Below are 144179 nucleotides of genomic sequence, written 5' to 3' on the forward strand. Positions count from 1 at the left end.
TGCATCTCCATGGTTCCCGAGTCAGGGACGCGTTCCTTCTGATTGCTGACTGTGGGAATAGCCCGTATCTTAGGGTAGGAGTGCTGGCAGGAAGTCAGAATTTTCAAGTAGCATCATCTCTTTCCATATTCTTAGGCATCTTCCTTTCTTTTGACCTTTATGAACCAAGTATTACTCTGGACATGTGGCATAGACTGTGTCACTAGAGCTTGTCTGTTCACATCCTTATTAAAACAATGCTGTCTGGCCTGCCCGGTGTGGCCCAGTGGTTGAGCATCAACCTAGGATCCAGGAGGTCGCAGTTCGATTCCCTGTCAGGGCACGTGCCTGGGTTGCGGGCTCGATCCCCAGTCGGGGGTGTGCAGGAGGCAGCCGATCAATGACACCCTCATCATTGCTGTTTCTCTCTCTCTCTCTCTCTCCCTCTCCCTTCCTCTCTCTGAAATCAATATATATTAAAAAACAAAACCCCCCACAATGCTGTCTGAACCTGATCTCACAGGGAAGCTGGTTCCTCACATGGCTCAGCTGCTCAGAGCCAAGGTGGAGCCCACTTAAAGGGGCAAGTAAAACAGCTTCTTTTCATTATCAGGCAGCTATCGAGATGAGCAAAGGGGGATACAGACGTTGGATCCTAGTGAGCGTGGACAGAGAGGAGCTTGTCCTCCACAGGAACATTCCACTAAGAAACGGACAGAGACGCCACTGGTGGCAGGCGATTAAACTAAAGCTGGCCGGGCCGTACAGACAGTCTTTGTAGTTTACAGGACAGGGTAGGCTTTGTAGTTTCAAAGGCATCCTGTGTGGAACGTGCCAAGTGTCTGTGCTCTGGACACATCTCTGCTATTCTAGGTAATTAAACCAGAACTAACTAGCCTTAGAACAGCCTGGAAAACTAGAGGTGAGCAGCTCTCCTTCTGCAGAGCAGAGCCACTGGTGTGGCATTTCGGCCAGCAGCGAGGATTGGTGACAACACAGCTGAACCTGTGATCAGCGGTAGTTTCAGAGAGGCCAGGAACCAGGGCTCCAAGCTTCTTGCACTTTTAATTTCAATTTTTTTGCTCGGTAACTTGATCAACACCAGTTTATTTGTAAACATATTAAATGTGTCAATAATCAAATTGACAACACTTTATACATTTCATTGTATAGTATTAACATCATACCAGAAAACAACCCACTGTACTTAGTTTCGGTACTTTAAGATTCTTGTACTTTTTAAATGACAAATGGAAAACACACCTAGAATTGTTGTTTTCAAGGAGACTCTATGTCTATATGGAGTTCCTATATTTAATGTTCCCTCAGAAACTTCTTAAGACTTATATTTACTGTTAGCGCCTTACCTGCTTAGACTTGTTTCCCCCACTTTCAAGAGGTGGTGTCACTTCTCCGCAAACAGAAAGGGGTATGCGGTCAGCAGATGGGAACAGGACCTCAGTTATGACCACGCGGTCCAAAAACTATGGCTTCTTAAGAAAACGTGTTCACTTGAAATGCATTTGGAATCTCAAGAAATTACATGTTAGTGACTTGTGCATTTAGTTTCTAAAGAAAACACAGTGTTAAAGTACATTCATCATTTTCCCTCATGTCCTTAACCTTTGTTGAAAACTGTTGATCTTGTTCTCTAACCCGACTAAAATGCTATTTTTTCTAACTTTTCTCTGATTCCATCCTCATGGTCCACTCTTAGTGATCAGGATGCTCCAGGTTGTTTCTCCCGAAGCATGAGATTTATCATTTCCACACAGAATTAATGACCTTAGTGTGTCATTTTAAAGTTACTGGCAAGTCACCCCTCTCAGCCTTCTACCAAAAGCAAAATGAGAAGTGACAGGCACGTTGGCTTCTAGATGCTGCCACGTTAATTCCTTGTGGGGCACTTACTCCAGATCTGAGCAGAAAAACCTTTCTTTTTTCTAAAGAAAACAGCTACTTCTTTACAGGGCTGACTGTGCGCTGGGCAGGCTGGAAATGGAACCTTCGCGGCTTTTGGCGATTACTGGGTATGGAGGCTGTGGCTGGATCGCACAGGGTTCTCTCCTTTTACCCATCCCTTCAACATTGTAGCAGCCAAACCACATCTCTCAGGAAGCTCTTCGCTCTGAAGAAGCACTTAAAAAAGAATCTGATCATGCATTCTGATTTTTTTGATTCCAAAATTTTCATCATACTGGCATGTTTTGTTTTTAATTTTTATTGATTTTAGAGAGAGGGGAAGGGAGAGAGACACCGATTTGTTGCTCCACTTACTGATGCACTCGTTGGTGGATTCCTGTGTGTATCCTGACCTGGAATCAAGCCTGCAACCTTGGAGCACTGGGAGACACTCTAACCAACTGAGCTACCTGGCCAGGGCCAATACTGGAGTGCTTTTAATAAACTTTCTCCAACACCATTTGGAGCAAAAACAAGTATTTCTGTACAACTTTCAAACAAGGTTTTCCCTCAGCAGTGTGTAACTGTTTGAGGACTTGCCCATTAGATACCCTTTTAAGGACAAAAAGTGGGCTTTTGCCTGGGTACTTTCTAGATACTTAAAATGCAGATTAATAGTTTTAGGATGTGAGTAAGGTAGGAAACAGGAAAAGGCCATTTGCAGACTCCTAGGTAAAGAGTGCGGGCAGATAGCATTCCCTCTAAAGAGACTCATAGTGCGAGCAGTGGGTGGAGCAGGTGGGCAGTATATGGGGGCTCTGTACTAGCTGCCCAATTACCTGTAAACCTACAACTGTTCTCCAAGTGAACTCTAGTTAAAAAAAGAACAAAAACACAGACACTGGGCTTGTAATAAATCACGCTGCCATGTGGTTCTAATCACTGGTCCCCTGGGGTGTGGTGGTGGCTGAGTTTGGACGTGACAGTGAAGAGGAAGCTTCTAACCCAATGGGACAGAAAGACGGTAAAGTCAAATGGCAGCTGGCAGGACCCGGAGTTCAAGCCCCTTCTTGAACAGGATGCTAGCCCACTGGCACGACAGGCTGTAGACGGTGGACTGTGCTTGTGAGGGATGTTAAAGATTATGCAGTTAACCAATCAATGGAAACAACTGGTTAGAGAGAAAGAATTTTAATCCATGGGCTTTTAAACTCACATAACCGTGTTGAACATAATATATGCAACATTATTTCCGGGTACTAAACATGGGAACACCTCATCCTGAGATGCCTGAGACACCAGTCTGACTGACCCCGCAGCAGGAGGAAGCAACGCAGGCTTTAACACAGCACAGTGCAGGATCTGCTTACAGCGCAGTTTGATCCCTTACAACTGATTTGCTCATCATTTTAGACAGACTATCTACTGGTGAAAATGAGGTGTATCTGGGCTGTAGTTCCAAGAGCACACGCTTCAACTTCTGATAAAGGAAGCTTTTCTATACTTCATAATAAAGTTTCATTTTATGAAAAATAATTTAATTCGCGAGGTGTGCATCCTGAAGGAACGCACAGTGCAAGGTCAGCACATACGAACACACAGCACAGCACACCTCCAACGAGCACAGTTCCCACCCACACAACTCCCTCATTACAAACGTCTCACCCAAAACATGCCAGGGACGCAGGCGCGTGGCGTGGCCCAGGCGCCCTACGGGTACGTGTAGATGTGCAAGGATGGGTACGCCGCCATGCTGGCGCGGCTTCTCTTTGTGGCAAGAAAGCTGCTCCTGCGCCAGTCTGGCTTCGCTTCTGGAGCTGGCTCTTGGCTGGTGTTTGTGCTTCTCTTTGGAGAGCATGATACTGTAAATCCTGGCTTTTCTCTCTGTGCAAACAAGATATAAAAGTTGAGCTCACTTTATGTTGCAATTTCTAAAGTTAGAATGAGGATTCAGGTTGTCTTACAAGGACTCAGTGAGGAGCAGCTGTCGCAGGGCAGAGGCGAGTCAAGCATTCGCCCTCGCCCCTCAGAGCGCCAGCCGCCCACGGGCAGTATTTTAACTGCTCCAAGAGGTTCAGGAAACTGCATTTTACCAGCTGTCTGGAAGTTACATGCCTACGTCTGTTAGAGAAATATTATGGTAGGCACTTTAGGAAAATGAAGGAGAGGTACGCGTTTGGCTGGCACTCCCCCAGTGCACTGGGTTTCACTGGGTCCTGGTTCCACGCTACGGCTCACCCAGCACGTTTCAGTCGCGTGATGTGGTGTTAGCCACCCAGACTTCTGGTAACGAATGCTGAGCGAGGAGAAAGGACAAGCCCGTCACTGATGGGTCTGTCAGGGCAGGAACTCTCTTTGATTTTACTCTCTCTGCACCTCTTTCCCTTGCCCTTCAGTTTCTGTTGTACCCGGTGGTCGGACTATCCTGCCACCCCTTGCAGAGGGTCACTGCCTTAAGGTAGGGATCACGTCTCACTGTCCTCAGAGGGCCCCACACCCAGCAGGCTCTCCACTGGATACCGCTGGGTTAATGAGCACATCAGCCTGACAGTTCTCAAGCAACAGATTTGAGAAGACAGCAGGGACTTCACCTTCAGAGAACTGCATCTATACCTAGTATACCTGCGTAACCCAGTGTTTTTTTAAAATATATCTTTATTGACTTCAGAGAGAGGAAGGGAGAGGGAGAGAGAGAAATAGAAACATCGATGATGAGAAAGTTATTGATCGGCGACCTCCTGCACACCCCTGACTGGGAATCGAGCCTGAAACTGGGCATGTGCCTTGACCAGGAATTGAACTGCGATCTCCTGGATCCTAGGTCGATGCTCAACCGCTGAGCCACGCCAGCCGGGCTAACCCAGTGGTTTTCAGTGTCTCCTCGAACACATGCCAGTGCCCCCCAGTGCTATGTGTCCACCCCTCTTCCTCCCTGTCAGGAGAGAACATGCATGTGCCAATGGGCAAGAGCGCGTCGCAGGGATAAATATGAACTCACTCTTCTAAGAAAGCCAACCACTCACAAACCTCGGTGTTGAAGGGTCCCTGTGACATGGCCCGTGGAGCACACTTCGCGGCTGGTGGCATCCCCTGCTTGTGAATCACCCCTCGGGGTGCAAGCGGCTGCGCTCTCTGTTCCCACTGTTTGACCTGAGGTGCTGCCATGAAGTTACAGAGTAACAGCTGCCTAACAAACGTTCGTTGAAATAAAACTAAATTCTCCACGGCCAGCTGCTGGTGCCGGGGGTGGGGTAGGGTGGGGTGGGGGGCTGCCTGCGTCCTTCAGTACCTGTGGGCTGGCCTCAGGGTGGTCAGGCGGTTTGTCGCCGGAGGGTGCAAATTCCCTCCGCTGCTCACCTGAGCAGAACAAATCTGAGAAGGCGGACCTGTGTGGGTAGTGGCTCACCACCCTGCAAATCGCGTAACACATTTCCGAACCCAATAAAGCACGCCACCGGCACGAGTCGCAGCATACCGGGGGCGCCTGCGCTGGCTCTTTAGTCCCGGGCAGAATCAAGGCGCTTGCTTTGGACGGGTCCAGGGAGCTGTCTTTGTCTCTTCCATTTAACTGTGACTAAAACAAATGGACATTCTCATTAAAATGTCTACTTGGACAAATGTGCTATGTAGAAAGTGCATTACCTGAGTGTTTTTAATGCATGCATGTTGATTCATTATGATGCTCTAACGCTGAAAGAGAGGCGGGACAAACAGACAAAAATTCAGTGAAAAGAGGGAAACTAATGCTTACCGAACGCCTCGCACACGCCAGGCCTTTTACACGGGCTCACACCTCATCTTCTCAACCATCCTCATCACACAGTATTTTAGATGAAGAAACGGAGTCCCAGAGTGGTTAAGTATCGCACAGAAAATTACGTAGTGGGGGCGACATGTGAACTCAAAACAGACTTCAGAGGCCGTATCTTTGTCACTATTACACTACGCCCCAGATGTCCCTCAATACTGAGTAGAGACGGTTGTGCCTGGGAAGGCTCCCCAGTGAAACGCAGGGGGCGCCAAGTTACCTTGCTGTCATTCACAGGGCAGCACTCCACCTGAGGAGGGCCAATTTTACACCCTGTCCACTAAGAATTAGCTACTGTTGTACCAAAACATTTTATTTTTTAAAAATAATTTTATTGATTTCAGCGAGAGGAAGGGGGAGAGAGACAGGAACATCAATGAGGAGAGAGTCACCGATCTGCTGCCTCCTGCACTCCCCCTCACCAGGGATCGAGCTGCAACCTGGGCATGTGCCCTGACAAGGAATCGAACCGTGACCTCCTGGTTCATGAGTTGATGCTCAAAGTCTGAGCCATGCTGGCCGGGCCCAAACTTATTTTTATACATAAAAGAATCAAAGATTTTATGGCCACAAAACTCCAGCGGACTGAAAGTTGGCTAGGTACCTCTGTGTTCCCTGCATCCTATTCTGTTATATCACTTGCTGTTTACTTATCCAAATCCCAGCCCAGACTCCAAGGTCCCTGAGGAAGGGACAGGGTCTGGTTCAATGTCAAATTCCCAACATTCAGCCGGGGACTTGGCCCATAGTAGTCACAAAACACAATTTGTTGAATAAATGGATGGGTGGATGGTAAAGCAGCCTGTTCTATGTTCTGGGTACAAAGTCACAAATCACCAATATTTGATGTCAGACATCAGTGGTGTCTAATCCAAAGCAGAGCCAATCTCCCCACCAATTTTAATGTTCCCCTGCTCCCAGTGGCACTGACAGGTAAGGGTGACCCAGAGGGTTACTGTGCTCTTCGCCCTGTGGGAGAGACATACTGACTAGAAAAATCAGAGAATCTGTGTGACAGAGAGTCAAGGATGGAACAGATATAGAGACCTGACATAAACTCATGCATATATGGCCATTTAATTTCCAAAAAAGGAGCCAAGAATATACAAGGGGGGGGAAAATAGTTTCTTCAATAAATGGTGTTGGAAAAACTAGGTATCCACATGTGAAAGAATGAAATTGTACCCCTATCTTGTACCATACACAAAAGTCAATTCAAAATGGATTAAAAACCTAAATTAAAAACCTGAAACTGGCTCGGCTGGGTGTGGCTCAGCGGTTGAGCATCAGCCTAGGATCCAGGAGATCACGGCTTGATTCCTGGTCAGGGCACATGCCTGGGTTGTGGGCTCAGTTCCCAGTTGGGGGCATGCAGGAGGCAGCCAATCAATGACTCTGTCTTCATTGATGTTTCTATCTCTTTCTCTCTCCCTTTCCCTTTCCCTTCCTCAATCTGAGGTCAATAAAGATATATTAAAAAAAAAAAAGTCTCATAAAAATAGTTCTTTAAAAAACAAAAACAAAACCTGAAACTGTAAAACCCCTAGAAGAAAACATAGGAAGTAGGCTCCTTGACATAGGTCTTGGCAATGATTTTTTTGGATTTGACACCAAAAGCAAAGACAACAAAAGAAAAAAATAAATAAGTGAGACTACATCAACTAAAAAGCTTCTGCACAGCAAAGAAAATCATCAACACAATGAAAAGGCAACCTACCGAATTGGAGAAAATATTTGCAAACGATATGTTATTTAGCCATAAAAAAGAAGGAAATTCTGCCATTTGTGACAACATAGATGAACTTGGAGGATGTTATGCTAAGTGAAATAAGCCAGACAGAGGAAGACAAATATTACATGGTATCACTTAAATGTGGAACCTAAGAAAGTCAAACTCATAGAAACAGAGAGTAGATGGTGGCTGCCGGGGGGCTGGAAGGTGGGGCAAATAGGGAGAGGATGGTAAAAGGGTACAAACTTTCAGTTGTCAGATAAGGTCCAAGGATCTGATGTAAAACATGGTGACTATAGTTAATAATACTGTATTGTGTAATTAAAATTTGCTAAGAGTAGAACTGAACATGTTCTCACCAAAAGAAAAAAAAAGGTAAATATGTGAGGTGCTGGATGTGTTAACTCAATGGTGGGAATCCTTTCACAATGAAGACACATATGAAATCACCACATTGTGCACTTTAAAAACATTACAAAAAAGTTTTAATAAACTTCCCATGAGTGAGTTAAAAAAAAAAGTCAAGCAAAAATATTACCTCATTCATCCTTGGTCTTTCATTTCTTATTGCTGAAGAACTGGTGTTCTCTGAACTTTTTAAAAAGGTAGGCTGCTTTTGCAGCGTAGAAGCAAATCCTGCCCTTTTCTAGAAGGATTGAGTGCAAAGAGAATGTTTTTCAAATGACCCATTGCAATGAATCTATTCATAATTGACCCAGTTCACCCAACAGTAAAACTCCGGCTTCTGAAAGCGTTTCAACGCTAGAAAGCAGAGGTCATGACGTGGGTGCAGCAACTCAGAGAGAGTCGAGGAAGGAGCCATCCAGGTGTCTCTCGCCTGGACCCGGCCTGACCCCTCAGCACCCAGCAACCCTGGACTAGCTCCAGCCACTCTTTTTCCAGCCTTTTCCACCACTCCCCTCTGGAAACCCAGACTTGGTCAATACCCAGACTTGTTCCAAAACACGGCAGAGGATCCGAGGGCCATGGCTGAATGCTGCTCAGAGGTGTCCAGAGGACCATGAAAGAGCTCTGAACTCAAGTCGGAAAGCTTCCCCCTCCCTCCCCCTTCTGGTTTACGGTAACCGGCAGCCCCGTCCTGCCACCCATGGGATACTCTAACCAGACAGCGGAAACAGGCAGCAGAGCTTCCTTACCAGGGCATCTTCTGTTGACTTCAACTCCCGCATCAAATTATTTTTCTGATACTGTTCATTTCGCTGTTTCCTCGTCTGAAGTGGCTTTTTTTTCTTCTTACACATCTTCTTCTTATGATTCAACTATTCCAGAAAGTACATAGACACGCGTCACTGAGGATTCCAGAGGACTCTCTTCACACAACCCTCAAGACACAATGGCCAGCCCAGTGTGCGGCCCTCAGTGTTAAACTGTTGCTGGTTTGAAGAACAAACAGTTCAGTTTCCTCCTTACCAGAGGCTGCTCCCCACTTAACACCTCCAAATCCCACTATCACACACATACAGCTGAAGGGGCTCCTATACCAATGACCAAATATCTGTGATTTATAATTTGAAACCAGGTTACTTATGGCAATAATGTCAGGTACAGACAATACTGATTATTCAATGTGTGGTTAAAAGATTCTGTTTGCTTGTTACTACAAGGTAGTTTTAATAATTAAGCAAATGAAGCTCAGGACTAGTTTTCTAGGCACCTGTGGTGTGGTGAAGCTTAATCTGATATTGCTGTAAATCCAGTTGAAGAAACTGTAGGGTCCAGTCTAATTTGGCTGGCTCCTCCTGTCAGCGTTAATCTCACCCTATGATGGAGATATGTCTTAATGCAATTAGGAAATCATGTGCATAATAAACAACAAGGAATATTTTGTTGTTTCTAAATATCATCTTATATGTCACCTATGTAAGAAAAAGTCTGTGAACAGATGGGCAAAAAGGTTACTTAATATATGCGAGTATAAAAAACTATCTAAGTCTACGTGAATAAAGAAATGCTTTTTAGCCCTGGCCGGGAAGCACAGCAGGTTGGAGCACCATCCTGACCGCTAACACTGAGGGTTTCATTCCCGGTCAGGGCGCATACAAGAATCAACCAATGAATGAATAAATGAGTGGAACAATAAGTTGATGTTTCTCTCTCTCTCTCAAATTAATAAATAAAAATTAAAAAAAAAGAAATACTTAAGGGTCATTTTGTTTTTAATCCTTACCTGAGGATATTTTTTCCATTGCTTTTCAGAAAGAGCGGAAAGGAGAGAGAAACTTCGATGTGAGAGAGACACATCGACTGGCTGCCTCCCGCACTCACCCTAACTGGGGTCGGGGATAGAGCCTGCAACTGAGGTGTGTGCCCTTGACCGGAATCAAACCCAGGACCCTTCAGTCCTCAGGCCAATGCTCTAACCACTGAGCAAAACCAGCTAGGGCTATGGGCCATTGTTTTAATAAAAGAACTATAACCAACTTTAAATTTTCAATTACAGTTTACATTTGATATTATTTTGTATTAGTTTCAGGTGTACAGCATAGTGGTTAGACAACCATATACTTTACAAAGTGGTCCCTTGATATTTCCAATACCTACCTGGCGCCATCCATAGTTATTATAGTATTATTGACTATATTTCCTATGCTGTACTTTACTATTTGTAATTACCAATTTGTACTTCTTAAGGCCTTTACCTTTTTTACCCAGTCCTCTAAAGCTCCTCCCCTCTGACAACCAAGTATGGGTCATTTTAAACAACCTCTACCTCTTAACGTGGTTTTCACTTTTAGTTAAACTTTCCCCCCCCACTTTTAGTTAACTTGGGAATAAATATAGAGTCCTCATATAGCCCCCCGCCTGATTTTTAAAATGAAAGTTGTAAGGACAAAGTGAAAGACTCCATAACCAGTTAGGACACTATTGCTATGTTTTCTGCAGGTCTTACAAGAGTTGGAATATTCCACCAAATTATCCAGTAGTGTCATGCTTTTTTAAGGCCTGGGCATAAGAGTATCTAATCTTACCTCATCTGCTATGTTCAGGAGGTGAACAGGGAGGCCGTCTGAGAGGGAACTGTCAGAACCACTGGTGCTGTTTTCCAAAGGAGAGAAGAAAGGAAAATGCCTGATATTAACATCTGGAAGTATACCATTTACCAGACCAGCCATATGGGGTTAGGATACCTACTCAGCTATATTTGCCCATACTTTGTTTCAGTTACTAAGAATTATTATTATTTTTAAAAAATATATCTTTATTGATTTCAGAGAGAGGATGGGAGAGGCAGAGAGAGATAGAAACATCAATGATGAGCGAGTCATTGATCGGCAGCCTCCTGCATGCCCCCGACTGGGGATGGAGCCCACACCCTGGGCATGTGCCCTGACTGGGAATCGAACTGTGATCTCCTCTGAGCCATGCCCGGCTGGGCAAATTACTAAGAATTATTGATGAGCATATTCATTCATTCACTCTGCATGCCTACTGCATGCCAGGTAATGCATCAGGCACAGGACACAGAGATGGACATGGCAGAGCCCCTGTCCCAAGGAATTTGCAATCTGTGTGGCAAAATAAAAATACCAACCAGCCAGATGGACAGAGCTGCCCTTGGCGGCAACCACGAGAGGCTGAAGGATTCTTAACATGCAGCCCCAGAAAATGCCAGGGGACTGTGATTAGTTTGAAAGCAGGGGCTCTGTCTCATTCATTCCTGTCTGTCCAATACCAGTTCAAACAGTCATGATCCTACCAGATACTCTTTAAAAATGCATTCAACATATAAATAAATATATTTACTGCAAAGAATCTATAGGTCAGAGACTAGGAATATTACTTTCATCACCCCAATTCTCGCTTCAAACTTTTGGATGCATGTCTAGACTGATCTAAAATCTTCTCAAAGCCCGGCCGGGCGTGGCTCAGTGGTTGAGCATTTACCTAGGATCCAGGTGATCGGGGTTCGATTCCTGGTCAGGGCACATGCCTGGGTTGCCGGTTTGATCCCCCAGTTGGGGGCGTGCAGGAGGCAGCCGATCAATGACTCTCTCATCATTGATGTTTCTATCTCTCTCTCTCCCCCTCCTTTCCTCTCTCTGAAATCAATAAAGATATATTTAAAAAATAACAAAAATAAAATAAAATCTTCCCCACAAATGGCCCAGCCCCCTTTTTTCAAGGGCTGGGGTGAAGGAGGCCTCAGATAACTGGCCCTTCTTCCTTCACCGTGTGTTCCATTATATCTTCCCCTTTCCCAGTCTGTGGAGGCCAGAACCGAGAGCTGTGCTCCATGACATGAGCTCCATACAGAAAAACGTCTCAGGCGCAAAACTCAAATCTGGGAAAAGACAGCATTTCAAACCATTCTTTGGCTCAGGCTTTCGTCCTGTTCATGCGCCCTCCCTCCTGCCAGGCACAAAGAGGAGCCCCGCAGGAGACTGCGGCAAGAAAGCCTCCTCTTCTCTGATCTAGCTCCCAATTCCCTGCTCCCACAGGGCTCTTCCAGCCTGAGCAGCAGCCTTCGAGGCCACTGATAATAGTCTCTGAAGTCCCTTTCAGGGATAACAGAAAGCTAACAAATGGGATAAAAGCATTAGGTACAGTATGGCCCAGGAATGTAGAAAACACAGAGCAAACTCCAACTGAGCTCATACTCAGTCTGCTTCTCCGTGAGATGCTGAGAATGGAAAGGGGGCGCCTGTGGGGGCTCCTGACTGGCAAACTGGTTTCGGTAATTCCTAACTGAATCCGTGGGGGTTTCCCAGCTGAGCCAGCTAGAATGCAGCCTGGCTGTTTTGAGCTGACTCCCTTGGGATCTTTTATATGAGTTGATACACAGGGGACATTTAGTTTTTGAGGGTGAAGGTGAAGAGGGTTGGCACACTGGTCCTGGGGTTAGGCAAAGGATTCTGGGAGAGTGGGAGAGGAGACACGGTGAACGGGGCCCTCCATCTGGCCTGATGGTCTGGTTTAAGGTTGCTAAGGAGACATCTGGGAGACTCAGCCAGCAGAACGGCTTTAGGGCCCAGATGGGAATGTGCCACATAGTGTGGGAGAGCCATCTGCTTCCCACTGTCCACCATAGGCCACAGTGCAGCCCCTGGCAGAAGACCTCCAAGCCCAGCCCGGGAGCCCTCTGAGGGCAGCTGGCTCAGGCTTGAGGCACTTTGGCTGGTAACCTGGAGTAGAAGGTGTTCTTGCGCACACATGAGATACCCGCCCACCTGGGGGCTTCCTAAATAGCTGTGGAGACTTTGAAGGTGGGGCTGAGATCCTACATAATAAATTAATTCAACAAATAATACTGAGCTCTCCCTATGTGCCAAGTACTGCTGTAGATGCATGAGATATAGAGGTGAACAAAATAAAGATCTCTGGCCTTGTGGAACCTACATCCTAGTAGGGGAAGGTAATAAATAATAGATACAACAGAGTTGTAAATGATACAGAATGACAGAGGTGATAAAATGCTATGGAAAAATCAGAGCACCAACGAGGATGGGGAATGGCAGGAGGGCGAAGGCAGGGGAGCAAGTTGCAGTGTCAGAGTGATGAAGGCAGGCCACACTGAAGCAAACACGTGAAGGGGGTGAAAGAGTTGGCCATGTGGGCATCTGGGGGAAGAGTATCCAGGCAGCTGGAACTGCCAGTGCAAAGGCCCTGAGGCAGAAGAGGGCCTAGCAAGTCTGAGGGAGAGTGAGGAGGCCAGTGGACTATAGCAGTGGTGAGAGGGTGAGCACAGAGATCACAGAGGTTTCAGGTGGCTAGATCCTGAAGCCTTGTAGGCCATTCAGTGAAGGCCTCTGGGCTTTTTGTCTGAGTGAACTGGGGGAGCCATTAAGGTGTTTTAAACAGAGGAATGACATGATCTGATACGTGTTTTAAAAATAATCACTCTCGTCCTGACCAGGTAGCTCAGTTGGTTAGAGCATTGTCCTGATACGCCAAGGTTGTGGGTTCGACCCCCAGTCAGGGCATACACAAGAATCAACCAATGAATGCATAAATGAGTGGAACAACAAATTGATGTTTCTCTCTCTTGCTCTCTTCCTGTCTCTCTTTAAAATCAATTTAAAAAGAAGTGATACCAGCTCAGACTTGGACTTCTTTACTTTATCTGCACTTACTCTGTTGGGATCTCATCCAGTCTTAAGGTTTAAATATCTATCCAGCCTGGCTGGTGTGGCTCAGCAGTTGAACACTGACTGATAATCTAGGAGGTCACAGTTGAATTTCTGGTCAGGGCACATGCCTGGATTTCAGGCTCGATCCCCAGCGGGGGTGGCGGGGGGGAACACAGGCGTGCAGGAGGCAGCTGATCAATGACTCTCATCACTGATGTTTCTCTATCTCTCTCTCCCTCTCTCTAAAATCAATAAAAATATTTAAAAAATCTATCTAATGATGACTCTATTAGATTTCACTGAATTCCAGACTCATATAGCCAAGTGCCTATTGAATGTCTCCATTTAGATGTCTAACAGACACCTCAAACTGAACAAGCCCAAGACTAGATTCCTGGTCTTCACCCCCCATCTCCTGACCTTCTCCTGTCCCTTGACCTTCCCCATCTGTTACAGGCAACTCCACCCAGACCACTATGGAGTCATTCTCTCTTTCTCTTGTGCCCCATATGCAATACAGAAGCAAATCCTAATATTTGAAACTTCAAAATATATTTCAAATCCAATCCAACTGATTCACACACCACCAACCACTACTGCTCTGGTCTAAGCCACCATCACCTTCCACTTGATCACTGCAGGAGCCTCCTAAAGAATGTCTCTGCTTAGGCATCTCCTCTTTACAATCTGTTTTCCACAAAGTAGCCAGAGGACTCCTGCTGACACTAAAACCCAGTCAGATCATGACACTTATCACTTAAAATCTTCCAAGGTTTTCTGTCCCGCTTGGAATAAAACACAAAAGCTTCTACAATCGCCTACAAGGCCCTATCCCAATTGCCTGTCCATCTCCCCAACCCTTTCTAGAGCCTAGTAAAAAGGGTGTCAAACAGCAGGCCCTCAATACATAGTTGTCAAAGGAATGCAGTGTATTCGGTGTGCCATGATTTACTCAATATTTTGCACCTAAGGTTCAAAACCAACAAAACAACAGAGCAAACAAAACAATTGAAAAAAATAAAAAATAAAACTTCTCTGGTTTTTCTTTGAAATGAAGCTTGTTACCTGGATTCAATGTCAGACAAAGAGATGTCATCCCAACTTCCTTCTAAATCCATATCTTGTCCAAGTTCATGGAATTTCTTATAGATTTCCTGTTGTAAGAGCTCTTTAAGCTCTGCTAGACACTGCATGAACTGTGGAAGTGAAAACAAAACTACTTCTGATTATTCATTTATTTATTCATCAAAGAATAAGTATATGCTAAAAGGCACTTTATTGTGGGTGACATAAAGGTGAGTAAGCTGTGCCTGTCTGGATGGCTTAGGTGGTTGGAGAGTCATCCCGTACACCAAGAGGTTTCGGGTTCGATTCCCAGTAGCGGCGTGCAGGAGGCAGTCCATCAATGGTTCTCTCTCATCTCTTTCTCTCTCCCTCTCCTTCCCTTCTTTTTCTCTAAAAATCAATAAAAACATATCCTCGAGTGAGGACTACAAAAATTAAAAAAGAAAAGATGAGTAAGCTGTAAAGTCTGCTACTAAGGACGTGTTAACAGATAGCTACACGAGCTGCGAGAATGCAAAGAAGTGTTACTACGCAGCCGTAGAAAAGAAGGAGCTCTTACCCTTTGGGACAGCACAGGTGGACCTGGAGAGCATTATGCTAAGTGAAATAAGCCAGTCAGAGAAAGGCAAGTACCATATGATCTTATTTATATGTGAAATCTAATGAACAAAATAAACCGACGAACAAAATAGAAAGAGGCTTGGATGCATGGAAAAGACTGGCAGCTGTCAGAAGGGAGGGGCAGAGGGCAGACAGGATGAAAGAAGGTGAACAGCCAAAGGAAACATCTGCACAGCCCACGGACACAGACGACAGTGTGCTGAGGGCCAGGGTGGGTGGTTCTGAGTGGAGGTGGGCAAAGGGCGGGGAAAGGGGACATCTGGAATAATGTCAACAATAAAAATAAAATAGTTTTTTAAAAAAAAGAATTGTTTTGGGGCAGAACACCAACGAGTACTGCTTTAGCCACTTTTCCCTGGCTATAGCCAATAATAAAGTTCTTAAACAATGCCAAGGTCTGATTTATTTTATTTCTGAGTAGCAAGGAAGAAAAAGTTAGAATGGGGTTGTTCAGATTTTGGCCTGTGGCAAATATGATTTAATGGGCCATGTTGTGGTCAAATTCTCCTTTAAATATTTTTTGTTAAACGGTTGCATCCAGAGTGGAACATATCATGTGTTCCCAGGGCCAGCATTTCAGAGGGGGTCTGAGAGAGGAGTTAGGGACCATGAGTACAGATTCCTTTCTAAGAAGTTGAGTGATGAAGGGAAACGGTACTAACCTGCCAAGGAAACAAGGCCAAAGGATTTAGGATAGAAGCAGCCTGAGAACATTCGCAGCTGAGGGGAAGAAGAAAGGGGAAACTGAGGCTACAATAAAGAGGGGAGGTTACTATGCAGGGAGGGCCTCAGGGAGGCCGGAGGGGAGGTTAGCAAGTGTACAAAGGGCAGGGTTATTTTGGAGAAAAGAAAGGACAGCTGATTTTCTGAAATAGGAGAAAGGGAAGCAAGAATGGTGGCTGCCATGTGTGTGCCTGGGCATGAGGGAGAGGTGGGTGGGCTGGAGGAAAGGGCCTCTATCTTCTTGGTGAATTGAGGTCTTACCATTTGCTGAGAAAGTGCAGGCTGGGCCTTTCTTATTTTGTTTGATTATAAAAACTCTGGAAAAACATTAAGAGGAAATAAGGATCACCTGAAATCCCACTGAACCGACTTTGGACCATGGGAAACTGATCACAGTGGGAGCATCACCACTTCCTGAAACCCTGTGTTTACCTTGGTTCGGTCGGGGTCACAGAAATCCAGGAGGGTGTCACAGACGTGATAGCCTAGGGACTTCAGATCCTCAGTGGTAAAATGAGTGTCTCTTTTATTGCCTGGAAAAAAATCCATAAACATTTCTTATGAAATCTTAATGAGCAAATAAATGCAGATCTAATTTACAAATATGTCATTAAAAACACCACCTCTGATTCTAAAATATTATGCTTTTAGACAGGGCTTCTCTCCTAGTTTTAGTTTGGTTCAGAAGAACCTTTGACAATGAAAAAGTTTACAACCACGATGGCCATAATTATGAAATTATGACTACAGTGATGAAGTTTTACTCTGTGGCAGGAACTGTGCCGAGTGCTTTACATGCACTGTCTCATTAAGCAGTACCTATAACGCAGGTACTCTCACTAACAGTTAAAGGATACCGAGGTTCAAAGAGTTAAGTAACTTACCCAGGATCACACAACTTGTAAATGGAGCTGAAATTCAAACCCAGATCTGCCAGATTCCAGGTCCATAGCAACCACTATGCTATACTGCCCCATCAAATATTTTATTTCACACGCATGTTTTGGGTACTCAAATTTGGCATAAGGCACAAACAAGAAAATCCTCTAGGTCAATTCTCTCCCCAACACTAAAAGGGATTTCAACTCCCCAATACTTTGCGTGGCTCCCGGGCCATGCTAGCCTATGATCTACAGAAGCGAGCTCACCCAGGGTGGACCCGCCAAAGGTGGACTCCATGGTGTAGCTGTTCAGGATTCCCATCCGCCACATCACAACTCGTCCCGTTCCTTCTTTGCTCTTTTGGACCTTAAAATTACAACTATGAAAAGAGAACTGGAGAGAAATCCAAATCCTCTGTTAATCATAAACTGGTAAATGTAAGTTACTTAAAACTTATTGATATGATATAAGAATGGTTCCCTTGGGATCTATATATTATTTCCTACAGCATGTTCCATAAAATACTGATTCTAAGGGTATTACAGAGGTGAACATGAGTACTGTGGTCATGTTCACCAGGGAGATAAAGGGCTAACAAAATTGAACAGGCTTCCTCTGCAGCACCTCTCAGAGTATTTAACATGCTATTGTGGACTGTGACCCTCCAAAGGAGAGGGAGATACTGCTTTTCATTGCCCATGAACCCTTCCTTCTCTTCCCCACCTTCTTGAGAACATTTTGCAGGACTAGGGTTCCTTGAATGCCTGTTTGGGAATGCTGGCTTACTTTGGCATTCAATGCAGTAGCCAGCCTTTCTAAGACTTATTTTCTACTCCTCCCCAGTTTGAACCCTTGGGTCTAGTTGGGTCTATCCTCTGTATGTAATCTGTGTGTGCCTCAGCCCTACAGTCTCTGCCTGGAACTTTCTCGCTCCCTTATGCCAACTTTCTGAGCTGGGAGTTCACTGTCCTCCACTGTCTTTCATGACCACCCAACACTCTCTCTGCTCTTGGAGTTTGTCACATATGCTTGGCACTTATCCCAACCTATTCCGCTTGGCACCTAGCCCATCCTGCTGAAGATGCTTTACAGTTGGGAGCTATCTCACTACCTAGTGGTTTCTAACTTGTGCTCTATAGAATCCAGGGGTTCTACTGAGGAGCCTCGGGGCATTCCTGTCCAAGGACCGAGGGCAGAGGCAGAACGGGCAGGGTTTCAGCCTTCTATCCCTCTTCAATAGTGCAGCTCTGCTTATAATTGTTTTAGATACTGGGTTCTAGATGTGATTTCATTTGAAGAAAGGGATACCTGGAAAAAATAGACAGAAATATTAAAGAAAGGGAAAAAGAAAGGAATGAAGGAAGGAAGGGAAGGAGAGAGGAAGAAAAAGAAAGGCTTTTTTTTTTTTTTTTTTTTTACAATAAGAGCAGCAGATATAAAATATTTGCCTTAACTATCTTTGTGAGAAAATTTGTACTATCATTTAAATACTTTCCTAAATCCAACCTAATTCCTTCTTTCTAGTGAAAGTTACATTTTGTGGATGTATTTATGATACTGAAAACCAACTTCTAAACCAATGCAGATACTGTGTATGCCCTGCTGTCATGGAGCTGTTATTCAGCCAACTATTAAAACTTGTTTTCATTAGCTCTTTAATATCTTCATTATTTGTGATCTTGTATTACATAAACTTTTCTGTGGAGGCTCATGTAACATTAGCTTTTTTTTTTTTTTTAAATATATCTTTATTGATTTCAGAGAGACGAAGGGAGAGGGAGAGAGATAGATAAGAACATCAATGGTAAGAGTCATCCTGCATGGCCCCCCCCCCGGGGATCGAGCCTGCAACCCGAGCATGTGCTCTGACCCAGAATCGAACCTTGATCTCCTGGATCCTACGTTGATGCTCAGCAGCTGAGCCATTCCCAGACAGGCAATATTAGCATTTTGTTTGTCCTTTAATCCCTGCTTCCACTGCAAATCACAGGATAAGGTAACTACTATTAACATGATAGGTAACTTTACTACTAAGAGTCTGAACTTGTGCTCAGGAAAAGCAGCCAGAGCAATTTTTAAAAATCACCTTTACTGAGATATAGCTCATATACCATAAAACCCACACATTTAAAGTACACAATTCAATGGTTTAAGTATATTCACAGAGTTGTCATGTAAGTTTAGAACATTTTCAGTACCCCAAAAGATACCCAGTACCCTTAGCAGTCCCTCCCCCTGCCACCCTGCCTCAGCCCTCGGCAATCACTAAACTACCCTCTGCCTCTATGGCATTGCACAGAATGGAATCATGCAATATGTGGCCTTTTGTGTCTTTTCTTTCACTTAGCATGTTTTGAAGGTTCCTCCACATCCTAGTGAAGCAGCAGTCAGTTCTTTTTATTGCCAAACAACATTTCATAGCGTGGACATACTTGTATTTTATTTATCTGTTCATCAGTTGGTGGACACAGAATAATTCTTAAAACCATATCTTTCTAAATTCTTCAAGTCCAAGTTGCTGGGATTAATCCAAGATAATAAAAAGAGATACAAAGTGGCAAATCAAACACTATTCCATGCAGGGAGCAGAGTTCCCTTCTTCCTTCGTCAACGGACAGAAAATTACCTCACGTGCTTACCTTGTCTGGTGCATTTTTGCTTAACATGAAAGGAAAGACTCGCTCATGAAGCCAGTACTTGCGGTCGTTGCTATTACAGCCGTACAGAAAGATGTTGTTCTTACGGCTGTGGCCATGGAAATCACAATACAGGAGAACCTCCCTTTCTTTAAGGAGCCTATCGAGGGGGCAAACAAAGGACTCAGTGGACATCCAAATGCATGCAAATAATCAAGGATTTTTTAGTCTCTTCCTTAAGTATGTCTGTTGATACCTTGCCTTCTAAGAAAATTTCAACCCCTGTGGCCTTTCGAGGACCCTATGATGTGCAAAGGGGCAGTGGGTAGGCCTTGTGTGAGTTGACAAGGAAGCAGAGAAAATCTACTGAAAGAAAGTCCACCCTGGTGCAGACATGTGGAAAGAGGGGGAAAGGTAGAGAGGCTGTAACTGCAGGGATAAAAAAGACAGAACCAAAGAAAGCCTTGGGGCCTCACTTTCCAGAGCTGGTTCCTATAAGGCTCAGATCTTCCTGGTCTCCTGATCACCCAGGACACTTACTCAGTCTTCCAGCTGAGGTCACCTTCCTCATAATGATGGCAGGATGAAGAGTAAGATAGCAACGGGTCCACACGTTAAGTGTGCTGGGCTCTATGCTAAACAGACTATATGGGTAATCTCATGTAATCCTCACAGTAACCACCCAAGGCAGGTGGTGTTGTTATCCCCATTCTACAGGTAAGAAAGCTGAAGCATAGAGGTCAAGGTCCAAGGTCACAGGACCAGCCAATAATTAAACTGCGTCTCCAGCTCAGGTTTATCTGATTCCCAAACCTACGCTCTTAACCATTTTGCTACCAGCCCAACACCGCTCGGCCTTTCCCAGGGAGGGTTAGAAGGTGCGCACTCACACATTCTTATGTGCTGCAGTGTCATTTCCAGTGACACAGACGCTTCTCTGAGCTGGGTGCGATAGCATCATAGCCTTCCACTGCTTTTATGTAAGGCTTGACAAATGCTGATTTACTACTCTCTCTTCATGACAGGCAATATAAGATGGTAATAAGAAACTCAGACGCTGGCCGAGCCAGCGTGGCTCAGTGGTTGAGCATCGACCTAGGATCCAGGAGATCGAGGTTCGATTCCTGGTCAGGGCGCATGCCCAGGTTGTAGGCTTAATCCCCAGTCGGGGGTGTGCAGGAGGCAGCCGATCAATGATGACTCTCTCATCATTGATGTTTCTATCTCTCTCTCCTCCTCCCCTCTCTTCCTCTCTCTGAAACCAATAAAGATATATTAAAAAAAAGAAACGAAACTCAGATGCTGGAACCAGGGTGCCTGTGTGTAAACATCTACTCAGTTACTTACTAGGTAGGCTAGGCTGAATGACCTTGAGCAAATTACTTAACCTTTCTGGGCCTTAATTTCCTTATCATATAAAAAATGGGGCTGTTGATTGTGCCTACCCCATGGCTCATACATGTAAAGCACTGAGAATACTGCCTGTCATCTCATAGAAAACTAGTATTATAATTGGTACATACTATTATTATTACACAAGTCCCATTGTGAAGACCTATGAACTCCTCTGACTTCTGACCTTTTTCATTCAATCATTTCACTTCTAAGTGAAACACCTCTGGCTGAAATGTTGCATGTCCAGTTTGAACCCAAAGATAAGACCTGATTTAAAAGTTTAAAAATGAACAATCCCGTATGACTACAAAGAGAATGGTAAGGACCGTCTCTAAAGCCATTTCCAATTCCTGCAACATTAGAGGAGACCTCAATGCCTCCTCCAGGCCCCAGCATTAGATAGTGCTCACAGCAACCAGAGAAAGTTCAACAGACGAGGGGCTCACCTCTTGACCATGACCCTGGTATGCCAGATGCAAGGGAAAGAGTCCTTCAGAATGGTTTTATAATGCCTGTTCAAGTCCCTTCCAGCCAGTGAACACCGGTAATTCCCCACAATGACTCCATCTGGATTTAACATGGGAACCACTTTGAAGACAAAGATATCCCTGAGGAGCTCGGCATCTGGGGAGCTGCTAAGAATGAAGTCCAAAAAGCCTTTCATGATCCAGGAGCCATTGCTTTCCCCGGGGTGGACCCTGGCGCTCAAGACCACGGCTTTCTTTGCAGCAGCCTCCTGAGGGGTCCGGGATGGGTTGGTGATGGTGAGCAGGTAGACGGTGTTTCCTGCTAGGCTCCTGCATAAAGTTCGGAGCTTGCAGAACTGAGATTGGACGGGGTTGTTTGCCACCGACAGGAGGTAGCACTGCAAATCTGTGTATGTATACGGGTAGAAGTGTGCAAAGAAGCAAGTGTCTTGGTCATGTGGAAACTGAATGGTCCATGTGAGGCAGTAAAAGGGCTGCTGCCCATCGTCCATGTTGTTCTTGTAGTACTGGATTTCATTTCCTTCTCTTCTCCAGCCAATGCTGTGGGTGTCGGCATCCAGTTGGGAGTACATGAGTGGCTTCATCCCTATGGTATAAAGGCTCTTGGGTTTTAGCAGGTTGACAATGGTGAAGCGATAGGTGGCATCTTTTCTGGTGTTCTGAACGCGAAAATAAAACCACTGAGTGTGTTTGTTTGTGTAGAGGTCAGTTCGCAAGGTGAGTTCATACTCATAGGTATCTCTGCAATGAAGATATAGAATATCTCTGTAACACCTCCCTCAAAAAGCTAATCTGAAAAAACATTGTTTTTCCCTGGTAAAAAGAGACCTTATTACAATAGAAAGCCTGCTACATCAAACATTTATTTTCTAATTTACCTACTGCTCCAATTCCTATATTAGGCTAACAGGAACTTGGGGAAAGAAAGTATATTTAGGGTGGGGCAGAAGATTCTCAACATTCACATGCCACACAGGATGTGCTGGGCGCGCTGAGCCCCTTGATATCTCTAGAGCAGCCAGTAGCAGTTTCCAACCACTTCAGTCCATTTCTCTGAAACACACTGAACGGCAGTGAAGCCGGAGCCCTCTGCTGACTGTGCCTACATCCTGGACATCACCAGCATGGACCAGGCCCGTAAGCTTCCCGTGACATTTTTATCTCTGATCATTAACTGTTTGAAGATAAGAGGGCTTTGCTGGAATGCACGTACCTTATTGAAAAGAAATAGGACTAACTTGCAGAAGAGAAAATATAAATGCCAAAAACATGAACAGATATTCATCCACATGCATCATGAAAGAAATACAGATTAAAATAGGATGTGGTTTTTCCCCTCCATCTCACCAACACCTCAACATTGGGAAACTGGCACTCTCATACACTGTTAATGGGAACTGAAGTCACACTGGGGGGCAATATGGCAAAAACTAGCAATTCTTAGTGTTTAGACCCTCTGACCTACCAATTTTATATCAGAATTTATTCCATAACACCACAAATACTTAAAAATATATATGCACAAGGCTGTGAATTCTGTTCATTCATTTAACAAAAAATTGTAAATATCTTAATTTCTCCTCTGTTGGGAGCAGGGTAAATAAGCTGTGGCATATCCACTCAATAGAATACTATGAAATACTGAAAAATAAGAGGATGTATTTGTGCTATTGTCATAGAAAAACATTTAAAATGTATTAAGTGGCAAAAAACAATTTGCAAAACAGTATATACACCATTATCCTATTTTTAAAAATATATATTTGTGTGTATTACACACACAGAAAGAAAAAAATTAATGCATATACATCAAACTGTTATCAATTGCTGCACATGGGAGGCATGATTATAGGACTCAATTTTATGCTATGTATTTTTATTAATACAAACTTTAAATGAGCACTAATTTCTTTTATAAGCAGGAAAAAACCATTTAGATAAATTTTTATTCTGGGGAAAAATATGAGCTAAAATCATTCCATTTCTTATCATCCTCACAACCATTTCCCTTCACCTCTCTCTTTCAGAAACACTCCTGACCCCCAACGTAGTCCTTGAAAACACTTCTCAGTCTCTTTAATCACAATCCCTCTGGGTGAACCCGCTTTGTTACTCACACTCTGACAGCTTTCTGCAGATTCCCACTCTCGAACCTGGATTCAAACAGGAGAGTGTTATCTTCTGGCCCTTGCAGTGTGACAGCGAGTTCCTTGATAATTCCCCGCTTGCCCCCCACTCTGGAACTGGTGAAATAGGAGCCTTTGGTGGGCACTGAGGATGAGACAGACGTATTTAGCCACATTCCTCTCAGAACCCATCATCAGGCAATATTCATTGTGCCCCTCCCTCTGTGTGTTTAGCAGTGCTGCTCTAGGTTAACAACAATAAATATTCACATTTGCAGTTGTCCATGCTGGGACTTTTCATTTTAAAGCGTATTTCTTTGCCCGGCCAGGCATGGCTCAGTGGTTGAGCGTCAAGCTAGGATCCAGGCGATCGGGGTTCGATTCCCGGTCAGGGAACATGCCCGGGTTGTGGGCTTGATCAATGACTCTCTCATCATTGATGTTTCTATCTCTCTCTCTCTCCCTCTCCTTTCCTCTCTCTCTTAAATCAATAAAGATATATTAAAAAAAAAAAAGTGTATTTCTTTGAAGGCCTGTTGAGAGCACTTCCTTTTGCTACAGGCTACCCTTGTCAGCACAGGTACTGCTTGCGCTGCCCATTTGAATCCTAATTTAAAAGGATGTTGTTAAAAGATAATATTCTAAATGGAGCATCTGAAAACATCTGCAATCTTATTTAAAAACACAAAACAAATAGCACCTATTTATTAATTTAAAAAAGATGAAAGGAGCCCTGGCCAGTCTAGCTTAGTGGTTAGAGCGTCAGCCTACAGACTGAAGGGTCCCGGGTTTGATTCCGGCCAAGGGCACATGCCTCAGGTGCAGGCTCGATCCCGGCTCAGGTCACGGCGCGTGTGGGAGGCAACCAATCTCTCACGTTGGTGTTTCTCTCTCTCTCTCCCCACCTTCCACTATCTTTGAAAAGCAATGGAAAAAATATCCTTGGGAGAGGATTTAAAAAAAAAAAGATGAAAGGAAAAACAAAAAAGAGAAAATGTAGTACACTCCCTAACATTTATTGGTATAATGTTTCCACATTTAAATATAACAAAAATGTAAGTTTGAGAAGAATTGGCATGGGTGAATGCCCCTGATAAAGGAACCAAAATATCATAGTTATTAGTGAGAAGAAAGATTACAATTGAAATTTTAATTTTAAAAATGAAACTAAAACAAAAAATTATAAAATTTATTTTATCTTATTTAACAAAATTTATATTATAATCACAACCTCTTTCTAATATTTGGAATAATAAAGCCTCAATTGTTAATTTTTTTGGTGGGGCTGCAATTTTTCAGACAAATTCAGTGAGAGCCACTTGACAACCCTGAGTCCGGGCTTCATAGTGTTAGGGCGCCACAGTTTCCCCCAAGGACTTCTCTGTGTTTCACAGTATTCTCATTTTTGTGTCTAGAAGAACCTATTTTTCCCATTTTTTGTTGATTTTCTTTTTCATAGTTAACTGATAACCCATTTCTAGGTTCTCATTTGTCAGTTGCTTTGCAAGTGATTCAAGCAATTCTCTAACATTCATCAACTTCACAAAATCCTGCATCTCTTGTTAAGAATCATAATTTCACTTTGCAATTAGTTTTTACTTCATTTGCATATTATCAGATGATAACGATATCCACCCATCAGCAAGTGGCTGACATCATCAAAGATGCTGACCCTTGGAGCATTAAACACACAGTCATATGTGTGGGGCCTGACTATGTTAGTAGCCAGTTCATTAGTAAATACAGTCACATTATGATGACTTTTGCTCCTATGCAACCATGTCATTGTGGACACTTTATAATAAACACTTGGATAAGTGAGAGCGAAGGAGAAATCAGGCATGTTTGTGGGTGAAAGAAGACAACTAGCATAGAGGAAGGAGCAGAAGCGCCAGCCAAGAGTCTGTGTCATCCAAGTAAAAGCTGGGGACCCACATGGTTCAGTCTCTTCATGAAACCAGCCAGAGTAGCAACCAGATGCCATTAATGTAGAAATTTCAGTATTTTCTCGAGTCTCTTAGGTAACATTAAAGATCCAATTCATAGCCCACAGTAACACTTCTCAAAAAACAAAACCAATTTCCTCTGCAATATTCTCATAGCATGTAGTTGCTGGGGAGCCCCTAAACTGACATACTCCCCAATTCCCTCTGGAGCCCCATCTTCTCAGTTTTCTGCTTCTTTATTCCTCCAACTAGGTGGGCTCAATTCTCCTTGATGAATCCAAAGGACAAGATCAAGGCTGCGGCCACAACAGTGTGTTAACAGGACAGCAATTCACAAGAGCTGCCATATCAGGAGGAAGTGCTCTTGGCCCCGGGGTTCCCTCCTGGGAAGATACGCAGAAGTATCTCTGACCGGAACAGATGAAGCAATGTGGATTCTCAGTCATCTGCTTTACTGAAAATGACTCCAATCCTGTAAAAGAGGCTTGTAATCCCAAGAGTTTCTCGAGGTTGTAGGAATAGCACATCTATTATTTGTAACCTGAGTCTACCCACTTACAATCACATACTGTTTTAATATTCCCAAACTCATCGGACATTCCACAGGTGGAGCTAGGTAGACTGTGAATTGCTCCACCTCATTTACTTCACTTACAGCTCTCTCCACTGTATTGTTAACAGGAGCACCCCTACCAAGGCAACTGGGGGTGGAGAGTGCGCAGTCCCATCTCAGCTGGGTCCTCGGGAGTCACTGCCCAGGGTATTCTTCCAGTTAAGGGCTGTAAACACACTGCCCTCCCTTCCATGTCTGGTGGTTTCTCCAAAAGCCTCCCCTCATGTCACTTCTTTAACACATTCTATTTCTACTAACTAAACTTAGCACAGATTCCTCTTCTAATAAAATAGGGTCCCTGCCCAGCCGGGCGTGGCTCAGCGGTTGAGCATCGACCTAGGATCCAGGCGATCAGGGTTCGATTCCGGGTCAGAGCACATACCCGGGTTGCGGGCTGCAGCCGATCAATGACTCTCCTTTCATCATTGATGTTTCTCTCTCTCTCTCTCCCTCTCCTTTCCTCTATGAAATCAATAAAGATATATTAAAAAAAAAATAGGGTTCCTTTCTGATTATTATCTAGCAGAGATTGATTTTCAAATTAGGAGAATATTTTTTTTGCTTTCTATTACTATTTGTTTTTTTAAGTGAAAGCAAGTTTATTGAAGGAGACACAAAAGCTCCTGCTGCAGTGAGAGGGGTCCTGCAGAGAACTCCTTTTAAGAAGTTGTAATGAGCACCCGATGACTTTTGGTGAGAACACGGGATGCCCTTGTTGGCAGCTTCCTTACCTTCCCGTGTCCCTCCCTATTACTAACTTGGGATCCTGGCATTATTAATTCAAAACTTTCCTTGGGAAAGTTCATACTACATTTCTTGGCTCATTGCTCTTTAACATTACCTTTCCTTTTGGTCTTAAATGTTGTTTTGTTACTACCCGCTCCACATCCTCCCCAGCACTTGTTATTGTCTCTATTTTCATTACAGCCATTTTGGTGGGTGTAAAGTTGACCCATTCTTTCCATAAATACCCTTTATCAAGTTGAGAGAATCCTCTTCTAGTCCTGGCTTTCTGAATATTATCATGAAAGGCTGGATTTTCTCAGATGCCTTTTCTGCACTGGGATGGTTGTGTTTTTCCCCTTTGTTCTACTGATGTGGTTCTACTAATTTTCTTTTGGTGAACCACCCTTGCACTCCTGGGACAGACCCCCTTTGGTCTTGGTGTAAAATCCTTTTAACATGCTGTTGGTTTGGTTTGCTGGCATTTTGTTGAAAATTTTTGGATTTATGTTCATGAGAAATATTGATCTATAGTTTTCTTCATGTCTTTGTCTGGCTTCAGTATCAGGATGATATTGGCTTACCAAACAGAATTGATAAATGTTGCCCTCTCCTCCTCTGTTTTCAAAGTTTATAAGGAATTAGTACTATTTCATCTTTAAGTGTTTGAAACAGTTCAAGCAAACCCTGTCAAGCCATCTGGGCCAGGGATTTCTTTATGGGAAGATTTCAAATTACTAATTCAATTTCTTTGTTATAATCTATTCAGACTTCTAATTTCTTCCTGAGTCAGTTTTGGTAATCTGTGTCTTTCTAGCAATTGTTCCTGTTCAGCTATGCTAATTTGTTGGCTAGTTGTTACTAGCACTACCTTGTAGTTCTGTTGATTTCTGTAGAGTTGATGTTTATGTTCCCTTTCACTGCTGATTTTGATTCTGATTATGTCTCCTCTCATTTTTTCTTGTTTGGGCTATTTTGTCAATTTTGTTTATCTTCCAGAGAACCAACTTTTGGGTTGAAATTTTCTATTATTTTCTGATTTCTATTTCACCTATTTCATTATTTTTATCGATTCCTTCCTTCTGCTTGCTTTGGATTTATTTTGCTCTGATTTTTCTAATTTATTAAGGTGGATGCCTGGGTACTTGATTTCAGATCTTTCTTCTTTTTTTTTTTTTTGACTGTCCTAAATTGCTTATTAGGTATGAATTTTACAAACATTACTCATATTAGTGGTAACAGTAGAGCTAGAGTATTGAGCCTTCTCCAAGCTGCATAGGGAGAACCATCAATGGTGTAGTGGAACCTGTGGCCCTTTCCAAGGCCATGGCTCTTACGGCCTATGGATGTCAGCCCTTGCTTCTTCTTGAGCTTGTAGACTGGTTTGGTGATCCACTGGGTGTCAGGATTCCTTGTGACAGACTTATGGAATGGGTCAATGAGGATAATCTTGAGGAATTTGTATGTGGAATCTTCACCAACCCAGTAAGAATTCAGGACTCCTGGAGCCCCACAGTGGCATCCAGCTTGCTCCTCAGTGAAGCCTTTGGACAAACTTTACCTGTTTAACACCATGATAGACAGACTTGCAATAGGTCACACCCATAGGAACAGGGTGTTTGCAGCCCTACAGTGCACATGAATTGGATACATGACATAACCTTGCTTGGCTTTGTATTAGTCTGCTGCGCTTTGTCAGGCCCGGTGGGTGGGGGGGCCTGTAGAGTGCAGAGAGCTGGCAGTACTGCTAACAGCGCGGCCTGAGAAGAAAGCTGCTTCCTCCACAGCTCCTGGAAGTACTTGTAAGCGCCCATCTTGGCTTTCCTGGTGGCTGTGGGCACACGGAAAAGAAGAGATTTTCTCCCACAATCCCTTCTGGGCTCCTCCTCTTCCTTTCAAATATATGTGTTTAAAGCCATGATTTTACCTTGTTGTGCTTTATCTGCATCCCATAAATTTTGTATATTGTTTTATTTTCACTCCAAAATAGTGGTGTCTTTAACTTACCGGTTACTTAGAAATGCGTTGCTTAACTTCCAAATATCTATGGATTTCTCAAACGTCATTCTGTTGTGGTCAGAGAATTTACTTTGCATCATTTCAGTCCTTTTAAATGGCAGGTATTCAGACTTTACAACCTAGCATATGGTGTATACTGGAGAATCCACCACGTGTCCGTGAAGAGAACGTGCATTTTGGTGCTGTCGTTGGGTACAGTGCTCTGTATATTTTTATAAAAGACATGGCTTCTGCCCCTAGGAAGCCTTCACCCAGGAAACCACACAGTCAGTGACAGTCATATACACTCACTATAAAGTGCTCACCAAAGCTCAAGTAGGAGGTGGGGAAAGAAGAACAAGTCCCCCAAAGAGCCAACATCTGGGTTTCAGGAAGAGGGGTAACAAGGGAGGGGCTGTAAAAGGGACCTGGAACTATTACGAAAAAGGTGCTATCATTTTAAAAAAAGATTGAAAATTTAAAGCTGATTGGCCATGAATATCAGGACTCCCATTCAGGTTGGTTTGGAAAAGACAATCTATCACTGAACTATGGATTTTAAAAATCACATTTATTACAGAAAACATGGATGACCTTGTCATGACTGATTCATTACTCACTGTTCAGTATAATGACAATACCTGAATCTAACTGATAGACAACTGTGCCTTTTTCCTCTCCTACAATTTCTGGTAGCTTTTCATTTCCTGTAGGCTGGTAAAAATATTCTGGTTGAGGTGGGACTCCCTCTGAAAGAAGACATTTAAAAAGTACAAAATAAGAATTAATATAAAAAGCACTTTATCAGAACCTAAGTTTCTAGTTTGTTTATAAGTTGTCTTGCTTCTTTCCATAAGACTATGAGGAGACTTTTAACAAAAAACATAGACTTGAAATAGAAGACTTAAAAGTAAGCCGGAAAGGTCAGTGTAGTTGCTGCACTAACACTTCAAAATTTGGCCCTGAGCTTCCCTTTAAAATCAGGAAAATATGATCAGTCACATACTTTTTATGACCACAGAGGAACAAGTCTATCAGTTGTTTGAGAGGAAACAAGGCCTTTCCATCGACATTAAATTCTAAAAGGTTTCTCGTATGGAATTTGGGCAATTTCTCAACATCATTTTAAGTACAGTCATCATGGATGAAAGCCAAGGGCGTATAAAGACACAACTCAGGAAAAGACAATGCTGCCTTCTTTTCTTGAAGGTGACAGGGAATGATGAGGCTTGGACACTTCAGCTTTTTAAAACCATTTAATGGTTTAGAGGATTACAATGTCCCTCTTTTCATTTCCCTGTTGGAACTGAGTCTAACATCCTCATAGGGATTACCTTAGTCTATTTTACATAGAGAATGACAAAATCCTACTGTTTGGCCAGATCGACTTGGACGTTTATCTAAAACTTGTACAGGACAGGAACAGATGAACTTAGGACTTCTCAACTACTGTGCCAATTCAAAATGCTCCCCCCCCCACCATGTTTCCAACAACCAAAGAGCAGTTGTGTGCCCAGGTAAGACACAAAGCCCATCCCTGTATTTCAGTGCCACCTCATCTTTCATGCTCAGAGCTCCATGGAAGCCCAAACACGACATGCTCTTCTGCCCCCTCTAACTGGGACACTTTCCCTTGACCCTCTCAGCTGGATTACTCCTAACTTCTCCTTCACAACTCAGCTGATGTTTCAACTCCTTTTGGAAACCCTCACTGATCTTCCAGGCTGAGGTCAAGTGTTCCCAAAGGGACCAAGCTCTACGCAACTGCCTGGTTATACCTTTAACTTCCCCAATAGCCTGTGGGCTCTGGGTGTCTCCATCCTGTTCATCACCGTCTCTCTAACACTAAGCACCGTACTTAGCATATGGTAGATGCTTAATAAATATTTATTGAATGAATAATATATGTTGTTTATCCAGCAGTCTAAAGCAGAGACATGATGTCTAAGTGTCCCACCAATTAGAAAAGTCCCCACTTTTTAGTGCAATCCACTTCTGAAAACACTTCATAAAATGAGTGAAGATTATATTTGCACCAATAGCTCAAAGATATGACCAGTAATGTTATAAAAAATGTCTCTACCATTCCCATAAAGACTCCAATAGCCCAGCTGGTGTAGCTCAGTTGGTTGGGCATTATCCTACACACCAAGAAGTCAGGGGTTTGCACTTGATTCCTGGTCAGGGCACATGACCTGGTTGTGGGACAAGGGGGAGGCAGCTGATTGATGTTTCTCCCTCATTGATGTTTCTATCTCTCTCTCTCCCTTCCTCTCTTTTAAAAACATTTTAAAAAACTCCAATAAACTCAAAATATAATTTAAAACAATAAAAACTATGCTCTGACATATATGGTATGCATCAACTATACCAAGGCTGGTAAAAATACAACTTTTATAAAACTCAACTAAGCACATTAGTACTGAGATGGGAATAACCTAGAAAACAGATTTAAGTATAAAGATATTTCACCTCTAGCAAGGTATCCTCCATTCCAATAAACTAACAAACGTTCTAGTTTACCATTAGTGTAACTTTTGACTCTGCTGAGTGTATCAGTTTCCCAGAGCTCAGGCGTTCTGGGGGAGATAACAGATGTTGAATCTGTCCTGCCTGCACTTCAGCAGTAGGACTTAACACTATGAGGCTTCACAATAAGGTCAGGACAGCAAGACCACGACACGAGTCACATTACCAATATGATGGATGTTTTCCTTGATGACCTCACATTCTATGGGCCATCTTGGAGCCTGCAGTGGCTCGCTGCCAGAGAAAAAGGCAAAGAGATTGCGGGGTTCTTGAAGACGTGGGTTTGCGTCACCAAACTCATCATAAAGAAGCTGTCTGCTCTTGAGAAGTGGTGAGCTCAGCATAAAGGAACCTGCCAAAGAGCAAGGGAATGAATGAATGGCTTCTTTTTCGGCCGTGGGAACTTTCCTGCACTATGACCACTAAGTAACTGTAAATGCTGTGTTAACATAAGGGCACAGATGTGCAATCCTAGGCCATGTTTCTCCTCAAGGAGACTTAGTCCAGGATGGTAGTATTGAGATGATAAAAATAAAATTAAAATTTGACACAGTCTATTAAATATTTGAATGTAAAGTTTTAAGAGTAAATTAGAAGAAACTTTTCCTTTTTTTAAGTCAGAGTTAATGGGTCTAAGATGTTTCAACAGTGGGTTGCAAATGAATGAAAAGTTACTTAATGTGTTTTATTACTTTTGTTTAGAGTGAGGCAGGAGAGGGCACTTTTAATTCACCCATTAGCATTTTAGAAAAATATCCACAAAACTTTATTAAAAACAATCTGCAAATTAAATTTCAAGTTTGTAATATAACCATTCAAAGGACAGAGAGGCTTCCAAAACAGGGTGAGATGGTCAGGAGAGAGGGGAGCTCTTGGGAAACAGAGAATGAGAAAAAAAGGGAGGGAAAGAAAGGCTTTCAGGGGGAAAGAAGGGAAAGAAAATGGGAAGACTGAGAAGACTGAAAATGACAGGGGAAGGAGAGGCTGAAGGCTCCTGAGTGTGGTGCTCCATAGCTCGGGGGGAGAGCAGGGGTGAAGACAGGTTCTGGTCTGAGGGACATGAAATACCTCTGCTCACAGCTTCTGTCTGTCTGTGCACAGCTGAAGGGAGACAGGTGGGCCCTAGAAGAGGGAAGAGGAGGCACAGTGTCTCAGTGACCTCTGTCTCTTTTTTTCTGCCCTGTTTCCCCTCCCCCTCTCCCCCCGCCCTGCCCCCCTTCGGGGCCCAGTATTTCTATTTCTAAATCTTTTCCCCACTGTTTCATTGGGGGGGGGGAGGGCGGTAAACATTTAAAAATACGGTAAAGCTGTTCAATGTCATAAAGAAATGTAAATCAAAATGACAAGCAGATGACCGTTTTTTATATGTTTGCACACTCATCCTGGCAAAGGTGTAAGTAAACACGCACTCTCAGACACTGCTGGCAAGAAGGCAAACTGGTGCAAGCATTCTGGAAAGCAGTCTAGCAGCGTCTAGGATGATTTAAATTCACATTCTCTTGATCTAAGAATCCCACTGCTAAGAATTTACCTTATAGATTTTCTCAAAAAAGTTTGTAAAAATACATATACAAAGATGCTCACTGCAAATAAAAAAAGAACAATGCTGTGTGGAAAATGCATTGAGAAGGGCATCATGGAACAAGAGAAGCAGCTGGGAGACCAATTATGAGGCTGTTTTAATAGTGAGAAATGATGGTAGCTTGGGCTGGGGACAGGGAGGGTATGGAGTAAAGACAAGTAAATTGATGTTTGCTTGAATATGTATTGAGGGAGATATTCAACTGAATTCCTGCCCTTGGAATCTAGAAGAAACCTGCAGAATACCTGTAAAAAATTATTTTTGCTTAAGCTACCTGAAATTGGTTTCCACCACTCTTATGCAAAGAGCCTTAACAAATATAGGGTGTCCCAAAAAAATGTATACACACTTAAACAGCCGATAGCTCAATTTTGAAAATGAAATGTATTTGAAGAAACACTGCCTTTATAATTATTCAAAGTATATGTATACATTTTTTGGGACACCCTATATATTCATTAAACCTGTGTGAAAAGTCAATGTTTACTCTTGACCAAAGTCTTGACAAAGTTTCCAACAATTCGGGGGAAGATGACCCAGAATGTATGTATTGTAATTTAAACCTACAATCCAAAGCAGATCTAAAGAGAACAGTTTTGAGTGATGTCAGAAACAGTGGCCAAGGCTGCTCGTCTCCTACATTAGGCCATGTTCTCCTGAATACCTAGAGCTGCTGCTCAAGGCAGTGAGGGTTCTGAGGTCATACACACTGATTCTTACTCACTTAGAAGCTTCTCCTTTTGCAGAGGGTCTGGTAGCATATCATCTCTTTCCCCAAAAGAGCCACTCAGCACAAATCGGGGATTATTCTTCCAAACATGCTGGTGCGTAGCAGAGTTTGGTAAACTGCCTCTTTGAGCTAAGAAAAGGTAGTTTAATTAAAGGTGCTGGAAAGCTAGCTCACTACCTCTAACATCTAGGTCCATGCCCAAACCATTACTACCAAACCCCCACTACCACAGGTCTTAACAATGAATACCCCTCATTTTCCAAAGGGCTTTCACATTCCAATTTACTTGAGTTAAACATAATTTTCTCCATTTTACAGTGAAGAGAAGACTTGAGAGGCAGCGCGGTATAGTGGAAAGAGAAAGGGCTTGGGAGGCAGGAAGACCTGGTAGCTATAAAAGCGGCTAAGAGAGTCACAGCCAAGTGAAGGCTGGCACTCAGAGTGGGAGGGGAGCCCTGAGGCCCAAAGCTGCTTTGTCCTGAGGGCTCTGCTGAATCTGGCAAAGAGGAAATTTAGTTTTCAACAACGTAGTAATCACTTAAAAAATGAAATAGTTAAGAAAGTTTAACAAGGTTGATAGAAATAAAATCAATATAAACCCTTAATTTTATTTCTAAATACCAGGAACAAAGTTAGAAAATCAAAATTTAAAAAGAAACCACTATAATAGCATAAAAAATGTAGTTCTATGAAAAATTATAAACCTTTATTGGGAGAAATCAAGGAAGACCTAAATAAGTGGAGAATTAGACTATATTCATAGATTGGAGAACCCAGTATTGGCAAATTCTGTTCTTGTGAAATCAGATTCTACACATTCAGTGCAATCCCAATAATTTTTTTAAATATCACAAGCCAATTCTAAAATTACATAAAAAGGCAAGAATAGCCAAGACACTTTTGAAGAACAAGATTAGAGGATATGTCTTTTCAGGTATCAAAATTGTATTAACAAAAGGAAATAAAAATACCTCTCGCCACAATCCAGCATATTGAAATTTTAAGGAGAAAAAAAAAAGAGACTTTTAATGCCATATAGTAAAGTTAACAAAGGGTGGAATTAGTGTAAGGGTAGACAGATAATGGGGAAAGGAATACTTTACACTAATAGTGCTGAAAAAATTTACTTCATGAACCCAGGAAAGGTGATGCTGGATAAGAACAAGACATTACCTTTAAAGTAGCCATAGTACTGGAGGTGGTGGTACATAAAGACTTCATAGGGATCAGGATGAGTCTGTGAAAGGAAAGGCCATGGCAATCAGGACAGTGCTCTCAAATAATACTGAACTCTTAACAAAAGGTACGCAAGCATTGTTGCAGAGGACGGTATACGGAGGACTTCTGTAAACAAACCCAGTGGGACATTCACACAAACCATTCTGTGTTGGGGATCAAGGTGTCCAGCTAGAAAAGGTGCCACCAGAATATACCTTCTGGTGTAGCACTGGATTTCGGGGGAGTTCCTGGAGAGGGGTGTGCACCGACCTCCTGCTTTAGCTCTGTTTCCAGGGCTGGGAACACGTTGCTTCTGTACGGCATACTGAAGATCAGTCACAGAGGCATCCAGCCACAACCCGTGCCCGACTTCCAAAAGGGCAGATGACTACACAGCAGCAGCTAAAAACCCACAACAGGACGTGTGAAAAACCTGCCGATATCTATCACTCCCGCCCTTTGCTTCCGCAGCGCCCACGCGACTTTAGGAAATCCTGCCACATCGCTCCCTCTTCCCCCACAGCTCAGCCGCTGCTCGGGCACACGGGGTCGCGGCGGGCCGAGGCCGGAGGCGCACCTGAGGCACGAGGGGGGGCGCCGGGCCTTCCGGCCTGCTCCGCCCGAGGCCCCGGCGCCCTCGCAGGCCCCATGCTGCGCTCCCCCAGCAGGAGGCAGCCCACCACCAGGACGCCGCAAGAAAGCGAAAAAGACGAGGAGGAACTGTCTCGGGGTAGTTGGAAAAAAAGGGTGAGAGGCCGGAGAGTGGGCTCTGAGAACGAAATTCAGGAGTTCAGGGCTCCCGGTCCGGGGAAAGGCGGTGAAGGGCAGGTCCCCGAAGGGTGGGGGTCGGGGTGGTTTTCTAGGAGGGCAGAGGGAAGGGTGCAACCGCCTGCGCTCCGCCCGGCCCGGGCTCAGGGGTGGGCGCAGCGCCTGCGGCGGCAGAAAAGGCTGGGCAAGGCGGGAGGCGGGAGGCGGGAGGCCACGCCGCAGCAGGTAGACCCAGCGCGCGGGGCAGACCGCGAACCACTCTCACCCGCCACCGCTTTCCGCGAGGGCCCCGGTAGCCTAGCAACCGCGAAACGGAAGCGGAAGGGCGGGGCGGCCGAGCGCTTCCGGGGAGCGAGGCTTCGCCTCTCACGGGAAGGTTGTTGCGCCCCGCTGCTGGGCAATCAGTGGCAATCGGGTTGATCAATACAAAGCCTGTAGTCCTAAGCACACCCCAAACTTCTTTGCTGTGCCTTAGCTTTAGGTAACAACTACTTCTCAAAGGGTGCTGCTCAGGTCACCGTGTATTCTCTCCACCTCACCGCTAGAATTGAAAAATTTCTTTCTACAATGAAAACAAATACAAAAAACAAAATGAAATTAAACCCACAGACTTTGTCAGATTTTTAAAAATGCTCCACTTTGGTAGGATAGTGACAATGGCAATGATGCTCTGTAGAAATTCCTACAGGTCTGGAATACTGTTAAAGCAAAAGCTTTAACAGCAGACAGCCTCTATTTCCAGAAATTTGCTTTATGCAATTACAAGAAAAGTAATTGACATACAAAATGGTCACCCAATACTTGCATAATGGTAAATCCAATACACTAGCATACATGACAGTAAATAGGTAACATTTTTAAATTATGTGCATATACATATGCCAAAATATAATTCAAACTATTGTCTTTGACTTTATAGGCCTATAACCATATGTATTACTTTTATAATCAGAGGGGAGGGGAAAGCACCTTTGTTTTCAAAATGTTAACCACATTACATTATTTCCAAGATTTCAGTAGGTCAAACATTAGCTAATATTACAGAGTGCAAGCTCCAAAATTGGACACACAGCACCTTCTGGTACTAGAAGTGTTTTTCTAACCCTGCCCCTGTCCCCTCACCCCCCCAACTAAAAATCCTGCTGCTCTTTTTGAGAGCTATTCTTTCATATTTGCACATGCCTTTTACCGTATTTGAATAGATAAAATGATTAATAGTGACTTAAAATAAGTCTTGGTTACATAATCAAGGAGTAAAAGGTTTAGGAGAGCAAAAAGACAATCAGAAGTATAAAAAAAGCTTTATTAGTGCATATATACAAATTTACAAGGTCAGAAACTGGAGAAATACAAACAGCTTTAAAACACAATTTGCCTTTTCTTCAGTTTAAAGTGACTTTTACCTGATTGTGATACAATAGAAAATACAGAACAGTAAACTGCTTTTTAAATACTGGAATTTTATGGAAAATACGTTCACACATAAAGGGAATTGAATTTTGGAATAAGGTAAGACAATGGAGACACATCCACACACACAGTCGCTCTTGTTACATTTACTGCCACAGATGTAAGGGAAAATTCTTAAAATCAAAGACATGAACACTTGCTGCTGCCGTTTGTACTGAAATTTAAATATTTCATCTAGTGTATGAAATGACAGCTATCAATTCTAGAATGTGTGAGATAGAATACTTTTAGAGTGTGGCCATCTGCCAGCGCAAGGTAAACAACTTGATACACCCTAGCACTCCAGGGGTGGCAGACTAGAGGAAGAGGTCAGAAAGAGATTCTGATAATCCCAGTTATGCAAGGTAGAATACAGAGCTGCCTTCTTAATTGCACTTGTTCTGGAGTACATGAGAGAGGGAGAGCGAGCGAGTGAGCCACACTAGGAACACTTAATGAGCCTCTAGCAGGCAGGAAAATCCATCACTTTCTGTCAGTGTCTTCTACAGAGGTGTCATACTCATGAGCCACATGTTCTAGACTGATGAGGTTAATGTACCTAACATGCTGAATTTGCCATGTGAGAATAAAGGCAGCCAGGTCAAAGCATTCAGTCACCTCACCTTTCAGCAAAATAGAAAAAAATCATTTCACAAATGTGAGAACTTTATACGTGTATGTTCTTGCCCAGGAAATTCATATGCTCTCCCTCATAACATTTATAGTTTATTGACAACAGTAAAACAGGTTAAGACTCTGAACTGAACACACACACACACACACACACACACACACACACACACACACACAAACACACTAAAAAAATTTTAATAATAAAAAAAATTATGTGTTTGGGGCCATTTTCCTTCGCTTCAGTCTTGCTCGCCAATCCTCAGGAAGGGCTTCAAAATTAGCATTTCTCTCTGCCATGCCACTGTGAAAACATACAAATTACTTCACCAGAAAGAAAAAGAATGAAACTCTTCATATCCTAGCAAATAAAAACTTCTAACTGAAATGGGAAATCTGACCTATCACATCTACTATGTTCATGAAAATGCTTCAAGTTTCTCAGCTAATTCTTTATCAAATTCCTTCAGATGGGTCAATGAAAGACATACACACTTTATATAGTTTTATGTATATGTAAGCACACGCTTATTTTTATATACCTTCAGCAACCATTAAAGCCACACTGAAGGAATAAAACATTCTTATAAAACTTTTTCTTGGCCCCTATTAGTTATAATTCTTTAAGGAAGATATATTTAACATTCAATATACCATCAGGGACCTTTAGATCTAATGTTTCTGAAGTTCTCTTTCGATCAGTTCTAAATATTTGTAAAGACTGATATCTCATAGCTTATTCAGCCATCAACTAAATAATTTAAAGCTCAGATTCTATCTTGCAATTATCAGAATGGGTGCACTGGACTCTCTTATAAATCTAAAAAGAATCTAAGATAAATTACAGGATCATTGTGATTTCCTCCCATCATCTTAAATAGTTTGCTATTTCATCTTATAGGAATTAATCATTATTCAATTCCCAGCAATACTAAAAGACTAAAATAATAAAAAAACTGAACAATGGAACTGCCTACGAGGATGATGCAAAACTGAAATAAATTGTCATTAATACCATCCCTCAGTTTTATGATTATGTTGCCCAAAACAGTGCATCACCTTTCAAGGAAGTAAAAAAATGAAGTTTGGAGACAACATCTGCATAGTCTTTTTTTGTCTTTACAAATATAAAATGAATGCAGAGAGAAAGATAGTAGCACTGTAGGTTTAACTTCATTACCCAGGATTTTGTAACAAGAACTTGGACCATCTCATTTTCCTAAAAGGACATGTGACAACAATCTTCCCGGTTTACAATGCTGCATACTAAAATTTGATAGGGTTCTCAGGTGGACAAATGCTGATTGGTATGTAGTGACTGGATAGAAACAGATATTTTAGAAACAAAAAAATTCACTGGAATGACCACTCCAATTGGTGTTTATGTACCTAAAAATAAAAATGTTTTGGATTATGAAGCAAATGGCTATCTTCTCCCAAATGTTTTCTTTTTTTAAATGAGTACAAAAAAGTATGATACTGTTTTTAACATTACAATTTTGTTGTTTCCAAATGTTTTCACAAATACTGTGTTTATGGATGTTGCCAAGTGCAAGAATGAGAAGTAATGATAAGCTAGACCTATTAGAGAAAAATTTGAAATTTGGCATCACTACTTATGAGATGAGTATGGTCCAGATTATATATGACAATGTTGCTCATTTCAGTACGTATACCTTCAAAACCAGGAAAATAAAGAAAATTTGGGTTAGCTATGTTTAAATTCTTTTTCTAAAAAATATCTTTATTGATTTCAGAGAGAGGGAGAGGGAGAAAGAGAGAAACATCAGTGATGAGAGTCATTGATCGGCTGCCTCCTGCACGCCCCAACTATGGATTGAGGCCGCAACCCGGGCATGTGCCCTGACCGGGGATCGAGCTGCAATCTCCTGGATCCTAGGTCAATGCTCAACTGCTGAGCCATGTCCAGCCGGGCATGTTTAAATTCTTACTAAAATTTCTAATGAAGCTTTCTCCCTTTCCCTTTATTTTTACTTCTGTAAATTATATGTAAAGTAAATTCTAAAAAGTATATAAAAGGGTCTATTGGATCTAGAAATAAATGGTAATGACTATTTTTCCTGGTATGCTTAGTGTTACAAAGACAGTCTTTTGCCTAAGATGAGCAATTGGTGGGAGAAAGTATTACAACTCTGATAGTTTGGGTTTTGAAAAAAGGCCAAGCCATAATTTTGCAGATAAGTAAATGTTTCTAAGAATTAACTACAACCACCCCCCATCTGTGGTCTCTTTTCTTTTACCTGACCAGCTGCTGCTGTTTCCACTCTTCAATTCGCTTCTGTGTGGTTGATTCCCGATCCTCTTCACTGGAACTAGAGTTCTCCTCTTCATCTAACTCACGCTGGATACTCTGCCACTTCTTTACTAGAGATGGCATTTTGGTTTTACTCTTCTTCGCCTGTAACAAAGGTTAAAGGTTCAGAAGGAATATAATACATAAAATAAGGGAATGAGTCCTCCACATGACATCAGGACCTTTTCCTAATGCTAAGGAATAAACAAACTTTAAAACCAAAAGAACAGCAACACAAAATAAATGCGATTCTAAGTTCTTGTTGCCAAAAATTTTTACCAACTATAAACCTAACGCTTGGTTAAAAACCTAAAAACTGTGTATGTAGTTATTTATGAAATCAGGTCAGAAAAATTTCCTTTAGCCTTATTCTATGGTCAGAATTATGGTGTTCCCCTTTACAAATTTTAAACAGATGCAGTGTTAACATCAAATGAAAAATAAAGCTGAGAAACAAATGACCAACTTTTCTGGAAAGAGCAACCAAGTCAATGGCAACTATTAAATATGAAAAAAGCAAGGAGACATATCAAAATATGAATGATGACATTAGTTCTAAGAGGGTATTATAAATTTTTATTTTTCTTCTTTTGGCTTACTTTCCTTTCTAAACTGTCTATAATAAACATGTACTTTTGTAGTAAAGAAAAATACTTGTGATATTTGCAAAAGCAGAACCATATATCCAATATGGCTTGCTCCATCACTACCGTTAGACTTTTCTGATCAATGGCACTCTAGCAAAGAGGCCTTCCTTCACTGCCGTATCTGAAATAGCACTACCTTCCAAAGACTACTTCTGTCCTCTTACTCTATTTTTTTTCACTGCATTTTAAAACGCTGAACATATATTTGCTTATCTGTCTCCCCAATTCTATTCCTAGTTCTCCCCTGGTTGGCCAGAAGAGAAGCTCCACAAAAGCAGGGATTGTATTTGTTTGATTTACTACCAAATCCCAAGCTCCTAGGGATAAGTAGTATGCATTCAAAATATACTTGTTGACATGTGTGATTAGTTATGTGAAATTAGAGAGCCACTGTATTAGAAGTTGATAAAATCAATGTGGATCCCTGTGGTTTTGAAGAGGAGCAAGGGCTGTGTGTTGAAGACCTGCCTGACAAGATTACAATCTAAGCATGACATGCACTCAAGTGGTAGGTGTGATTGCATGCTATGCTCTTGTGAGGGCTGGATATGGGATCCAGGCTGTTTTTCCTACCTGCATTTGACACATTTCTTAAGTCCCAAAGATCTGAGAAAATAAAAATACTTTTTAGCCTTTAAAAAAAATCACTTGGCTCCGATCCATACCCTAATTTGACTGTCATTGAGAGTTCTTAACTTTTTGAACAAAAGGATGCCATCTATGATGCTTAGACCTTCAGTTCCACATAGGTTCCCACATTCCGTCATTTCACCTGTGGTACAACCTGACCAACTGCATCCACACCCTTCCAGCAAACACAGCCCATTCTGGGTTAGCATGGAACCAACGGAGTAAAAAGTAACATGGATTAATAATGGTTGCATGTGCATACAGGGCTCACTGGGGTATAACCTCTCCCTGAACATTGGCAAATGGGATAAAAAATCCCACAGATCTAGGTGGAGGCACTGTGATTTCATTTTGACTCCTATAAGGTTCCATGAGTTTTTAGCTTGATTCCTATCTGTTAAGAGAAAGTAAGTTTTATTTTAGAAGTATTGTCTATCACATGTTAAACCATGAATCCCAAGCTGCACTGGCCGTTTAAACACATTTCTAACAGGGAACACTGCAGTCAGAGGACTAAAGATTAAATGGCTAGAATGCCTTCTTTTCCAGTTTGTTTTCTATTAAGCTGCACACAAAACTCTTCAGCAAAAAGACTGAAAATACACATTGTCTCAAATATTCTTAAACATTAGAGGCATTAAGTATGCATTTTATATTCTTTAAAAATGGCTTGTAACAACAAAAAGATGGGTCATTTGTTTACAGTTATCAGGTATGTAAGATTATATACTGACTTAGAATTCTGGGTTTTCAAAACTATTTCTAATAAGATTATAAAAGCATGACTGGCTAAAAAATTACTTGTTGAATCAACAGAGGAGAAAGCAGTTAATTACCTCTCTTGGAGGACTGGAGGAAGAATGCCAAGGAAGATTTCATGAAAAAAATGATTCATTATTAACCATTACCACCCCAATAAATTCAATGAAGAGGGGGGGAAAAAAGATATGATTTCTGAGTAATGGTCGGTCTATCATTTAGTTGTGTAAAGAATGAACATAAGTGGGACTCATGGACAAAGTGAAGACATGGAGCTGCCAAACAGTATGTTGGCTCAGAACTGTATATGCTATGGTAAATAGTTTGACAACAGTCTATTCAAGACACTCTCCTAATTGTCACTGTTGATATGTATATTTACTTCATTTTTAGATAATTTCTAGAACCATGGTACCAACTTGGACAAGTGGTACAATCCCGATATATCTTGTGTATTTTGTGTGAACTCAAAACTCACCCAGGAAGGTTCCTTAAACCATTATAAAGGCAAATGATTTTGCCTTGTTGACCCTGACCCATGGGGAAACAGATTATTTACAGTTCAGGCAGACAACAGAACACCAACACTGGGAAATAATGCTATTGGGAAAGGTGTCAGACTATGGCCCTCTATAAAAATCAATAAAAATATATTATAAAAAAAAGAATGGTAGGAATTTTTGTGGTACATTTGCTTGTATTTTTGCACAACCCCTTCCCCAATGCGGTTGGGATAAAGTGACCAAATTCTCAGTTCCCTCCCTTAGGAGGGAAGAAAAAGAGCGGAATGTATGTACTTCTAAAACGAATACACTATAATAAAAAAAAAAAAGTGGAACATATAAAATGTTCTGGCCTGTCTGTTACTGCCTGAGGAACTGGTTTCTAAGTATTGCCTGACCTGGAGCTCAGGCAGGAATGGTGACTTTTCACATAGAAAACATAAAGTTCTCTGGTAAAGATAAATACATGGACAAACACAAAAACCAGTATTGTGATTTTAGTTTGTAATTCTAATTTTTACCCTACAGAATCTAAAAGATAAAAGCATAAAAAATTATAAATCTATGTTAACAAATTAACAAGTACACAGTATATAAATATGTAATTTGTAACACCAACAATGTAATGGAGTGGGGTGCAGCTGTAGAGTTTTTGCCTGCAATTAAATGCATTAGTTTAAAATGAACTGTTATAACTTTAGTATACTCTATGAAATTCCCATAGTAAACACAAATATAGAATGTACATAAAGGAAATGAGAAGGGAATCAAAATATGTCACTGAAAAAAATTGACTAAACACAAAAGGCAGTAAGGGGGGAAACAAGGTACAAAAAAAGCTCTAAGACATACACAAAACAAGTAACAAAACGGCAATATTAAGTCCTTACCTATCAGTAATTACTGAAATTAAATTAGTAAATTACTAGCCAGAAGACAAATACTGGCAGAAAGGATTAAAGAAAACAGATCCCAACAGATGATGTCTATAAGAAAGCCACTTTAGCCTGGCCAGACGTGGCTCAGCAGTTGAGTGTCGACCTAGGATCCAGGCGATTGGGGTTTGATTCCCAGTCAGGGCACATGCCTGCCTGGGTTGCGGGCTTGATCAATGACTTTCTCATCATTGATGTTTCTGTTTCTCTCTCTCTGAAATCAATAAAGGTATATTAAAAAAAAAAAAAAAGCCACTTTACATCTAAGGACACACACAGCTTCAAAGTGAAAGGACATAAAAATATATTCCATGTAAACAGTAATCAAGAGAAAACATAGACTATAAATCAAAAAATTATAAGATAGAGAAGGACATGATGATAAAGAGTAAATCCAACTAAATTAAAACAATACCACTTACAACAGCATCCAAAAGAATAAAATAGCTGAGAATAAATATAGCCTAGGAGGTCAAAGACTTGTACACTGAAAACTACAAAACATTGCTGAAATAAACTGAAGACCTAAGTAAATGAAAACAAATCCTGTGTTCCTGGACTGAAAAATTCAATCAAAATTGTTAAGATGGAAATATGACCTAAACAATCTACAGATTAAATGTAATTCCTATTAAAATTCCATTGGCCTTTTATGCAAAAATGGAAAAGCTGACCTTTAAATTCATATAAAATTTTAAGGGTGGAGGTGGGGGCAGTAGGAGGAGCTGGGTTTTGTTTTCAAAGGTAATGGAGGCTGAAGCAAAGACACATTGGACTGAAGGGTCCAGAATGGAGTAAAGGGGCCTGAATAGCCAATATTGAAAAAGTACTTCTCAATTTCAAAACATATTACAAAGCTATTATAATCAAAACTTTGTGGTACTGACATATAGACCAATGGAATAGAATAGAAAGTCCAGAAGTAAACCCATGCACTCACGGTGAACTGATTTTAGATAAGGTCTTCTATTAAATGGGAAAGGAAGGTCTTTTCAACAAACAGTGCTGGGACAAAAGAACATCCACATTCAAGAGAATGCAACGGGACCCTTTACCTAATGCTAGAAACCAAAATGAATTAACCGCCTAAATCTAAGTACTAAAACGATACAACTCTGAGAAGAAAACATAGGGGTAAATTCTCAGGTCCTTGTATTTGTCAATGAATTAGTATAGATATGATACAAAAAGCACAAGCAAAAATGAAGAAACAAGCAGTAAGTTGAACTTCATCAAAATGAAAAACTTTTGGGTACCAAAGGACACTATCAGAATGAAAAGGCAACTCACAGAGTGGGATAAAATATTTGCAAATCACATAGCTTATAAGGGACTGTACCTATAATACATATGGAACTCGTACAAGTCAATAACAAAAGACAAATTAAAAAATAGACAAAGGGCTCTGGCCACATTTACAGCTTAAAAGGAAAACATGGTGCCCTGGTCAGTGTGGCTCAGTTCAACATTGTCCTGTGCACCAGGATGTTTCAGGTTCGATCCCGTTGGAGGTGCACGCAGGAGGCAACAGATCAATGTTTTTCTTTCTCACGCAGGAGGCAACAGATCAATGTTTTTCTTTCTCACATAGATATTTCTCTCTTTATAAAATATATTTTTAAAAAATTTAAAAAAGAAAAGTATTTTGCCCTGGTTGGTTCGGCCTGTGGATTGAAGGGTCCTGGGTTTGATACTGGCCACGGGCAGGCACCTTGGTTGCAAGCTCGATGCCCCGGTTGGGGCATGCGAGGGAGGCAACCAATTGATGCGTCTTTCTCACACTGATGTCTCTGTCTCTCTCTCTCTCTCTCTCCCTTCCACTCTCTCTGAAAAGCAAAAAAGGAAAAAAATCCTTCGTGAGGATTACACAAAGGACTTAAGTAGGCATTTCTCCAAAGGTACACAAAGCGTCAACAAGCAAATGAAAAGATGCACTATATGATTACTCACTACAGAAATAGAACCCAAAACCATGAGAACATGCCACTTCATGGCCACTAGAACTGGTATAAGTATAATTTAAAAAAAAAATGAAAAATCACTAGTGTTAGTGAGTGAGCATTTGGAGATACTGGAAATCTTGTACATTGCTGGTGGTAGTGTAAAATGGGTTCTGTTGCTACAGAAAAACTTTGGCAGTTCTTCAAAAAGTTAAACACAGAATTAACCTACGACCCAGCAATTTTACTCCTATATACTCAAAAGAAATGAAAACAAGTACTCAATATGCACGTACTCACACACATACTTATATCAACACTATTCATAATAGCTAAAAGAGGGAAAACAATACAAATGTCTACCAATGGATGAACAAACAATTTGTAGTATGTACACATAATGAACTATTTACTCAGCTATAAAAGGAATGAAATGCTAATACATGCTACAACATGGATAAACCTTGAAAACACTGTGCTAAATAAAGGCAGCCAGGCATAAAAGTTCACGTTCACAATTCCAGAACAGGTAAATCCACAGAGACAGAAAGCAGATTGGTGGTTACGAGAGGCTGGGGTAAGGAGGTGATGGGGAATGACTGCTTAATGGGTACAAGGTTTTCTGCTGAGGTGATGAAAATGTTATGCAACTAGAGAGAGGTGGTGAACAATGTAAATGTACGAAATGCTACAGAATTGTATTATTGAAAATGATTAATTTTATATGAATATCACCTTAATAATACATTTTTTTCAAATAAAAATTACAAGGGAGATTTCCTATACCTTATCTTTCTTTCCTTTTTTCGTCTTCTCAGGCGGTGGCATTTTGGGAGCTGCTGGTGGTGGTGGTGTTGGTGGTGTTGGTGGTGGTGGTGGAGGAGGAGGGGGAGGCGGCGGTTCTACAACAGCAGTGGTGGGCACAGCGCCTCGAGCCTGGACTGGCTGCAATGTGGGAGAAGTCACTGCCATTTGGACAGAACATTCAGCGTAACTCATAATTGCAGAAGCTGACGCCAGTCCTAGGTAATTTGACTGTAGGCTCAGTCCTCTGGCCTGATGACCCATTCCTGTTGCTGGGTGGCTAATTGATACAGCCTGGTGTCCAATCCCTGCAGACTGTTGTCCAGTCCCTGTTGCCTGGTGACCTAACACAGAAAACAAAATGAAACTTTATGACAAAAGCCAAAAAAAAGAAAAAGAAGAAAAAGGGAACTGAGGAATTTGTGTATTACCTACAAAAGGATTCCAACATAACTTTTCCTCAAAAAGACAGCCAAATTTTCTTGTGGCAAAATATTTCTTAATAATTTAGCATTAAGGTACTGAAACATCAAAATCATGGATGTTATGTAAATGCACAGAAAATCTGGAAGGATATATGCCAAAATGTTAATAGTAACTGAAGTGTTTATCAAGTGAAAAGAAATGCGTTAAGTCTTTGCAATGAAAATCCATTAAAATTTCTTAATTTATGACACTTAATTCTGGAAACAAAAGACATAATATATTGAGGAATACATTTTAACCACAAATGCTTACCTGTAGCTATAGCTGACTGGCTGTATAGGACTGGAGAACTACCAATGGTAGCTGATCTCTGAACTATTGCAGTAATTTCTGTAGCTTTTCTCTTTATAGCTTTAGTGGAAGGAGAACTAGAGGTGGTAGAATCAACTGAACTCTGAAACGCAAAACATCCTAGTCAGTGCTGCTAAAGGACCTGGTTAAACACCTTCTTCTAAAATAAAACATGGTGTCAATTATGCCCTATCCCCCCAAACTCTTTAGGATGCCAAATGGCATTTCTCACCTGGCTAGTTACAACTGTAGTTTGTGTAGAAGGTTTCAATGGAGTATCCTCCTCTGTTCCTGGGGCAGGAGGCTCTTCACTTCCCTCATCCTCCATCTCTACCTCCTGGATCTCACTATCTTCTGCAGGAGGAGGGGGAGGGGGAGGAGGAGGAGGAGGAGGGGACTCCGGGGGTGGGGGTGGGGGTGGTGGCATTTCCAAAGGTAATGGAGGTTGAAGCACAGGCACATTTGACTGAAGGAGGGTCCAGAATGGAGTAAGTGGCATGAGTGATGAAGAAGAAACTTGACCAGAAAAGGACTCTTTACAAAGAGAACCTAAAAAACCAAACAGGAGTCAGGGAAAAAGCAAGACAAAAACTCCATGGCTTATATTTACAAAAATGCGCGACTGACTGGTGACACAATCTGACCCACAGATCTATTCTACATTGATGTTGCTGAGATACTAAATAACTCAGTTCAAAAATGATTCTCATGGAAAAGATAAATTCATAAACCTCACAGTTAGCATTCATCCCAGCTATGAAATACTAATTCTGCTCTTTAGGTTCAGATTTATGAACAAGTAAGTGAAGCACATCACATCAACCCAATGAGAAATTCCGTCATCTGAACCTATACTCGGTTTCCAAATAGACAACGTGGGTCTAGCCAGGTAGCTCAGTGAGTTAGAGCATTGTCCCAATACACCAAGGTTGCGGGTTTGATCCCGTCAGGGCACATATAAGAATCAAGCAATGAACGCATAAATAAGTGAAACAAAATCGATGTTTCTCTCCACCTCCCCCTCTAAAATAAATTTTTAAAAAAATACTTAACTAGAAGGTAACACTCTGGGGTCTTTTTACTTTTCAAAGTGATGAGGGGAGTGATGTGCATTTGCAATACTGATTCCATGGAGGATAACCCAGAGAAGTAATATTCAAAACACTCACACAAGTTCCATCCATTTTAATTAATTTGGGTTACTAAGTTATAAAAATCCACTCGGAAGGTGCTACTGTCAACACTACCATTCCTTCACACTTTTGTGTAACTTACACTCATTTGTTAATCATAGCAACATGAATCAGGGAGGGTAATTTTATTTCTGTGATGAGAAAACAAAAATTTGAGAGAATAAATCCTCAAGGTAAATGATAACTATGGCACACACACGAGGTGTTTGAAGATGCAGAGGATTTGAAACTGCTGTTGAAGTCTGAGTTAAATTAAAGCTGAAAAGCTGGAGGATCAGCTCTCCTATAGTTTTGCAAAATCCACAGTTAATTACTGTCCTTTTTCTGCTGGGAAAAGCTTTAAGGATTAGAGAAAATAGGAGGATATACTTACTTGTAGCCTTCCCCATCCCTCTTTATCGTCAATAGGGAAGTTTCACAATATATGAAACTATTAGATATATATCCCAGGAATGTTGAAGGGGATTTTCTCCCTAAAAATCATAGAATTTAGGAGTAGAAGAGACATGAGAAATCATCTAGTTCAACCTTCTCTTTTAAGGTAATGAAACCCAGGAAGGAAATAACTTGCCCAAAATCATACAGCTCTTAGTGGTCAGGTATGACTCCTAGTCTAGTACTATTTTACCAAGATTTCCTGATGGAATATCAGGAGTCCAAGAGCTTTAGAAATCTCTAATAAATTTCACTTCTCATGGAGGAGAGATCCAGATGCAGTCACCTGTTAAATTTCATGGTCGAAAGCGGTAGATTAGGTAAGGGCTCTAATAGAAAAGGCTCTGGGACAAGGATAAGACATTTTACCTTAGTTTGCTCAGAATAAACCACGCTGGCACACAGCAAGGTAAAAACCAAAGTGACCACGAACCATTTGGCTTTTAAAATAGCTTTACTTTTCATGGACCAGAGAAATGACACTGTTATGTAATGTAAAAGACTTTAAAAACCTGAATCACATGATTACTGTAATTATTCTGAGGAGTTGTTTACTACTAAGGGAAAGAGCACTGAAAAAATTCACCAGAAAACAGAAATGCAATTTTCTAGCTAAAGACTTCAAATGTGTCATTAAACTTGTATTTGGCTGTACCTAATATGAATTTACACACTAACTTGTAGACACATAAAGTCTGGGTGGGGCTAAGTAGTATATACCAAATGACATAATAGTGTATCAGAATTACATCAGAATTAAGGTAATAAACATTACTAAACCTCCCTTTAATAAACCAACCACAACATATGGTAGGTAAATAAAAATGTCAGATTTTATATAATGTCAGATTTCTCATCTAGAAGCATAATGCAATGCAGATACAATTATGATGGTGATATGCTGCTGTGCAGAGGAACTCAATGAAACATGGGTTCAAGATACAACCCTCAACAAAGTTAATCAGAATTAAACTTTGTAAATACGAAGATAAACGAATCTTGATAAATTTAGCAGCAAACAAGGGCACTTTTAGAGTTAATATTTGAGTCCCAAACTACGTTTATTCAAAACAAAAGCTGTGTCTTAACATCCATAATTATCTCCTTTAGCTTAAATACAAAGAAACTTCAAGAAATCCTAGTTTGAATACCCATGGGTGTCATATTACATGATGCTTTTCTTCATTTCTAAATGTAAACCAGTTGGTATATTCTGCCATTTTTTCTGAAGTCCAAGGAGAGATTAAAATGGCACACACATCTTTTATTACATGCTAACAGACTTAAAAAACTACAAGCTTAAAAGACAGAATAGTGTGGGGATACAAGTTTTAAATTCTTCAAGAACATTTTTTCCTATGCATCTTTATTTCTATTTATAGGAAGACTTTGTTTTCCTGTATTCCCCTAAAGAGAAAATTTTGCTTAGGATTTTGAGTGAAAATGCCAGTGCAGCAATTTAAACCAGAAAGTTATTATATAAATAATAGGTCCCAGAGACTTTTTTTGAAAAGCAGCTATATTTAAACTAAATGACACAAGCCCAGTACGACAGACATACTGGGTATCTTGAAATACCCCATCCTTAGAGACATGTTAAATTCAAACACTGAACAATAAACAAGGATTAAAAATAAAAAGAATTCTGGAACTTCCTTGTTCCTCACAGTGTAGTAATTTTTCTTCTTTAAAAAATGGTTTTAACCACTGCAAAACTGACAAAGAGCACGTATTAGGAACTTTCGTTATAGGCTTAAAATAGCGATTGGTATTGCTTTTAAGTCCCTAATACTGAAGTACAAATTTGGATTTTATTTACATCAAGTTTATCATATGGTTTTAGTGGTTCTCAATAAAGATGCTGAAGAAATATAAGCTGGTTTATCTGTGGTTTTTCCTACAGTAGAACTAGTTTTATTTTAATCAGATAGGAATGTCTCAACATCTTCCAAATGGGTGTGTCATCAACAAAGGGAGAAAATAACTATTTAACTCTAAGGTGATCACAGGACACTTAAGAATTGGTAATTCTAGACTATCCAGCTTTGGAACATACAAAAAAGGGACATCAGACAATGGTCAGAGTGGAATCACCTACCCAGAATTATCAAGCTTCTTAAGTTGACTAACTACTAAAAAGCAAACAATAAAATCAACTTATTAGGCATATCTATCAATCACTGCTACCAAAATCACAGGAAAAGTAATCAAAAGAAAGTATCTTTGTGAAAATGGTAAGTAAAATACCCTGTAACTTGAGAACTGTATTTCTGAAAAACAAGGCAGAATAAAACTACTTTGCTATGTTCTAAAATTATTACTGCAGTCATATGTGGCTTTAAAATTTATTTAGAGTGATCTGATAACAATCCCTAGGCTACTTAAGAAGTTAAAATCATGACCAGTTTCATCTGGTACATCTACAGGGATTAGGTGGCAGAATACAAAGCATCACTTTTGATAAGCAGAGGACAAAAGAATTCAGCTCTTTACTCCCTAATTTACCAACAAATTCTATGTCTTTTTATCTTCAAAGGTTTTACTTTAGAAACCACTCCATAGACTCTTGCCTTCATATGCCATCATTTTAGCAAATGGCTACCAGTTTTTTAGATCAAAAGGTTGTTAATCAATCTTGACTATGCTTCATTATTCACTTATTTTTGATCATTCCAAGATGGACTTAAGAGGGGGAAAAAATATGTATCATCTTGCATAATGTGGAAATCAAGCCATGACTCTTAAAAGAGCTATCAGATTCTCAGAGGAACTAAGGAGCTATGAAAGCCCCATCCCCCTTTAATGCACAGCAGGTCCTCGAATAATTTCATTTTGTTATAAAGTTAATGAGATGAGATGAAGTTAACTCTTGTTTATATCAACTAGCCTATGGTAAAACTGGTTTCATTATACATTGTTTTGCTTAAAGTAACAGAACCTATCGAAGAATTAAGTGAGGATTTACTGTGTATAACTAAAGCAAAGAGCTCTGAGAGTACTTTAAATAGGTTGAGCCATTCTGATTGTTTTATAAAAGAATACTGTTGGCTATTTGCAATGATAAATTATTTTGCTTCCCTGGAACAAGTATGGTCCGAGTTTCATAGCATTTCTTCATATCATTAATTGTAACAACCACACTTCTTATAAAACTCCTTATAAGTGGAGCTGAAAAATGAGGTTATACTAAGAGTTCTACAGAAAGGGGGGAAAAGTTTCACATTTATTATTCCACACAGACATTAACAATTCAACTATTTAGTTTCTTAGCATTAATTATTGGAAATCCACAGCTTTGTCTGTGGCACGAGAGCACAGTTAGGGGATAGTTTTTTAAAATAAAAAATACACTGGCTCATCACTTCACACTTTATCAATAGTAGGCTGATTTCCAGTCAGTCACTGCCTTTGTTTTCTTCAGTATAACTTCTGCATTATTTTTTAAGGTCAAGTCACTATTTTTTAATTAGAAATTTGTTGATTTAAATTATTTCCTTTTTTAATGATCAATACAAGTCTTTTTCTCTAAAATTATTTCTCTCTAATTAGTAAAGGGTAAGTTGTCCCACCTGTGGAATTCTCGGAGGATTCTGCAGAATTTGAATCAGTGGCAGTTTTGTCTTTCAAGGTCTGTTTAGGAAGAGTCTCGTCTTTACTTTCTTGTGCTTGGCTTTCTTCCTCCTCCTCCTCACCATCTGGGAACTCCCACTGAGACTCGCCCGATTGTTCGTTTACATAGAAATATCGTCTATGATCCCTAAATTACAAGAAAGAAAACGCATGTTTTAAGACCCATCCTCCTACAAAGACACTTCCATTTGGTCCTGTCCCAGGACAGCAGTCTGCTCTCACAGGGACGAACCTCTTCTTAATGGACTGCTATTCACAAAGGCAACAAAGAGCTTTGACATTTGAGGATGGAGAACCAAGGATAATTCAAAGCTATTTGCACTGCCAGCAGCTCTGTGAATACAGTCCTGAACCCTCTCACTCCAACAGATGACTTAGAAAACACCTCTCATAGCTTTTTTTTTTTTTTTGCCAATGTTTAACAGGATTTCAAGTGTCATTAACAGAGGGACTCAATTTCCTAGAACACTAATTTCCCTTCCAAAGAAGAGAACAACGAAGTTTGCGAAAGGTGACTCTTCCCCTCTTGGATCGTGGAATTCACATTTCATATTCTTGATACCAAACACAGTGAAAGCTAAAGAGAGGGAGAGGATCTGGGAGCTGAAAAATAAAAGAGCAAAGATTTCAAATAACGAAAAAAAAAAAATCAAGAAAAGCCAAATATAAAAAGAAATGTTTTCATCTGACCTGCTGGCAGAAGATAGTAATCTTGTTCTTCATTCACATCTTCAGCCACGAAGCTTTCCTTAACTTCACCGAGGTTAATCAGGAGTAGTTGCTTCCAGAGGTCCTGTAAAGCGCACAGAGCTCTCGCATGCGCTTAACCCCCAAGCCCGCCCTACTCGGTGCAACACTCTGGAGAGTAAAACCAGCTTTGTCCAATCTTGGAAAAAAATCCGTTACATGGAACACTTTAAACATTGATTTTGTTTCTCCAACGCGTGGCTGGCCCAAACTCTGTAAGTGCTTGCGGTGCTTTGCCTGCCAAGCACCGCTAACTGCAGCTGCTCTCAGTCTCCAGACAGGCTGTCATGTTGTCAGGTGGTGGCGATCACAAATCATGTCTGAGATGTCAAAGGTGAAAGGTGAAAAGGGGAGAAGAGTGCGTACCTGTCCCAGTGGCAGGACCAGCCTTTAGGAGTGGCGTTTATTTCATACTGTTTTAGTTGTTCTGCTGCATCCTGAAGTTTTCGTTTAAGGTAGTTTCCATTAAGAGCCCCTTCCCGCCAGTCTGCAATCCGAGTCTAGAATCAACAAACAGCAATAAGTTTTAAAGACTTATTATTTCAGGAAGCAGAAATAAGGACATGTCTTCTAGTCTGTGACTCTATTACCATACTGTGGTAGTAGACCAAAGAGGAAAGAAAAATCCCCTTAATTTCATAAAAAAATCTTGTTTGCTTTGCAGAGTCCTGAAAAACGAGACTGGATCCCAGTACATTTTTAAACAGCCAACTCCCCAGTACCTGTGAAAATGAGTAGCAGTTTTGATTTTCCGTTAGACTATATTAAGATTGGTTCCCCAGTAATTTTGTGTAGACAGTTTAGTTCACCAATGTTACTAACCAAAAGCAAAGGTTCAGCTCTTAGGGAAACCAGTCAGCTTCCTAACAGGAGTTCATTACCTAAACCTACTCTACCATTTGGTATATAGTATGCAGGTTACAAACAGGACTAAGAACTTTTCCTTTTAAACAGGTTTCTAATGCTTTCAATATTATATGGCCTCATCTGATCATTATGAATAGAATTTTAACGTATTAGAAATCTGTATTAAAATGTCTTTTCAGTTGTACATCTGAAATTTGTTATTAACCAATGTTACCCCAATACACTGAATAAAATATATATGCCTATTGAAGGTAGTGAGTATAAGGATTATCATTATACATAAACTTTCAGTATTTATCTTAATAGTTATATTTTGCTTTGGCTAATACATAATTTCCTGGGTTAGTGGTTAAAATGTCCCTCAAAGCTAAACATTCAAATTGAGGATTAAAACAAGACAGGTTTTTCACACACAGCATTTCATTTAAACATTGACTACAACAAAATGGCTAAATTACCTCAGTCTGTAAGAGCAGCACATGAAAGTTGGAGATGGACTGTCTATTAATGCCTAAAAATTCAAATTTACTTGTCAGGGTATTTGCTAGTTCTCCAATCTGAAACTGTAATGCAGGAAAGAAAAAAAAAGTTAAAATAAAAATGAAATCAGCAATATTTTCTGTATTAAGTAAAATCTTGCACTTATTGTTATAGATACTGTAACAATAAATTAAACGGTCTGCCTATAAATTAAACGGTCTTTCTCAAGTAGCTACATCCAAATAGTTATGTGGAGGACCTTGTGGTGCAAAGGTAGCACGCACGACTCCAAATAGTTGTGTGGAAGATAAAATTCTAATTTATAGTAAAATCATTCACATAAAGTGATGAATAGTGACAGAAGGTTTAGAGAAATTAAATGCATATCTACTTTAACACAACATGGAATTCAAGAGTTGAAAACAGATCTAAATGATGTAACTCCCTAGATTGAAACTATCATTTGTCCATTACTGTGTATACTAGCCACATACTGAACAGAATTAATTCTCCCAGTCCCTTCTACATGGCTGTACACTAGCTAGTAATTGGATACACTCTTTCAAGTCAAAAGAATAGACTAACTGGTTTTCCTAACAGACAGTCCCTAAATAGTCACATACTTATATAGCCCAATTCTTCTCAGATTAGAAATAGAAATGAAATTGGAGGTAAATTTGCCTTTGTGTAAAGACAGTTAATGTAGAATTAAATTTATGACTTTTAGTCTCTTTAGTACTTCCAAACTAGAGAAGTCTTTATTTGATAAGCTACTTTCTAAAGGAGGATTACTCTAAGAAAGTATTTAGAACTTATTTTTAGAAAATTTTCTATAAAGTCAGTCTTATAATTCCTTAAATATGACCTTTTCACCTAACCAAGTAAATGATTTATACTTGGAGATAAAGATTACTTTTACTACTTGTTAACAGAAAGTTCAATGGTTAGCCAATTAAAAAATATATGTCATATTGCTTAAGTAATATGTATACACACTTTTAAATCCTGTTCTTCTTCTACTTTAGGTGCTGTTTGTACTTTTATCTTCTCTGAAGATTCTTCTACTTCCATCTCTTTGTCTGAATTCTCATCTATTTTTTCTGAATTTTCAGCACCAACTGCTGCAAAAAACAAAAACAAAAACCCATAAAATTAAATCAAAGAAACCAATACTGATAGAGCCCCATAAACATTTTCTTACCCTGGTAGCAGAGAGATCTGAAAAAGGTTACTAACTGCCTGTGTTTCTTATTTATTAAATAAGCCATAATGACTTATCAACCTATTGTCTTTATAAAGCCAAAAAACTTTCTTCTTTACAATCACCTTTCTTAAAATGGGACTATGAATAAAACTTACTTTGCTTTACTACATCACTCTGTAGTTTCTGCTTTCTCTTTCTCCTTTAATCTTTTCTAATCTTCTCTTCCAGAATAGTATGGATTCAACTACTTATAAATGCTAGATATCAAACTTGGATTATATGAATATAGGGTTCCTTATCAAGTGAGTTTTGGAAAAAAGGCTTTCAAAATCAGAGCAGCATTTTAAATTACCTAATTAACTTCCTTTCTGAACTGATGAAGACCTGCAGACAATCTGTACTGGACCAAACTACTCTTCTGGTTGGTATTGATGTCTGTCACTAGTGGGAATCTCCAAAAGAGAACAGGTTTATCACCAACTTGAATGGGGTAAAAGATTAAAAAAACTAGCCCTAGCTGGGTACCTCAGTTCATTAGAGCATTGTCCTGATACGCCAAGGTTGTGGGTTCAATCCCAGGTCAGAACACATACAAGAAGCAACCAATAAACGCATAAATAAGTTGGACGAATTGATGTTTCTCTCATTCCTTTCCTCTCTCTCTAAAATCAATTAAAAAAAATTAGCCTTGGCTGGTGTGGCTCAGTTGGTTGGAGCATCATCCTGTACACCAAAAGGCAGCTGGTTCGATTCCTGGTCAGGATACATACCCAAGTTATGGGTTCGATTTCCAGTAGGGGTGCATAGGGGAGGCAACCAATGTTTCTCTCTCTAAAAATCAGATAAAATTAAAATAATTTTTTTTTTTTAAAGAAAAAGAGATATGAACTCTTGTTGCTAGGCTTTTTTTTTTCCCCTTTAGGGCGAGAGGAGGGGAGAGAGCGGGGGAGAGAGAGAGAGGGAGGTCAGTTGATGTGAGAGGGAAACATTGATCAGTTGCCTCCTGCACTTGCCCCGACCAGGGACTAAATTGAGACCAGGTATGTGCCCTGACCAGGAACTGAACTGGTGGTCTTTCAGTGCATAGGACAATGCTCAACCAACTGAGACACACTGGCCAGGGCTAGGCTTACTTCCTAACACCTGCTTAACAAACTAATCCCCATATAAAATATAATTCATTTTGTCATGCGACCAGGTTTTTTTAATAATCAAATCTGAGTATCTCTTCTCGACTCTGGCTAATCCTCGATCTAAGGAAGAAATGTGACGTTAATGTTACTTTCAACAGCTTTTATTAGCCTAAAATTTTACATTAAGTACTTAACCTCATCATATAATGGCTCTCTTTTATTTGATTAATATTTCTTCTGCATTTTCGAATAACCTGAAATCAAATCTTTCTACTCTCCCACTTACTAGTTTGTAATTCATTTGTGTATCAGACATTTTACATTTGGTGACGGGCACAAGAATTTAACAATTTTAAGCACCACCAGAACTCTAAAAGTTAAATGAGGACATCCATACCATTCTGTGGTTCAAACAAAAATTTTTAAGTCTCGTTAAGTGAAAATGATTATGCTAACAATCTATACGGCTAATCTCATGTATATGGTAAAATGTACATATGTACATGTACACATAAGTTCAAATGTAAAAGGTCTAGAATATATGTAGAGAAAGGAGAAAATGGACCTTAGGGGTACCAAGCGAGAACAAAGTTGAAGGGGGACTTTTAGAATTCTAGATTTTTCTATATTGTTGATCAAAAAGAGAAAATTCAAACAATGATGCCTGCATTACCTCTGCTTTTATTTGTTGCTTTTTAAACCATAATCTATAAGGTGTCTTCTGCTAGGTATACTCAATTAAAGTTTTGTATTGCTAACTTTCCACTAAAGAATCAGGGCCAAATGGAGATAAAAACATTAGTTAGTTCTGATAACAGATTGAAAACATGCAGCAGGATCTCTTCTACATCACTGTGAATGAAGATAATTTGAGTCCTCATGACAGGATCAAACTACATAGCCAACCAGAGGCTGGGAAACTTGTACAGAGTAGAGATGGGGCTGGGCTTGCCAGAGGTGGTCTGTGTTTGCCCTCTTTACCAACTGGAAATAGTGAGCTAAGTAAGGAAAGCTCAAGGGCTTATACAGATTAAGAAAATTACTGTGGCAAGAGGGTAAAAAATGCGGTGGGTCAATCCCGTTTTTCTGTTTTTGAGGGGAGAAGTAACCCCCAATCAGTAGTGAATACACACCTGAATGGATGCCAGCCTTTCAGAATCGTACTCTTCCACCAAGAGGTGGACAGGAGACAGTGGAGAAATGAAAGGAAGCTCCCTTCCCAGCATTTCTCCAACAGGGTAAAATGCTGTCCCCCTTTTTTGCTGAAGAGGGAACAAAAAAACAAAAAAAGGAAACAAAGGAATTCCCTTCTACATCTGACCTTTAAAGTTTAATGTAAGGCACAAATTACCAGTTTCTCCATTTTCTGGAGTCTCTCGTCCAGTTTTGCTAGAACTCCGGCTGGTTGATTCTGGACTGGTAGCTCGAACGAACATCTTCCATTTCCCTTTTTTAGACATAAGTCTACGCATTCCATCTTGAGATGCTGGCTGGCTGATATCAGAACTTGGACTAGACCCTGACACACTACCATCTCCTTCCTCCAAGGCTCGCAACTCTGCCTACAAAGATTATGAAAATAACATTAGAGTGTCATTAACTGTTTAGTAACATTTAAGTGAATGTGAGTAGCAAGAATGATAGCTGTATTCTCCGAATTTAAATCCTTTGAGGACAGGAAGCATTTAATACATTTTTCTATGAGAGCTGAGATTTATTCTCCATATTCAATTTTTACCCAATAAATCCTGATGCATTATTATAGTCAACAAATTATCGATTTGAAGGAGATAGGTTCTGGAGATCCAATAACAGACAAAATTTACAATATTTATACACAACAGACTTTGCTAATCTCTCTCTACGGCATCAAGGAGATATTACTGTTATAACACCTGATATGATTTTGCGTCACTCAAGGCAGCAGTAGATGAAACAGTTCCAAGAAAATCAGGGCAGAAAACAGGTAAAAATCAACTTCTCAATCAGGAAAGTTTCCTTTTTAAAAGATGGTGCTTTTTCCTCTTTTAAAGAAAAACACATGAAATTATGGGTTCCTCATAATTCTCTTATAAAGTCCATTTAACTATCAAAACAATGCCATGCCTGATAACTAGAAGTCAACTTGTACTTTGTTGGGTTAAAAAAACCAAGTTGTCATAAAAATTTGCAATGCTTATTTGTTAAGAAGCTAAGTAATCCCGGCCTGTGTGTCTCAGAGGTTCAGACTTGACCTGTGATCCAGGAGACTGTGGTTTGATTTCTAGTCAGGGCACATGCCTGGGTTGCGGGCTTGATCCCCAGTAGGGGGCGTCCAGGAGGCAGCCAATCAATGACTCATCATTGATGTTTCTCTCTCTCTCTCTCCCCCCCCTTCCTCTCTGAAATCAATTTAAAAAAAGCTAAATAAAAGATATTTTACTCACTGTATCTATCCTTAAATCAGAACAATGTCAGTCTTTATTGGCTGTCAACGACTAAAAAAGCATTATCAGGGACCAAAAGAACTACAATTCCATAGTTCAAATTTTTATGGCATAAGCTTAAACATATTTAGATGAAAGGGTAAGAAAAACAAAATCCCAGTAACTGTGCTGTAAGTTGAGCCCTATGACCTGAGAGTATGATAGTACTGAGGAAAGAAAATGCACTTTAACTAAAATTTCAAAACTTACTTTTTTCCTTTCCAAAACTAGCTCCAGTTCAAGGGTATCCTGTTCTTCCTCCTCCTCACTTTCTCCGGACTGAACAACACTACAAAGATCCTCTTGAGAAGGGTCTTCCATATTGTCCAATACAGTTTCCTGGGGCTTTACTATTGTTGCCGCTTCTTCTGTTGTGCTTGTTTCTTTCACTTCTGAAGCCGGCTCTACTTCTTTACAAATTACTTTTCTTCTCCATCTCTCCTCTTCCTCTTTTATTCCCTCAGGTAATAAAGGGGCCAGCAGTGCTGCTGCCACCCCTTTCTTCTCTTCCTCACTATTTGAGAGAGCTTGAATCCCTTCATTCACTTCCTATACAGAATAAAATAACCTCAATTTTCAAACAAATCTCACATGTATATACATACACACACACACATACATATATTGTTCATGTAAAAAATGACTATTTTTCAGTCACTGAATATTCTTAAACTCCCAACAGATTAGTATATGTCTGTGTCATTTTCCTAACAGGTGTACAATGGAAACATTGCTGCTTTAGGAAGGCAGTCTGAACTAGAACCTCATTGTGGGTAGAACTGAAACCCTCCCCCCATTCTCCCTAAGTCAAAAGACAGACTAGTAAGAAACACAGGCAGATTTAAGTCAGATCAAAGTTTTGTCAGCTCAACACATGACTGGATAAAGCTTCACCTTCCTCTTCTGTATGATAGTAACCTCACGTTTATGCTATGAAGGTGATTTAGAGGAAAGTGAAACATTTCTAAAATAAAATGTGTGACCATATTTATCGTGCCTATTTCCTCCACTGGGATATTTATTTTACCTCCTTCCTGGAGTTGTAAAGATTAAATTATTCCAAAAGTACTTTTTGGATATCCCCCTTCCTCATATTTAAAAACTCAAGATAAATTCAATCTCAACTCACACACTGTAGAATACAACATACTTTTCTTACTGATGAGGCTATAGAAATGCTCATTTCACTAGTAATTTTAATTATGGTAGCTAATCTTTTTATTTAAAATAATTCTCACAACTGTTAGAATGGCTATTATCAAAAAGTCAACTGGCCAAAAAGCCCTGGCCAGTGTGGCTCAGTTGGTGGGCATCGTCCTATGCACCAAAAGGTTGCTGGTTTGATTCCCAGTCAGGGCACATGCCCGGGTTGAGGGCTTGATCTCTGGTAGGATGCATGCAGAAGGCAGCCGATAAATGTTTCTCTCTCTCTTCCTCCTTCCCCTCTCTCTCAAAATCAGTCAAAAAAACCCCAAAAAAGCCCTAAAAAAAAAAGTTAAATAACAAGTCTTGGTGAGGCTGTGAAGAAAAAGTGAATCCCGCCCCCCCGTGCACTACTGGTCACAGCAAAATGGTGCAACCAGTATGGAAAGTAGCATGGAGGTTTGTCAAAAAATTAAAATCAAGCTACCATACAACCCAGAAATCCCAGTTCTGGGCGTTTATCTGAAAAAAAATGGTAATTCAAAAAGATATATGCATTCCTATATTCACTGCAGCATTATTTACAGTAACAAAGATATGGAAGAAATTCAGGTGTCCATCGATAGACCAATAAAGATACAGTATACACATACAATGGAATATTACTCAGCCATAAAAAGGAAATCTTGCCATTTGCGATAACATGGCTAAGTGAAATAACTCAAATAGAAAAAGACATTGACGACTCTCTCATGATTGATGTTTCTATCTCTTTCTCTCCCTTCCTCTGAAATCAATAAAGATATATTAAAAATAAAAATAAAATAAAAAAACTATATGATTTCACTTATGTGAAATTTTTTTTAAAAATGAAGGGAATAGCCAGGCAGGGTGTGGCTCAGCAGCTGAGCATTGACCTAAGATCCAGGAGATTGAGGTTTGATTCCTGGTCAGGGCACATGCCCGGGTTGCGGGCTCAATTCCCAGTCAGGGGTGTGCAGGAGGCAGCCAATCAATGATGACCCTCTTATCATTGATGTTTCTATCTCTCTCTCCCCCCGCCCCTGAAATCAATAAAGATAAATTAAAAAAAAAAACACAAAAAACGAAGGGAACAAAACAGAAAGACTCAGATACAGAAAACAAACTCATGGTTATGTGTGTGGGGGGGTAGAGGGTGAAGGAGAATAAGAGGTAGAAACCTCAAATATAAATAAGTCATGGGGATATAAGATATATTATAAAGAATATACTTTGTATGATGACAGATGTTTAATAGACTTATCATGGTGATCATGTTGTAAGGTATGGAATTGTTGAATCACTATGTTTTACACCTGAAACTAATACAATACTGTATTGGCAACTATACTTATGGGGAATCCCAAAATAAAACTATTCTGAAGTGGAGAAAGGGACCTGAAACCCTGGCTACTTGGCTGCTCCCACATTCTTTGCAATGACCCAAGGAGCCTCTTTGGTACCCTAAAGCTCCAAAAGAACCACTGAATTTGTGTTAACTGCTATAAGTGCGATATAATAAACAGAAACAGATTAAGTAAAACTTTAATAAATGGAATTTACCCTATTTCACATGTTATAAAATATTAACAGAAAGTGTCTATACTTGTGCCAGAGTATCATTCAAATTCTTTAGATCTGAAAATATGCAAATAAGGTAAGTTGTAACACTGACCTTTTTAACTTCTCGCTTGGCTATGACTGGTCCACTTTTACTGGAAACAGAAATATTTTTCTCCTTATTATACATGTCTGTATTTACCACAAAACTAGCTTCAGCACCTGTTACAGAACTTTAAAAAAAGAAAAGAAAAAAAAGCTTAGTAAGAGAAATAGAAGGCAAATATTATCATTAAAAGATAAAGGCTCTAATTTCCATGTAGGTAATTTCTTTTTCAAGTTATTCCTACCTAGGCTGGTAATGTTGTAATCCCTGTACTTGGGTGGCAAGATACTGGGGTAACTCCCATGTCACTTCATTTGTTTGTGTGTTCCAATAATAATAGCATCCTGTGTTCTCATCCCAGACTTCTTGCCAATCTCCCATTTCAATTTCAACTAGAAGAAAATAAAACAAATCTTAAGAAGCACATATTCCTCCACAATTCTGACTTTATAACCCAAGCCATCTCTAAAGCCGTAACAATTTAACAGAGGTTTCTCAACCTTAGTACTGTTAACATTTGGATAGGATAGTTCTTTGTTATGGGGGGTAGTCCTATGTAATGTTTAGCAGCATCCTGGACTCTACCCACTAGATGCAGTAACACCTCCTCCCACCTCCTGTTGTGACAACAAAAATTATCTCTAGACCATTATCAAATATCCCCCAGGGGGCAACTCCTGGCCCCATCATCTTTGCACACACCTTTTAAAAAAGCAGTTTGATAGTGCAAAAATGCATTTTGAACCCCAAAAGACTTTTTTAAAATAATGGCTTCAATCATTCACCTGGCATAATCTGCTACTGGTTAAAAGGGCAACCAATTATTTTTCAAAAAATAAAAATGTATCCTAGTAATTATCAGAGGTAACTATCCTACTTATCAATGTCCAAATTACTGTATTTAAAAAGGCAGAGTCCTATAGTCTGGGGCTAAAGCATATGGGTGACCATCTTTGGGAGTTTCAATGCCTAGAACACCTTTAAAGATTGCACTTTAGATTTCTTAAATAAAATTAAAAAAATAATAAAAATTAAAAAATCAAAATCAAAGGATCAGCATGCTCTCCTTAAGCCCCTCCTTGTTTCACTGTCCCTAGCTTTAATATAAATGTGCTCTCAAAATAAAAAAAAAAAAAAAAATCAAAAATATATTAAAAAAAAAAAAAAAAAAAATCAAAGGATCAAAACTTACCTCCTGCCAGTGAACACTGTGTGTCATACTGCCATCCTGATGTCTGGGTTGAATCCGTTCCATTTGAAGTAGTGGAAGAAAGGGCAGATGCTGCTGATTCCTTTGGCTCTGGGCGAGGTGGAGTTGGAGGTGGAGCAGAAGCTCCTACAGGAGCTGCAGGCTGAGGAGCTGTTATTGCATCAATCTCCTTTAGAAAGAAAATAGCAACAAATGCATTAATCACATCAAAACCAGAAAATTGAGAAAATGGCAATCACTTTTTAAAAAAATCATACATGCTCAGTTATTAGCTTCTCAAATCAAAACCCTTATCATGTAATTATACAAGTTCCCCAGACCTTTCTATTTTCCACTTTTCTCTTTTTTACAACCTTTACAGAAAAATAAGTGGGAGAGATGGGGAGGGACTAAGGAAGAGGGGTAAAGGGGGAGAAGAAGGGAGAGGGAGACACAGACTGATAAGTAGGCTAACCAGTTAAGATCTAGGTCCCAAAGTGGCTTCAATAACTTAAAAACCCAAACAAATGCACCACTAACCGCTAGGAAGTTAGCCAGTGTACTATCAATATCAGTTGACTGGTTTCCATTCGCCTCTTTAGATTGTGCTGGTTTTTCCAAAACATCACTCTCTTCATCATCACTATCAGCATATGCACCAAGTAAGCATAAACCTCCTTGAAACAAAACCGGAAATAATATTAGTAATAACAATGCTAATATGTCCTAGGTATTATCCAAAACAAAAACAACATGTTTCTTTAACTAAACAGTTTTCACTTAGTTTACTTACAGACTAGAACAGACCTCAAAATAAAACATCAATGAACTATCAGAGAGGTATAAATTACATTATGCACTTAGACCTAAGAAAATCAATCTGCATAACTGACACCCTACTCAAAATACGTGCTCAAGCATTCAACCTTATACTCTGTCAAAACAGCAGATAGTATATCCTGATTTTAGCATTTGTTGATTTATGTATCCATCTCAAATAAGTACATCAATTAGAGTTTTGTAGATAAAGCAGAGGTTTTCAAAATTAAAAACAAATTTCCCCCCAACTATTTTTCCTCAAACAAAATAGAATTCAAAATGCTAGAACCACAACAAAAAACAAACAACAAAAAAGCTAACACCAATTATCAATGTCTTCCTCAAACGGAAGTTCAGGTATAGTCCCTGAAATGCTGCTATACTATTTCCTTTGTATCACCTGTGGCTACTCTAATGTTACAAATTAAGTGAGTATATACTATATACCTCTTTATCATTTTATTATAATTGGTACATAAAGTATTAAAGCCTACCTAAACTTTTCAGCTTTATTAATAAGACTAAATTTCCCAGTGCCTGGCACATTCTATGTTCTCAGTAAATATTTGATAAATGAATACATTTGTCAGGAAGCAAAATCAAGTTTTCTTTGTCATAATTTTATAAATGAATTCATAGGTTCACATAAAAGTAAACATAAATTGCTTCATCATAAAGGAGTTCACATTCAATGCTTTAGTTTCAAAATTCTTGTTTTAGTATATAGATAAGTTCTTACACTAAACGTTAATATCCAAAATAACACTTTAAACTGATTAGAATGATTTGAAGTAGACATTTGACAGTGTTACCAAATATTTTCTCATGGTTTTGGGGCATGCCAATTTTCCTAATTTTTCTGAACAAGAGGTAATAGCCTTGTAGGGCTATAACTAAAAACCCCAAGAAAGAATTAAAAAGGTTTTGTACAAAGTTTCTAGTGGCCTCACTTAAGTAACTAAGAGCTGTGAACCATTCAAATGCTCTCAAACAGGAGAATGGCAAGTCAGACTATGGCACAGTGCCAGGCACAAGGTTATTATTTTATGATTAATCAGGCCACCACAGGGTTACATGGGATGATGCTAAGGGGACAAAAAGTAATGCTAATGGAATAAAAAACGAGATAAAAGCAAGTCATGAAATGCATGTAAGTTCTAATTACACCTCTGAAAATTTAATCCATACATTGATAAGAACAGGAATTTGGAACACTGAAAACATGTTCACAAAATTCCTTAATCTTACAAAAATAAAAGTCTCACAGGACCATGTCCTAGACAGCTACTGGGATGTTGTTGCTACTTGAAACCAGAAGAAGTAAGGCCATTCTCTGGAGCCATAGTCCTTAGCAGCATTTTTCTGAGAAGGGTGCTGACTCCTCAAACTTCAATATGCTTACCTTTAATGTATGGTGCCGCCCAATTTGCAAATCAACTAACTACATCAGGTAGTTATTCCCTAGATTATACATCTTACTTTCCTGATAAGCTTCAAACAGTAACTGTGCCTTATAGTTCTACTAACTCGATTATAATTTCCTCACAGTATCACCTGAACAGTTGTTTCTGTTTTAGTCACAGAAACTATTATAATTAAGATGAAAAAAGTTATGGACCCCCTCCCAGGCACACACACTTGAGCGTGCAATTTCAGGGGATCCACAGATCTCTGACACTCATGTGTGGAACCACATTAAGTAATCTACTCTAGAAGATGCTTACATACTGGTTGACTACCACAGTAGTTTATTAATCTAATTTAATAGAGCTTATTCTGAATCTTTCCTTAATTTTACATGCATATACTATATTCTTTAGGGTAAAAGTATTAGATATGCTTGCTCAACTATATTATAAAAGCATACATTAATAACTTAAAATTTTATTTTTGTGGAAAGAAATCTGGGATGTATATAGTGATAAAGGAAAATCTGAAAATCGTATTAAGAAAAATACAGTCAACTCTTGACTATATACTCTACTACACAAAGCCATGCAAATAACAGAAAACTGCTTTCCTTTAGTTTTTGTTGGACAAACTATTTCCTCTGCATTATACCAACTGGCACATTAAGAACTGAATAAACTGATATATTATTATCTTGTAGGATGATATTGGACAGAATGAAAACATTCCTGTTCACAAGGCACATAGAGGCCTGAAGTGCTGACACAGCAATCAAGGACATTTCTCCTAAGAACACTGAAATTCTATCTTACATGATTCTTAGAAGACTCAAATGAAATAATATATGTAGTTTACAAATACAAAAATGGCATTTTCTAGTTTGGAAATTTCTCTTCCAACCAAGTTTTAGCTTTTCTAACCCACACTAGGTTTTCCCTTTTTTTAAATTTAAAAGTGATAAATAGGAGGCGAGAACAATCATCTATTATTTCAGACGTAATATACTAAAAAAGTACACCAAACTTAAAATAATAAAATTGTCAATTGTAGATTATTTAGTATCAGAACATTTTAATCTTTCAAGATGTACACACACACACACACATATATAAAACTAACACTTTTGGCACTTGCTCTGTATCAAAATCTTATAAGTTGTCCAATGCAATCGTCAAAATAACTTAGACCTGGCTGTAAGATCCACTTTACAGGTGAATGAGGTCCTGAGGTTTTAGAATGAATGCTGAAGTGAAGATTTGAACCCAAATTTGTCTACAGAACCACTGTTGCAAATATTTCTTAATGCTTAAAAATTAGCTCCACAAACATTTGCCAGGTACCAATCAAAGCAATGTGTTAGAAAAGAAATAGAAAAGACATCGATGGTGGTCCCTAAAGAACATCAAGCCAGGTGAGGAAGCCAGAAAACTCATTAAAAAAAAAAAAAAAAAAGGGCACTAGAAGAAAAAGTAGTGCACAGTATTTTGGGTACAGATTAAACAGCAACAAATTTTACATTGGCTGAAGTGTACTACACCAACAAACTCTCACAGAGATTTAAACTTCCTATTTTTATGGGAGAAATTATGAATTAGCCAACACTGAAGCAGTCAACAAAACACTCTATAAATAAACCCAATTTGCTCCTAATTAAAGATATTATAGAAAAGATGTAAGAAAAAAAAACCTATACCTGTTGCTTTAACGGCTGTAGGTCTGGCGGTCATGACTGGTTTTGGAGGATTCTGAACAACTCTGGGAACCTCCACCACCACTTCCTGTTCATCTGGATTTAGAAAATGAACGAAAGAACACTACAGTCAGACGATGGGCCAGGGAAAACACTACAGGTGACAAACACAATCTTTGATTTGACCTTTCAAGTCCAGATTTCATCTTTTAAAAAACGGTGTACAATCCATCATTGACGCAAAGAATTAAATGATACACAAGCAGAGCTAGAATCTCCTATCTACCGACTTTAACATTAAGAATCTGAACATTATAAATAAAAATTACATCTGAAAGAATTAAACACACACTCATACACCATAAATGTTCTCCAGGCTACCACAAAGCCTTTGCGGCAAGCACAGCCATAGCATTTTCTTTCGCATGAGCTACCCAACGTGATTTCAACACCTGAAACGATCGCAGCTTCTCCGGTGTCTGGTCCCTGGACTAGCGTTGTAGTTACTTTTTTTAACTTAAAAAATTGTTTTCAATTACAGTTTATAGTCAATATCATTTTGCATTAGCTTCAGGTGTACAGCATAGTGGTTAAACAATTAGTTACTCTCAATCTCAATACCAGTCCGGGGAGAAACAGCACTTGGGAACCAAAAAACCTCACTTCTTCAGAAATTTTTGGGATACCTGACAATCTGGGGGTTACTGAAGCTTTGGCTGAAATAATAAAAAGGGCCTGCTCACTTCTGAAGGGTCTCGGTTTCAACAAAAACGAAAGGAAAAGCAGGTGACGTGTCGGCCAGGTTCCACTGTCACCAAGCCTTGGACGCGGAAACTCATCGTCTCGCCTCTAACCCCGTAAGTTATCCACAACCAAGCGCGGACGTTGAGGAGGCTCAGGGTGCCGGGCCAACCTCTGCACCAGAGATGGCGCCTCCGGGACGCGCGCGCACGGCTCCGCGGCCCTTCCGTCTCCTTGGGGCCCACAGCGGTCCTCCCCGCAGGCCCCACGCAACAAGCCTCGGATGCAGACGCCGCCCGCCCGGGTTTCTCTTCCTCCCAGGGCCCTGCCCGAGGGGCTAGGCCGCCAGCCCCGAGCTCGATTTTCGGACGCCCCACCTAGAGGCCGGGCCCCTCGCGCACCCTTACCTTCTGAAGGCGAGTCTTCCGGGGCCGCGGCGGCAGTCACCGCGGTCGTCGTAGACGTCGGCGCCGCCGGGGCTGGCTGACTAGGCGTTGCCGCAGTCGAGTCCGGCTCGGTGTCGGGTTCCGGCTCCGGGTCCCGGCCCGGCGTGCTGCTCCGGGGACCCGGCGGAGAGAGCTGCAGGATAGGCCTTCGGCCAGGTACCACCCGCGACTTCTTCCCCATCGCGAGCCCAAGCGCGAGCTGCGAGCGTCAGGAAGCCGAGAAGGGCGGCGCTCGGTGCGGCGCTGCGTGATCAATATTCATACACCGTGACACCGCCTCCCAGGAGGATCCGCTTTTAACGGCGGAACGCGCGTCCGCGCAAGCGCCATAGGCCCTGTACGTTCTTCTGGCTCCTCCCCCCCCGGGGGAAGGGTGGGCTTCACCCATAGAGCTAGGTGATTGGCTATTTTGGCCCATTGAAAGAGCCGGTAGCCAATGGGAAGGGGAAAAGAGTGAGCGTCCAGCCAATAGAACGGAAGGGCCTGAGTTTAGAATTCTTCCCCCAGCACCTCCGGCTCCACCCATGCGTCTTCTGCAGAGTCTTTTCTTCACCCTCTCGTCCTCCATATTGTGCCTGTTTCTACCTACTGTTGGTTGTCGTTTGTCCTCTAGGAAGGCGCGCTGCTTTCGGGGCCTTTTCCCCAAGTTTCTTCCTGACTATTGTGGCTTACTTTGGGTATAACAATGGACAGTAAATAGAGTAGTGGGTCATTTATGCTTTTGTAAGTTTTTTTCTTAGAGCACAAAGATGATATATTATTGTGTTGCTTATCAACTGGCAAAAAAAAAAATCACTGGAAATTATACTGCATTCGAGGTAAAAGCCTGAATTGTTGCGGTGGGATCCAGGGGCCTTCCCGGTCTGGCCCACTGTAGCGTCAACCTGCTTTACGGATCTTCGCACTCCCCCTCCCTGTCCCGAGTCTGGCCCCACGCCCCCCGTGAGCTCCCCACTTGGAACATGGCCTGTCTCACCTTCAGTCCTTCACACTATCTGCAATGACTGCGCCACAGCATGGCGAACATTTTTAAATTCCTGTAGACCCCAGTGCAGGCTTTGCGGCTCTGAACCTTGTATCTCAATGCTGACGTTTATTTACAGTTAATACTAGTTTACACCTAACTTGAGTGTAAGAAGAAATTCAGTGGCATTTATTTTGATATCCCTGGCTGCTCATTTCTTATAAGCATGCTAGTAATATCTAACATGTAGAATTGCATTTAATATTAACAACCTTATGGGGTAGATATTATCCCCTCCTTATGGATGAACCCTCATATTGGTTGTTGAATGCAAATGCCCTGGAAGTAGTGACTTGTCTGTTTTGTTCCCCTGTGTATGAAATGCAATTTCTGGAACATAAGCACTCAGTTTTGTTCAGAGAGAGGAAGGGAGAGGGGGAGAGAGAGAAACGATTAGAGTCATTGATTGGCTGCCTCTTGCACACCCCTTACTTTAAGGAGATGGAGCCCGCAACCCGGGCAAGTGCCCTGACCGAATGGAGCTGTGACCTCCTGGTTCCTAGGTCAACGCTCAACCACTGAACCACCCTGGCTGGACTAAGCACTCAGTTTTTGAATGACTATAGTGCAGTAATATATACAAACTTGAAATAAGTAGTAAGAGTTCTTTCCTTTTCTTGCCTAGGGGAGGAATATCTGGATTAGAGTGTCCTAACTCCCGAGTCCTGAAAAATTAACAGCTAGAAGCAGGGGAGAATTTGCTGTTTTGAAGCTATTAGCAATTTCCTCAGAGAAGAGGCATTGAAATACGGCAGTTGTGCATGGGAGTTCTGAATCCAAACATCTGGATTCAAAACTCAGCTCCAGCACCTTCCAGATACGATTTCTTGGACAAGTTTCTTAACATCCCTAAATTTGTTTCTACAACTGTAAAATGTGTTAGTATAGTACCCAGAGTTGTGAAGTTTAAATTAGATCATAGTTTTAAGTTTCCCCCAAGGGAAACAGACTTTCACATTTCTATGCATTGTGATTTAGCTCATAATCACAACTTGGTTAGAGCCAGTTTTATAATAGGATCTGGATTTTTGTGTAAACAAAAGTAGGAATAGTAATAATAGCTATCATATGATTGCTTATTTTGTTACTGGAAGAAATACCTACTTTTAGCCCATAGAGACTAGCATAGGGCCTTTGAACAATAAATTGATCTTTTGATGATGGAGTTCTGTACAGACATGTAGTAAAGACTTCTTGTGGCTTGGTAGTCAATGAGTTACATTATATTAAGGTCTCTCTTGAGATAAAACAATTATACAGGACTATCTTTGTTTTTAGGTACAAAACTAGAAAAAACTGTGATTAAAAGAAAACTTTATAGCTGTAATTTATACTGTTCTAGAAAATGTAGTATAGGTTGAGGTAAATTGGGTCAATTCTGTTACCTAGAATGTGTTCATTGATACTTTTCATTCGTTGACTGAATTTAAATCCCCCTTGCATTTCATTCCCTAGGAAGAGAAATACTGGTATCTGCCACACCAGAGCATGCTAGGAACAGTGGCCAATAGCAGAATCTGTGGGGATGGGCAGTTGATGATTTCTATAAGCTTCTACATCTTATACCAGGTTTTTAGGCTTTTTTTTTTTTTTTTTTTTTTAAAAAGGTATGTCTTTATTGATTTCAGAGAGAGGAAGGGAGAGGGAGAGATAGAAAATCAATGATGAGTCATTGATCAGCTGCCTCCTGCCTCTTACTGGGGATCAAGCCCACAACCTGGGCATGTGCCATGACCGGGAATTGAACCGGGATCTCCTGGATCATAGGTTGATGCTCAACAGCTGAGCCACGTTGGCTGGGCAGCTTTTGTTTTCCTTTATCCCTAAATATCCAGTGAAGTTTTAGGAAACAACACAGAATGGGGAGAGCGAGCCAGTAATGAACTGGTGAGTTGAGCCTAGGCATTTTAGTATGGAGGACTGGTAGCGGTGACAACATATACTGCCAAGATAGCTTTGCAGAACATACAGGCTTTCTTGGAAGATAACAAAAATCAGTGATCAAGTTGGTAAGAATGGTCAATACGAGACTGTCAAATCCTATTAACAGAAATACCTAATTTTAGTGTCAGGCTGGTAAGGTAGGGCTTATCAGTTATATTTCATTAAATTATTTAACTATGAAGTTTTCTTCTAAGAGTCACACCTTTAGTTAATGGTAGTGAAATACTAAAAAAGGAGGAAGCCCAAATTTTAGTAACACTTTGTAATAAGAAAAATTCAAGTTGGAAAAAACAAATAATGAAGCACTTATGGACTATTAAAATATCACATGGTCCAGAAAACAAAAAATGCAGACCCAGAGTGGTGAGAAAAGTGAAGTGAAAGAATGTGGGAATCTTCTATCCTGGCTGGGAATTAAAGTGAGGAAAGTAGAAGAAACTAGAAGAGCTGGGTTAGCTCCATCATAGGTTGTATGTCTGAACCAAAATAGTGAGGGCAGGAAAAGCTGGCCAGTGTCTGATGAACTGCCACCATGGCAACCACTGCTTTGGTCAGTAAGGCAAAGGCTCAGCAGGGCTGGTCTCAAGCTACTTCTTGTCCTCTAGAAAGGGCAATAACTGGGTTTGATATTTTTCAGACTGTGAGCTATGATCCATTAGTCACTCATGAAAACATCAGAGGATACAATTTTGCGAAACCTTTCTTTTCTTTTGGTTATAAATGTATATATAGGTCAAGATGTATTTCTTGCTGTAGTTGGAAGCCACAGGTTTATAATGCTGGGAGGACAAGGGCTCTCCTAGTCCCTGATTATATCAAACACTTCATACTTATCATGGCAGAGTGACAATAAAAAAGAACCATATACTGCAATTTCTACCAATAACAACACAGGGAAACTCACTTGGTATTTAAAATATATAATGTAAATACGGTGCTGATGGTATAAAAAGTAAAGGCTTACGAAAAACTCAGGAAAGGTCAAAAGGCATACAAGCAAATAGTATACAGATCGTTTCCTTAAGACAAATTTTAATATACAGAATAAGATGCAAGATTTTATTTTTCATGTTCCCCAAATGCCTGGGCATGAATGCTTTTGAATCTGACCAGGAAAGTTTGTATTTTGGCCCAGTACATGATTAGATTAACTGTATGATCAAGTCCGGCTTGATTACCATAAATCAAAGAAGTTAACAGAATTTACTTTGAAATCTGTTACTCTTGTAGATGATGGATTTCTAATTTTTTTCTTAGCTAACAGTTTATTCAACTTTAGCCTCAGAACCAGATTCAAAGATAGATGTCCTCTTTGATAGCTGGTCTCTTTTTCGGCTTAATCTAGGCAAATTATTTAATACTTTATTGAAGATCATAGAAAAACTCCACAATAAATAATGAAAAGAATATGCAAAACCATTAGCCTCTGTTTGCAATACAGAAAATACATGTCAGTTCTGGACTAAAAGAATTCCACTGAGATACAAAAAGTGAGAAGGAAGAATGACTGCTCTTGGTGGTCAGCTGCAACAAATTTACAACCATCACCCATTTAAGAAAGTGAAGGTGGGTTTTAATTTGCAGGTAAAGAATGTCTTCAGTAGTTTAAAAAAATATAAACTCTAAAAAGGCTTGTGAATCATATACAAAAGCAGCTGTTTGAGACCAAGGATGAAACTGGTAATTGTGTGTTAGCACCGCCAGCAAGTGCAGGTCCTGTGACTCCTCTGCCCCCGTCTTGCGCAGAATGCAGACTCGAGTGTTGTGCACGTCATTTACAGGTATAACAGTCAGCCTGGAGTACAGGGTTCCTGTAGGGTAAAGTCTTGAGCCCTAAGAGGCACCAAACGGTCACAAAGGCTAGGCAACCATCTGGATCACAAATTCCGACGATACAATAAATCCCGTGTTGCCTTATCAACTTTTTGCTGGTAGTCCTCCAATTTGTCAAGTATTTTCTGGGACAGCTGTAGGAGAAAAGAAGGAAACCATTACAGAATATGTGAAGGACTGCAAAAGACTGAGGCTATTAGTCACTTTGACTTCACCATCCAGACTCCCCTTAATAAAGATGTTAGCACTCCGCTTCATTTAATCACTGCCCAGTGCAGGGGTCTGTTTTATGCCTCTGATAAAACTGGACTTCTGTTATATATAATATTCCAATCCTGATTGCCTAGTGAATCTTCTAAATATGCAAATCATCTTCAATAAAAGCATTACCAGCTCTCTTCCCAGAACCAGAGAGGCCACATCTGATTAATCATTTTATGAAGGGATTAGGGCAGCATGTTAAGGGCAATGCATGGCTTCTGCCCTCCCCTTACTCCTTGAGAACTGGAGAGCCAGCCGTCAGGTGTAACTGCTAGTGCAGAGGCATACAGAGGAAAGGCCTGACTCACGGCAATGTTGTGACTGTTGGCACTGTTTTCTCCCAGCACTTGGAGAAGCTGATCAATGGAAGAGTATGGGAGCCACACCATTGGAGCAGTCGCAGACAGTGGAAACTGAAAGGAAAAATATATATTATTTAAAGTTCAGAAAAGTGGACCATTTCTTGTGGGTAATTTCACAGGCCTTGATAACATAAAATGCTTTATTTATTTTCACAGTATGAAACTGTGTGTATGCACACAAACACACAATTGGAACACCCCTCCCCCCTTCTCTTTTCAAATGGGAAACTTGTCCTTTTCTCAATTAAATCAAATGTATTTTTAAATTCATGTCATCTCTTATCTTAAAGGAGCCTTAAGGCTCCTAAGTTTATCCTATTAAGGATAAACACACTCAACAAAATCCCTAAATTTTCAAGGAATAGATACTACTTCCAGTCTGAAACTTAGATTCAAATTATCTGGGGGGGGAAAAAAAAAGATTTGGAAAAGGAAAGTTTAACTTCCAGGGTTCTTTTTAAAAAATATATGTATCTTTATTGATTTCAGAGAGAGGAAGGGAGAGGGAGGGAGAGAGAAACATCAATGATGAGACAGTCATTGATCAGCTGCCTCCTGCACACCCCTCCTGTGGATTGAGCCCAAAACCCGGGTATGTGCCCTGACCAGGAATCGAACCTCAATCCCTGGGTCATAGATTGATGCTCAACTGCTGAGCCACGCTGGCCGGGCTAACTTCCAGGGTTCTAAATACTTTCCTGAGAGGTTAGGAGCTTGGCTCTGTGTTAACTACTTGGATTTTAGACATAGCTCTTCTATTTACCATCTGTGTGAGCTTTGGCAACCTAAAGTTAACCTCTGAGCCTGTTTCTTCATGGTTTAAAAAAAAAGGATTACAACAACCCCTTTATATGCTGGTGTAAGGATTAAGTGAGAAAACACTGGTAGAGACTCGGCATATTCTTCAGTGCACACAAAATACCATTTTCTTTTTCACCTCCCTCCTCCAAATACTAAAGCTACATTCCTTTGATGGAGAAAATGAAATGTATTCCCATTTTATAAACAGGAAACTGAAGACTCCTAGAGTGTCAGTTTCTAGTCTTGGAGAAAACTAGTTGTAAACTACTAATAGTAAAGGTTAAATCCACTATTCTAGTCCAATTTATTTCAGATCCCGAATTTATTTGGTGTGATAATACAGAATTAAATGAAATGTTCTGTATAATGCTTACCTCAATTCCAAAGTACTGGTGTCCTTTTCCCAGAACAGCATCCACATATTCTGAAACCAAATCCACAGCTTCTTCCAAAAGGTCATAGTTTAAGTACAGACGGAGCAACTCAGCAGCATCAACCTTCTGTAAAGAGTTGGTGATTGAGAACATCTACCTGTTTCCACCTTACCCGGGCAATGGCCAAAGGTTGTTGAGTGTATGATTCTCTGGCATTGATACTTCTCAATATGAATAAATGAGCACCTTGGTTTACTTATGTTGGTTTATTTATCTTGGGATAACGTTAGGATTCCCAACAGCCCAGTAACCCTCTGGCACCTTGTGAGGCCCCATCTGCTAAGTGGCCTTCCTCCCCTGTTTTGTGATGTAAGACACGTTAATTCTTTTCTACTTGTTTCCACAGTAGTAAAAGTCAACAAACGTTCCCAGAAATGCTGAGTACTAAAGAAACAATATATTTACATTTAATTCTCAGAGATAAATGAATGACAAATGCAAAAGAAGTTAAAAAAAAAAAAAATCAACTTTCAAAGCCTGAATTAAATCTGTATTTAACTTAGGGTGAGAGAAAAGTGAACAGTCTCAGTTTGGAAGGGCTCTACTTACATTAATTATGCTTTCTGTATTCTGATTGGACCACAACCAACCCTTACCATCTTAGTTACCTTGTCTAGTTTCTAGCTGAAAAAGGGGATCAATTTTCTGGACTTTAAGCTTTACATTCTCTCTCTCTCTCTCTTTTTAAAAATATACCTTTATTGATTTCAGAGAGAGAGATAGAAACATCAATGATGAGAGAGTCATTGATCAGCTGGCCCGCAACCCAGGCATGTGCCCCAACCGGGACCGTGCCCCGACCGGGACCGAACCCCGATCGCCCGGATCCCAGGTCAATGCTCAACCGCTGAGCCAGGCCCGGCTGGGCTACATTCTCTCTTTCCCTAGTCTTCCAAGGTATTTTAGATATAGTATGTCTCAAAACTAAGACTGCATAAAATTAAATTAGGAGCTTGTTAAAATATAGATCCTAGTTCCTAGCTCCAGAAAATGTGATTCTGTAAGTCTGGGATGGGGCCCAGGAATCTGTATTTTGAAGAAGCCCACTACCCAAATAATTCTGACACTGGCTGTCCAAAAATCCAACTTGGACAAACATGGAAAGAAATACTGCTGTACTAATTTGAAAACTACTACACCCACTCCTGTGAATTTTCCGAGTAGTGAATAGTAAATACCGGTTCATGCACATACTCATTGTTCTAAACATACATCCATTGTGCAGTGAGCACACACACGGGCATTAACTGAATCGCTAACCTGCAGAACTTTATTCACTCAGCACTTCACGTGGAATTGAAATGGAACTGTTTTGTTTCTAACTAAGATTGAGAAGCTGCCCAAAGTATGTAAGTCAGCATATTTCCATAAATTATTACTCTTTTTCTTTTTACTCATCTCACAAAGCTATTCAGAATGATAAAGATCAGCTTTTTACTCTCTACAAGTGAAGATACCTCTTACCTTATAACTGTTTATAAGCCAATTAGGCAGAGGCACTCCGTGAGACAAGAGCTTGTTGATTACACAGTGGTGGTGTAAGTTATTCTGGACTTTGTACCTTTCCAGATACGTTGATAACAGTCGCCACGCTTCATCTGTAGCACTTGATAAAAGCAGAAAGGACTAATGAGTTCCAGGGTCTTCACAGATTTTTATAGTACCATTCAAAGCATGTATTTACAAGGAAAAAACCTTTAGAAGCTCACAACTGAATTAGCGATATAGCTAATGGCACCTAATATTAGGGTCAATGTGACTTCGGGGTAGTACTAGAAACTAGGTGAGCTGGAGTTTTATATTTTCTCTCCTACTAACCACATATTTACTTGACTATACAATTCACTTCATTTCTTTGTTCCAAATTTCTAAAATAAGAAAAATGGCTTAGATTAGTGTTTCCAAACCTGATCAAGCACTACAATCATGTAGAAGTTATGACTTAGAAGGCTAGGGAGTTATCACATAATCTGTATTTTAATAGTGATTTTGGTGTGCTAACTTAGAGGTTAAAGTTAAAAGACTTCCAAATTGTAAAATGCTACAATTCTAAAGTGCTAAGCTGCATAATACAAATTGTAAATGCATTTCAAGGAAGGAAAGTTTTCTGAGGGGTAGGGTTGTCAGAGAAGGATTCTGAGAAACTGAAGTAGTCAGGTAGACACTAACTGGGTGCCCTAGGAAAGTACCTGGAGGGTAAACCCTCCCAGGGTCGGAGGAACACTAGGGCTGTACCTGGACTCCTTTGTGGTGATGACTGATGAGAGCTGATTGGCTGCTAGCCAGGCCCAGGCTTCTGCTTGTGCTGCCTCTCCTCCAAACTGCAATTTGATGCATCTGCAATGAAGATGGTTCCACACACAATAAACAAATTTTCTGAAAAGCATCACCTTATTTTGTTACTAAAACCAGAGATAAAATAATAACTTTAGCTCTAGTCTATTGCAGAATTCACTACTGGGGTATTGGCTCTTCTCTCTCCTCACTGTCACATACCTGAGTGACCCACAAGGCAATCAGTAAATGTTGAATCATTTACTTTCAAGACAGAATTGATGTTGAAAAATTCTCAAAGTTAGTATTTCCAATTCACAAACTACTTGACTAATATCTAGGTATAAGGTAACTTCAATAAGGAGTGATTTTTAAGAATGCTTCCAGGGGCCAGTAGATGTCCTAAAGGACTGAAGAGAGCATGCCTTAGTTAAAATGGACACCATTATTCTTCACCCAGGTTATCTACTGTCATGTGAGAATGTGGGTCCAGGAATGCCAGAGCTTCTGAAGAGAAGCTATAAATCAATTATTTAAAAACATCACCATCGACTAAAAGAAATTTTAAAAACACTTTTGTGTGGACTAAACAAAAACACTGGCTTACAGGATATTGGCTTGTGTGATCTCTGCTTCACACTAAGCAAGAGAGTTTTTGCCTTAGAAAATTGAGACAATGAAAAGACACTGTCATACATACTTGAAAGCAAGGCCCTCAAAGACTGGGGTTAAGGGAAGCTTAAATGTCTGGCAGAGTGATATGGCAGTGTCGAAAAGACCAGCTTGAACCAAAAGAGTGACCATCTCTTCTGCTGACGAGCTTCCTGTGGAAACAGAAAAGCGCCACTTAGTGCAACCAGAGGTATGTGTAAACTGTTGAAGAGTATCTCAGAATAACAACGTTAGCTTTATAGCCATCTAGCATGCCAGGTCCACTGCGTGGCCCTCAAATGTCTGTTGGTGCCCACAGACTGCTACATCCCCACCTGCAACGGCAACTGCTGACGGCTCATGCTGCGCCAACGTGAGGCGAACGCGAGCCAGGGAGCACTCCTTCTCCAGGTCTTCCAGGTCCAGGATCTCAATCTGTCGATTCGCTATCAGCCGAAGACAAACAATTTCAATTCTCAAAGTAAGAAGGAAGTGCCTATGAGACTAACTCAACCTGTCAGTTTCCACTAAACAGTAAGTAACTTTCCATTTAATTTCCAAAGGGAGAAAACAGGAGGCTCCATAAAGGCTAACTTAAAAAATAAAGCAGCATCCCTGCTTTGCAATACAGCTGGGTTAAATCAAAGCAGTGCTATAATAGTAGCTGCAGAGAGGAGATGCTTTCGAAGTATTTTACATATAATTTCATTTAAATCTTATAACTGTAAAATAACATTATCTCTATCAGTAAGAAAGGAACACACCCAAAGCTAGAGAGGCAGAATTAAAACAAGGTTTCCCACTCTAGAGCCCTGGCTCTCTAAGGAAGGGTATCATGCCTCCCTGATAGGAGCCTGATAAAACAAAAATTTGCTATGAAGCTGATTTAAATACAACAAATAAAACATACTTTTAAAGCATTTTCATTTCTCATACACCCATACAAAGGACTGCCAATCAACCAACCAACAGCAGATTAAAATATTGAAAATACACTAAAAAGAAACTTTATGATGCTTATACAACAATTTAACTGCTAGACACATATACTATCTAGTACATTATAAAATAATTATATGTGCTATAAGTACATTAAAATATATATAAATCTAAATACTACTGCTATACTACAACAATATAATTACTGTACAGCAAAGGGTCAGTGAGACCCCCAACTCACTTGGGGCAGCTGTGCACTCTCCATCATGATTCCTCTTAGGGGATGCGCCAGGGCGATCGTACTGAAAAGACAAAGTTATTCAACTGTGAAAAATTAGTATTTTAATTTGAATCCAGAGCTTTCCCACTTAAATTCTCTCAACATAAATTATTCAACTAGCACAGCTCCTCTTACAAAGGTACTACAATTATCAGACAAAGAAATGGAGTGTTCACTTAACTAACATGCTACTGAGTCCAAGGACATGGATTTGATATCGGTATAAACCATATGACTTTCTTTGGTTGCAGAGTTATATTCTCTACCCAGAACTCCGGGAAACAGCCTACTAAATGTAGGAACTATACAATATAAGTAGCTGGGCATATATGACGACATCAGCATGAAAGAAAAAACTCGAAGTGTTTTTTCTTTACATCCTTTAAAACAGTATTGTAGATTAAATCAACAAAAATGAATGAAATAAAGCAGCTATTACCACTTACTAAGCACTTTCTGCAGGCAGGCACTGTCACAGTTTGAAGCAATCTGTACATGAGTTATCTCATTTAATACATTAACAATTCCATAAGGTGGACATTAATATTATCATCATCTCTATTTTATGCAAGAAGATAACTGGATAGCAAAAGATTAATTTGCCTTCAGCTAGTCAGGTCTAACTCCAAAAGAGCTCTGCAATACTTCTTCCTACAGTGATTCTGAAATTGGGAACAACTGAATCGTTGTAAAAATAGATCTAAGTTCACAAATATCCCAGTAGGAATTTTAAGACAGAAAACAAAATGAGGTTATAGTCCTGACAGGACCAAACCAGGAAATTAAAATGATCCCTAAATTCCAGGATGAAAAGTTTCGTACCACTGCACCAGATGCTGGTTGCACAATCCACGCGTATTCTGGACGAATAAGTCGTAAACAATTAATAGCAGCCAGATAACAGTTGCCTTGCTTCTCAAGTCCCCGGAGAGTTCGAACCTCTCTGCCAAGACGCATTCCATACTCAAACATCACTGTGCCAGCTATGAGGCAACGATAAGTTAGACATTAGAATTGCAGAAAAGTGTTTCTTTAGAGATACACAGAACTTGCTTTACTTATCAAATATTGCAATTTAACACAAAATTGAGTTTAACTTAAAACCACAAAAAAAATCATGCTGGTGAGGATGTAGAAAAATTGGAACCCTTGTGCAGTGCTGGTGGGAATGTAAATTGGTGTAGCCACTATGGAAAGCAGTATGGCAGTTCCTCAGAAAATTAAAAATGTAATTACCTTATGATCCAACAATTCCACTTTTGGGTACACACCTCCCAAAACTGAAAGCAAGGTCTTGAAGAGTTTTTTGTATACCCTTGTTCATAGCAGCATTATGCACAATAGACAAAGATGGAAGCAATCAGTGTCCATTGATGGATAAATAAAATGTGATATATGCATGTAATATTATTCAACCTTAAAAAAGAATGAAATTCTGACATGCTACAACATGGATGAACCTTGAAGACATTACATACATTAAGTGAAATAAGCCATTCACAAAAAGAAAAATAATGTGTGATTCTAGAGGCCAAATTCCAAGATAGAAAGTAGAATGGTAATAACTGCCAAGGGCTGGGGGAAGAGGGCAATGGGGAGTTGTTTAATGGATACAGTTTCAGTTTTGCAAGATGAAAAAAGTTTGTACAATAATGTGAATGTACTTAATGCTACTAAGCTGCCCACTTAAGTGGTTAGGGTGGTAAAATTTACGTTGTGTGTACTTTATCACAATTAAAAAAAAAAAAGCAAAAAAAAAAAAGCCCCTGCCCACCCTCCCCACATCATGTAAAATGTTTCTTTTGACTTTTAGATATTACACACCCAGACAGGACAGAAGACTAGTTTAGAGAACTAGTCTCATCCAAATTGTCACCTATCTCCACCCAGGATTCTGAGATTGAGAAATGTTTGGATGCTCTGTTTAAGAACACAGACTCTTATTTTTATAATACTTTCATTCCACAGGTTGTATAAGATATTGAATAATACATTTTTCTGAGATAGCATGGGACTCTAGAAACCAAATAGCATTAAAAAACTGTCTTTCATTTTTTTGAATGAAACTATTTTTCATTCCAACAAATATTTCTGAGTGCCTCCAATATGTGAGACATTTTGTTAGAACAACAGCCTTGCTCCAGAAAGACTTGGCAACATTTATCTAGCTAAGCTGGTCTTAATCAGGCTGACATAAGGGATGCTGTTATTGTGAAAGCAAACGATGGGAGATCTTTAACCATTATTTCCCTTCCTGTATGATTCAAGAAAATAAAGAATATGCAAACATGTTTTTACATTAGGAATATTAAGGACATGCCTACAAATTACTTCCACTCATTCTTTCCAATGAAAATCAGCAAGAAATCTAATGAAACATTCTGAGTGAAAATGGTATAAAAACATTAGATGTTTGAAGGGGGAACCACAATGCTTATCTTGTTTTAGCTGTTCTGGTAAAGACTTCATCAGTCATACAAATCCAAATTAGGATACATTCTACAAAAATGACTGGCCCAAACTCTTCAAAACATCAATGTCATCAAAGGCAAGGTAAGGCTAAAAGAAGTGCTTCAGACTAAAGGAGACTAAAGAGGTATGTATGACAAGTAATGCAATCCAGTATGTAATCCCAGGTCGGAGGTGAGGACAGCCACAGTAGGGGAGGAATGTGCTACTAAAAAAAATCATTGACAATTGGCAAAATTTAAATACGAACAGAACATTAGATGATAATACTACATTTACATTTAACTCATAAAATTAATTTGTTACATTTCCTTAATTTTATAACTGTATTGAGGTTATGTAAGAAAATGTTCCTTAGGGGATGCATCTGAAGTATTTATCCATTGAGTCATAATATCTACAACTTACTCTCAAAAGGACCAGCAAAAATAAGGAAGGCCCGGCTGGTGTGGCTCAGTGGTTGAGCATCAGCCTGTGAACCAAGAGGTCACTGGTTTGATTCCAGGTCAGGGCACATGCCCAGGTTGAGGGCTCAATCCCCAGTAGGGGTGTGCAGGAGGCAGCTGATTGATGTTTCTCTCTTGTTGGTGTTTCTATCTCTCTCCTCTCTCTCCTCCTCTAAAATCAATAAAAACATATTTTTATAAAATAATAAGGAAAGAGAGAAGGCGCATGGCAAAATGCCACAGGAGCTCAAAACCAGCTACAAGAATTCAAGGCGCCTCTAGTGAAAAAGTTTTGTTTAAAATCAGACAGAAGATACACACAGAAGGGTACTCTTACTGGAAATGCCTCAAAAACGTTCTAGAACTGGACTGAGAGCCTATTTTTAAGGCTAATAGGTAATCTTCAAAAAAGTGAAGCTAATCTTGTCCTTTAACATAATTTCCCCAAATGCTTGTACAGAACAGTTATCTAATAATAAAAATAAGGCAAAAATTACACAAGTTAAACACAATAAATACATTTGTTAAACATGATTAAACTGATAAGGTTGCCTCCAACAAAGACTGTCTCACCCTTTCGGTAATTGTGGCGATAGATGTGAAAGGCATAGAGGAGCTCATAGTAATTATGAGTCATGAGGTCCACAGCTCTGGCACGTGATTCAATTATTCCCACGACCTAAGGAAGGGGAAGCAATCAGAAATCAAAATCAGTAGCCATCACGACAACACAGCTGTGTCCAGTCATCAGTGGATACATAAAATTACCTCGTTATGCAGATTCACATAGGGAAACTCTACAAGATCCTGTAGCTGGGAGCGTTCACAAAGAACTACCACCAGCTGCCGTAAACAATCTAACTGCCTAGAAGGAAAGAAAGGGAGGTGAGGATCAACTGTCTTAGTGGGTTAAACAGGGTTGGTAAATCGCCTTCTCTAAAAAGGACTGAGACTGACTACCTGCTGGAATCAGGAATTTGGGTTAAGGCTTCATATGCTTGGCTATTGTGGCCCAAATCCAAATGATGTTTGAAAATGCATGTCCTTAAAGTAGCCTAAATACCAAATACAAGGGAAAAAGAACAATAGAATTTAAAACCTTACATTCATGACAAACGTCAAGAGAAATAACTAGATTATAGTGAGTTCTTACCTGACTCTTCCAGTCGTCACCCGCTTCAGTTACTGCTGATGTAGCCAACTGAATAACCAGTTCGGGCAAACCAACGACGTCTAGTAGACGCAAAACCTAAGGGGGAACAGGAGAAAATTCCATTAAAGATAATATGCCAATGCGCTTCAAAGTGAACATGGTTTTAAATCCAGTAGGTAACCAGGTTAGATAGGACTAAATCAAAGAAGCTGACAAGATGAGCAGATTACTGGTCAATATCTGAGATTTTCCTTTAGATTCTACTGCTAAATAATAGGCTTGTTGTAAAACTTTCTATTGGTCTTTTTTGTTCACAGCTCTATCCTCAGTGTTTAGTGCATAGTAGGCTCTCAGTAAGGATTTGCTGAATGAAGGTATAAATACAATTTCACTACAAACTTTTTGTACTAACTGTTTGGGTCATAGATGAATTTAAAGCCTAGTAAATAAATTAACATCATAGCTTTATAAAAACCCTAAACAGCCTTGGCTAGTGTGGCTCAGCTGGTTGCGTGCTGCCCAGGTTGCAGGCTCAATTTCCAGTAGGGGGTGTGCAGGAGGCAGCCGATCGATGGTTCTCTCATCGATGTTTCTCCCTCGCCCTCTCTAATATCAATAAAATATCTCTAATATTTAAAAAAATAAATAAAAGAACAAGCAATGAGCAAAACAGTGAAGCCTACCCTTGTTGCATTTCCTTTTTGGTGAGAAATGCAGGTGACAACATATAGGTATCTAAAATATAGGATCAAGCACGGTTAAATGTTATAAAGAAAAATATAGCAGGGCCAGGAGATTGTCCATGGTGCCTCTGTCTGCACGTGTGCATGTAAGGGAGCGGGAGCGGGAGCAAGCATGCAGGACCATGCTAACACGAGTTATTCCATGTAGGCGCAGCAGGGAGGTGACACATGAAGAGAAACCTGAATGCAAGGAGGGCACGAGGAAGCTGACTGCCCTGGCAGAAGAGCATTCCAGGCTAAGGGAGTGGCAGGCAGAAAGGCTGTGGAAGGAACAGAGTATGCGCTCAGCTTGTAAAAGACAGTAAGAAGGCCATTATCATTACAGCTGACCAGAGGAAAGAGGGTAGGAAAATAGCTCAAGAGCCAAGTCATAAGCTAAAGCTAAATATAGGATTGCAAGTTAATTCTTTGAGTTATCAGGAAGACTAATATTAAGTAATAAGATTCTAATGATGACTGGGCTAATAAAACGGTATCATTTAAGTTAAACATTTATCAAATTTAATTAATGTCTTTTCAATTTCTCTAGGCAAATTCATTTTCTGTTGGAAATTCAGGGAATGATTACATTTCTATATTATTTTTCTCCAAATATGAAGGCAATGTATTTCAAATGAATTTCTACACAGGGTGGTGGAAGAAGAGCCAAACCATGACATAATGTACCTTATCATAATACTGCAGCCTGGGAGTGGAAACAATCTCCCCATCCTCTGACCGGATCAAGCGATCCAAGAATTCCTCTTTGCCCACTTCAGAGGCTGCCTGGCAGAAACATTCCAGAGCCTGGAGAAATCAAATAGAAAGTGACTTATAATGGATTGTTCCAATTCTAAGTACTCAGGAGCTAAAGACAGCCAAAAAAGAAACAAAATTATTTGACTGTTGACTACATTAATAATTTCTGCTATTCTAATCTCTACCTAATGGATTATTAAATACTTTTTATCTCACTTTTAAACTACCATAATGGGAAAAGAAGCTGCATTTTAAAAAAAAGATATAATGAAAACAATGTAATTGAGAAATACATTTTATTTGCCAAAATGTATCCTTAAAATCACCTGCACAGCGCAGGCAGGTTTCAGTTTTCTTCTTCCCGTTTTCTTGTGTCCTAACTAATCTGCAAAGTACCTGAGGCTGAACATCCTCGACAGGCCTATCGTGCCCCTCGCTGGCACTAGGAGTCTTCCTTATCCTGATCTGGAGGATTCTACATCTCCCACCCCTTCAACCTAGTTAGACGGAGACTAAGTGTCCTCCTTGCACTATAGTTTTTCATCACTCAAATGCAATTTACCTTCTGTCCCTCTCCTGTAACCAGGTAACACCGTCCCAGCATAAATCGACAGGAACCAACATTGACTTGACACCAGGGATGCAGCAGATGAATATAATCCTTAAAGGCATAAAAGGTGCTTTCTGATTAAGAAAATAAATACTGTCCAGCTGGGCATGGCTCGGCAGTTGAGCATCAATCTAGGATCCAGGCGATAGGGGTTCAATTCCTGGTCAGGGCACATGCCCGGGTTTCGGGCTTGATTCCCAGTAGGGGGTGTGCAGGAGGCAGCTGATCAATGACGACTCTCTCATCATTGATGTTTCTATCTCTCTCTTCCCCTCTCCCTTCCTCTCTCTGAAATCAATAAAGATATATTTTTTTAAAAAAAGAAAAAAAAGGAAAAAAGAAAAGAAATACTCATTTCCAAGTTGTTCACAGAGGGAGAGAAGATGTGGTCAATCAACACAAAGTTGTACTTCCTGACATCACCTGGAGAGTAAAACCTAATCCTGTTAACTGATTCTTACATTAGACTATTAGATACTTTAGGAAAGCAAACAGGACTCCAATAACACAAACACACATATGCTTCCTAAATCTTAGCGATTTTCCAACTTTTGGTATTTACTGGTTCAATGACTAGATCCCAGGAAAGCATTTATATGAAGAGAATGGTATGTCTGTTTTACCTAATAGAATTAAAAAAAAAGGGGAGGGAGAATTCTAGAAAAAATCTGTTAGGAATGATACTGTCAAGATGGAGATAGAGTAAACCTGGAGTATGTTTTGGTGCAATGGAGTATCAATTATTATGTTTCTTATTATCAGTCCAATTAAAATGCACGTAACATTTACAAAGAAAAAAATTCCAGAAATCTCATTCTTTACAAGGATAATTACACCTGAAATATTCAACAGTACTTACCTGCAATTGTACATACTGGCAATTTCCCATCAAACATTCTAGAAAGAGGCAACTGGGATTGCTAGGCCATCTAGTTACTGGTTAAAGAGATTTTTTACTTTCTTGGCAAAACTTAAACATAAGCACTGGCAATCAGACTCCGTAAAATGGCTTAATTTTTTAAAAAAGGTAAAGAGAAGGTTGGCAGAACACATGCTCTTCCCACATAACTATATAACTTTATTATCAGACAAATATAATAAAAAGGTTATATTCTAGGACCCTTGCCACCTAGATTAGGACTCAATTAACTATGGCTAAAAGCACGTATTTCATCTCTGTGTGATCATTTTTAATTCTAGCTGATAAATTGCACAAGCACCTAATATAGTGTCTGGCATATAGAGCCATTCATTAAACATCTGGGGAATGTATAACGCTTTAAAAGAGATCTAGGTATTAAATGTGTACTACCAATAAAATCTGGCTCAACTCCTGAGCAAAAAACCAAACCAAAATAAAAGAAAATAAAATAAAAATTGGGGTCATATCTGAAAATAAGTATTACCATCTCTTGTTGGAGGGATAAGCACCCAACCTCACTGGAAATCTTCATTATACAGGCAGAATAAGAGCCTTATACTATTTAGACAGAGGAAACCTTTCAATTGGCTTTTAAATGAAAGGATACAAGAGCTGCAACAAATAACTGGTAATTGCAGTAATCATCTCAGGCCAGTTCAACCCAGTCTGGCTCAGAGGTGCCTTTGGTTGAGAGAAGAGATGAGATATAATGTGTTTTCTTGCACCTTCTTGGAAGAATAATTCTGCAATTGACTGAGGGCTAGATACTTAAAAAGAAAAAGGGAAGGACAATCACCAACTTGTGATATAATTAATTTTCAATTAAGATAGTCTATCAGTTCATTTTATGCCTGTAACAAAGAACACTTATTTCAAAATATAAAATGCACCATTGGTATTATCAATGGCGATGTAAATAAAAGCAATTTGTAAACTGTGAAGTACTAAACAAATGCAATAAAAAAGCCACTTAAGTCAACACAGTAGTCATTTTTCACTGGTTTCACTAAACCTAAGTGTCTTCCTTAGAAAATGTTTACAATAAATACAGTTCCAAGAGTCCAAGGTTTATAGCAAAACAACACAAAACAAATTCTCCAAAATGGTTCACATGAGGGGCTCCTTTAGAACATTTACTGATTAAGACAAGATTACAAATGCTACCATGAACTTAGTAAATTTAAAAAATGATTTTGAATCGATCACCGGAGTAGCAATATACAATGGAAAAGCAGCGGCATGTATATACACATATGTGACACCTTTCACTTACGCCTGGTCTGGGACTATGGTTTCCACAAGATCCCTTGGTCACAACCAGAAGTCTCAGGCTACAGCTTGCTTAGAACCCTCTCAAAGTGAAAACAGAACCTAGCCAAACTTTCTATAGGAAAGGTGGCAAAAGACCACTTTAATGAATATACAATAAATGACAAGTTTAAAATCAAATGCAGACACAGTCAGTCCTTACCAAACTTATTTGCCATTAAAGCATTAGAGTCCGTTAGTTCCAGTACTGATAAGTGTTGGAGATTAGACTCCCTGTGAGAAAAAAGGGGAAAAAACAGCTTAATAAATTCTCCTATGCCAAATATGGCTTCAACAAGTTATCCTGTCAAGAATGCTGTCAATGTAATTAACAAACTGCATATGAAAGCTCCATTGAAAGCATGAAAAAATCTGGAAAACGTGTCATAGTTTAGCCACTTGCTCATGATATCACTCAGTGATCTTGCAATGAGAAGCCACAGCAGACATTTCTCCAAGACCTCCATGCCATGGAAAGCCTTATCTTGCCAGAGAAAACGGGATGGTTTATAATACTGAAAATGGGCATTTAGGAGTTGTTGGATTTTCTTTCTTCCTTGAGTTATAAAGTATCTCAGCCTACCTTTAACAATTAGTACGTTTCTGTGTGTGGTCTCACTTTCCCTGTGATCTCATCTTATTATTTTGCCTTCAACAGGATTTATCTTTACATCATACACACACAATAAAATATATAATAAAAAAATATGTATGTATGTTCATTCTTCTAAGTTACCTTCAACCTTTAGAAAACAAAACATCTAAAAGTTCTCTGACCCTGGCTGGTGTGGCTCAGTTGGTTAGAGTGTCGTCCTGTGCACCAAAGGGTATCGGGTTCGATTCCCGGTCAGGGCACAAACCCAGGCTACAGGTTCTATCCCCAGCCGGGGCGTGCATGGAAGGCAATGGATTAATGTTTGTCTCTCTCCCCCTCTCCCTTCCTCTCTCTCTAGAATCAATGGAAAATGTATCCTCAAGTGAAGATCAAAAAAATAATAAGTAAATAAATAAAAGTTCTCCGGCCCTGGGTGGGTAGCTCAGTTGGCTAGGGCATCGTCCTGATATGCCAAGGTTGTGAGTTCTATCCCTGGTCAGGGCACAAACAAGAAGCAACCAATGAATGCATAAATAAGTCGAAGAACAAACTGATGTGTTTCTCTCTCAAATCAATAAATAAAAATTTAAAAACTTTCCGAATTTTAAAGGCAAAACACATTACAGCATAATGTTTACAATTGCTTTCTTGTAAGACAATGAAAAAAATAATTCAACTCACAATTTACTTTAGTAATTAGAATAATGAAACTCACAGGGTGTCAACTGGAACATCAGTTGCCAAGCACTGACATCCCCACTTAATGAGGCGATAAGATAAGAGTAGGGGAGCTGTTCGATGGAGTAGGTCTTGCTGAGCCTGAAAGAGCTGACCGGCTCCCAAAATCACCTGTTCATGATGGGTGGGGTGGGAAAGTAAACAGCAATTAGTAATGATAACTCTTATGGTTCAGGTGGAGGTAAAATATAATAAAAAACAGTTACAAAGGGTATACAAAACCCCAAAAATATACATAAATAAAAGCAACATTATATTTTGGGGTGGCAGATGGTAAAAATATCTACCCAAACATTTAACAGTACAAAAATAATGAAAAGTGGCTCACCAACTCATGGGAGCTGATGGTGAAGAAGAAAACAACATTAAAAAGCTTAACTTTCATTAAATCTGTGGGTTCAGAATTCAAGAGGAGGAAGAAGGAAATCTAAAACCTTTGTTATGCTTCTGGTCTTGGGTAAAAGCAACTGTGACCATTAGAGGAAAATCTGGCAATACAACCAAAAGCCTTAAAAATGTGTATAGCCTACGACCAATCAATTCTAGTTCTTAGACTTTATCCTAGAGTTATAATCAAAGGTGTACAGAAAGTTACATCTATAAGGAAAAACTGGCAACATGGATGGCCACAAATGGGTTTGGCTGCAAAAATCAAAATTTTACTAGATAATTAAAAATAATGCTACAGAAAAATATTTAATAATGCGAAACTGCTGATGAAATTTGTAAATAGAATAAAAACCACCAGATTACAAAAAATACATGTAGCATATTCTAATTTTATAAATAAAACAAAAAACAATTTGCAGAGCAAAAGGGTATACACCAAAATGTAAAGTGGTCATCACTGTGCAGATTACAGGTGAATTTTTATTTACTTTTTGTTTATATAGAAAGGCTTCCATATAAGGGCTCTAAAATGAACATCTAATACTTCTATGTGTAGAAAACATACGACAAAGTTTATAATTAAAAAAAACACACCCACAAAACCCCAAACCCCTAAAAAAAAAATGGAAAAACCTATAGACTAAAAAAAACTTAATAAGGGCTGCCCAAAGTGACAGACTCTCAGGACATGTTCCCGTTTCTCCTCAGTGTCCTAAACAAATCATCTTCCTAAATGTTTTTCCTTATTTTTACCCCAAATTCTACCATTAACAATGTATCTGAGTTAATAAATTCTGATTTAAAAGTTTTAATACCTTTGGGAACACCAAAGGCCATTCAGTTCTTCACATATTAACATGAATTAGTTTAATCACACTGCTTGCTGTCAGGCTTGTTAGGAATTACTGACAGAGAGACAAAGGGACTTGTGACTGTGGGCAGAAAGGTAATTTCAGAACACGGAACATTCAGTGGCCGGGTGACAAGGACTGTAGTCTTTAGTGTCTGGGAGCCTAGGAAGAATAGGGTGGAAAAGGAAGCACAGGATGGAGCTGGGAGACAAACTGCAGCCTCAAAACTGTGTTAGGGTAAATCCTGTACCGCAGAGAGAGTTCTTTTTAACCTTCCTTTCTCCTCCCACTAAGTGGTACCCAGCCATCACATCCAAAGTAGTACTAATAATACTCAATTTTGGGAAAGCCAACCTGAGACGATTTCCCACCACTATGCACAGAAGACAATGGAGATACAATCAGCTCCACATATATTCTGGGTCTGCAGTTTTAGATCCCAATGCTTACTCATTCCTAATGCAACAACTACTTATAGAGCACCTACTAAAGGCCAAGCATGGGGGACAGAGCAGAGAATAAAGATAAAAGTCCCTGGGCTCGTAAAGCTGACATTCTGCTACATGCCCGTAGGTCTATACCAGGATTCAGACTTTAGATTTTACAAGTTTTCTCTCAAATAGTACTTACTGCGTCTCCTAGCCTCATTAATAGCTGCTGTAAGATCAAAAGGTCTCTGCAGATGAGGAACCGAGTACTGGCAATTTTATATACGCCTCTGCACATGATATACCCTGCTGTGCTACTACCATAGAGCTGGGCAAGGTTCATTCGAATATTCAAAGGCTGAGCTGTAATTAAAAACAAACAAACAAAAGGAGTTAAATGTATCATTGTTTTCTCTAAGTCAAAAAGGCACCTTTGTTGTTTTGTCATTTACCTGGATCGAATCCCTTTTCCATTTCCACCTCTGTTTCATAATCCATTTCCCGTATAAGAAGCCCAATGGCATGGATTGGGTTCCTAATCTCTTGCAGTTTACTACAAATATCCTCCATCACGTTTTCTCTACAAGGACAATTAAAAACCTCCTATTACTACCGAGAACACATAGACAAATCTGTGTAAGTCCTGAAAACTCAAATGTGCTAAGAAACAGGAAACCAGCCACATAGTGAAGGAGTGGAGACAATCACTCTGGTATACAAGATGCTTTTACTCCATGAAGCAAATTTCCCCTCATTTTCCCACAAATGACAGGCAGTACTGAATGTGAGAAAAATACTTTTGTGTGTACAGTGAACAGTTTAAACCACTGCTTTGTACATACTTGAGTGTACACTGGAAACCTGACTTTGGCATTAAAAACTGCTATATTTCCATTAGGAAGTGCACTTTACCCTAAATTCTCCTTACACATCAATAGTGATCAAATCTTCCAGAATCTGTTCTGCAGCCTTTTCTGGAGACTGTAGGTTGAAACAACTCATCTCCATCATTACTGACATATCCATAGTCACTGACTCGCCAATCTGCCGAAGGCATTTTATAAGACATATGACATCCCGAGCAACATCCACATCTATGAGTAAGAAAAAGTTAACATTCATGTCTCAATCCAATGAAGAGCTCCGAATAATGTTATACAAAAATATTAATAATTAAATGCCAAGGATCTATCTGAGGTCTTAGAGATGCTTAAGCCTCTTCAATTTTCCATAAAGTATCTACAATGTGGTAAAATGACCAGGAAAGATCACAGTGGCAATCTAGTTTTTGCATTTATCTGAAATGAAGCACAGGGTTCATGCAGGAAGGAGATGGGATTAAATGCAGACATAACAATCTTATTACCATCAGATATGGTTGTCTCATCCTCTGTCAAAAGGTTCTCATCAGGCAGGAGGTACAAATGATCCACTAAGGAGGAAGGCATAAGAAAAGACAGGTACCCCTGGAAATATAAATCCAGTGAACATTCATTTCAGTGAATGTTTAAAGATCTGAATCTTATCACGAGGAGGCACCAGACAAATACAAATTGATGGACACTCTACAAAACAATAGGTAGTCTTCAAAACATGTCAATGTGATGAAAGACAGAAAGGCTGACAACAGTTGGAGATTAAGGTAAAAACACACATGACAAATACATATGTGCAAGATATTGGATTGGATTCTGGATCAAGAAAAAAATTCACAGCCCTAGCCAGTTTGGCTCAGTGGTTAGAGTGTCAGCCTGTGGACTGAAAGGTCCCGGGCTCGATTCCAAACAAGAGCATGTGCCTTGGTTGCAGGCTTGATCCCTGGCCCTGACAGGGTGATTGCAGGAGGCAACCAAGCTATGTGTCTCTCTCACATCGATGTCTCTCACTCTCCACTTCCCACTCTCTCTGAAGAGCAATGGAAAAAATATCCTCATCTGAGTGAGGATTAAAAACAGAAGAAATCTCATAGGCACAACTGGTGAAACCTGAATATGAACTGTATACTGTTATATCAACATCGAATTGCCTGATCTTTAAACTGTGCGTGATTATGTAAGAATACCCTTGATCTTAGATACACGCTCAACTACGTACAGATGTGGCATGAAGTCCTCAACTAACACTCAAGTGGCTCAGGAAAAATAGCAAATGGAAGTTAACAAATGGTGAATCTGGGTGAAGGGCATATAGGAGGTTCTTTGTGTTATTCTTGTAAGTTTTACATTAAGTTTGAAATCACTTCATATAAGGAATGCAGAAGACTATATACAATTGATCTATAATTTTAGAGGAAAAGCCCTTGCAAAGTCCTAAAAGCCAACTGCAACACACAACAGACTAGCATTCTGCAAGGCATACTAACTGTCTAGAGAAATTCTCTCTGCTTCGCTGCCCTTACTTTTTTCAGCAGGCACACCATGTTTGTGTGTGGATTCAAATGTAGGGCAAGCGGATGAGAGAGGGCTTCCTGATATTGAAGACAGCAGGCATAGAACTTGCACCAGAATTCCTGTTGTAAATTTCGAAACTGCTCCTGGGAAAATTCATACTCAGTCACACTTCCTTGGAGCTGGCAAAGAAAAAGAAAGAAACTCTTGATACCATTTGGGATCTTTCTACCCCCCTCCCCCAAACATATCGTGTCTAGTGTTATTTTACTAAGCTATAGCCAAATGCATATTCCTTATGACTTACATGCCATAGTCTATATAAATATAGCTCTAATTCTCCAATGAAAAGACTTAAATGTTTATACTTCCTACTAACAATATGAACAATGCCTCAGTACCAATCTGCCCACATCAAAATGGAAGAAAATATTCATTCTTTTTTTTACCCAAACCTCACCTCACTTTCAACAGCTAAAGTAACTTCTTTCTTTAGTTCACTCCAGGAAAGATCTAAATTCCTCTCAGTTCCTCGACAGAAAATCTAAAATGAAGAGAGACATGAGAGAATTATATAATACCTAAAACTGAATGAAAATGCTCTAGTTTAGAAGGCATTGAGGCAATATATGACAACACATAGAGAATGGACATGCCTGGAATACACAGTTCCCCCAACATTGTTCAAGTAATTTCCACAACTGAAACCAAAGCAAGTTTGAGATAGTTTAACTATAGAAATAGTTAACTAGAATAAACTATAGAATAAACTATAGAAATACATGAATCTGAAAGAACTGTAATAGGGCACATTTGGATCACTACAAAAAAGCAAAAGCACAATGGCTATTGCTCAGCTGGAAGGCAGACACAGGTGATGCTGAATATACATGTCATGTCCTGAGACTGGGACAAAGCTAAGCTAGAGCAGTGATGGGTGGCTCCCCACTGGGAAGGATTCTCATAGAGGACAGCAGCTGATAACTGCCTTACTGATTATTTAATACCTCAGTGTGCAAAAGCTACCATGAGAAATGTCATCATACACTTGATTATTGTTAACAATAAAAAAGTGCTGATAGATGAAAGGAAGAAGAGAAAGTGACCCTGTCATTCTGAAGTTTTATCAGAGAGAAAACAAAAACATGCAATTGCCAGATACTCCAAAATGTACCTGGAAGAAAAGTCAAGGGTCTGCAATATACCGCCTGAGAGAAAGTTAAAGAACTGGCAATATTTAGTCTGGAGAGAAAGAATATGGAAAGATACTTAAAATATCTGAAGGTTGCTCTATAGGAGAGAGAAAGTTCTATGATGCTGCAGAAGAAAAAAGCCACCAAAAGAATGGGGGTTAGATTTGATCCAATATTGGGAAGAAATTTTATTTATTTATTTATTTTTTGGGAAGAACTTTTAAATGACACAGTCTGAGAGCAATCACTCACACAAGGGCCAGTGAGAAGTTGTCAATGGGAGGCAGAGACAACTAGACGTTGAGCAGCTGTCTTTCAGAGAAGCCTCCTGCTCTGTGTGGGAGGTCAGATCAGGAGATTCTAAGGACCTTTCCATTCTATGAGTGATGTTCTATTTTAAATTTACGAAGTGTGGAAATTTAAGGAAGACTAAGTGACTTTAAAGAGTCCTTTTGTAAAATTTTAAGCATCTCTTAAATCATGTAATTTTGAAGCTTAGATTTAATTTTAGATTGAACCAAGTTAGACCTTCATTGCACTAACAAAAGGGTAAAACAGAGTACCATCAAAACTAACCAGAAAAATATTTTAAATTTCTTTCAAGTATAGAGATTATATGTGGTATAGTATGGTATCTTTTTACTATAGGGTAGGCACAAATTTCTTTGTACTACTGACACGCTTAGTCACTGGGAAAGTGCCCCATCCTACCTTCTGCTGGGAGTTTCACTTAATGGAAAGACTCTTTATAAAAATTACAATAGCATTTACAAACACATTTAAAAATAGTATTTATTTAAAAATAGTATTATGCAAGTGCAAAAATACACTCAGTGTTTAGTATATGCAAAACAAAAACTGCAATCATTAATTATATAATAATGGTAATAAAATAGTCTTAAATAAAACTTCTCACTGACCTGTAAAGCTTTACATAAAGCTGCATTTATGAACCGGCCCGGTGTAAACAGACTCTGCAAATACATCTCCTGTTAGAACATTAAGACAAAAATTAATATCATTCTAAAAATATGAAAACTGGAAAAACTGAGTAAAGAATTCAACATGTTTGCACCAAAGCTGATTTCTATTATACGAACATGGCAATTGGGCCCTTGGACATTTGAGCAATAACAGGCAGGAGAGCAGTGCTATATTTCACCCCTGTAAGTGAAGACTGTGGAGTCTTCGAGTCAGCTAGATGTACTATTCTGAAAGCGGTGTGCTCCTCATGGAGCGCCACTGGGTTCCACTGGAAAATACAGCTTATCAAATGCCCAACTTAAATGGGAACAGCGAATCTAATTTGTTGGTAATATACACTGGTAAGAACGATTAAACTGGTTTCTACACCATCCACAAAGTACTCATTTTATGGCTCACATATAAAAGAAAAGGCACCAAGAATAATAAGCCATATATGTAAAAAACAAAAACCTACAGTAAGCTCTCATAAGCGGGGAAATGAAGTAGAGAGAATAAAATGGGAAATATCACATTGCCTAATTATTTTGACCAAGTTTCACAGACCGTATCTGCCAGTGAGTAGTAAACCTGACTGACCTTCTTTCAAGTTCCTTCCTTCTACTGGGATTCTGGGGGATGATAAAATGATCAAAACAAAGGAGATAAAGAAGGATTTTAATAATCGGCATATGATTTTGGCGTTGAGGTAAAAGTCAAGTGCCAATAAACTCTTGGGATGAGAAACATGGTAATATTCAATTTCAGATAGTTAAAGTTGGTTTTTCAATCCTACAAACAGTTGCTGTTTCAGACTCAAAAGTCCACAATTTTTTAAAATCTCATTTTAATATTAAGGAATCAACTGAAAGCTTTTCCTACCATTTATCCCAAGGGTGTCCCTGGAAAAGAAGGAGACTGGTCTGCTTTGCTCTCTAATGCATTACTTTTTGAAGTTATTTTCTTCACAGCATATACCTCTACCAGCATTTATCTTATTTCTAGTTTATATGCACACAGCATCATGGTTAATATAGTGGACACCTAGGTCTGTGCCTGGCCAGAATCCATTTCCCCTTCTTTTACTAAAAAACCCCTTATCTTTATCTGGGGAACCTCCTCCATACCCATACTCTACTTATTTCACCACCTTCCCCAAGAGCAAGGTCCAAGTTGGACATGTTTCTCATGCCAAGCCAGAATCTTCTATTCCTTTCGATCGAAGTGACTGAGTCAGGAATTATCACATGACTCAAGCCAGGTCAGTGAGTGTCTATTCTAGGACCTGGGACAGAGATGCTCTCTTTCCTCTGGGGTGGCTTGGTTCACAGAAAGCAAAGGGTCAGGCAGGGAGCCTGTCTGAGAAAAACCCAACAAGGAGGAAAACAAAGTAGAGACAGAGAGATCAAGTCCTGATGGTATTGTTCCAGCTGTGGCTGAAGCCAGGTAACAACTTCTCAGTGGCACAAGCCAACACATCTCCTTTCAAACCTGTCAGTTTGAGGTTGGCTTCTTTCACCTGCAGCTTCAAGAGTTCTAACACAACTGGCTCTTCTGAAACTAAAGATCAGGTAAATCACCCCCTTACATAAGACTGTAGCGTTGCTTACTCTGGGGTCCTGATCATCTCTGATAATGACCTCTTCTTCTGGCAGAGGCTGCATAAAAACTGGATTCCACTGACCTGCAACATTACTACAGAGAAAATATCCATCAGTCTACAGGAAAAAGATGAATAAAAACAAAGCTTATGCTGTTGGCAGTATCTGGGCAGGGAGGGCCCCATCACTGACCTGCAATGGCTGCTTGATCAACTGTTAAAAAACGTTTCAGAAAAAAGAAACTTATTCTGTTTTTTTTTAAAAAAATCCTCAACTGAGGATATGTTTATTGATTTTAGAGAGAGGAAGGGAGACAAGAGAGAGAGAGAAATATTGATGTGAGAGAGACACATCGACAGGTTGCCTCTGCATGCCCTGAATGGGTCTGGGGATCGAACCTGCAACCCAGGTATGTGCCCTTGACCAGGAATCAAACCCATGACCCTTTGATGGTTGGACTGACGTTCTAACCACTGAGCAACACTGGCCAGGGCTAGAATTCTATTCTAGAATATAGGTTATGACGGTCCCCTAAAGTTAAATTAGTTTAGTTCTGGGGACTTGAAGCTGTGTTCTAAAGAATCCTGCATACTTATGGGGTTTCAGGGGTTGGACAAGTGTTTAACTCAAAATCAGTTTTTAAAAATGTACTTTGTAACTATTAAACATTCTTAACTCGTATCATGTACATTAAAATTATAAGATACCAAATATATCAGAAATTCTCAAGATATTAAATTGTGTTATAATTTTATACTCATAAAATACTAGTTTTGTTATATATTGGAGTTCATTATCTTAGTTTGAGAAGCACTGTACTTGTGCAATCTATTTCTCTCATGATGAGGAAACTGAGAACCCAAAGGGGCTTTCAGTGTCTTTTGGAAGTTGAGGGTATCAGAAATGGTCTTTGCTAAGAAGCAAAAAAAACCATTCCAGATTAGAAGTATTTTGGGTATGTGCTATCTCTCCCCCAGAACATGGTATTCTCTTTATCTCAATCCAACACTAAGAATCCTCATTTCATCCTAAAACCAAAAGATAAGAAATTACACAAACATAAAAGAAGGTTTTTCAGAAAACAGTTAACAACAGGCAGACCCAGGGCAGAATCCTTTAAGTGCAAACACTTGACTTTGGTTCTACATAGAAAGCTCTCACGTTCTTAGTATGAAACTGCTTGGGGTAAGGTAGGACGACAAAGGTAAGTGATACATACTGTTCAAAGTTGATGTATTTTACAACCGTTTGGTTCTCAGCATCATGCCACAGGGCCCAGATATCCGTAGGGGTTAAGGCAAAGTCAATCAGTGTCTCCTAGGAAGAAATGTGGGGGGAAGGAAAAGGGGTGGTTAAAATAAGAAAGGGCGGTAGTTTATAATGACTTAAATTTGTATCAGTAGCCGAGGTAAAAGCATAAAAACAAAAGATAAGGCCCCACGAACTTGGTGAAACCCAAATGAAATTTTGTTTGCACGCATCATGAAATGCTCCATTTAAGATTTCAATCCCATTACTAAATAGTCGAGTTAGCCAACAGCTGTTTCCTGTATTTGTGTGACAGGCAAAGGGACACCTGAACTACCTGAGACGTGAACAGGGAGGAGATGTGGTCCAGACTGTAGTGGTTATTTTCAGCGCTCACCAGCTGGAAAATGCAGAACTGTTGAAACATAAATTGATAATTTATTACTTGAAATACAACATTAGCATACAGAAACCAATTTTTAAGAGTATGGTCAAACACACAACAGCATTTATCATCTTTACTGTTTTTAAGTGTACAGTTCAATAGTATGAAGTACATTCACATTATTCATCAAACTTTATTCATCTTACAAAACTAAAACTCTGTACCTGTCAAACACCTCCCTCCCTCCCCCCCAGCCCCTGGCAACCATCATTATACTTTCTGTCCATATGACTTTGACTACGCTAGGCATTTTATGTAAGTGGAATTAAAGTGTTCGTCTTTTTGTGACTGGCTTATTTCACTGAACATGTCCTCAAGGTTCATCCACATTGTAACATTTGTCATAACTTCATTCTCCCCCTCCCCCCCGCCAAAATGTGTTTATTCTATAGCAAGACAAAAACACTTTTGTCTTAGTTAAGCAAAATACAAACAACTTAATTGTTGCTATTGTAACTCATAAAAAAGTATAAAACAGCATAAAAACACAATAAGCAATGCAGCAATGAATGGTTCATGTCACCAGTGTTTACGTTAAAGCCTCGTTTATGAAAGCTTTACAACATGTGATATGAAAACTTACAACTTTGAAAGAAAATATTTACACAGATTGTTCGGATGTGGTACACCTTTTAAATATTCTATTAGTATTTCATTATGATAAAAACTCTTGCCAGTTAGAATCCCTTCAGGTTGCAGGCAGCCAATTAATGTTTCTCTCTCAAAATCAATAAAAACATATTTAAAAAATAAAGTGGGGTATTAGAGCTCAATGGGAATGAGGAAGGCACCCAGGCAGGGCCGCGACAGCATGGGAATCAGCTCCAGCACAGTGAGGACAAACCTCACTGGAATGTAATTAAGATTAAATGGAGGACATTCAGCTGGTCGTTCCAGTCTGCGGAGTTTCCATCCCAGCACCATGGCCCAGCTGGTCCGTAACCTCACAGAGAAGGCCCCCCCGCGCTGGTGACTGCTGCTGTGATGCTGCTATGACTTACTCAAAACCTCAACTGGCCACATTTTGGCACTATGCCAAGGTGGAGCTGACTCCTCCAACCCCTGCTGAGATCCCCACAGCTATTCAGAGCTTGAAAAAAATAGTCCACAGTGCTCAAACTGGTAGCTTCAAATAGCTCACAGTTAAGGAAGCGTTGCTGAATGGTTTGGTGCCAATGAGGTGTGGATGTGGTTTTATGTTGGCAAGATCATTGGCAAGCATGGCATCAGTGGCTATGATGTTTGAAGACCAATCTTTAACATCTGTTTCTTTTTGGTTTATTATTTGAATGTTATTGGACCATGAGTGATCAGAATTGTATTGAATAAAAAGAGATATGTCAAAGTAAAAAAAAAAAAAAAAAAAGGTTAAATGGATATGCCCGAACCCGTTTTGCTTAGTGGTCAGAGCATCAGCCCGCAGACTGAAGGGTCCCAGGATCAATTCCCACCAAGGGCACATACCTTGGCTGCAGGCTCGATCCCCAGCCCCAGTCTGGAAGATTGCAGGAGGCAACCAACAGATGTGTCTCTCTCACATTGATGTTTCTCTCTCTCCCCCCTTCCACTCTCTCAACAGCAATGGAAAAATAGCCTCAGATGAAGATTAAAAAACAAAGATTAAATAGAGAGCCCGACCGACGGGGCTCCGCAGATGAGCACTGACCTAGGATCCAGGAGATTGCGGTTCGATTCTAGGTCAGGGCACATGCCCGGGTTGCAGGCTTGATCCCCGGCTGGGGGTGTGCAGGAGGCAGCTGATCAAAGACACTTTAATCACTGATGTTTCTACCTTTCTCTCTCTCCCTTCCTCTCTCTGAAATCAATAACGATATATTAAAAAAAAAAAAAAAAAGATTAAATGGATATGGAAAGAGTGAGCTGAGTAAGTACAGTTCAAGCATTTATTAATACACTTAAAGGGCCTGGCACTGTGCCAAACACACAATACCCCACAAATGGCTGTTTATTATACAATTATACCATCGTAGCACATCCTATATACCTCATGTACGTACAACAGCTAGTGTTTAGATGATGAGCCAAATTATTTCTAAAATTTAACTTCCCCATAACCACTTATGAACACCTATATCCCTTTCATAACTCTACTTTTTCATCCAGACTTCCAAATTTGTTCTTTCTTGTTCGGTTTTGGTTAACTTTTCCTTTCATGTTCTTTTAAACACTCCGCTCCCTATCATCCTGACTTCCCTTGCGTGATCTCTTAATTCACACATGGGAACAAAATCCACCATCTCTGCGGAAACAACATGAGCCATCTAAGCTGATGTGAAGAGCTGAAACAGACTCGGTGAGTTCACAGCCACTTCCGCCCCCACAGAATAACCTGATAAGTGTCATGTATTTCATACCTGTCCTCGTTTTGGTGCATGCATGTAAATCCCCAGATAGAGTCCCATGGCAGGGGAATAAGCGAGTCGTAATTTGTGTCCAGTTCCAGCAGTGAGCCGAAGGTCTTTTTTCACAGGGACATACTCCAGCATGTTGGCTACCATGAGGCACATCTGGTCCTGCCCAAGATAAGAGTTAATAAGTGGTGTCAAAGAATATTTAGATTAGAAAACAAGTCCATTCCCCCCCACCCCAAAAGGAAACATACCCATTACATCTAGCACTCTGCCTAGTTTATGTGCTGAAGGACCCTATAGGTTTCTGTTGAGGGCTAAGAGGAAATTATCTTAGTCTGATAATTATCAGCTGTTTTGTGAATCTTGGAAACTATTTTACCAACTGTATTTCAAAAGCATATTTGTTCCCCTTAAGGGAAGGACATACTGTGTATATTATTTCAACTTTTCTATAGGACTCTTAATTTTAAAAATACAGACAAAAACTTAGGGGAGAAATGTATGAAAAGTGAAACCAAATGAACCTGAGTCTGGAAATGGCCTATAATTTTCAAACTAAGTGACCTGATAATCCAAGAGAAGCAGCAGGATTTAATTCAACTCACAATCCTTTTTTAACTTATTGTAACTAAAAATGTAGCACTTACCTTATAAGACCACATGCGTAGTTTATGATCTTGGCACAGAGCAAAGATGAAGGCATCATTCTCAACACAATGAACAGCAAGACTGAGGGGACGATCGGAAGGGCCCTGATCTCCTCTAAAAACATAAGGCGAAGCTTTACTATTGCGTATCATCTAGTCCTTATAATTTGCAATTTAAGAGATAATGCATACTGTTAATCATCAGAAGAGTTTATGTTGGTATAAGATCACATTTTCTATGATTTATAACCAATTACTATAAACTTTAAAAGGCTCTATCTACATAACAATGGAATATTGTTCTAACCATCAAAAACTTTCTACTTCTAATATTACATAACATTGGGTTTGCTGTCAGGACAGAGTGCTGAACTGGATATTGAGAGGATATATACAGGAAGCCAGTTTCTGTTTTCAGTGTCCAATCCCAAATGAAGTGAGCTCTGGAGTGTGGCTCTTCCTCAGATGGAATGTGATGTTGGGCATACTCTTCCCCTTTCCAGTATCATTTTTATCTGCCTTGGAGTAAGAATGGAAGCACTAACAGGTGTAAAAAGATTAAATTCTCAGGCCTTTTGATTTACCTGCCAGACACACTCACCTGATAGCTGTTGGCATCCAGCCTACAAGCAATCGCTGCATTACTGAACTCTGTTTCAGTTCCACAACTGACACCATCCCTACAGGATTGAAAACAGACCAATGATGTATCCAAGCCAACTCTTGATGATACTTAGCGACACTCAAAGGTGAAAAAGATGCGACCATAAACCAGGTCTTTATAACAGGTGAGAGGCTTACACATTTCTATCTAGGGAAGTTTTAGGATGTCCACATATATCACACTTAAAATCTTTTGACTCATTACTGGATCAATAAAAACAGCAGTTTTAGATTTCTAGGGGAAATTTTTGCCATTTATAAATAATAACTCATATTGCTCAGAAGAAATACTTCATTCCTTCCAAAGACTCTCAGCAAACCTTTCATGTGTCGGGCAGTGCTAACTGCTGGCACTGGAGCAGTAAACAAAATAAAAAACTCCTGCCCTCATGGAACTGACATTCCACTGGGAGGGGGGAGAAGCAAGAGAGTTAGCAAACTAAGTAGAGAATATTAAGAGAAAAATAAAACACGGAAAAGCTACAGTGAATGCCTGGGCAGGATGTGCGCACTTTGAAAAGGGTAGTCAGGGAAGGCTTCACAGAAGGGACAGAGAAGACCTAAGGGCGTTGAGGGAAGGAGCCAAGCTGGTAGCTGGGGGAGAGCTACCCCAGGCCAAAGGCCTGAGGAATGTGTGCCTGGTATGTTCAAGGAATTGTGCGAAGGCATGTGGCTAGTGCTGAGGAGGTGAGGGGAAAATGAGGTGAGGCAGCAGGGGTCACTGGATGCCAAAGTAAAGACTCTGGGTTTATTCAGAGTGAGATGAAGAACCACCCTCATTTGAACGCTTTGAGGGGAGTAGCGACATGACTCAAATTAGGTGTTAAGTGTATCAGTCTTCCTGAGAAGTTTCTGTAGGGGGTAAGGACAGGTCTGGGGCGATAATTTAGGAAGCTAAAGCAATAATCCAGGCAAGAGAGAGTGGTGACTTGAAGCAGGGTATCAGCAACTCAACTTCCTTGTGTCAATTATTTTGGTTATAGTACCTCAACCTGAAGGTAGACAACTAGTCAACTCATCTTTACTAGAGGCCTTAGAATAGGTGGTCTTACAGTTATCTTTTCCCATATTCCAATAAGCTTTTTAAAAAAGTCTTTATTGATTTCAGAGAGAGGGAGTGAGAGACAGAAACATCAATGATGAGAGAGTCATTGATCGGCTGCCTCCTGCAAGCCCCGCTACTGGGGATTGAGCTTGCAACCTGGGCACGTGCCCTGACTGGGAATCAAATCATGATCACCTGGATCATAGGTCAATGCTCAACCGCTGAGCCACACCGGCCAGGCTCCAATAAGCTTTACAGTTCCCCATCCACTGTATAAAATCTTGCTCTTTTGGAAAAAAACCAGTAAAGCATTAGGGGCTCAGTAGGTAAGTGATACTGAGTGATCACTTCAGAGGTGGTATGGAAGAAATTTCTGTGTTGGGTGGTGAGTTTGGACTTCTAAGGTCTGTTCTAATGCCAACCTTTCTTGTTTGAAGCTAAATCCACGCTCAGTTCCCCTTCTTACCAGGTATGTCGTAAGGAGGTAGTTTAAGAATAAAGATTCCCCCAGCAGCAGATGGTAGAGCAAACAGGGCCTCCCCATCACTGCTCAGCCAGGCTGTCGAGGTGGTGGAATTCGGGGGAAGTCCAGGAACTGCTGGAATTAACTGATAGTTGCAAGGATCCCTAAAGTCAACTTTTCCAATGTCAGTGAATATCGATTGCATCTGACTTTCAACTACCAACTCCTGTGGAGAAATTGGAAAGACAAATCTGTTAAATCAGAATGAGCTGATTTTTGCACAGTTCCTCTCAATCACTGCAAAAGATTTTAAAGTAAAAAACAGCTGAACTTAAAAAAAAAAAAAAAAGCTATTCTAACAAAAACTATTTCTTCAACTTAAAATGTGTCTTGTCATTTTAAATAGTAATTATAAAAGTTTTCTTGGTGAAGGCTAACAAGGAATCCAAATTTCCTTTAATTTCAAAGGATATTCCTCCACTAAGTCTGTGACAGCCTTTATCTGAGAAATAAAGGATTTAACTGACTTACACTTCTATACATCCGGGATGGGTGAGGTAAAAGCAACCTGTGCACTGTCTGATTGGTTAATATCAAGATTATCACATGATTCTGAGTCTCGGAGACATGAACCCCTCCGGGTAAGAGGCTGCAATTTTGGAATTTGAGGCGAACTGCATTATTCAACAGATTTATGTCCAGTGACTCTTCCACCAGCTCCAGTGTATCTCCGGAGGTCTTCCTGTTTAGGGGAAAAAAGAAGACATTTGTTTAAAAAGTTTATGCTTTTCTTTCTGATATATATGAAAACAATTTCCAGGTGAACTCTCTCAATTTGAAAATTTTGGACAAATTCAGACCTATTCTTACATTCCAAACCACCACATTACATAGATTTACAAAACAGCAGAATATAAAATTCAAATCTTATTATATGACTCTCTTAAATGGAGATATTTCCAAATTTGACAGTCATTTATTTAGAATATCTGATGCAATTAAATTCCATTATACTGAACCCCCCCCACTACTTGCGGAGGAATGTGGCCTCCACATATATAACTACACCTCAACTGCGGTCACCTTATTCAATATGGTATTTCCCCTTCCAGTACGTACTTCTTCCAGCCAGGATGCAGGGCAGACTCTTCTTCAGGTGCAACTCTGCCAGGTGGTAGCCCATCCCATCTGCCATATTACCCACATCCTTCCCCCAAGAGCAGGTCTTACAGCAATTAAGGGCCAATCTCTGACTCTCCCAAGTTATGTCTCTCCTGCCTGCACCTCTCCTTCTTCCAGAGCCTTCCTTAAACACTCAAATATGCTCTTCCCAGGCCTCTCCCTTTTCGTCACCCATTCTGTCCCCCATCCAGCTATCACGTTTTCTCCATTTTCCTCTATGGCTCTATTTCTTCACCTGCCTCATACTCTTCAACCTATCCTCTTCTTACCAAGTCACCAGACCAATTTTCAGTCCTCTTACTTGACCTCTTCGCAGCAAGCCACATACTTTACCATGCGTCCTTCTTAAAACAGTCTCTTCTCTTGACTTCCCTAGCACCCTCTCCTGATTTTACTCCCACATCTCTGGGCATTCCCTCTCCTTCTCCTTGACCTGACCTCCACACGTTAGGTCCTCAAACCCTGACCCTGGGCCGTCTTCTCTGCTCACCATACACATTCTCCAAAGCACATCTTGTCCACTCGCAAAGCTATAAGCACTGTTGGAGGTCTGATGATTCCCCAGAGCTACTTGGCTCCTGATAACTCATGGTGTGTCATCAGTACAATTTTCTGGATCCTCAAACTCATCTTGACTAACTGCTTCACCTTCCTGCCTTCTGGTTAAAGTTGGGTTCTGGATCTTCCTGGGGGATATCATACGCCAGAGCCCTCGCTTGTCCCCCATTGCCACTCTAGGCCATTGTTTATCCCTCCCTGCCCAAACCACTAAGCACTGAAGCTCATGAAGTTGTATACCACCTGCTACCGTTCACTGCAGACCTTTCTCATTGGTTGAAGACTAGCTCCTGGTTCACTCTCATTTCTCTTGCCGTAATTCTAAATGATTTCCATATCCATCTTTTCTAATGCCTCACTTTCTCAGTTTCTTCAATTCCTCTCCTCTAGTGGTTACCATTGGCTGCATATAAACATACTATTATATTTCTCCATATACTCCTCCATTGCCCTCCATTTAATTGTGCTACCATTTAATTTCTCTGATTCCCTTATAGCAATGCTCCTTGAGAGAGTAGTTTTACACTTACAATTCCTCTCCTCTCCTCTCTGGAACCCACTTCACTCAGGCTTTTGCACCACTACTGGAGCAGTTCCTGACAAGGTCACCAATGACCCCCATGGTGCAAGGTCAATTTTCATTTCTCTGACTTATACGTAGTATTTAAGAGTTTTCACTCTCCTTCTTGAAATATCTCCCTTAACTTCTGGAACACCACTCTCTTTTTATTCAACTCTTACCTCACTAGCTACACCTTCTTGGTCTTCCTAAATATTGGAGTGCCCCAGGGTTCAGTTCTCAGACCTGTTCTCTTCCCTCATCTACACAGTAGTTTTCAGCTGGGGGCTATTCTACCCCACTCCCCAGCGACACACAGCAATATCAGGAGAGATTCTTTGCTTGCCACAACTGAATGTGTGCGCTATTGGTATGTAGTGGGTAGAGGCCAGGGATATTGTTCAACACCCTACAATGTATAGGATAGCCCCCACACGAAGAATTATCTGGCTCCAAATGCCAATAGTGCAGAGGTTGAGAAACACTGATTTACGCTCATTCTCTAGGTGATCTCATTCAGCATAACAGCTTTAAATGCCATTTATTTATCTACTTATTATTGTTTATTGTTTGTCTCCCTCCATAAGAGCAGGGCCTTTGCCTGCTTTGCACCCTGCTATATCCTTAGTCCCTAAACACTGACTAGAACATATTAGGCTCTCAAAAATATTTCTTAAAAAAATGAGATTTGAGCCCAGCAGGGCGTGACTCAGCAGTTGAGCATCAACCTAGGATCCAGGAGATCCTGGTTCGATTCCCAGTCAGGGCACATGCCCAGGTTGCGGGCTCGATCCCCAGTGGGGGGTTTGCAGGAGGAAGCTGATCAATGATGATTCTCCCATCATTGATATTTCTCTCTCTCTCTCTCTCTCTCTTTCTGAAATCAATAAAGACATATTTTAAAAAAAAAGAGAGATTCATACCTCTAATAGGTCTTTCTTCTAAGCCTGACCTGTACATTTCAATACCTACTTGACACTGACAAAGGGCTGCTACACAGATACTTTACATTTAGTATGTCTAAAAGAATTACTCACATCTCTCAAAAACCTGTGTTCTATTTCTCAGTAAATGCCAACCTCTCCACCCTATATCTGGTTAGTTACTCCTGAAACCAGGGAGTTGCCCTTGCTCCCTCCTTTCTGCTTACCACACCCACCCCATATGCAATCTATCACCAAGTCCTAGTTGCATCTGCCTTCTCACTATATTTTGAATCCATCTACTTCTCTTTTCCCAGTCGCTCACACAATTGTGTCACCAGTATCTCTTACTTGGGCCACCATAAAAGCAAACTGTTCTTTTCTATTACACTCATCCAACCCAAATTCACTTTCTACAAAGTAGACTGATTTTTTAAAAACGATGCAATTTTGAACATGTTAGTAACCCTTTAAAACCCTCCAATGATCGCTCAATGCATCTAAGACAAAACTCAAAATCCTTAAAAAGGACCTGAGGGTCCTTCATAATGAGTCCTTCCTACCTCCCCTATCTCAGCATCTCTCACATCACTTTCTCCCATAGCACTTAAGCCACATACAGTCAGTTCCTCAAGTTCTTTCCATCTCATGGACTTTGCATATGATGATCCCACTTGCTGAACTACTCTCTCCCTCTCCCAAACCCCCTACCTAATCATTCATCCTTCGGATCTCAGGTTAAATGTGACTTCCTTAAAGACCTTCCCAGGCCCACAAAAACATTTGGTCCTCCCATTAGCCTCTCATAGTCCCTATACCTTTCCTCTGAGGCAAGTATGAGAAATCTGTATTTATATACCTACGCTGCGGTCATTGGTTTAATGTCTTTTTCTTTCTTAAAAGGGACCCATGAAGGGTGAGTCCACATCTAACACTGCTACATCTTGCATGATGAAAATGACGGAGGTTTTTGTTCATCACTTCACCCCTAGCACACCTAGCAACAGTGCCTGACATACAAAAGCTCAAACATGTTTTTAGAATGAAGCTGTAAAGCACTATAAAAACACAATGGGTTTATGTTTAAAACTGGCCTTTGGGGCTCTATCCCCTAAAATACATGTCTGCTTTTAGTGCTGCCCTGAGAGGGCACACCTCCTAGAACTGTGGTCTCCTTAATTTTTTCCTGATTCACATATGATTAGAAAACAGTCTTCCTCTTTTCCTGTCGCTTACCGCTTTGGAGAATGCCGCTGCGAACAGCCGCGAAAATTCAGAGGCCAAACAATCCGACCTCCCAGAGGGGTGTGGCGAACACAGCACTTACCAATGAATGAATCTGTTTCTGGTGAGGGATAACAACTTGCCACTTTCCACATAGTAGAAGCCTCCCGCGCTCTCGCTGTATTTCACGGTTCCGGCCAAGACATTTGCAGTCCCTGCAAAAGAAGCGATCAGCCTGCACACACGGCTCTCTGGGGTGACAGGACCTGAGGGCGCCGAGAAAGCAGAGGACGACGGACTGACAATCCATACAAAGAGAAGGGGGAGAAGAAAAGGAAGAAGTAGAACACTAAGGAAGCTCTGATCCCGGGGCTATAGCCATGTGGACTTCGGAGGATGAACTGGGGATAGGAGATTTAGGGACCCATGAGAGGAGCCCGAGGGGAAGACTCGGCTCGTGCCCTCCTTGGCTGCTTCCGTACCAGCGCCGCAAACTGTGAATTCCCGAAAGTGCCTCGGCCTTTCGCGCTCAGCACCACTGAGCTCCATGAAGCTCCGTTCCAGGGCTCCCGCCGCCGCCATCTTCCCGCCGCTGCCGCGAGGCCCGACGGGACACCAGCAGGACCGGCGTCTGTCGTCACTTCCGGGGGCGGGGCGGCGGAGGCGCGGGCTGGGGAAAGAACACGGGGAGAAGCGCGGCTCCGACCTTGCCTAGCGGGCTCCCACCGAGTTGGCCGTAGAGGAGAGTGGGCAGGGAGGAAGACCGAGGAGAAGGGGGAGGAGAAGTCGACTCTGCCTGCGGAACCTTCGCGTGGCGGGCCCAGACGTCTTCGGGGGGCGGGACCCTTTTCCCGGCGGCCCTAGGGCGCGGGGCGGGGCCGGATTTGTTTCCAGTTTTTAAAAAGCCGGTTGGCGGCCGGGCTGAGCTCCCGGAGGGCCGGGCCGAGCGGCGCCCCGTTCAGGATTCCGAGTTTGCGGACCCTTCTCCCTGCGTCTAGGTGTCCGTCTGTGAATCTCCACCCGGACTCCTTTTCTTCACCCTTCCCCGCCACGTAGGATCGGGGCAAGGGGAAGTGAGGGGCAGAGGGGCCTTTTGTGTTGGAATTGTTGCCCAAAGACTGTTCTGGATAATGAAACATAATGGGTTCAATAAGACGTGGATGCTGCAGCCTGCTGAGAGTATCTAAAAGTTGCTCTCATGTATGCGTGAAAGGAATCTGCCTTTCGTTCCACCCGTGATCTGAAAGTTTGGAAGAGACTGCGGCCTTACCCTATCTAGGGCTGCGCAGATGCTCAATATTGAGGACTATGTTAATTTTGAGGGGGAAAGGTTTTTTTCCCCCTTTGCAGGAAACATTTGTTATTACCAGTGACCACAGCCCTGCTTGGTCTTTCTCCGTTTTCATTCATCCCACTCTGACCACTCTCTCCTTTCTGCAGCTCACTCCTAGGACACCCTCTCTAGCGGTGCAACCCCTTCATTCTGCGTACAAGCCATTCATTGTTCCTACTCACTGTGCCTCACTTCCTTGATGTTTCCTTAATGCTCTCCTTAAATTTTATTAAAATACTCCCTTGTCCAGCTCTGTTCATCATACTCTAGTAAAAACTACAACTGTGATTAAATCCAAGTTTGCAGCCAAATAGGCCTGCAGAAAATACACAGTCATGCTGACATGCTTCCCTCTACCTCCATCATGACGCTGAACATTGAGTGGGCCCTACTGCTGCCCAGGAAACACATTGTATTTCCTTTTTCCACTTACTGTCCTAGATGAGTATTTCACAGCTCCTCTAATCTGCAATACATCTTTACAGCAAAATACAAGAGCATTCTATGTAACTTTTCTCTCATGCTCTCTTCAATCTACCTTTATCAGGCTTTTTTTAAGGTCACCAATGACGTCCATGATACTCTAATACTGAACTCTCATTCCTAAACTTACTTGATTACCTGCAGCATTTGATCAATTGACTGCTCTTTCCTCTAGCACACACTTTTTTCACATGGCTCCCAGGACACCACACTCTTGATTTCTTCCTATTTCACTGTTCCTTTTCAGATTCCTATGCTAGTTGTATCTCTTCCCCAACCTCTTAATGTTGGAGTGCCCCAGAGCTCTCTTCTTGGCCCTGTCTATACATACTCCCTTGAGGATCTCACCTGGTTCTCTGGTTTTAAATACTAGATAATTCCCAAATGTCTATCTCCAGTCCAAACCTTTCACCTAAATTCCAGGTTTATACATCCAACTACACATATATATCTACATATATATAAAATCTCCAACTGCCTATATTAATGTGTCTAAAACTGAGGTCTGTATATATCCAAAATTGCAGTCCTTATCTCTCCCCCAACACTTATTTCTCCCATCTCAGTTACTGGCATCCTTCCAATTGCTAAAGCTAAAAACCTTGGAGTCATTGTCCAGTCCTCTTTCTCTCTTACCTTATATTGATCAGTCAGGAAATCCTATTACTCTACCTTCAAAATATATCGAAAATCCAATCTTCTCACCTTCTCAGTGCCATCATCCTGGGTCTAAGCTACCAACAGCTCACCTGGTTTATTCTAAGAGCCTAAACTCTAAATTGCCTCCCTGCTTTTTATATCCCCACTCCCCTCATCCCTCTACTGGACTGCACACTCCAAGAACCAAGCCTGGCACAAGAGGCATTCAGTAAATACTTGATGAATGCATAAGTGAATGAATGAATATTCCAGGTGAGAGTTGAACAATAGTCCATTGTACGAATATACATTATATTTATCCATCCATCAACTGCTGAACATTTGGGTTGTTTCCACTTTTTGGCTATTGTGAATGCTGCTGCTATTAACCTATGAAGTATTCTTACCAAAAATGTTTAATCCAGAATGTGGTAGGCAGAATAATGTCCCCCAAAGATATCTATGTCCTAATCCTTGGAACCTGTGAATATGTTACTTATATGTGAGTAGGCGAGGATGTAGAAATGGAGAGATGAAGCTGGATCATGCAGGTGGGCTTGTCTAATTACCTGGTCCTTAAAAGGAGAGAGCGTTTCCCTGCTGAGGTCAGAAAGAGAGATGTGAGGATAGAAGAAAGTTCAGAAATTTGTGACATTGCTGGCATTAAGATGAAGAAAGGACCATGAGCAAGGAATGTGGACAACCTCTAGAAGCTGGAAAAGGCACAGAAACATTCTTCCCAACGGCGTCCAGAAAGGAATGGAACTGTGCCAACACCTTGATTTTAGCCTGCCAACTTTTGCTTTTAGCTGAAGGGAGCTACCTTGCCTATGGTTACACCCTCTGTTTCCAATGAGTGGTTGATATGTAAAGTCTAAAGGTCCTGCTCCCTCCCCTTGATCTAGGATAACTCTGAGGGACCATCTCAGTTCCAGAGTGCTGTGTGGGACTGGGTGGGGCCTCAACTTCTTTTTCTGCCCAATCCTGCCTCCCTCAGTCTTTCCAAGGTACAGTTCCTGCGATCATGCTCCAATAAACCTCCTGCATGCAGATCTGTGCCTAGGAGTCTGTTTCCTAAAAAATCCAAGATGAGACACACACATGACATTGTATCTGAGGATGGGCAGCCAGCTGGGAACTAGCAGGGAAAACAAATTTGGAAAGGGAAAGAGAGTTTAGGGGAGGATCTATTCTAAATTGCAAAACTGATGATGAAATATTGGAAAGAACATCAGCTGGGCATTAGAAGACAGGTTCAAGTTCTAGCTCTGTCTCAACTAATCGCATCACTTGGTAAGCCAGCCGATATCTCTGTGCCTCAGTTTTTTAGAAGAGAATGTTGAACTTATTTGATCTTCAAGCTCTCATGGCATTGAAGCTCTAGGGTCAGTGGCCTAAAAGTCTGAGAGGGGCTGCATCTTCACCTTTCTCTCTCCTTAATTTCCAGGCTCTGAACTGATCCCACCCCAGAAGCTCCCTAGGACTGAGGACAGGCATGTCCTCCAATGTGCGTATTTTATGTAGCCATGTTTCTTTCATTCTTCTAAAACACTGGTTGTTCAATTGATGAGGGCATCTTACAATTTCCTAGGAACCCAAGAATTACAGTTTTTGACAGTGAGCTGTCTCATTCCTCTTATCTTCAACATCCATCAGAGTTATCAGGATTTAAAAGTTCCTAGTAGGTGTTTGAAGGAATGACTAAATGAATGACTAAATGCACATTTGCATTCTTAGCAGACTCAAATTCCATCTGAACTATTAATATTCTGGTTGGCATGGCTGTAATAGAAATGGAATCCTATTGCCATCTAGTGGTTAGGTCGTAACTTCATTTGAAAACAAAATGCAGAATGTTACCAAGGTTATTGTTTCTGCAGCAAGTTTTATTTATGGATACTTTCATAAGAATATTTTTTACCACTTGACACTATATTCTGAGAACGTCTTGGTTTGCCAGATCACCACTAAAGGGTACGTATTAGTGAACAGTAGTATAAACTGAACTTTAAAGCAGATTTTCCTAAACGAACTGAATAGCTATTCCTTGAAAGATGAATTTGGTGGCTTAAATAAGCATGGGAAATAATGATAAAGTTCAACATATTCTTTCCTTCAGAACTTCTCAGAGATATTAATATGATGATGTGCCTTGTGAAGCTCCAAGAGGGTCTTAGGCTTGATGCATTTTCCAGGTTCTATGGGAAACTATTTTGGGAAACACTGCTTTATTGTCATTTTCACCATAGGTTAAAAGTATCTATTAGTGCACAGTGTTTTCCTGGCCACAAAGCCTTCTTTGACCTTCATATCCAAGTTCTAGACACAGTGAATTCAAAGAGTGTTGTAAGAAGTCAGTAATCATGTCTTACATTTATATGGGTCTTAGTTTTTAATAATTTCTTTAATATAAATTAGTAGTTCAGCCCGGCCAGTGTGGCTCAGCGGTTGAACATCGACCTATGATCCAGAAGATAAAGGTTCCAGGTCAGGGCACATGCCTGGGTTTTGGGCTTGATCCCCAGTAGGGGGCATGCAGGAAGCAGCCGATCAATGGCTCTCTCATTATAGGTGTTTCTCTCTCACCCTCTCCCTTCGTCTCTCTGAGATCAATAAAGATATATTAAAAAAAATAAATTAGTTCACATTGAACATTTTTTATGTAATTACTTAAAAGGTGCCCTGGCCCTTGCACAGTTGCTTTCAATAACTGTTGTTAGCGATGGCAGAAATGAGTTAAGATTTTCTACTTCTGTAGGTTCTCTATGTTGCCTTTTACCTGTGTATTCCTGTATTAACCATAGTGATTAATTTCAAATTTCAGACAGGAGCTTCATATATCCTTCATTTATTCTCTCATTTTTAAAAATTTATCTTTACTGTTGAGAATATTACAGATGCTCCCCTCTTCCCCATTGGCCGCTTCCATATTCCTTCATTCCTGATCGCATGCCTACCATGTGACAGGCACTGGGGTTAGACAGTGCCTCAGAATAGGAGCTTGTGCAGTCAGGGGTCTCGTCTGCCCTCTTTTCTCTTGTTTTTCTGGTTCGTAGCACGGTGACCAGCACTGTGCATAAAGTATTTGTGGACAGAATAAAAACTCCATACACTCTGCTTTTGAGGTTCTCCCAGTTTAATATATATAGAGAGAGACCAAGGAGAAATACAGATAACAGTAAAATATAATAATTATAAAAGAGATATGTAGATGAAGGAGAAAAAGCATTCCAGGCAAAAGGTCTTGAAAGCACGGAGAGGACTGGGGGGAGGAGTGGTTGAGAAGGTGGGGCCATCTTGTGGGGAGTTTCTCCTTTCTTGTCCAAGACCTTAGATTATTTTAAAAGCCTTTCCTTACAACTCCGTGCTGAAAGGGCTGAATAAATTCTTATTGTAGATTTGGTATAAATTTTATTTGATCTCAAATCAAACTTTGTAAATAGCTAAAAACATTATTGAAATGTTGATCCACCTTGGTATAGAGAGCCTTAACACGTGGGCCTGCGAGGACCTTGCTGAAGGAAAGCACACATCACTGTGAGGTTGGTCACTCCTGGGGACGCTTAGTAACTGTCCTCACTTGCTGTCTAGAATTTTGAAATTCTCCCCAGGAAACCCCCAGAGCAGAGCTCTAGGAGAAGGTCCTTTAAAAAGCAAAACTGTGGAATAAGTGAAGTATGTCAGTGACTTCTCGCTTCCCTCTTCATTCTTCTTTCCCCTCCCTTAGGAAACCACCATGACTTCAGACACCAGGGCCCCTCGATGGCCCTGACAGCCCAGGGCTCCTGCCCAGACCTGACCCTCCTGTGCTTTGTACTTATCCCTGAGGACACATGCTCTGGATTTTTTTTTCACCTTTGATGTAATATTTTTCATAAAGTTCAATATGTCGTGATTCATTACATGCTTAATTAATTAAATGTTATTTTATATTCTGGTAAGAACTTGCCCATAATTTAATTCATGAAATCAGAAAAAAGAATCCTTGCTTGAACCACATGTCCCGAGTTTTGCTTCTCAAATGTAAGTGCTGTGCCTGTCAAAACCAGCTGCGATATAACTGGAAGTGATCGGACATTTATTCACACTGAGGTGCTGATGAAATAAAAGCTTAATGAGCTGCCCTTCCCAGAGGTGTGGGAACTGCACACACATTGCCTTAACCCACAGACATTGCCACTCTGCCCTTCCTTGCTCATTAGTTGGGGGTCCTTTCCTTCCTCAATGTCATGTTCGACACAATGAAGCTGCTTGCAGTTGACTGGAACTGGCATGTGATATACAATTGACTTACCATCCACTTCAAGGGCATGGAACTCCAATGGTGGAGTCAGAGGCATGAACAAGGAGCCAGATGTGTAGGTAGGCTTAATGGGCAGTTAAGTCATCTCCACAAAATATGATTAATATTTTATTTTTTATTTTTATTTATTGATTTCAGGGAGAGGGAAAGAGAAAAACATCAACGACGAGAGTCACTGGTTGGCTGCCTCCTGCATGCACCCTGCTGGGGCTCGAGCCCAGAGCCTGGGCATGTGCCCTGACTGGGAATCAAACCTCGATCTCCTGGATCCTAGGTCGATGCTCAACCGCTGAGACTCTGGTTGGGCAAAATATGATTAATATTGACCTTAAAGACCAAGACCAAAGCTGATCGAGTAGTTTTATTTGCATGTATAGAGCCCAGAGCTGCCTTTTCATGTAAAAGCACACAATACCATTGAGCAGCTAGAGAACCAGATTTCTAAGCAGATTCTAGTTTAGACCTACACTTGTATAAAGTTGAACCCACTTCAGATGCTCCCATTGTATGCTGTCCTTTCTGAAAAGCACAGGGTTCACTTCGTTGTTCGTTGTTGCTGCGGGCCGCCGGCAGTGCCAACGCACCGCCCACATCTGTGTCCTCTGCACAATAGTGATGTGATAAATGGCAGCTGGGAGATCATCACTGTCTTCCGTTTCATTCTTTTCTCCTTTCCTCTGCTCCTGAAAGTTCTTTAATGTCTCCCTCCCGTTGCTCTAATCCTTCAAAGAGTAAAAAGGTTCAAATCATAAAAATAGGCAGCGTTTTTAGAAGTATTAGCCCTTCCTCATTTTGCCTGCCAGGCTTCAGCTGGTGCAGACGCTGTTAGCTGTACACAGGCAACTAAGAGAATCATCTCCACAGAGCAGAGCAAGGAGGCTGGTCGACCAGAGTAAGGGCGAGGACTCTGAGTCGAGGCTCCAGGGCGAGGTCAGAGGCCAACGCTTTCCTAAATCCCAGACTGCAGTGTTGTTTCAGCTCGCCTTTGTCATTGCCCAAAGCCTGCAAGAATGCGTGGAAATTCAATAAGTCAAAATGTCCGCCTGCAGCCTCGGGCCTGGCAAAGCTCCTGTAGGCAACCACAGGCCCGCACCCAGTGACTGTTTATATTTCTCCTGCGTCCTCCAGGATCCTGCTTACGCACCAGTTTCTGTTGAGTAACGACGCACGGAGCCAAATCGGAACGGTAATGTTCCTCGGCTGCTCCGCCGGGCTGCTCCTGACGCTGACCCCCAACAATGCCAGGCTTGAGAACGATTTGTTTCTGATCTCCAGCCAAGAAGTCTAACAATTCTCTCCCTTCCTTTCCGTCTCCCGCTTCTTCCTTACCCATGCCAAGTCTGGGATTTTCCTTGTCTAGAGACCACGCAGGCAAGGAAATGAACTTTCCTCGGATAAGACAGACCACTTAACAGAAAATGTGCCCTTTGTTCTCATTCAAATGCCTTCTCCTTAAATGACATTTCTCTCTAAGGCTTCAGTAGCTATATCCCTACTGGCCGCTTACTTTCTACAAGGTCCTGGTGAGAAGACTCAGAAGTGGGCCTTGGAATTCTGACTTTTCTGATTGGGAAGCAATAGCTCAGGAAGGTAAACTGATTTGTCCAGGGATGCAGTCTAGCAATTCTGTTAGCTGTGTCTGAACCCATTTTTTAAACTTACTGAAAACTCCTTTGGCTCCTAGCAACCATATCCAAGCCAAAGGAAGCAAACCCTCATATTCACCTGCAGAGAACAGAACACCAGGGCTGGCTGTTGGTCACTGATCCCACCATGAGTCAGAAAACGTTAGTTCATGTGGACACATGCAGGGATGGCCTAGCAGGGATTAGGGTCCTCCTTCCCTCTGTTAACTAGGCACGTAACCTTGGGCAAGTCACTTCTCTTCTCTGGGCCTCAGTCTCCCCATCTGTAGAACCAGGCAGGTGGGCTTCATGAGCTCTTAGGTTTCCTTCCAATGTCAGGAATCCACAGCCAAGAAAATGCCGAGATAAAGGCACAAGGCTGAAACATCTTTAAAAAGTTGGCAAGCCCAGCGGGGCGTGGCTCAGCGGTTGAACGCAGACCTAGGATCCAGGCCATCAGGGTTCGATTCCCAGTCAGGGCACATGCCCGGGTTGTGGGCTCGATCAATGACTCTCTCATCATTGATGTTTCTATCTCTCTCCCTCTCCTTTCCTCTCTCTGAAATCAATAAAGATATATTAAAAAAAAAAGATTAATAAAAAATAAAAAGTCGGCAAGACATCTATATATATAACTCTTCAAAAATAATCTCTGGCAAATTAGAATGTGTATATAGCATGACTCAGCAATTTCACTCTTGGGGCTTTATCCTAAGGAAACAATCAGAGATGTGCTTCAAGATACAAGGATGACAGTCACAGTGTTATGTGTGTGTGTTTTTAAAATAAATGTTTAATTTCAGGATCGTTTTAGATTTACAGAGAAATTACAAAGACAGTACAGAGAGTTCCTGTATACTCCCTCCCCATTTCCTTCATTGTTAACAACTTTTATTAGTACCTGCATTTATCACAACTAATGAACAATACATTACTCTTGTTAACTAAATACATCATTATTCATATTTCCTTACTTTTTACCTAATGCCCTTTTTCTGTTCCAAGGTTCTATCCAGAACTCCTCTTTGCATTTAGCTGTCATGTCTCCCTAGCTTCCTCAAGACTGTGAGAATTTCTCAGGTTTCCTTTTTTTATATAATGATCTTAATGTTGAGGAGCACTGGTTGGATATTTTGTAGAATATCTCTTGCTTTGGGTTTGTTTCATTAAAAAAAAAATCATGATTAGACCGGGGTTACTGGTTCTTGGGAGGAAGACTCCAAAGGTAAGGAGCCATTCTTATCACATTATATGAGGGGTGTAAGCTATCTGCATGGCTTATCACCAGTGATGTTAAGTTTAATCACAGCACAGGTAGTGTCTGCCAGATTTCACCATGCTATCTTTTTAATAACAAAAGTTCTCAAATAAGCCAGAGGTTGATAATAGGACTGTGGACTGTATGAAGGCAGGGACTCTGCCTGTTTCACTCTCCACTGTGCAGCCAGTGCTAAGCACAGTTCTGACACACAGTAGGTGTTCAATGAAAAAAATTTGTTAAATGAAAAGAAGACTGATTAAACATATTACTATATACAATATGATGGAATACTAGCAGTCATCATAAATATTTGGTGATAAGGGAAAAATGCTAATGATATATTCAGTGAACAAAACATAAAAAATAATTTCTATACATCCTATTTTCTATAAAGTGTGTGTGCATGCATGTCTGTGTGTGTGTGTGTGTAAAAAAGAACTGAAAGAATATTGTCAGCCCTGGTCTGTGTGTACCGAAGGTTGCTGGTTCAATTCTCAGTCAGGGTACATGCCAGGGCTGCGGGCTTGATCCCAGGTGGGGGGCATGCAGAAGGGAGCTGGTCGATGTTTCTTTCTCATCGATGTTTCTCTCCCAAATCAATAAAAAACATACTTAAAAAAGAAAAATCTTTAAAGCCTAGCCGGGTGTGGCTTGGCGGTTGAGCATCGACCTAGGATCCAGGAGATCGCGGTTTGATTACAGGTAAGGGCACATGCCCGGGTTTCGGGCTTGATCCCCAGTCGGGAGCCTGCAGGAGGCAGCTGATCAATGACGACTCTCTCATCATTGATGTTTCTATCTCTCTCTCTCCCTCTCCCTTCCTCTCTCTGAAACCAATAAAGATATATTAAAAAAAAAAAATCGTTAAAAAAAGAATATTGTCAACATGTTAACAGTGGTCATTAGTTATTCGGTGGGTGGAAGATTATTGAGTATTTTAATTTTTTTCCTTGTTCAAAATTTTCAAAAAATTTCATAATAAAAATGAATTACTTTTTAAATCAGGAAAAAATACAATAAAACGGAGAGAAGTTTTTAGTTTCAAAAAGATTCTCGAGCAAGAAAAACAGATGTTCCGACGCAATGCCCAGCAACCGCATTATTTAGCTGTGCATTAGTACCTGTGGAGGAACTGAAATCAGTGGTGTGGTGCACAGAGTGTGTTGTCCTCAGAATTCTGCAGTTTCTAGGAAACAGGGTACACTAGGCACCATCTGGTTCTGATTTAGAGCATTAGAGTTGCAAGATTATGAGCTGTATCTTTGTTACTCTCATAACAAATTGTTTAAAGTAAAAAAAAAAAAAAAAAAATGGAGTAAAGAACAAAACCAAACGCACAGGATGCCAGAGTGAATGGCATTATTGTATCGTTTCTTTCTCCTCCCCAGGGCTTTGCATTTTAAAAACACATGTTGTGGTTTTTCTGTGATTATCTTCCCACTTCCTGAGCTGTATCTCCCTTACTGTAAATATCCTTTTGTATAGTCATGCTTTTCTTTCCTTGTGCCTTGTGTGTGTGTCTTTCTTAATATATACTAACTTTCTCCAAGCTTCCACTATATATTTTTCTTAATACTAAGCTGTACGAGTCTAGCAGTGTTTTTATTCTCTAATGAGATTTTTAGGGCCCTGGTTTCAAATCCTAATGTCATCTTTTATTAGCTGTGTGATCTGGGGAAAGTTGTTTCACTTAACCTCTCTGGAGTCGTCGTCCCCCCCCCCCCCCCCGGAAAGCGAGGACAATATTACATATCCACTGCGAGTATTGCAGGGATTACAGGAGACTTAATAAAAATATGTAGAGTATCTATCCAGGGCTATCACTAATCGGGCACTTAACCTTTGCTATCTTTTCCTTAGTTCCTTCTCCCCTTCCCTGCTTACCCTATAGTATAGAGTCTATACTATGTTTTGCACTTTCGAAAACACTAGAATGTAAGTAAAAGATCAAGTTTAACTTAGGCTTTCAGGGTTCTCTTCACATGAGCACCAACCCACCTTTGTGGTCTCACTACCTTCCAGGCACATTCTATATACACATTAGGCTCCAGCCACAGAAAATTACTAGCTCTTGCCTAAATACATGTTACTCTTTTTTCTGTCCATGCCTTTACTCACGAAATTCTCTGTGTCTCGAAGTCTTTTGTGCTCCCACCTGACAAACTTCATTGTGGGGCCTTCTCTGGCCTCTTGAGGTCCCCTGTTCCCCTATGAATACAGGATCTTGTTCAGAACTCCATTAATGTAATTCCTTCCTCAAGCATCTACATCACTCATCTAACAAATAGCTATCCAGCCCCTACTGTGTGCCAGGCACTGGAATGCAACCGCTAGCTAATTTGTGAATTCCCACAAAAACAGGGGTCTTGTCTTGTTTTTCCCATCCATATTAACACAGAAAAAAAAGCAAACACTCAATGTGTTGTTTGTTTGATATTGAATAAAATCAGAGCATTTCTTTTCCAATAATCAAATTGAAAAATCATAATGCTACCAAGTACTTCCTCATTTGCTATTTAAAGGCAAAGTTTTCTTTTACATGTAACACACTGTTATGCTTATTAACAATTCCAGGGGGCTCAGAAATATCCCTTTGCTCTGAATGCTCTCCATCTGGAAGAGTTTAGCAAATTAAACCAAAGGCTGCAGATGAGCTGGCCCTATTTATCTCCAATGGATGAAATCCCTTTCTCTCCAGAGGGCTGCTCCTCAGACAAATATCAAGGGCCAATGTTATTTTTAGTAACATATAGTTTTGAAAGTCTTAACTTTTTTTTTCAATTTGTCAATTTGGTACCATATACTTTGAAACTCTTTTCATGAAAAAAATTGAATTTACTGGTAAACCTTAGCTTATATACAGAAACTTTTTTTTTCTTTTTTTTTTTGGCGAGTGCAGGATTCCTGTTGGCAATGATATTCTGTGCAGATTGAATGGTGATTCAGAGAAAGCTATTTTTAGCTTCCCCGTTTAGGGATTTTCAATTTTTTGGCGATGACTATTTGTCACTGTTTGTGAGCTTCCATTCCTGTCCTTACCCTCCCGCTTCTGCATTCTCTCCTAATGTAGACAAACATACGGGTCTTGTTTTCCTAGACTCCTTTGGATCCTCCTGTATACTTCACAGAACAGTAATGAAAATTCATGTACCAATTACACACTAATTTATTTGAGCAGAATGAACACCCTTTGTAACATCACATTAGCAACCATTAAATAATAGCCACAAGTCTGAGTTTTACAAATTCATTTTTTCCCCTCCAGTTGGAAGCAACTTGCCCACCTCCTGGGTTATCATGAGATTTTAACTGACAGGCCCTGACGAGGAGGAGCTAAATTGGGTTTTAGTGAAAAAAGATAATATGTGAACTTTGAGAGTGAACAAACCAAATTTAATGTCTAACACTACCATCCTTGCTTGGTGATGTCAGCATGGACAACGGACTCAACTGAGTTTCACTAGAAGCGAAAAAGCAATGAAGAAAGTCAGTGTGGGGTGGAGAGCCCACACGAGTTTGCCCAGCCCTGCTTAAGGGAGGCCCTTAATCATGGTCCATTCCCGGCTGGCCCTCAGCTTCTCTCAGCTCTGACCTCCTCTTTCCTATTCTTCTGGGGGGACAAAAGGACCTAACGAGGACAAGGGTTCAGGGGGTGGCTGTGGAAGTCAGATCACTGAGTTTAATAAAAGAAACAGGTTCTGTAGTCATCCCAGCCCCAAATAATAGATTTGATCCCATCTTTGACTCCTGAGTGGTGTTCAGCATTTTGCAGTACGTACCCCAAATGTCAGAGTGCTATCGTCAGACACTTTTCTCGCTTCTCTTCTCTGAGGCCCCCCCGCCCTCCCACGAAGGCCAGGCCATCCATCCTTCATCCCATGGTAGTGTCGGCGGAGGTTAGTTATGTTTTACAGCCTCAGGTTGAAAGCTTCTGGTAACTGGTGCTTTGGTATTATAAGCAGGGCCCATGAAACCCTTCACTCTGCTTTGGGAAAGATGTGATCAGGGCACTGGTCACTGAAGTCCTTCAGGGGTACCCACCGGAGACACGCAGTTTCAGAACAGTGGTGCTGCGTCAAGGCAAGTGGTGTGTTTATCTTCAGGGGCGTTGTGCATCTGTAACTCATCCTACTTTCTCTTTGTGTGGGTCACCAGGGGGCGCTGAGCCAACTTCCGTCCTGTCTATAGCACAGACTTCCTGACTTGCATCTTACATCTGTCTATACCTTTGTTTTCCCTTTGCTGTATGTTTATTTCAAGTTCATTTTCTCTTGCTATAGTGTTTGCATTTTTATAAGCAGCCTTACATTCTTCTTATGAGAAGACAGGTTCTAGATAAATAAGTAAAATAAACATCTGTAGATAGGAAAGTGCAGAGACAATGAGTTCTGGCAGACTAAAGAAAGGACCTAGGCCAGTCCCAGTCACAAGGCACCCATAGCACGGTGCGGACTGTGTTAGAAAATGCAGCACCCTTTCGAGCATCATGACAGTGCTTATGCTACAGATAAATATGGCAGTGGATGTGTGAACGGCACCGAAGTCATGAAGCCCAGGAATCAATGAATGAATGAATGGGAAAGTAGGGATCTAGCAAGTTCTTTTTAAATGTCGTTATTAAAAAAAAGGTTCGATTTTCCTGCAAGTGAAAAACTCGAGTGACCCAAAGGAAATGATTCACAGGAGATGAAACCAGAGCGCCGTGACACAAGGCTAACAGTGGCATCCCAGAGGGAGAGTGGGAAGTGCCAAGCAGAAACTACAAAAAAATAAATAAGCATTTGTTGAAAGGCGAGTACCTAAGCTGTCCAAACCAGGGTCACAAGCTCCTAGCAAAGTGGCTAGAATTTCTGCTGATGAATTGAAGGAAATTTGCAATAAGGAAAAATACACCCATTTGAAAAGAAATCCAGTTCATAAGGTCAGCCCAACCCAAACAACATCAGTGAACAGGAATTTCATTCCCCGAACAATACCAATCTTAGCCCTACAGTGGCCAGCTCATTCCTTTCCAGAGGGCACACAGTTCACACCTATTTTTATACTCAAAATTCTACAGAGAACTTTTGAAAAAAGTCCTGGACAGTCAGGAACCCTTCAAAAATGTGATTTTGTTTCCTTGTACAGCTGCATGCTGGCTCTGGTCCCTTGGACGGTGAACAATTGCCAACTTCATAGACTGCACAAGTGAGGGAGTAAAACTGCCTGTCACCTCGCACACACAAACTCTCCAGGGAAGGGAGACAATGTTGCATCGTAATATTCACATTTAAGTCCCAGCAAATAACAAATGCCCAGAGCCTCTTACGAGGACAAATAATGCCAATCTATTATAGATACGATGATCATAATTAGAACAGCTTGCTCTTACATAGTGCTGGCTCTGTGCGAGACATGCTGTTAAGCATTTAACACATATTGACTCATTTAATTTAAACCTCACACCACTTCCCTTGGAGGTAGTCACATAAATCACTTCCCTTTAAGGCAGTCGAGTAGTATACAGGCTTTATTATTCCAATGTGTCTCCACTTATAGGCCTCGTTGCCATACAAGAGGTCAGCGATTTTCAATCGGTGTACTGCAAGACTTTTGAAAACAAGCAATACCTGACTATTTAGTCAGGGGCACTGACCTCTTTTCCCTTAGATTGTCAAATAAAAAAACGACAACAGCCAACACAACAATAGCCGTCCAGTATGAATGAATCAAAATTATACCTACTATTTTTTGTCAGATTGGCAAAATATATATTTTTTGGTATGCCGCAGAATTTTAGGAATTACTTTATGTGTGCCATGAGATGAAAAAGGTTGAAAATTGCTGCACTAGGTAAAAATTTCCCGAGCCTGAATATTTTTCAGCTCCTTTTCATTCCTTGGGCAAGGTGGCACCAGATGACTCTTCGTTGAGTTCCTACTCTGGGCCTGGTCTATGCTGGGCACACACATACATCACAGCACCAGGTCCTTACAACTACCCTTTGAGGTAGCTTCTATTCTTAATCCCATTTCCCATTTTCACAAACTAACTTAAAAAGATTAGGTGCATATGGTACCTTATGGAAGGCTGCACAGCCAGCAAGTTGGAGAAGTTGGAATCTGAACTCAGGTTTGTTGAGACCTAGAGTTTGCTTCTTAACCATGTTTCTGTCCTGTTACTCTGCTAGGCTCTATTTGAGGGGGTGGGTATCCCAGTTGCTCTTAGGTTGAAAGGGAATAGAGTGAGGATGGGAACCAGTGGTTAGGCCATTTGAGACCCTCCCAATTTAAACAGCAGTCAAGGCAGCCCATGTAAATGAAATGAGTGAATGTGTGTTAAACACTTAGCACTGCGTCCAGCATGGAGTTACCACTATGTAAAATATTAACTTTAGGCCCACGTTGCACTGCTGAAACACGTAATGGCTTAGGGCTGGGCTACGTGCCCCTTAAAACAATAATGTGGCTCCCAGACCTTCAGTCTGTACTGAATGTGGCTGATTCAGTCAACTGGGCTTGTACTTTCTCTCAGCCCCTTGTTTGTTTCTCGTGTACACTTATTACAGTTTATAATTATGGTGAATTTAATCTTTTTAAAAATGTATACTTGTTTTTGTAATGATCACCCTCATTAGAACATGAGTTCCTCAAAGGCAGTGATTGTGTCTGTTTAAACACCTTTGAGTCACTGTCACCAGCATACTCCTGGCTCTTAGAAGATGTGCCAACGTTATTTATCCAATGACTGAATGCACAACGTGACTCAGAGGGGTTGGAAGGGATCAGGGAAGGTGTCTCAGGGTTTTTATGCTCCACTTTGTGTCTTCTCAGCTTCACTTGTTTTGTTCCAGCTCTGTGGGGTCCTGACGATGTCACATGAGTGCAACCCAACAGCATATCATCTCTGTCTGGACCTCACATTTCTGGCTTCCTGCTCTGGTGCTGCCTTTTGGCGCTGCCAGGGGGCCTTCTCAGCACCCATGCCCACACCCATATTGCCAAGAAATGCAAGGACATTAACATTCCATGAGTGAACCTTGGAGCATCGGGAGCCAGGAGCCAGAGGATACTACCTCTCCTTTGCTCACCTCTGCGGGATAGTCCCAAGAGTTTCAACTTCTTAGGGATGTGACACTGCAGATTAAACCATCAGTTGCATTTGGAGATGCCAGCACGTCCTCCATTCCTGCATCCCTCCCCTCATAGGTCTCCCTCCTGCTCCCTGGAAATGTCTTCCCTGATAGTCTTTTGCCTTGGGCTTTACTTTCTGGGGAACTTAGACTAACATGGGAGCTTCTTCAAGGACACTTGAGCTGAGACTTGTCAGTTACGAGGGGGGAAAAAAACATCTGGAAGGAAGTGTGGGAGTTGGTTTCTAGATGGGCAAAATGCAAAACATGCATTCTAAGGCAGTGGAAAAACCAGTGCATTGGGGAACCAAAGGCCACTGTGCCATTGTATGGGGTGAGGGAGGGGTGAACGGGGCCAAAGAGAGATGGAGAGATGGAGCGATGGAGAGGCAGTGAGAGGTCAGCTCATGTGGGGCTCGTAGGATCTGGGTTTGTCCTAGTGCAATGAGAGCCACTGGAAGGTTGAAGCAGGGGCCTGGCATAACCACATGGTTTATTTTAAAAGATCGCTTACACTGCTATATGGGAAATAAGCTATTCTTAGCTTTGGGGAAGGGGCAAGACTTGTGAGGTGGGGACAGCAGCTAGGAGTTTCTCCAGTAGTCCAGATAAGAAATGATAATTGCCAGGAGACCAGGACAGCAGCAGTGGAAAGTGAGAAAAGTGGATGTATTTGAAATGAAGTACAACCTTTGTGACTTACTGGTGGGCTGGATGAGGGAGAGAGGGAGGAAAGTATAGCTCCTAGGTTCCCAGCTGGAATGCTGGGCTAGAGTGAAGAAGTAGAGAAAGTTGTTTGGCTTTGGATATGTTAGTTTTGAGATACCTTTAAATCATCCATTGGAAATGTCAGGTAGAAAGTTGGGTAAAATTACACATTTGGGAGCAGGACCAGGTCCATCAATGGCAAGACCCAGTGAAAAATGAGAATGCAGGGCCCCTCGTTAACAATTATTAAGGCCCTGGCTACTGTGGCTCAGCTGGCTAGGTGTCATCCTGTGCACTGAAATGTTGCTGGTTCGATTCCCGGTCAGGGCACAAACTGGGCTGTGGGCTCGATTCCTGGTACAGGGCACGCAGGAGGCAGCCGATCGAAGTTGCTCAGGAATAGAGAACTATTATTTATTGAATGTTTGCTATGCTCTGACATTGTGTGAGATGCCAGGGTTGGCAGAAGGGCCAACAGATGTGGTTTCTGTCCTAATTGGGCTGACAGTCCAGAAGAAAAGAGAGACAATCAATACATTATTTAACTCCAATTTAATAAGTACTAAGAGAGAGAAGCAGAAGGTACTGTGTATATACTACAATAAGATGGCATCGGAAGAAGGGAAGGGAGGAGGGGATCGGAGGAGGCATCCTTGAGGGAGTGACACGCAAATGGATTATGACTTGGAGTCCCCTGTGGGTCCATCTTCAGGGAGAGAGTGCCTTGGTCCTGCTGACATGGGTATTTGGGTCCCCAAGACAACTGCCTTCTCATTGAGTGCCACCTATATTAGCCGGTTGCTACAGTCAGTTATATATGCCCAAATGATACTGGCTACATGCTCAAGCAGGGACTTAGTCCCCACCACTAAGGTATTCCCCAAAATTTCTGTGAAACCAGCCTGTCAGTCAGTCGGCCTCGTCTCCCTGTTTAGCTTTGGTTTCCATCATCCAGATTCCATGCTCACAAGGCTAGCTGATGAAGCCTCATTGTGGCCAAAATTGAAGGGTTACAATGTGAGGACACCCAAGTGTGCGCCAAGACCTTCTCCCCAGGCTTCTAAACCCACCTGTCTTCCTGGTGAGAAGCAGGGCTGGGGCTGGGTGGAGGTGTAATATGCTTTACTACATCCCCGAGCAGCAATACTTTTGCTCCCAAAATCTCATTCCAGGTTCCTGTCAACTTTCTGTCCTGTTCAATTCTAATTCAAGGGCCAGATGGGGAGTAGATGCATGACTTTGGGCAAATTAAATAAACCTCCCTGCGCCTTTATTTTCTCATCTGTAATGTTGGGATAATAAAGTACCTATTTCAGACTAAGTGAAAGAATTTGCGTAAAGCTTTAGCATAGTGACTAGTAGTAGGTGTTTGATAAGTGTTAGCTTTTATTATTACTTTTACTATTATGTTAATGTACTGGAGAGTCTGGCCACATTAAGCATCTGAGCCCCAACTCAGCCAGCCAAAGTTTACTGTTTAATAAATAAATGAACATTCTCATCTCACCCATTAGGCTTGTAAGCTTAGCTAATGCGCTTCTGCCTCTGAGCTAGAACTGCTCTGGGTGCTGACAAGATCTGGATTCGGAACAGCCAGGTTGAGGATAGCAGCACTCCCTTGTTGACTCAGTGGGCCTCTGTTTCCCCTCCTGAGCCAGGCAAAGCGGTGCTGAGCCCCAGAAAACTCCCAGGGAAAACCCTTTGCCAAAATGCAAACCAAGGAAAAAGCATAAAAGCAGCAATTTTGGACCAGGCTGGCATAAACCTTGAGCCTAGCCTGCCATATTTACTTTTTCTTAATCTAAAATAACAGAGATAACATACACAATGGACTTTCTCACTTGCCACTTTTCCCTTATCTTTTTTGCCTTTGTGAGCCTAAGACATCATGTACTTTCATACAATCCTTAAAAGAAAAAAACACAAAACACCCTTTGGCCATTCCATTCCCTGCTGCCCAGGGAGGACAGCCTCTATCTGATATTTCAGCTGGAAGGCAGGGGGGCAGATTCTTTCCAATGGGGTGGCGACTTCCTCCCTACTTTCAGAACACACCCCTTCCCAAAAATCCGCCCTCCTGGGCAGGCAGCACAAAGGGAGCAGACCCAGCTCTGGGCGTCAGCAGTGCCCACATCCCTTCCGTTTCCTTTTACACCCAGTGGCCTGGGAATGGCACAGGAGCTCGGGGAATCCAAACCACCAACCTGTGCATGGGCCCGCCAGGCCTGGACGTGGCCTTGCTCTCATCTCTCACCCTCCTGGTCCATCTTCCAAGCCAACTGCCAGGGTGATCGTCCTATACCCCAAATTGGATCGTTATTTCATCCAATCTACTTAAGAAATTGCCGTGGATGGAATGTTTTAAAAGCACAAGATTGTGAATGCACTAACTCCCACTAAATTGTACATTTTGAAAGATTAAAAAGGTGCATTTTATGTTATGCGATTTTTATCACAGTTTTAAGAAAAGCACTTGGTATCCAGTTGTTGCTCTTTTAGCAGCCATTAATGATCACTGCCTGCATCCATTATTTCTCTAGGGGTTGGGTGGTATTCCATATCTAGAATTCCTTCATTTATTGTCTGGAATACTTCTATCCAGAGAAAATTTCCCTTCACCAACCATTTGGTTTTCCTGAGGTACAATGTGTACCCCCTCGTCCCCATGCTCCTGCATGTGCCAGTCCATCAGCCCAGAGTAGCTTCCCTCCTCCTCTGTGTGTGGCTAATTCATGACCCACCTACAGTGTCACCATGGTGAAGCTCTACTCTTTCGATCACAGCACTTATTTCCCTTTATTGTGATTGTCCTGTCCTCTACCTCCTCCACTGACTGTTAGTTCATCAAGGGCAGGTTCTGTCTCGTGTTCTTTGATTTGGCCTCAACAGAAGTGTGGGTGCTCAGTGAACATTGGAAAAGTGAAGGTGAGCTTCCTTCTCATTGCAATGGGCAAAAGGTAAGTATTCGTTACCTACTCTGTATTAGCGCATTGGCTTTGTATTGTTGTGTAATTAACTACCACAGATCTAGAAGCTTGAAACAATGCATTTATTATCTCATAGTCCTATGTGCCAGGAGTCTGGCGTGGCTCAGCTGGGTCCTGTGCTCAGGATCGTATCAAGCTGTAGTCAAGTTGGAGGCTGGGCTGCATTCTAATCTGCAGGCTGCACCAGGGAAGAATTCACTTCCAAACTTACTTAGGTTATTGGTAGAATTCATTTCTTTATGGCTGTATGACTGAGGTCTCTGTTTTCTAGCTGGCTCTAAGCAAGGGGCTACTCTTAGCTACTAGAGGCTGCCCACAAGTTCTTGCCACATGGCCCTCTCCATCCACCCTGTCCCAACACAGCTTACTTCTGCTAAGCCAGCAATGGAGAGTGAGTCTCTGTAGGATGTGCTAGCAGGAGGAAACCATATATATACATATATACATATATGTGTGTGTGTACATATATATATATATAATTGTAACTGTAACCACACTTGCCACATTCTACCAGTTATAAGCAAGTCAAAGATCCCACCCACACCCACACAGTGTGTGAACACAGAGGCCACCCGAGGGCCTATCCTCCATAATGAGCTATGACTTATAGAGAGTCTACTGTGTACCAGACCCTACACAAGGCACTTCTCATTAATTATTTCATTCAATCCTCAAACTATCTTATGAGATGAATGCTATGACAGCTGTTATACATTTGGAAATTGAAGCTCAGAGAATTTGGTGTTTCACTTGTTCAAGGTCCCACAGCCAATAAATGACAAATCTGGGATTCAAACCCACATTTGATTTTAAAATCACTTTCTACCCCTTCAAACCTTGCTTTTTAAGTAGTCTGTCCCAGAAAACTCTTAAAAATTGTCCCCTTCTACCTCCTTCTCAAGGGTAACAACAGAAATAGGAAACCGACGTTCTTTGCTTCTCTGATTCATATTTTCAAGCACAGTTAGAATGAATTCTTCCTGCTAAGTGGGAATGTACAGATAGGAGCTGGCCCTTCTAGGAAATGCTATATTACAGAGTTAGGGCAGGCTGCCAAAGCAGGGAATGAGACCTCGCCTGGATTTTCTCAATTCCATTAGAAAATAATCATAATAATACCTCCTAGTTCTATATTGAGCTATCAATTGCTGCCTCATTTTATTCTCAGTGTCCCTGTGAGTCAGTCAGGTAAGGATTTTACATACTCAGTATAGAGATTATTCTGTATCTACAATTTTGCATTTTGGCTTAAAAACTTTGTATGAACATTTTCCTATATTCTTATATCTTCCCCCTAGGCATGATTTTAAATGGCTGCTTAATATTCAACTCAATAGATAATTCCTAGTTTATTAAAGCTATTTAGGTTTCTTGTTTTCTCCTAATTTGGTCTATTAAGTTTTCTTCTCATTCACTATTACAAAAAGTGTTGTGATGAACATCTTTGACTGTAAAAAATTTAACCATACTTGCACATACACACATACTTAGGATTGAGTCCCAGAAAAGAGGTGGCAGATGACAGAGTCAAGGCTCTTGGGGCATTATAACCCCCATTTTTCAGATGAGGAAACAGACTCAGAGTGAGACTCACCCAAGTTCATGAATACACAGCTGAGACTTGAAGTCTTCTGTTTCCTAGATGGCATTAACTACTCACAGTGCGCCACAGACCAGCAGCTTGGTGAACCCTAGAAGAATATCAGAAATGCATCATCTCAGGCCCACCCAAGACTTTGTGAATCAGAATGTGCTTTTACGCCCATTAAATTTTGAAAAGCTTTGCTAACAACACATCCTCCCCTATAATCCTGTGAAGTGCTTTGAAATGAGGCAAAACAACTGGCTTTGGTGTTATCAGTGCTCCTCTTTCACATTTCCTTGTTTAGGGCTGTGTGTAGTATGCCCATCTTGTGACGGGTTTTTTAATTTCATTGTAAAACCTCAGAATCATTACCTTGCCTCAGAACTATATAGATGGCATTTAAGAATAATTTTCAGTATGAAATTGTCATGGTAAGGGAGAAAGAGAATTACACCAGGAATTCTGGTCCAGGGTCTACCATTAACAAGCTGCATGACCTTGGAGAGCCACTGAAACATTCTTTATTGAATTAGAGACAGTGATGAGAGCACACTTTGTACATCATAAAGTACTGGGTACATCTGTGGGAAGCCTATATTTAGACATCACCTTCCTTGTGAGATGAAATGAAGGCATTTAGACCAGATGACCCTTGGGGCAAATATTCACAGGACCAAATCCTTCTGAAGAAGCCTCTTTTGGGTTGGATTCTACCTGTGCTTTCCAGGAATATAATGACAGAGAGATATGTGTCAAACCAGGAGGGGTTAAGAGTGATATCTTAGAGTAAGTGATCTTCAGAGTCCTTTTTAAATCTAAAAACTTATGATCTTCTACCATTCCAACATGAAAAAAGAATCACAGAATTCTAGAGTCAGCTGGTCATTTTGTGCAGCTACCAGCTTCCAGGAAAGAGCAGCTAGTCCATTCTTTAAGAATTTGGATTTACTCCAAATACCATTTTTAGTATTAAAATGCTCCTTTTTGTACGCGATTTGATTAATTTCACTTTCCTTAGGCACATTAAGCAATCAGAGACCAAGCTTAGATCTTCCCAATTAGATATAATTACTGAAGACACTAATCTCTGGTCTGTTTCCCTTTTTTCTCCCCACACATGACCTTTCTTAGAGGAAGAAAGAAGCTTTACCTAGACTCTCTGTTTTGGAACCACATTTCTCAAACTTAACAGTTTGAACATTATTATTATTAAAGCAGCAGTCCTGATTCAGCTTCTTGGACAACCAGATAGTTAAAGGAACGTACACGTCACATGCAGATTTCAAAGAATGGTCAACAATGGCAATTTACCCTGAACATCACAGTAATGGCCTCAGAAACAGGAGAGAGATTTTTGGGGACCAAAACCGAAAAGCTTTCTTTTGTTTTAATGTATTACATAATTGGTTTTCTTATAATAAAGCAGACTATTCAGCTTTTCTTTTTCTCTTAAAGCTCCTTTGATATGGGTGGGGGTGTTAGGTGGAGCTTTTTGATACTGAGATGTCAGTATTTCTAAAATCCCAAAGTTCCAAGAGAGAAAAAAACACAGTGAGAGAGAATATTTTTATCACTTTCAACAGCAGGATATTTGCACAGGGTCTAATACTTAATGCCCCTTATTTAGGCACTCGTGGGAAATTAACCACTCATTCATTTCACACATATTCAGCAAAAGCCTATTTAAGTGTCAGGCACACAGAGATCCCAGGTGAAAGACATGGATTCTGTCCTCAAGGAGTTTAGTGTGGAAGGTTGCACTGGGTGCTAACATAAGGGTATGCATAGGACAGTATGGCATAGAGATATCAAGGACAGACAATTCTTCCTGAGGGGCTGAAGAAAGCTCCCAAGAGGAGATGTCCCTCGGGGTGAGGAGAAGATAGCCAGGGGGACGAAGGAGTGAAGGGTGTTTCAAGCAGAGGAAAGAGCAAATGCAGACGGAAAAGCAAATACAAAAGTTCAGAGGCGATGAAGAGCATGGCAAACAATTAAGCATGAGTGGATCGCACCAGGTGTGGGGAAGATGCAGGAGCAGGCAGTAGGATACAACGCAGCATACACTGAAATAAACCAGACGGGCCGAGCCAAGGCCTCCATCGTATAAGGATTTCCGCGAGTAACTTCCAGGTACTGTAGAAATAATACCGGTTAGGAACGAACTTTAGTTTGGAGAAGGTACCATATCAAGAAATCCACTGGCATTTCTCCAAAGTCGCAATTCTAATTCTTATTGCCTGGGCTTACTCTTTTCCACCCCCTTTCCCTCTCTAAGTGTAACTGCTCCATCTTTCTCGGGAAGAGGAGTCTCAGCACAGGCAGCATTTCAGGCAGTGCTCATTGATCTGGTTGATTCAGGAAACAGATGCATCCTCTTGGTCTCAGCACAAATCGTTAGGGTTTTTTAGTTTTTGGTTTCACCAAAGCCAAATCTATGTCTTGATCAGCACAGAGGAAAAAAGTAATTACCGAAGTATTAGTGAGATTATTATTTCCTGATATGAACTGCTGCATTCCTTACTTGTATCTGGTTCTCTCCCTGGGCCAGGGACAGAACATTTAAAAACAAACTCTTTTAGAACAAAGCCTATATTACTTAATTTTAACCTTGTCTGCATTGGAGAACGTCTTGAGAATTTAGTGAAAAAGATAAACCCTCTCCTCAGAAAAATTCTCATTTTTCTCACACTTACAAAATGTAACATGGTTTCCATAGGCTCACAAGCCTCTTGAAGCCTCTGAGGACCCCTGAGGAATCCGTAGATCCTGGTTAAGATCTGACTGCCTACACAGTCAGAAATAAAATGGAAGAACTGCCTTTGAAATCGGGCTGACAGTTGTCTGCTAATTCTGGCAGGACACTTAGGGAAATCAGAATAAACCTGACCTGCATCGACCATACAGATGCTCGAGCCTCTTCTGCAACTCCGGTTCAGAGGGCGGGCCTCAGCCTCCCCAGGGACCCACTGCCACGCAACCCGAGCACGAGAGACGGCCCCCGAGAGGGGGCAGAGCAAGAAATCACTTGCCTTCGTTCTCTAAAATAAAGTCTTAACAGCCTTGGAGTTAGAAGAAGACCTGGTTTTAATCAGAGGTCTCCCACTACCTACTTGTGTAACCTTGTCGAGTCGTTTACATGTTTCAAGTATTGGCCTCCTCATCCATGAAACGGGGATAATTTTAATACTTACCTCTCCGAGCTGTTATGAAGACTTAACGAGTGTTAAAGCATTATAGACCTTAAACGTATAGCCGGAGATTTCTCCAGCAAAACGCGTGTTCTCGGGAACAACAGACCACCGCGGCTCGGGGCTTGGCAGCCTCGTGGTGGGCCCCGCACGAGTCCCGAGAAACAATGCACCGGAAGCTCTCTTACCGACTCGGGAGGGGCTGTTGTAAAGGGGGAGGCCATTGGAGGACCTGGAAGTTCGGAGTATAGTGGCTTCTCATTGGCTGGGTTTGGGCAGCCTCCCATTGGCTGAGCTGTTGTTACCGGGACTCTTTTCTCCTCCCCCTGAGGGCCTCAAGTATTAGCACTTCCGGTCAGGGATGCGAGGTGCGGCTTTTCCTGTTGGCGTCGGTGGTGTGAACTGGTTGACGGTGCGTGAGCTTCTGGCTTTTAGCCTCCTGGCTCAGTTTTATTTTATTTTTTATAACACTTTATTAAATGTGTTGGGGTGACAGTGGTTGATATGAACATATAGGTTTCAGGTGTGGGATTCTGTGTTGTAAGATCTGTGTATTGCTCTATGTGGCCACCACCCAAAGGCCTATCTTGTCGGGTCACCATGTATTAAGACCCCCTTCCTCCCCACCCCTCTTCCCTCTGGGAACCGCCACACTGCTGTTTGTGTTCGCGAGTTTCAGTTTTATATCCCACATATGAGTGAAATCCTATGGTTCTTAGTTTTTTCTGACATTTCACGTAGTGTAATATTCTCCAGGTCCATCCATGCTGTCACAAATGGCAGTATTTTGTCTTTTCTTATGGCTGAGTAGTATTCCATTGTGTACATGGCCCACATCTTCTTTATCCAGCCCTTTATCGCAGGACACTTGGGCTGTCTCCATGTCTTGGCCACTGTGAATAATGCTGTTATGAACATAGGGGTGCATATATCTTTGTGAATACATGTTTTCGAGTTTTGTGGGTATATACCCAGGAGAAGGATTGGTGGATTATATGGTAGCTCTATTCTTAATTTTTTGCTGACTCAGTGTTTTGTTTTGTTTTTGGACAAATAAAATGGTATTTATTGAAATTGTACCACATGAAAATATGATACATATACCCATTTTAAAATGATTACCACCATCAGTTTTAAATGAGGTTTCTGTTTATTAATTGTCACAGTATTTACTAGACATCTGGCTCATAGATGGTGCTTGATAAATGTTAACTGAAATTTAATTCTCCCAGGGCAGAGCAAGACCTTTTAGAAACCCTAAGTACTGGGAAAAAATGACAATGGGGGACTCCCAATTTTGTCTGGCTTGTAAGGAGCTTAGAAATTGCCACTCTGGCCCTGGCCAGTTGCTAAGTGGTTAGAGCATGGGCTGGTGGACTGAAGGGTCCTAGGTTATAAGTAAAGGGATGGAGAACGACATATCATGCTAACACTATACAGCAAAAGAAAGTGGGAGCAGCTGTCTTAATTTCAGACAGAGCAGACTTCAGAGCAAGAAAGGCTCTTGGGGATAAAGAAGGGCATTATTTAATGATAAAGGGGTTGATGCTCCAAGAAGACAGACAATCCTTAATGCATATGCACCTAACAACAAGAGCATCAAAATATGTGAGGCAAAAACTGATAGAACTGCAAGGAGAAACAGATAAACCCACTATTATAATTGGAGGCTTTAATATCGTCTACTAGAAATGTGCAGATCCAGCAGGCAATCAATCAGTAAGGCCATAGTTGAACTCAACAGCACCATCAATCAAGTGGACATAATTGACATCTATAGACTACTTCATCCAACAGTAGGAGATCGCACATTCTTCTCAAGTTCACATGAAACATTCACCCAAGTAGATCACATTCTGAGCCATAAAACACACTTTATAACAAATTTAAAAGAATATAAATCATATGTCTACTTTCAGACTACAACATATTTTTAAATAACACATGGCCAAAGAAGAAATCTCAAGAGAAATTTAAAAATATTTTGAACTGAATGAAAATGAAAACCCAACTTATCAAAATTTGTGGGACGCAGCGAAAGCCAGTGTTTAGAAGGAAATTTATAACATTGTATGCATAGATTAGAAAAGAAGAGAGATCTAAAATCAATAACCTAAAGTGGAACTTCATCAAAGAAGATATACGGATGGCAAGTAAGCATGTCACAGCAACATATATCATTAGGGAATTACAAATTAAAACAACGAGATATCACTCTGCACACCTATTAGAAGAGCCAAAATCCAAAACACTGACACCACCAAATGTTGGCAAGGATGTGGAGCAAAAGGAACTCTTGTTCATTGCTAGTGGGGATGCAAAATAGTACAGCCATGTTGAAAGACAGTTTGGCATTTTCTTACCAAACTAAACATATTTTGCGATCCAGCAATCATGCCCCATAGTATTTACCCAAATGAACTGAAAACTTATGACCACATAAAAGCCTGCACATGGATGTTTATAACAGCTTTATTCATAACTGTCAGAACTTGGAGGCAACCAAGATATCCTTTAGTAGGTGAATGGATAAATGAACTGTGGTCCATCTAGACAATGGAATATTATTCAGTTCTAAAAGCAATGGGCTATCAACCATGAAAAGACACAATAGTCAACTCATTAAAATAGGTTCCAATCTGAAAAAAAAAAGACACGAAAGAAACTTAAATGTATATTATTAAGTGAAAGAAGCTACCGTGAAAAGGCTACGTACTGTATAATTCAACTCTATGACATTCTGGAAAAGGCAAAACTGTGAAGACAGCAAAAAGACGAATGGTTGCCAGAGGTTGGTGGGGGGTGATGATGAAAGGGTAGAGCACAGAGGATTTTTAAGGTAGTGAAACTATTCTGCATAATACTACACTGGTGGGTACATGTCATTATATATCTCCAAACCCATAGAACGTACACCAAGAATGAGCCCTAAACTATAGACTTTGGGTGATAATTATGTGTCAGTGTAGGTTCATTGTAACAAATATACCACTCTGATGCAGGGATGTTGATAGTGGGGGAGGTTGTGTACCTGTGAGAACGGGGTATAGGGGAAGTCTCTGTACTTTCTGCTTAATTGTGCTGTGAACCCAAAACTGCTCTAAAAAGTGAAGTTTGTTAATTAGAAAAAAAAGAAAAAAAGACAAAATTTGTGGTGCGCCTCCACTCCCATAAGTTATTTGAACTAAGAACAGTTAATACTATTTTTTCCTGTGATGGCATCGGAGTTATTTTTAAAAATATCAAACTTTTATTTCTTTTGTGTGTGTGTGTGTGTGTGTGTGTGTGCATCTGCTTATATGTGTGCCTGCCTTGCTGGTGTCTTAGGAACATGCTTCAGCTCCCAACTCAATACCCAGCACCGAATTCCCCAAACACGTAGGTCATAACCAAGAAGGTCAGGAAGGAAGGGTGCTTTGGTGGCGTGGGCATTGTAGTCAGGTTCAGAGGCAGGAGAATGGTTTCCTCTGAGGATTTGTCATCAGTACTCCTGACCATGGGTCACTCTGCTGCCAGGCTGCCCCTTCCCTTTCCCTGCGTCCTTGCAGCTGCCACCTCAGTGGATGGAAAGTGTGCACACAGCCCTGTGTGGCGGCCCCTTAGATGTGTGGGTCACCTCAGGTCTCAGGTGCCTTTTCTCTTTTCAAAGCAGAACTGAAAGTTCACCTGGGCAGTCAGCTCTAGCGACCACAAAACTTTCATTTCCTTTTTATTGTAGGAGAAAGTTCTGAACACTATTATTTCACCAAGAGAAACTGTGTGCTGGGTAGTGTGTAGACACTGGGTGGGGGCTTGGTTCACACCTGTGGTTCCTAAGTAGCAAATCACTGGAACCACCTGGGGGATTGACTTATTATGATGCAGATTTTTAGGCTCCATTTCCGGAGGGGGCTGTGTGGAGGGCAGGAGTCTGTGATTTCTTTTTTCTGTTTTTTAATTTTTAAATTCTTTTTCCTCCCAGTTTCTTGAGAGAGAATTTACAAACAGCACTGTTAAGTTTAGAGTGTACAAGATAAAGATTTGACTTACATATACTGTGAAATGATTACCACAATAAGTTTAGTCAGAGTCCATCATCTCATACAGATACACACACACACACACACACACTCACTCTTGAGATTTACTCTCTTAACAACTTTCACATAAATCATATGGCAGTATTAATTATAGTCGTCATGTTGTATGTAACATCCCTAGTATTTATTTTCTTCTAACTGGAAGTCTGTGCCTTTTCACCACCTTCATCTAACTCTCTTCTCCCCACCTCTGGCAACCACAAATATGATCTCTTTTTCTGTGAGTTTGGTGGTGTTTTTCCCACTATCCTACAATGTTTGTCCTCCAGCTTATTTCAGTTAGCTTTCGTGTTGTCGCAAGTGGCAGGATTTCCTCTTTTTTTAGGGCTGAATAATTAAGTGCTTCTCAAGTGCTTCTCATAGCCTTCTAGGCTTGGGAACCACTGGCAGAAAAATAAAGCTATGCCCCATTCTACCCAAGCATAGTCAGTCTTCCCTGAACTGGCTGCACGTTTTCAGGCCTCACTCCCTCTGATCACATCTCCCTTTCTTTGCTCACTCTCCCCCTGCCGATAGTATTTAAACATAACTTTACTATGTCACTTGTATGACATCATATGCCTTTCCTTATTTCTTCCTTTGACCAGGTGAGCTCCTCAAGGACAGAGATCGTGTCTTATTCATCTTTGCGTGCCCTAAATTCATGGTCGCCACATACAGTTGAGCAGGTTGTTCACTGTGTGAAGCAGCTCAGCATGAGGGGTAAGTGGAGCTAAGTGGGACTGAGTCTCACCTGATTCGCCAAGTCATGATCTTGACCTCTCAGTGTTTAGAGGAGGGATGCCTTTTCCAATAGAACAACAGTGCTATATGGGCTAGTACTGGCCCTGTCCGCACCGGCATCACAATTGTAGTACAAAAGCTAATGTTCACTGAACATCTATTCCAAGAAAGACAGTTTAGTATTCTTAGTAGAGACAGATGATTAAATAGTGTTTGTTAAATTGAATTGAAAGCCTTTTTCCTCAGCTCTATCTCAGTCTTCTCATGCTGCAAGGCCCAGGCAGATACTACTTCTAGGTGAAGTCTTTCTCCAGCCCTAATTCATTGCACAGGATCGGTCTTGGAGCAGGGTGGGGAACCTTTTTCCTGCCAGGGGCCATTTGGATATTTGTAACATCATTCGAGGGTCATACAAAATTATCAACTTAAAAATTAGCTGTGAAAAAAGCTCCTAGATTTATTGAATTTCCAGTTACACCTGCGGTTGCCTTGGCAGGGCCAGACCAAATAATTTCACGGGCTGTATACAGGCGGGATGTTCCCCACTCCTGGTTTTAGAGAGTCATTTTGACTTGCGGACCAAGTGTGTTCCTGGGTAACCTCCTCTTGAGTTAGATGTTAACAGCAAATGGAATGTGCTGTGGGCTGTAGGATAAAATTGATGAGAGTTGTTTTCTGGCAGATCAAGTGTTTATTTATATATTCTTTCTTCCTTTGGATATAAAATGATATGCTTTTCTGGGCCCCACTCTAAGCCATACCAGAAGATGTGGAAGCATGTGGCAATATTTGAGGTCAACAGAAAGAGATAAACCCTAAGAAAGGTAGAATTGTGGGACAGTAATCTTCAGTGGCCCCAGAATGAACCCTGATTGTGGCTTCAGACTGACCGTGATCCTGACCAAAGATAGCAATCAAGGGGAAAACAAGTTAAGTTATATCGTGGACTGGGGTCAGCAAACTTCTAAAAAGACCAGAATTGTATTTTAGTTTTTGTGGGCCTTTGGTCTCCATTGCAACTACTCAGCTTTGCTGTTGTAGCATGAAAGCAACCATAGCTAATACATAAATAAATGAATGAGGCTGTGTTCCAATAAAATTTTATTTACAGAACAGGTGGCGGCAGGTTTGGCCCACAGATACTCTGGAGTACCACAAGCAGAAATCTGTGCATCTTCCAGAAATACCAAGTTTAAAATATGACCAAAGAGCACTCTTGACTCCATAAAAGGGACCCCACGATTAAGTGGGCTTGAATCTCAGATGAGTTATTTCAAGTTGTGGGACTTTGGGGAAAACATAACTTCTCTCATCTCAGGCTTCTCATTTGTAATATGAAGACGATAAAGCCTGTTTCACCTCCCTCAGGATAATTGTGAGGCTCACATGAACTGTAATGCATCCACAGAAAGAGCTCTTATTAGTGCCATTAGGAACTGCAGAAATGCCTTTTGAGTTAAAGATTAAAGTTCTTTAGTGGAGGAGATTGTGCTTATTCACCATGGAATCTTTAGCACGTGCCGCATATTGACACTTAGAATAAATGTATGGACTTTGTAACTGAAATAGATAAAATACTTCTTTCTTTCTTTCAAATAAGGGTGATACTACTTGAATAGACTGAATCAGTTGAAGCCCACAGCGAATGATTTGAAACCAGGACATGGGCCATTTAATTTTTGGAGTTTATCTACGTTTAGGGAGTGTTTTTGGACCTGCTTGCCTACACAACTTTGGTCGTGCAGAGAAGAGCTCCCAACAGGAAATTAACATGCACATTTCCAGCTCCACTCAGATGTATTGGAAGTGTTCCACAACTGAGGGAGGCTTTTCCCTCAGGCCTTTAAAAATTTCTCATCAGTGATATCTTCTTTGCAAGAGAACCTTAAGCCGTCTGACTGAATACCCCTGGGAGAGCCACTTGTCTCACCACCATATCCTGTGATTGGACATTACTGTGTGCACAGACTCCTCAGGCTCATGATACTAGTTTGTTAAGCAGGTCAAGGGTTTGTTTAGTGTTTTACAGATGTGTCATTGCCAAAAGAAAGACTAAAGAGAACAATCTATTATGAATACTATTGATGCCAATAAAAAGAAAATGAAGGAAAAACCTTAGAATGCTTGTGTCCTAAATAAAATGGAATATCCCATTTGTCTTTCCATTTTGGAGGCAGCAAGGAGCCATGGAAAGAACATGAGCTTTGGAGCCAGCCAGACCTGAGTTAAAATGATGACTGTAGCACGCTCGAGAACCGTGGCCTTGCATGGTTGACTTAATCTCAGTGTTACATCTCACGGTTGCTGTGAGAATAAAATGAATCCATGTAAATGATCCTACCCAGTACAGTGCTGCTGGGACCTCTTCTTGAGTGGGCTACATCCTGAGAGGTGGAGATGTTGTGAGCTGGGTAGCCTCCACCAATGGCCTTCTTCCAGGGATTTGCCTTTTGGTTATCACGCTTAGGGCCAATGAGACCACTGTTGGCTGAGAGTAGATGAAAACCATTCCTGACCAGGGTATGAGGTGGGGGAAAGGCTTCTGGACAGTCTTGAAAGGAGTGACCGAAAGACTAATGGGCAGGGAGAGATGCCCTGATTGGCCATCTCAGAGAAAAGAGCCACCACCAATGGCCCTGTTGTTCATTCTCTATTAACATTTCCCTCCATTAGCTTGTATAATAAGGATTTACTTGCATTGAATGTAATGCAGTTGCTTTGGTAGCAATTTGAGACTATGGGGTGCTGGTTGGGAGAGTCCGCTTCAGAATTAGACTAGCTCTTGGGCAAGTTAGTTGGCTTCTCTGAGTCTCCACTTCCTTATTCCTGAGGATAACAGTGTTTATTTGCTACACCCTGTCTTTTCCTTGCATTGCAGCTTCTGCCTCCTCCTCACTGCAGCTCACTCATAGCCTTCAAGGTCACTCATGAAGGTCTCTGGGTAGAACTGTTCATTTCAAACCCCCCAGAAGCTGCTGGCTAGCCTAGAGTTGCCTGCCTTTGGGTCGGGTGTCCGGCCCAGATCTAATCAGCCTGGCCAGCAGGGAGAGAGGGTTGACATGGTCACATAAGTCCCTCAGAGCTGGGCTCTTAGCCAGGGACTGTGAAGGACAGGGCCAGTTCAGATAGGAGATTGTGGACGTGACATGCATCATGATTGATGTCCAGGACACAGAGATAAGACAAAGAGCTTTAATGCAAGGTAGACAGTGGTAACTGCAATAGAAGAAATGCTGATGAAGTGTTTTTTAGATGAGAACTTGCTTTCTAGCTAGGGGATTAAGGGAAAGGATCCATTGATCCATGGAAGAAAAGGCTTCTGGAGCATCTATGACCCTTAGTCAGTCAGGGCCCATCCTTGGACTTGAAGGTGGGGGTCATTTCTGTGCAAACCTCATGAGTGGGAAATTCAGGGAGTTTCTAAATCAGCCCATCCCATCCCCTGGCCACAAGCATTGATTCAAGGATGGGCGTATAACAAGTCAGGCCAGTCAGGGACAATGAGATCTATCAGGAAACAGACATTCCCTCTTCTCTGCTGAATGTGAACACGAACGCACAAAGCCACGGGCAGCTATTGTACAGGCCCAAGGGGAGAGACTTCTGAGAAGGGAACCCTCACTGAGGAAGTAGAGCTCAGAGAGAGGGAGGGAGAGTGAGAGAGAGAGTACGAGAGAGAGAAAGAGAGGAGAGACACTACCCTGCACACATCATTTTGGGAAAATACGGGGAGTAGAGGGCGATAGTGACAAATACAATTTGATCGTGACAAATACAATTTGCTGAGAGCATTGGAGCAGGGATGCCAATATTGGAAATGCAGATTAGAAAGAGATCATTGAGGGTCTTAAATGGGGGATAAGAGGCTCTTTTCTATAGGAAATAGAAAGCTATCAGAAGTATTTAGGTACTGTGATATGAGTGGCATTGGGGATACAATAATCAGCAATGTGTACAAGATAGAGTGGAGAGAGGCTGCAGGTGTGGAGAGCATTGAGCTTACTGCAGTAGTCAGAAGACCTGGACTAGAGCAGCTTCAGTAGGGCTGTAAAGAAGAGACGGATGTGGAAAAATGAGCCCACAGATTCAAGATCTTAGAGTAAGATTTGTCACCTACTAAAGGCTGTCTAAATGAGGGAAGGAGGGAGGGTGCCTACACGCAGGCTGAGGCAGAACACCACCCACCACTAGTTCTTGGTGGCTCCTCTAGGCCAGTGATTTATCACCATAAAAGATGGACATGAGAGATTAGACAACAGAGAAGGCAAAATATTCTCTTTACGTACATTGCCGCAATGCAAATAGATGATGATAACATTTTTCAACATTGCAAAATAATTGCCTGTGGTGTTGACTCATGATCCTTACCATCAGCAAACTTTAGGAGCTATTTATAGAGATTGCTGGCTGAATACTTTTGAAAGGGGTGGCAACGAAACAACGTATCTGTTGAGATTTAAACTTTTTCTCTAACTAGCTGTGTGGCTCTGGGTAAACCACTTACCCTCTCTGAACTGTAGTTTCTTCAACTCTAAAAAGGGGAAAGGTACAAGCTTCTTTCCAGGCTTGTGGTCCTCACCTCATGCTCTCATAGACAAGCCCCTTGCCTGTTTCTGATAAATAAAAGGTAAAACAAATGAAATATTAAAAATAATAAAAGGTAAATACGTTTCAAACCTCCCTCCTTTTCTTCTTTTTCCAAGTGTGCCTTGTGTTTGCAGGCTGACCTTGCACAGGCACTGTTTGTGTTGTCACAGCTTGTTGATGGGCTTCTTGTAGCTTTTATGGTTAATTAGTCTTCTAGATCCTAGTACTGTCTGCATTCCAGAATCAGGATGCCTTATCTTGCCCTGTCTCACATAATGGAAGAATAACTAATACACAATATTTTATTATGACGGTTTGCCTAAGGAGCTAACAACCACCTCTGGTTTATCTAATGGTGTGGGGAGAGGGCGGTGCATCTTGACACTGTGACTGACTTGTCTAGAGTGGGGGTGGGGGGGGAATAGCAGGAGAGAATGATGAGGGCCACAGAAAAATCATAGAAGAAACACGAGGGCTGGGGAAGAGCCACTATTATGGATGCAGTGTCATCGGTCTGTCAGTAGCTCCCGGGCCCCTCCACTCCCATTTATTGAATGCTTACTACGTGCTAAGTGTTAGTTCAATTCTTGAAATAATCCTACGAGGAAGGTAGAGCATTATTATTATGCTCATTTGACAGACAGGGAAATGGAAGCTTAAGGCACTTGTCCAAGGTCACAAAGACAATTAGTAAATGACAGAGTAAGGATTGAACCTGGGCTTTACCAATTTGAGATCCCATGGTTTTAACTATTGTCCCAGATTGCCTGTGCTGAGATTTCCTGGGACATCCTCTCTTGTCTTTTCTTTTATAGGCACATGATTTATATCGCCCATCTGGAATGGGATGGAGTGAGAAAGGGGATTCAGGAACTATTGTCTCTCCAAGATTACTTAGCTCTTTGATTTCTCCCCTGGGAGCCACACTGCTTGTCAGTTAGAAGGTGCTGGAAAGAATTAGATTGCTCCAGGGTGTTCACTAGTAAGCAGTTTATTATTTCTAAAGATAAGGCCTAAGGAGACCTCTATATTGCATTATATTTCTTCCAGTGAATGAAGGCAGAGGGCATCTGTTTAGTATTTGAGACATGCAGCTGGCTCTCTCTGGCTAAAAGAGAAAAATAAATATTAAAACATAGCAACCCAAAGAATGATTCTCTGTGGCTGGTTTGCCCACTGCTTTGAGTATGGGACTTGATGGTGATCATTTAAATTTGGGGCAGCCAGGAAAGGATGTCCTTGCTCATGATTGACTGGGAAGACTAAAGATCTCCTTAGGAGAGGACTTGAACTCCCTCCTGGCTCTAACCTTCCTAAGTCTAGATCTGAAGCTTGGAAAAAGCACTGAGAATCTATCAGAGGCTGGGATAGAAGGAGACGTCACCTCATTCAGTGCTTTCCTTTAACTGTGGAAGACTGAAGCCCAGTGTGCTGATACCTGCAACTGCCCCTCAGGCCTGCTCTCTACCATCTTCTCCCTGCTCTGCATCCTAGGAGGCTGCCCTGTGTGGACTGCATCATTGAGTTAGTTCCCTTACTCTCCAGCTTCCCGTTTGCTTGGGCCAGAGGGAAGTACCCACAGGAGATCAGAGGTCAGGAGGAAAGTGAGGAAAGAGTATTATTTATTCAACTCCCTCCCTGCCAGGGCGCCCTGGATGGGCTGCATCCCCCCGATGGCCG

General features: G+C 40.9%; 3 protein-coding genes and 2 pseudogenes across 4 annotated transcripts; 1 reads left to right on the forward strand and 4 right to left on the reverse strand.

The window, feature by feature from the left end:
• Window positions 1-3591: 3591 nt before the first annotated feature.
• Window positions 3592-35705, reverse strand: AGBL2 (AGBL carboxypeptidase 2). Its single transcript, XM_016203984.2, has 18 exons — window positions 35363-35705; window positions 35056-35187; window positions 34741-34804; window positions 33562-33696; window positions 32324-32377; window positions 31422-31607; window positions 29368-29475; window positions 23438-23591; window positions 21279-22061; window positions 19441-19597; window positions 17068-17194; window positions 16352-16452; window positions 14576-14706; window positions 10412-10478; window positions 8579-8701; window positions 7960-8067; window positions 5357-5455; window positions 3592-3765 (listed from the first exon to the last, which is right to left on the reverse strand). Exons 2-18 carry the CDS (start codon window positions 35107-35109, stop codon window positions 3592-3594), a joined length of 2625 nt encoding a protein of 874 aa, XP_016059470.2. The 5' UTR covers window positions 35110-35187; window positions 35363-35705.
• On the reverse strand, window positions 27953-28542 carry LOC107530296 (large ribosomal subunit protein eL15 pseudogene; annotated as a pseudogene).
• Window positions 35706-36835: 1130 nt separating the features above from the next.
• On the reverse strand, window positions 36836-68498 carry FNBP4 (formin binding protein 4). Of its 2 annotated transcripts, XM_016203983.2 has the most exons (17): window positions 68182-68498; window positions 67037-67129; window positions 63655-63791; window positions 63118-63304; window positions 62170-62317; window positions 61935-62052; window positions 59306-59644; window positions 57982-58192; window positions 55290-55414; window positions 54272-54376; window positions 53313-53446; window positions 52139-52326; window positions 47174-47490; window positions 46903-47044; window positions 46147-46508; window positions 39894-40051; window positions 36836-37936 (listed from the first exon to the last, which is right to left on the reverse strand). In XM_016203983.2, exons 1-17 carry the CDS (start codon window positions 68399-68401, stop codon window positions 37846-37848), a joined length of 3075 nt encoding a protein of 1024 aa, XP_016059469.2. In that variant the 5' UTR covers window positions 68402-68498; the 3' UTR covers window positions 36836-37845. The 2 variants fall into 2 exon arrangements, with proteins under 2 accessions (XP_016059469.2, XP_087678006.1); XM_087821880.1 differs by lacking the exons at window positions 36836-37936; window positions 39894-40051; window positions 46147-46508; ... (1 more) ...; window positions 47174-47490; window positions 52139-52326 and adding an exon at window positions 52757-52992.
• A 3594-nt stretch (window positions 68499-72092) lies between these two features.
• Window positions 72093-108484, reverse strand: NUP160 (nucleoporin 160). The gene is made up of 36 exons (XM_016203981.2): window positions 108370-108484; window positions 107991-108102; window positions 103973-104183; window positions 103445-103667; window positions 101872-101950; window positions 101271-101385; window positions 100627-100785; window positions 98144-98221; window positions 97778-97875; window positions 96568-96652; window positions 94915-94983; window positions 93262-93345; window positions 92813-92983; window positions 91781-91880; window positions 91343-91508; window positions 90867-90994; window positions 90617-90777; window positions 88723-88856; window positions 87576-87646; window positions 86712-86871; window positions 86042-86111; window positions 85135-85233; window positions 84501-84620; window positions 83092-83187; window positions 82899-82993; window positions 82707-82803; window positions 82512-82617; window positions 79846-80006; window positions 78985-79045; window positions 78140-78250; window positions 77854-77977; window positions 77115-77216; window positions 76344-76485; window positions 74820-74945; window positions 73591-73695; window positions 72093-73155 (listed from the first exon to the last, which is right to left on the reverse strand). The coding sequence occupies exons 1-36, from the start codon at window positions 108467-108469 to the stop codon at window positions 73066-73068; spliced, it is 4209 nt and encodes a 1402-aa protein (XP_016059467.1). The 5' UTR covers window positions 108470-108484; the 3' UTR covers window positions 72093-73065.
• LOC148092054 (ATP synthase F(0) complex subunit g, mitochondrial pseudogene) lies at window positions 99174-99497 on the forward strand (annotated as a pseudogene).
• Window positions 108485-144179: the final 35695 nt, after the last annotated feature.

This window comes from Miniopterus natalensis, chromosome 11 (genome assembly GCF_054644295.1).
Source record: "Miniopterus natalensis isolate mMinNat1 chromosome 11, mMinNat1.hap1, whole genome shotgun sequence".
Lineage (NCBI taxonomy): Eukaryota > Metazoa > Chordata > Mammalia > Chiroptera > Miniopteridae > Miniopterus > Miniopterus natalensis.

Excerpts from the sequence above, each read along its gene's own strand:
- FNBP4 (XM_016203983.2), bottom strand. The coding sequence starts at position 68,401 with ATGGGGAAGAAGTCGCGGGTGGTACCTGGCCGAAGGCCTATCCTGCAG. Across the intron at positions 58,193-59,305 it reads TAGTTTTGGAAAGGAAAAAA|GCAGAGTTGCGAGCCTTGGA; the intron begins GTAAGTTTTGAA and ends TAATCTTTGTAG. Across the intron at positions 55,415-57,981 it reads TCCAGAAAATGGAGAAACTG|CAGTTGGTGCTGAAAATTCA; the intron begins GTAATTTGTGCC and ends TGTTTTTTGCAG.
- NUP160 (XM_016203981.2), bottom strand. The coding sequence starts at position 108,469 with ATGGCGGCGGCGGGAGCCCTGGAACGGAGCTTCATGGAGCTCAGTGGT. Across the intron at positions 77,978-78,139 it reads GTCAGCAGTTGCCGTTGCAG|GAAGCTCGTCAGCAGAAGAG; the intron begins GTGGGGATGTAG and ends CTGTTTCCACAG. Across the intron at positions 76,486-77,114 it reads ATCACCACAAAGGAGTCCAG|TGCTACAGATGAAGCGTGGC; the intron begins GTACAGCCCTAG and ends GCTTTTATCAAG.
- AGBL2 (XM_016203984.2), bottom strand. The coding sequence starts at position 35,109 with ATGCCGTACAGAAGCAACGTGTTCCCAGCCCTGGAAACAGAGCTAAAG. Across the intron at positions 14,707-16,351 it reads GTGACCCCGACCGAACCAAG|TTCATGCAGTGTCTAGCAGA; the intron begins GTAAACACAGGG and ends TCACTTCCACAG. Across the intron at positions 8,702-10,411 it reads TCCTGAACATAGCAGATGAG|TTGAATCATAAGAAGAAGAT; the intron begins GTAAGATTAGAT and ends TTTCTGGAATAG.